Source organism: Oenanthe melanoleuca, chromosome 4 (genome assembly GCF_029582105.1).
Source record: "Oenanthe melanoleuca isolate GR-GAL-2019-014 chromosome 4, OMel1.0, whole genome shotgun sequence".
Taxonomy (NCBI): domain Eukaryota; kingdom Metazoa; phylum Chordata; class Aves; order Passeriformes; family Muscicapidae; genus Oenanthe; species Oenanthe melanoleuca.
In genome coordinates, this window is record NC_079337.1 from 35,415,619 (window position 1) to 35,559,797 (window position 144,179).

The 144,179-nt window shown below is 35.6% G+C and overlaps 1 protein-coding gene across 1 annotated transcript; it reads right to left on the reverse strand.

The window, feature by feature from the left end:
• Window positions 1-20,244: 20,244 nt before the first annotated feature.
• GLRA3 (glycine receptor alpha 3) lies at window positions 20,245-94,723 on the reverse strand. Its single transcript, XM_056489666.1, has 9 exons — window positions 94,677-94,723; window positions 75,309-75,436; window positions 70,107-70,174; window positions 55,236-55,459; window positions 52,265-52,347; window positions 42,138-42,275; window positions 29,898-30,112; window positions 28,394-28,540; window positions 20,245-20,604 (listed from the first exon to the last, which is right to left on the reverse strand). Exons 2-9 carry the CDS (start codon window positions 75,391-75,393, stop codon window positions 20,335-20,337), a joined length of 1,230 nt encoding a protein of 409 aa, XP_056345641.1. The 5' UTR covers window positions 75,394-75,436; window positions 94,677-94,723; the 3' UTR covers window positions 20,245-20,334.
• Window positions 94,724-144,179: the final 49,456 nt, after the last annotated feature.

Sequence of the window (144,179 nt, forward strand, 5' to 3'; positions counted from 1 at the left end):
TGTGTAAGTCATATGGTGGTAATTTGCTCATAGCATCACATATTTTTCCAGTCCCCTAATAATACAGGTTAAAATTCTTGACTTCTTGCTAAATAATTGCTGTCTTCTGCAGACTTGTAGGAATAACAAATATTTCAATTAGCTAATACACAAGGTACTATTTACATACATTATATAAGCACACATATATAACCATACATGTCTATAGGTGTATGTAAACAATACAATTCAAAATAATCAGGTGATATTCAGCCATAACACATGCTCTTACCTATTTCACCTAAGTGATCTACCTATTGGGCCTAGTGGAAAACAAATTACACACTTGTGAATGATAGCTCCAACAGTAATTGTCAGAGACACAGTTTTGCTTTACTGTACACCTGGTAACACTGGACTTTTGCAGAAAGTGATGAGTACATTCAAGATCAGAGTTCTGTAAATTGATCTGATATTGTATCTTGCTCAAATATTTTATTGTCCTACACACCTTTCTTTAAGCAAGACACAGTTAGTTAGGCATATCAGCAATTCATCACTTTCAAGTATGTTTTAACTAGAACAAGCTGTGAATTGAAACACATGGTCACTATCATTATGTGACTGTTCAGGGAAGGCTTTTCTCCTCAATGTTTTTTCCAGGGGAAACAAAATTATCAACAAGCATTTTAATATCCTCTTTTCCAAGGCAGCAGGTTGACATTTTACTAAGTCAACTGGAAACATACTTGACAGGTTTACTAAGTATAAATTTAACATGTAACAGTGAACTTCTTGTTTTTATAAGGTCCACAAGAATATGTACACAACTGAGATCTCTAAATTTTAGGAGATTGCTTTAGGCTTAAAAGATATTTGTTTATTTTAACTGAGCAGTCTATTTTGTACAATAGATTGTACAACATTTTCCTCCTCCATTGCTTCATCAGGTGAATTTTCAGGCTGAAAGAATTATCCATCCTCTTTTTCCTAAACTGTGTGAAATGAGCTATTCATGACAGGTACAAAGACTCTTCAGTGGCACCAAAACTTACCTTTTATGTATTTTTGAGTTAACAGGATCAAGTGAGAGACAGTAGGACATCAACCTTCTCATAACAAGCTGACATTTAAGTGAGTGGATGAGACTGGTGGGATAATGATAAAACAGAAGGGAACCATTCAGGAGAAGTGATCTCACTCTGGTTTGTGTTTTATTATTCTTAAATGCAGCACACCATCCCACTGCCCACCGTCCCCTTCCCCCCAAAGACAAGAAGTCAAATTCTTTTACACTAACTTCCTGGACTATGTATTGTCTTAAAGAGTGCTCTTCAAGGCAGCTTATTCAGAATTTTTCAGGGGAAAATGAGAAGTAAACAAAACAAAAAAGGGAAACAGAAATTAATGAAATCTTTCTCCATTTTCATGGAAAAATTCTGAATTATTCTACAAGAATAGCTTATTTCAGGCTTCAAAAACCTCCACATTCAGACAGCATTTAGACATAAGTTTAGTGTCCAGTTTTGCTCACCTTTCACAGCAATCACCTTTCCAATACTATTTTTTCTGAAGATAAACTGCCATGATTGTGCAAAAGCAAGGTTCAAAGTTCTGTGCCATATAAAAATATGGCTTTCTAAAACTTTCATTCAGCCCTTTTGTGTAAGGTGAATTTCATCATTTTCTTTTCATCATAAAACACTCCAAAACATCTCCTATAATGCAGAAATGAAAAGAGGTGGTATTCATGGGATAAATTCACATTTGAGTGTTGCATTTTGAGGAAGCTGCATCAAATGAAGAGTGTAACTAAAGACACCAGAAGAGAAATAAGAGCACATGTCAGTGGCTTTAATTACAGTGACAGAGAAGCTTGTGTCTATAACTTGATTTTTGGACTTTGCATAGTGTGAGATAAAGCTTTCAGAAGTTGCATGACATGAAACTTACCACTGACACCGTGGGAAAGAGGAACCAAAAGAAAGTATTCTGACTAGACATAATAATTTTTACATGGAAATTTGTTTCCAGTTTTTTTCAATAAAATTTCTAAGGGTTAAAATATCATATATTTGTAGTTTAGAGTAGATCCAGCAAAGAAAGGAAAAGAGAATATTTATCACTTTTAATTGGATGATGGAAGAATTTCAGTCCAGATGTTATGTACTCTGTAAAAGCAGATGTATATCTGTGATTTTGATTATTTTTCAGCCAGTGTTTCTTAAGACCAAATAATATGTTTTGACTCCATCCAGTCTGACTCATAACAAAGCACAACAATATTTCCTCAGTACAACTGCAGCACTTGTGCTTTTCATGCAATTCCCTTCACAATGGGGAGCCTTTCAACAAAAATAACTAAGGAATTGAAAGAGAGTTTAAGGGAAGTGGAAAGGTATGATACTCATAAAAATTTGATTGCAATCTCTTTTCTGCTGAGGCACAAACCCATAGCTTAATCTGTAATTCATGGGTTTGATAATAACTGGTTATTTTGGCATTTCAGAAAACGAATGTATTTCTTTCTTTGGCAAAGAACTCTTACAGATGCAAGAAATGCAAAGGTACTAAAAAGAAAAACAGAAGAAAGCATTGAAATTGCTTTTGCATAAAGTCATAGTCGTAGGATTTGTTCTATCAGTTAGATAAAGAAAAAGCAAATAAATCAGCACAACCTTACCCCAATTTATTGAAAAACAATGTTATTCAAATGCACAGTAAGTGGATGCTGATTCTTTAGGAAGAGAAGGGAAGCTTGTCCCAGCTGCCTGGCTGGTTCCTGGGTTTTTCTGCTGGGGGTGGCTGAGACCATGCTGCACTGCTTTTGTTAATATCACTGAGGATAGAAAAGATGGATAAAGACAGTAAAATAAAACATTAAATGTATCCCATGTTTCTTTTGTTAGTGTTGCACCACTAAAGAGCTTAAGGATGGAACATGATCCTGCTACTGGCTTAGTATTAAGTAATTTGTTGAATTGGTTTTTTTTACACTTTTAATTTTTAAAATAACATCTCCTGCTACTTATTCATAATTTCAGTGATCATATATAGAAAAAAATCCTTTTTTCTGCCCAAAGGAGCAGTGCAAAAATACAAATAATATGGTGATCCATATTGTAGAAAAGACATGGCATCTTAAAAAAGAATTACATAAAATTAAAAATTGCAGCATTTAGTGTAGAAATGCAGTAGTAGTGATTGAGCAGCTCAGGTCTGACTAGCTGGGTGTGCTGGAGCTAGCAGGCTGTGGGTCTTATGTTGTGTCTCATGAGGAACTTAAGGCATAGCTCCACTTCACAAAAGGAGTAAGCTGGCAGGAATTGTTCAAACCTGGAAGTGTATTATGAAATGTTGCCACAGTTCATCAGCTCTGTTAGCTGAACTATTCATGTATTTGTTCCTGGGACCATTTTAGACTAGATGGATCAGTCAATGTCCAGTTGTTCAAACTAATGTAGCTCAATTTGAGGGCTTCAGTAACTGAGCCTAACAGATTGCTAGCCTCAAAAGAGCCTTGAGTAGGGCCTTTGCCAAATATCCAAATAATATGGAAATATCCAAGAAACCCTTCAGGACTATGGAGCAAATAATGTCGCTTCTTTAAGTAGTTAGTTTGGGTTGCTATTCTGGATAATGTTCTAATCACCACTGCCACAGGTATTTTTTTGGCTATAAATATTAATAATGAATTTTGAAACATGAAATGGGTAACTGGGTTATTCTTTATTTATAAACATACAATACACTCACAAATACATGAAAATTTTTATCCATCCAGAAGTAATTTAGAGCTAAAGATTTATACTAAATGTAAATGAATGTATTTTTTGAAAATTAGGTCTCCTTTCTGTTCCTCAATGTTTTGGTAGAATGATTGCCTAAAAGACATATGTGGAAATGTTGTTAATGCTCTTGAGAAATAGGTTTTTTTTCATCCCTTTTTAAGACTGTGAATGTAGTTTCACGACTCAATCAACTGAAAAATATTTTATACTAAAAAGCATAGCCTTGTGTCCCATGGTCCTCACTTTGAGCACCTAGAATTGACTCTTGCTTCTCTGTTTTTATTACTAAAACAAAAATAGTAAGCTTAGTGAGCTGAATTAGGTTTCTGAAGAGCAGCCACAGAGCTGGTATGAGGGAGAGGGCAGGGCTGTGTACCTGAGTATCAGGGAGGAGGCTGCAAGGGATGACATCACCTCTTTCACTGTCAGTAGCCTGCTGGACTGCCTTAATTTTTATCACACCTTCTTGAAGACTGTGCTGCACTCAATGCAGTGAGTGAGTTAGTACTAATTTCAGTAATTCCATCAACACTGTGGTTGAACTAACAATAGTAAAAATAGGCCCCACTTGGCTTTCTTCTGACTAATTGTAAGTCCATGATAGAGCAGGAATTGAACAATCCTCCAAAATTGGGGCCCAAATGAGTCACTCTTAAATTATACACTGTTTTTCAGGGTATACTAAGGTACACTCAATCCTAACTAGTTCCTGGAAAAATGTATTTGTTCTTGCTTTGTCGTCGTGTTTATCTAAAATAAAGAAATTGTATAACAATTTAATGTCAATAAAAACACTGACTCAGGACTATACACCCAAAGTACATATTTTGCTTTGCAGTGGCAAAAGGTTATGACATTTAATTCCTAGCCAAGCTTTCACATATCTTTATTTACTCTTCACATGCATGCAGTCAGATCAAATACTGCCACGGGCAAAAACACACTGCCATGGGTAAAAATACATTATACAATAACATGTAGTTTCTACACAGAGCAAATTTTATCTGCATACACATATATGTGTATGTATGTGCACAAGTACATATTCACACAGTAATGGAAACAATGGACTAGTAGGAAATAAGTCACTGAGAGAAATCCCATTCTGTTGTAGGAAAGCACATTATGTTCCTTCAAAGTTCTCTATTTGAAGGCTTTTACTCCTACTGATTTCACTAGAAATCCATTCCAAATACAGAAAGCTCTACTGGTTAGGACTCTTTCATCTATAAGAAGAAAGTCTAAAACACTAATGACCTCTTTTTTTTTTCTTCCCCCTGAAGTCTTAGCTCAAAAAGAGTTCTTGTTTTTGTTCTTGATGTTTATCTCTCATCAGGATTACAAGGATATATTCACTTTCTGCAAATCAGTCATAAATGCTTGCTCCTTCTATTACCAGATTAAAAAAAATTAAGCTCTTCAAGCCATCTCATGTAAAAGACAAATTTCATATTCTTTTTTTAATCTAAGTAGTCCTCCTCTGGATCTGCTGTAGGTGTTTGAACATATTTATTCAGAACAGTTACAGGACTGTTGAAAGGGATCTTTTCCTAATAAAACTCTATCTGATTATGCTTCCTATGATTCCTTTTGCCTTTTTCTCTCCTGCAATGCATGGTAGCTTAGTGCTATACTGTAGTCATCTCTAAACCTTTTTTTCTGGGCATTTCAAGCAGACCAGATTCTAGTTTACTAGAATAATATGAAGACTTTTTGTTTTATAGTATTGAATGAAAGTTGGTTCCTCCTTTCTTCTCTAGCATCCAAGGTCATTGAGAAGTTTATGGAAACTGCTTCACAGATTTCCAAACAGCAGTCTTTGGAAGTTGTGGAACCAAATTTTAAGTCACAGGCTGTTAGCTACAGAACTTGCTGTGATGGATCATGTGCACAGCTAATGTTGATCTGGCATTGTACCATGTGCTTCTAAACAGCCAAACATTTGACCAAGCAGCAGCTATTAAATGTAACTTAATCAACTGCATCTACTTCTTGGAAGGAGCTTTTGGACCAGGAATATATATGCCTGTGATTTCATAATGGTCCTGGTGTGACAGGAGTCTGGAGCCACCCAGGGAATTTCCATGTTCAATGTAATGTGTCTTATTGAAGTTTCGTACTTATGTGGAAATTTCATCCAGTTATCCCTTATTCTCTTTTCATTGTCTCCTTTTATCTATGACTTAAAAGAAAAAAAAAAAAAAAAAAAAAGGAAATCACTGTAAAGTTACAATTAGTTTTCAGATTTCAGATAGCTATTTTGTTTCTTTAACTATGGTCACAACCAGCCCTCTTCTCTATTACCTTGTATTTTTGTAGGAATTTACCCACTGCAACCATGGAAAAGAGCAAAGTCAAGATTATAGAACCTCTTGGATGAGCTACAAGTAAAAACAACAAAGCCAGGATCCTAGGGAAAACACACAGACAAATTTACAAACCAAGCAGAAAAAAAGGGATGGGAATTCTTCCTACCATGCTATATAATAAATTATGACTTCATTCCTTTTTCAACAGAACCCATTTCTCTGCATCACAGATACAGCACCACTGAAATAACAGTCTGCCTCTTATTTTAATATATTTAGCAAACCATGGTAACCATTAAGTCTCAACCATAAGACAAGAATCTTATTAGAAAAATAAATTAAGGTGAAGGAAAAAAAAAGAATCTTCCTGAAATATTGAAATTCTCAGTGTCTTATTACTCCTTGCTACTTACTCTGCTTCCCAGGGGGCACATAACCTCAGGTTCCCTTTCTCATGTAGAAATTAGAGATGCAACTGATATGGAAGAGGGAAGCAAAAGGAGAGTTCACCATCATCAATTAATGGTTAATGTCTTTTCTTTAGAAAGTGATTAGAGACCAAATATTCCACAGTGGATCTGAGACACCTAATACAAAATCAGCCTTCAGTTTACATCAAAGAGCTTACATTTGATAGAGGAAATACTTTACTACCTTCCCTCTCAATTTTAAAATTAGTGCCTTCTTCTGTACGTTTTGCACAGATAATAACTATATGAGACAAAATACTCCAAAATGAGGTCTCTTTTCTTGTTTCTTTAATGATTTAAGACAAATCTTTAGCATTGGGTTGCTAATGTTTTTTCAGATGTTTGAAATTACATCAAGGGAAGCATTTGGATTTGCTGACATTTCTGGATTTTGGAAGGGTGTCTAGGTCTTTTTTCCCCCATGTGCTCTCTGAAACAACTGGCAGTCCCATTTAATAATTCTTGACATGCAGAACAGTCTGGCAGGTTCAGAGAAAAATTAAAAATAAGTATTGGTTCTGAACACATTGTCCTTAGCAACGGGAAGGAGGGAATAGAGATGTGGGTGTATTCTTGTAAATATTGGAAACCCAAATGTAAGAATATTAAACTGTTTTGCTGCATTTTATTGCAATTTAGATCCTGGCAATTATATAAAAACTCAGAAAAGTGAATTATATATTCTCTAGGAGTGAAAGACAACTTTAAAAATAGTTTTCCATAGAGGTACTGTAGATTTCTGAATTAATTTTCTTCTCACTAGATCCTGATGTCTTTCTGTAAATGACATTGCTACAACCGAAATGCGTCAGTGCTTTAATAAGAAAAAAAAAACAACAACTTTATTTTCTCTCTCTAAAAAAGTTTTATCATGCAACCAAAACATTTTGAGGAATTACACCTAAGATGTTCTTCTAATGTTTATCACAAAAATGTTTCATTCAATAACAGAAACTCCTCTGCTTTAGGTGCCAGCTAAACATTCTAATTGCTCTCTGACACTGATAGAATCCTCCATAAGAAATGAGTTTGTGCTTGTGAGCATATATGTACGAAAAGGGAAGGATGGAAAATCTGGTTTTTATTTTCTGAAAGCAAGAAATGGGATGAGATGAGTATTTACTCAAAATTTCATGCTTTCTTCCTTAAAAAAGCTTTTATTACAGCATGTGAAGAATATGTATCTTGGCTATGACAGGGAAACTTTGCTATTGAGTGATGGAGACAGTCTTAAAACCTTTGAAGACTTTTGAAGATGGGGAAGGAATTTTAAAAGGACTGACTTCACAAGAACTGAGCAAAATATTTTTCTCAATTAAGTGAGACAGGAGGCTTGCTAATATTTATGCACAAAAGAAAATCTATGGATTAGTATGGCTGAGCATGAATCAGCAGAGGCATGCAGCTGTGAAAAAGAAAATGTATAAATAGAACTCTATAACCCAAACAAACAAAGTAATCCTTCTCCTCTACACCTCACTAGCAAGGCTTTCATTAGTATACTTTGTACAGTTCTCTTTCTCTCAAAAACAAGTGGGAGATTGGCTGAAATGCATGTAGAGGAGAGAAGCAGCTGTTATTTCAACTCTGGAAACCATGATCTCCAAGGAAAGAATAAGTGATTTTAATTTTTTTTTCCTCGAAAAACAAAAGAGAAAAATAAAGGAATACGGTGGAGAAGGAATGTAATAAACAAGCTATTAGCAAAGAGGAAGGGAGTAATTTTTGCTGTAGATAAAATGAGAAATAATAACCTAAATTGGAAAAAGATATTTAGAAAAAAACTTCTAAGAGTAAGAATAATGAGTTGCTGAGAATGTGTGAAGTTCTTTTAAAACAGGTTTAACAAGTATCTGTCCACACATATGTATCCGATTCTATGTTAACCCAGAAACCTCTTCTATGATTTTATGTTCACTTACAATGCAAATTTCAGGTACACTGAACCTATAAACTTGGAACACATAACTGGTATTAGACCTTTTTTTCTTAACCAAAACATTTGGTTATGCAATATTTCAAGTGGACTCATGCTGGAGAAGCTGATGGAGAACTGTCTCCCATGGGAGGGACCCCACATGGGAGAAGATGAAGCATTTGAGGAGTCTTCCTCATGAGGAGGAAGGAGTGGCAGGGACAATGTGTCATGAGCTGTTGGCAACCCCCAGTCCCCATCCTCCTGTGCCACTGAGGGGGAGGATGTAGAGAAAATCAGGGTGAAGTTGAGCCTGGAAGAAGGGAGGAGTAGTGGGGAGGTGTTTTCAAAATTTGGGTTTGTTTCTCACTATCCTGCTTTGGTTTGATTGGTAATAAGTTCAGTTTATTTCTCCAAGTAAGCTCTGATATTTTCCTGTTACAAAAACTGATGAGTGATCTCTCTCTGTCCTTATACTGAAACATGAATCTTTCCTTTTTTTCTCTCCCCAGTCCAGCTGAAGAGTGCCAGAGTGGCATTGGTAAGCATCTGGCATTCAGTGAGTCAGCCCACTACAAAATATCTGAAAATAATAATGTTGTAATTTTGAATTCTACTCAATGTATTTTATTTATTTTATTTATCTTCTACTTATGTTTCCAATAAAATCGTTGATTTCACATAGAGATGATTTTTACTTAGATTAAAAATAAGAAAATATTGGGCTGATTACTTTTTTCAAATTTTTATTTGCATGATTATAGGAAAACCACTTATTTAGACAGATCTATTTCATAAGCAACTTTTACTCTCTACCATACCCAAGGATGATTCATCTGCAGGTAAAATACCAGTAAAATCTGTTTCATTACCTGTGAAAATTTTTTCCCTGATCAAAGGGAAATTCTTATCAGCACAAAACTCCAGGGAAACAGTTTATATGTTTGGACTTTGAGCAGTGTCAAAAATTCTCGGTACAATGGTATATCTGTTTGGAGGGTACATGCAGATTCTGAATTTCACTTCCTTCCACAAAGGATTCTTTGTTTTAATAAGATTACTGTCTGGGGAAAGACAAGAGTTGTTATTCTTTAATGGATTTAAAATGTTGATATAGCAAATTTCAATTTGGGTTTTTAAGTGGAAAAGGAACAAAAGCTTGACCATTTGAGATAGTTACAAATATTCTCTAAAACTTGAAATAAAAAGAAAAAAGTAATATTTTTCTATAGTTCAACTCAAATACGTTGTCTAGAGCTAGGAGATTTAAGTGTTTCTTTCCTTGTTCTGACCTCTGCTGACTATTTACTGTCTAGATATAAACAGCATAACCAAAAATATTTATTTTGTTTCCACAGATTTTTATTCCTAGAATTTAATAAAATAAGCAACAAACAAAATAAACAACAAAAATAGATGGGAGGATAAAAGAAGTGTCAAAAAGTATTATGATGAAAAGAATTTTTTTTGGGTACTGTTTCTGGATGTTGCATGATTACTATGTAACAATCTCTGACAATATTTTCCATGTTTCTTTTACTAGTTAAAATATAATAGTATAATTGAAACCAGCCACTCTTGAGGTCTGTAGAAATATTTTTGCTTAAGGCAGAGCTAGATTTGATGGCAGTAGAATTAAGGGAGTCATGATTGCAAGCATATTTTACAGATGTTCAAGTTTGATTCAGATGTTTGAGTTCAATTTAGATTCTGCTGCACTTTATTTTTATGAAGAGAATAAATAGCTCATTAACTTGCAGGCACACAACAATTAAACACTGGAAAGGACTCACAGTTTGCCTAACCCTCTGAGTTCAGAACATCTGCTTAAGGTCTGAAGTAAACTGAAGTTTTTCAGAAAGATTATGTCAAAGATGATGATTCGATTTCCTTTGAAAAAACAATAATTGAAGTTCCAGCTACAATGAGATGTATAACCACTGCTTTTTGTAATCAGGTAGACCATCCTGATCCAATTTCCCAGATATTTTCCATTGACTTCAGACCCACAAAACAGGGCTATTAGTAGCTACCCAAACAGGCTTGACAGCAAATTCTAGTTCAAAATAGATTTCCAGTAACTCCACTAAAAATCTGTCAAGCATATTAAGCTCAGAAAATTGCAACCACAGAATTAACTCAGTCACTCACTCATTTAAACTACTGACTATGCAATTTGAATTACCTTTTTCAATGGAGGCTTACATCAGGCAAGATGGATGGGCATGCATAATTTGTAACATTCCCAAAGAGGTGATATTACAAGGCTTTCTTCCCAGGTAGAGATCTCAGAGTGGTCTGGTAGCCTGGTTAGATACTCTGAAAAAAAATTTGTTTTGGATTGTTTTGCACATGCCCCAAGAGGTATGCAGGCTATGTTGCTCTGATGGTTGCAAATAAAATATTCTGCTTTAATTTGAAAAAGGTTAAGTAACCCTACAAACTCACAGATAAGCTAATGCTGGCTGTACCCTGAAATTACCCTGTAGAAATCTCATAAATATTAGAGAATGGGATGAGAGCTAGTTGGATGAGAGTTAGTACAGGCTCAGGAGAGATTATGAAGGTTTACAAGAAAAGAGGGTCTATAGGTTTTTCTGTGTGTTTACAGTAATTTTCCTGAGGTCCCTTTGGACATCCCAAAAGAACTGTTCCCCCCAGGTGAAAACAAAGAAGGAAAAAAAAAAAAAGATTTTTGATATTATTTAGACATAGGTTTAATACTTTGAAAATGTGCAGAGAAAAATATACTTGTAGAAGACTTAAGACAACATGGACTTGCTAATACTGAAAAAAACTTTTTCCAGGATTAAGTAGTAAATGAAAAAAAAGAGGTGAGGAAGAGATCTAAGTACTTACATTTTCTAGTGCCTCTTATGCCAAGAGAATGCTTGGGGTTTTTATGCTAATCTGAGTCTATACTTTCCCTTGCAAGGGGTGCCAGAGTAGGAACATAGGCATGAGTATTATAAGTAAGAGTAAATTAATAGAGTTTAATAATCAGAAAGACAATGTAACTGTTCTACAAGTGGAGCAGCTGTGTGAAATGTTGATGCCAGTCACAGGGGAGAAATAATTAGAGGGTCAGCAGGGATAACAAACCAGTTTAATACACTTGCCCTGTGTCATAGGGCGGTGTTGGAATGTACAGCCTTTCAAATGAAAGCAGCATTCTGCAGGTGTCATTAAGAAATAAAGGAATTAACTCAGGGGTGAAATCAGTATGTAAGGAGCTCTCAGAAAGGGGCCTTCTTACATCAGGACTTTGCCTGAACACAGAGCTACTGCCACAACCACTAGCACCTTTTCCCTGTTCCCTCATCTAGCAGCTGCTTTGATGCTGCTTCAGAACTCTTCAGAAATTTATTTGGTCTCATATATTTGCTATAACAAAATTCAAGGGGTTTCTTTTTGTGTGCTTATAAACCTTAATTAAATCTGAGCCTACTGGAACAGAGACAGATTATTTTTGAAAGTGCTTTTAAATTTATTTTCACAAAACTGTGTGTTGTATAAAATTATTTCTGTATTATGTCCACAGTCATATACAATTAAAAAATTTCCTATTGAAGTGACATATGTCTTTCTTGACTTATTTTTACTCACCTTTTATTGTCAATGAAGTTAAATACAAAGTGTAAAGTAATTCACCTGAATTATTGTTGAGGAGAATCTGAAAAGCCTGTGGAGAAAAGAAACAAGCAAAATACTCATTGATTTTTAAGTTGCAAATACTTCTTTGAACCTTAAACATACACTTCATTAACTTTGGAGATAAATTTTATTGAGTAGTACTAAATTAAAGATTAATAATGTTCATAGTGTATTCTTTTATATATTGTTGTCTCCTGAGAATGATAGAATGTACTATCTATTCTAATCTGCAACTATACTGTAGTATCTGTCTATAATAATATTCTCAGTATCATTTCTGATCAAAGTTCAGAGTGTTCTTATTGCTGTTTCCATATTTGTTCAGTGAATGTGTAAAGGGGTGAAGCCTGCTAGGAAAGCAAGAGGGTGGTGACAAAACAAGTTATCACGAGACAATCTGAGTTGTGGATTTACACGCTTAATACTGCTGAAGTGTATGGGCTCGCCTCATCTTAGATATGAGATAATATGAAGTTATCTATTCCTCAATGAAGCATATATATCATAAAATCATAAAATAGTTTAGATTGGAAGGGACTTTAAAGATCATCTCATTTCTACCCCTCTGCCATGGGCAGGGACAATTTCCACTAGACCAGATTGCCCAGAGCTCCATCCAACCTGCTCTTGAACATTTCCATGGGTGGGGCATCCACAGCTTCTTTGTGAAACCTGTTCCAGTGCCTCATCACCCTCACAGGGAAGCATTTCTTCCTAATATCTCATCTAGACCTGATGTCTTTCAGTTTGTATCCACTCCCCCTTGACCTATGCAAAAAGTTTTCATGACCTTACTAAAAGTCTCTTTCTTCAAGGTTCCCTTCAGCTACTGGAAAGCTCAATTAAGTCACCCTGAAACTTTCTTATACTTCCTTCTTTGTGTTTATGACAGCATGACAACACACATGCTGTTAATAAGTGGAATGGCTTTTTTGCATTTGTAATTGTAGCTATCCCTGTACTCTGAAGGCATCCTTACTGAGAGGAATCTGCTCCAAAGACCTTCGAAGTTTAATTTTATTTCTAAGACAGCATCACCTCAAAACGTTGCCATCACTCTCAAAACGAAGATTTATAGCACGAATAGTAATAATATTTTATATATATATATATATTTTTTAATTATGACCGTCAGTGGGTGGAATGTCTTCAGGGAGAATGACTGCGCTAAGTTTTTTGTCCCTGAACAGAACGCGCGTTCCCAAAACACGCCTCGATCCGTATGAAGGGGTGCCATCTGCTGGTGCCATTTATGCTGTCCTGAGAAACGGTGATGACTGCTGCAACAAAACAAGGGATGGGTGGGGAGGGACACCTGCTCCGCGGATAATGGAATGGAGTATAGCTGGGTTTGTAAAAATGTCCAATAGCCTCCTACTTTAAATATGTTAAGACTAACCCGAGTAAATTGTGGTCTTACTTGTGGGAGACTCCACAACCTCTCTGGAAAATCTGTTACAGTGCACACTCCTTCACACAGTAAAGATTGTGTGGAGTAGGTAAAGAAGATGGAGTCAAGCTCCAAGCTCTTGATGGCAAGATTGGAGGCAATGGGCACAAACCAAAACACAGGATGTTCACTTTGAATATCAGGAAGCACTTTTTAATCTGATAGGGACTGAGAACTGGCACAGGCTGCCTGCTAGAGGCTATGGAGTCACATCATCCTCAGAGATATTCAAATGCTATCTGAACATGGCCCCAAGCAACTGGCTGTAAGTGAGCCTTCTTACAACCTCAGCCAATCTGTGACTTTGTGACTCTGTGAAAAAAATGTTTAAATATTTTTGTTAATGAGAAAATACAATATATAAAATATATACTTGTTTATTATTTCTTTGAGGTATAAATAATTTTTTGGAAAGTATGATTCAATCCCAAAAGGAAAATTGCTCTGTAATTCTAGGTCTTTGACTTTTGAGGATTGTGGTCCCTGCTTTTAAATTCACAAGCTTGTTTCTTATTCAGAAAAAAAGTATGTTCTCAGAATCTGACAGTGTATAGATAATACAAAATAAAATCCACTGTATGGATTATGTGAAATCAAATATTTTTAAAATATTTTAAAATAGCTAAGTATTTTTTAAATTAATGGGTCACTATATATGCCATCCTGAAAAGAGGACATCTGGTATTTGTTTTTCCAGAACATTGTGTTGAAAGAACCATATAGTTTATGCCATAAATCACATATTGATCTCTTTAAGATCGGTTACTTCTCTTTCCTATGATTCTTGGGTCACATTACCTGGCTGTTATTTTCAAATTGCCTGTTGCACAGCTGGTACGGTGCATTTGCAGCTTTCATGCTCTGGGAACTGCGTACCTGTTCATGAAAACATTTGCCACTGCAGTAGCTTCATGATGTTGTTGCTTGTGAATACATCTGAACGAGGGCAGAGGTACCAGCTGTGCTTTGCTGTAGGGAAGACAAGATAGTATCGATCTGCTGGAGCAACAGCTGTCACCCATAGCAAAGATCTGAGAGTACTGCAGGCTGTGAAGGCTCACTCAGGATTCCTGCCAAGGCTCCTCTGGTGCTCTTGTTTCAGCTGACTGTTCCTTTGAGAAATTTCCATTTCATAAATGTGAGTATGTCGAAGTTGCTGTTTTGTGTCCCATGACATGAGCAAATTGAGAGGTGTGAACTGATGCTGTCTTTGTGACATGTGGGCAGGGAGTGACAAACAGCTGTGCTGTCTCTTGGCTTTTACTGACTATGCTCTTTACAAGGCCATTAAGACTGCTGTAATCAGATTAGAACTCAGTCTGTTCTCAAATTACTTCTCAGCTGCTAAATTCAAGTTTTCTATCAAAGTGTACATAGGAGGGGCTCAGAGATCTATAGAATTTTCATAAGGCTATTTTGCTGCTAGTGAAACTCTTTGCCTTTTTGATGATAAGTTCAGCAAAACTATTTTGGAGTGGCTGTACTTATTTCAATAGGCATTTATCAAGATAATTTTCCCTGAGTTTTCAGAACAAGGTTTTTTTTCACAGCTAGAGCCCATATAACAATCAAAGGCACTCTATTCCTTCTCTCTCTTGCTTTCACTCCTGAAATACTTAATGGTAGTGCACCATAACTACTGCTGAGGATTTAATCCTTTTTCCAATGGTGTTGTCTGTCCCTCTTTTGACTTGAAATTCATTACCTAAAATATCATAAAAATTATTTCACGGTTTCTGAAAAAAGATAAGTTTATTTTTTTTTGAACAAAATATCTACAATGACATAGGTAACACCATAAATTTCACATTTAAACACTTCTGACTGCAGAGAATGTCAGTTAAGTGCAATATGATACTGTAGTACAATAAAAAGGAATCTAATCAAATACATGCACAACACATTTATAGATTTTTACCAAAAAAGGAAGTACTTTGAGATGAAATTGCTGTCAGAGAGAACTCACAGGAGAATATTTTGAAGACACACGGACAGTTTATTAATACACTATCATATAAATTTTATTTTTTTTTCTTGCTGTAGCCTTTAAAAAGCCAGGATCACTAGCACACAAAATACCATATATTATGTTAAACCTTTATGTCAAAAGCTTATGGCACATTTTCTTTTTATACAGCTCACAATTCCACATTCATGGAACATCAGTAGCTACTTTAGTCCATTTCATCTGTTAATATCACTCTGATGTACATTAAAATACAAACATAAGAAATGTTCCTTGCATATTTCACAAAGATGAAAGTGAAGAAGTGCAGTAATATTTGAGAATATCAAGAAGACAGGATGAGCCAACATTTTTCTGGCATTAATCCACTGCTTCTAGCAATCTAACCTGCTTCCACAAGCCTTCCAAACTGATAGTACTTCAGTAATTACTGTAGGTTATTGTTGCCTGAAGACACCTTTTCTGTAACCACTCCAAAACAGAACACACGTTTTATTACTATCAAGTTGTCTAGTTTGAGATTTATAGTTTTCTGCTTAGTTGTCTCATAAAGACAAAAAGCTGTGAAATCTGATATTGTACTCATCTAAATAACCATATGATTGTGCAGTTAGATGTGGATAAAGTTATTTTACTCCCTCACAGGGGTACTGTATGTATTACTAGCTCATTCAGCAGTTTCACATTTTAGGCCAAATTCTATTCTGATGGATTATATTAATTTATATGATAGCTCAAACAAGAGCAGAAGTTGCACAAAAAATGTATCTTGCAACAAATCATGTCAGCTTGGGCTGGGAATGGTATAAATAAATTCATTTTCTTCTACTATAAAATTATTGCTGAAAATAATACTTTTTCTTTTTTCTAAGGTAAAGGAAGACTTTTATCTTTCCCTACTGTTAAAAAATATAAGGTTTTGTACAGTTTATTATATTCTATCTTTATCTACATTATCAGTCTACAGTTCTGTACGGGATTATACACAAAGTGGAAGCAATACCTCACTCCTTAAATGTAAAGTGCATGTTTAATCACCTAAGTATTTCTGACTAGTGAGTAAATGAATAATCTCTCATACGTCACAAATGATTCTTTATAAAGCAGATATTGGAATGAACTATAAGAAAAAGAATCCAAAGAAAACTAATGTATGATTGAGCTGAAAATAACTAGTTAATTCTTAAGTAAATGGTGTGTTCTTCCTGAATTATACTAATCTGTTTAAATAATAGTGATTGCTGTCAAAATCCTTGGAAGTAAAATGTATTTTATTTTGGTGTTAAAATAGCTGAATTCTAAGTAGCAAAATACTAGTATTTCTTATTCCTTTTCATCTTCACATAGTTTATCAGCATTATAGAGAAAAAAGGCATCCATCTAATCATGCAAGCCTATTGTGTTGACATTTGAATGTAGTTTTAAAAATGAAATGCATTTTGCTGTTTGGAATTTAAGTAAGAGTTTGGTAGAGTGATAGTTGAGTATTTCTACTGTATCTCTAAGGGGCTTTTCTTCTCCTCTCTCAAGGTACTGAATTTTTCTGCCTTATGAGGGGTGACATGGATTCGCCCACATCTCTCTTTAGTGCAGAATGAAAAGATGTAAGAGGTTCCAGGCTCTGCTTGGGGCTTTCTCTCACCCTGTGGCCCCTGTTCTGCAATGCACAGTCCAGACTTTTCATCCTGTACCTTCCTGTTCCACTTCTCTGTCCATCAATAAAGAAGATGGTGTGGGAGTCAATCTGCACAGGTAGAAACTACTGTCACAAAATAATATAAACTTTGCAGCAGATGATATAAATTGTTTCCCCCTATAGTTACTGCTTCCACCCGAGCAAGTCACCTTTGGAGACACAGCAGGATGGGGAAAAATACTAAGGGTGCCTAATCCTTTTTTTCCCCTTTATGGTAACTGTGTCAGCTCCTCAGTGGCTCTGTTACTGGGGTATTCCCATAGATCCTACAATGTCCCTCTCTGTTCTCATTATGTTACAATGTCCTAGTGACAGTATTTAATTTTTTAAGTATAGGGCTGGTCCACAGAAATCACAAAAATGTGACCTGAGAAGTGTGGGGTCTGCACCTATGTTGAATGATGACTTGGGACAAAGCTCCATTATCCTGTCACACAGAGATTGTGCTTATGAGAAGCCTTCTTGTGTGGCTTTGCCAAGGACTTGTCCTCTGCAGAGCTCAGGTCCAGTGACAGTGAAGTGAGGTAGCAGTTTCTTCTGCCTAATGCATGGGGTCTTTTTTATACATAGGAGGAACCCAGCCAGACACCATTTGCCTCAAGCACTATCTCCTTGATGATTATTTTTCTGCATTTCCACTGCCTCTTTGGTGGGAGTGCAACATAAATAGTGCAGTCTGGTAAATTCTGCAGAGTGCCTTTCAATTCTTGCATCTTAACACCATTTCCTGCTGCTTCATCATACAGTTGCAAAAAAAAAAAAAAAAATTATCTCTTACAGCAATCTTAGCTGATGTCAGTAGCTGTTGATTCCAGCTTTGCACAGAGGGCTGGCATGCCTGCTGGCAGTTTTGGACTATTCCTGTTGTAAGTGGTGAACAGCAGGCATTTGTGTCTTAAAGATTCTTATTATCTTAAGTGACATTTCTCTCTTCTTCTACTGTGTGACTTTATACTAAGTAATTTAGGAATACCAGAAATGAAACTTAAAGTTATTATTCCTTTTGAAAAATACATTATCAGTGGACTAAGAGGCTTCTGTTACCTTGGTAAATATTACGGTTCCACTAAAAAAGTCCACAAAACCATCAGCTCCAGAGAGATCTTGGTTCCATGGTATAAAAATAGAATCACGTGCCAAATCTTATGTACATATTCTGAAAACAGCCCTTAAACAAAATACAGTTGATTTTGCTGATAACAGAAACATGTTAACATCCCTTTCCATACAATAAAACTAATCTTATCTTGGAGAGAGATGAACATCAGCCATAAATTCTTGATACCCTCTAATACCTTCATAAGTGAATGAGATTTTTTGGAATATGTACATAAAGAAATAAATTAAAAAGCATACACAATACTAGAAAAAAAAAAAAAAAACCAAAAAAGTGAATTAATTTTAGATTATAAATGAAGCAAAACTATAAAATAATAATAGTTTTAAAATAAAGGTGGATTATACATGTCCTTTCTGACACAATTTAACAAAATGTGAGAGCTACCATTATAAAATCTCTCTAATCCTAGGAAGAAAATACTTACAAACCAAACCAAACCCAACCCAAGGTTTGTTACAATCCCAGTGCAGTTTCATTGCTTCTGTTACTCATGTGCACCATGCCTTTGGCACTGCACCAGATGTTTGCCTCCAGCTGATTCTGCTTTTGAATACACATTCTGATTATCAGCAAAGCACACATTTTAAACATGTTCAAAATTAAAATATTCTGCAGTGACAATCAGGCTTACCTACTGGACTTGGAGTATCTAATAATTCTAAATGCTGTATTTCCTCATCATACCAAGGTTTTGTTTTGCCAATAGATTGACAAAAGTAAATACTCTTGCCTGCACACTGTGCCATAAATATGATCTATGGTGTTACAATTCAAAGAAGAAACTAATATGGCTTTTTTAAACCTAAACAGGGAAGATCTTTCTTAGAGTTTTAATAGTTGTTCTCCTATTTATTAATATGAAATCCAGTAAATGTAAAAGACCATACAGGGTTTTTTTTATGTTTGAGAAGAGATGCACGTTTTTCCAAAGTTGTGAAGTGTTTCTTAACCAGCATCTAAGTCATATTAACAAACCTCAAAGAATGAGTCAGAAAATTTGACACATTCATAAATTAAACTTCCTGTAATTATGTAATATATAGGAGATGAATGTGCATAAACATAACTGTATTCATCCTCCAAATGCTTCAGTGAAGCAGTTGACTCTTTGCTTTCAGTTTTGGTCCGAGAGCTCTTTGCATTGAATCAAAATGAAGCAGTGCAAAATCTCGATGCAATTTGTCTATACAAGTGTATGAATTTTATGAATTGAGAAAAAAACCCCAAACCTTAAAAATATAAAAAAGATTAAAGAATATACTTCTATTATCAAAGTATAAGTAATTAAAAGAAAAAAAATCCTTTGCAGGAATCAATACTTTTCATATTTTAGTATATTTCTCATATGAAATGTACACTATTAGGCTGTATACCTTGTGCTTTCTAAGATTATTTCAACATAGACCTTCCAGGGGAACAGTAATATGAAGTACATTGAATAAATTATATGACTTAAATATGTTAAACATATTCATTGTAAAACCACCAGTACTGTCCTTAAGACTAAATCAAGTCCTTTAAACTGTTTTCTCCAATCAGTAATTTGTCATTATATTGTAAAATTCAAATAAAACTTACAAACACTAATCTATTCTGTAATACTGTGGGATTCACCTAGGGTATTCTGGAAACATTTTTAAAATTAAAAATACACCAGAGTTTAAAAAATTTAAGGACCATCAAAGAGTACTGTACAATTATACCACTATGTAACAGTATGTATAAATACTTGGCAATAAAGCTTCAGTAGAGAGTGATTATCAATGAAAAAGTTGTTAATAATTAGTTTGACAAGGAATGTTTGGAACAGCAGATGTCATTCTTCTGTCCCACTGTAGCTGTTCATTGCAGGCCATGCAGGATCCTTTTTTTCCCCCTCACTGTTTTTAACTCTTCCAATCACTCCTCTGATGTGCATTTCTAACAAAAAGCCTCCTGTTGAGTGTGACAGCCAGACCTTTATGTACTGCAAGCCTGAATCTTGTTATTGGTGAATGTCCTCATGCCTGATGATCTTGTAGATTACCCAATAAAAAATGTTGAAAATCAGAAAGGCTAATGGGAAACAAGCTCTGGATATTGTGTCTATCTTCTTGGCCCGGTCAATGAACACCTTTCTCATCTCCTCAGGGCTTTTTGGTACAGCTTGAACAGGATTATTTGGCCCCTTTTGTGTTATTCCATCTTTTGCTGGCACACACGGGCCCACTCCATACGCTGTAATGCTGAACTGACTGTCACGTGTATCATCATCCTGCTGGGAAGGAAAGAAGAAAAGAAAGAAAAAGAGCAAGAAGGGTTTTGTTTTTAAAAAAATATTGTTTACAGATGTCTTACCTGCTGCTAAATAGCAGTTGCACCATTACCTCTTTGACTTCTTGAATCCACACCTTATCTTAAATTGTTGAAATTTCATCCCTATCAGAATCTGCCAAAAATATTGCTGGATCATTAACAAGCTTAGAATTTTTCTATTTGATTGTAGGTTCTGAAATCTATTTAGAGAAGTGAGAAAGCCTAGTAAACTAGTGGTAATTGGGCGCACAACTTTTGATTTCTTTCCCTATTTACAGCAAAAATGTGCAGTCTTCAAATGAAGAAATTTCACACTGGTCTTTCAGAAAACAGCTATTAAGTCTGTACATTGCCTTACAACCCAGGATCCTGGCCTCTAGAGATACTCCTCATAAAATCACTAATGATATACACATTCTTTATATTAGTGAGAATTCTGCCTATTTGGCCACTGTATATTTAATTAACCTTATCTGTATGCCTACTTTCTGCTGTTCAATGCCTCAGATAAAAAGAATAGCATGCAGTGTCTTAATTTAAAATAAAAGAAATGGAAGCTAAAGGCCAGATTTTTATTCTGACTCATTCTTCTGTCAGTTCAGGGGAAAACTGGCAAAGACATTCAGGATCAGGGAACTATAAAAGAAAGTGATTCTTAATCAAAAGGCACAGAAACAGTAGATGTTCTGAAGATACACATATTTTCATGGCATACAATTTAAGAATGTATCTTGTGTCTGGAGGCTTCTGTTTAACTTCTCTTTATCTAGATATCCTCAAGTGATAAAAAAGGCATGTGTGCAGACAAATAAATAACACATAATCTGTGAAGTCAGGGCTAAATTTGGTTCTGAAATATGTTCCAGTGTACTCCTTCTTCACAAAGACTACTCAAGAATCATTATGTGATTTTGATGGCATTCACCATTTTTTCATTACTAATGCTAAATTCAGGAATGTCTATTTTTTGTGTCTAATTTATCCTAGTTGCTTTAGGATTTTACACTTTTATGAAATATGGAAATTATTACATTAATTCTTAAGCATTTTGAAAAATTATTTTTGTAAGTATTATAAAAAGAATTGACAGAGGAGCTTTCAGTTTTTCTTTTGTAGGAGAATTTTTGATATTTTAAAGCTCCTCCTATCTTAAATTAAAGGAAATCTAAAATATATTTATTTGCCAAAGCAAGTAAAATAATTACTGTTTTGATTCAATAGTTAGAAGAATTTTTGTTTTACTTTGTCCTTACTTTATAAAAATGCAATTTCTCAATGAGAACGACTTAAATCCAAAGTTCCAAATTTTTCATTTTGAAAATGTCTGTGACACTTTGAAAATCTAAAAACACTTTAAAATGAAGAATTAATTTTAAACACATTTAAAGATTCAATCAAATAATTACTTTGTTAAAAAAAAATCCAAGTTTTATGATCAATATTAGTTGAACATGTTAGCTACAAAAAAATGCAGATAATTCACTAAGTTTGAAGTGAACTATTTGGCCATCAGCATGACCATCTGGCAGAGCTGTAGGTATCACTCAGCAGAAATACTTCTTCATATATGTAAATTCAGTAAATATAGAGACTGATAGTTTACTGAAGCTACTGTACCTAAAATCTGTATTAGAATTTGCCTTTAAAAAATAAAGAAAAATTAACATGAAAGAAAAGGAGGAGGGAAAGTCACTGACTGACTTTACTGTGGAAATGAAAAACAGAAATACAAAATGATAGGATCATCATTATTTGATGACGTGATAGAACAGAGATTTAATTACTGCAACAGTGTTCCTCTTCTGCCAGATAAGAATGGGAAATAACACCTTTAATCTAGTTATGTAGTTGTATTCTAGAATAGTTGTAGTCTTATGTTGCACTTAAGAGAAATATTAATTTAGAAATGCATGTACTGTGAGAATTTACTACAAACTTGCCATTTAAACACCTTCATATATACACTTCAGGATTTTGTCTTTTTATGCTTCTCCAGAAAATAATGCTTATGACTGCACAGGCTGAGAAAGGTAAGAAAATGATTCTTTTGAGTAGCAGATTTCAGCTTCTGTAAGTTTTCCAGCAGATTCATAATGTGGAAAAACCACTAGGTTTGCCTCAGATTAATATCTGAAGGTGCTTGTGCACAGCAGAAAAGATGCAGTTACCATTAACATCAGTACTAGCTTTGAATGCTTTATTGAAGGCATTTATATCACTGACATCCCTTTTCTTATTTTCTGTTGACTGACTTGGCTAAAGTCCCACTTTTTGACTAGAAATATGTCTCAGAATGCATGTGTCTGAGTCCACAGATGTAGAAATCATCTGCAGGACAATACCCTGTATGACCCAGTTGAGAGCCTTTACAGTGAATCTCCCTGAAAAAGTCCTGCATATTGGCTGAATGAATAAAATTATTTTTTTTAAGTGATAAGGAAGCTTTTGTTTCTTTTGTGTCCTTTTCAGTGCATCATCACTAAAGAAAAGAAAATTATTTATTATAGATTTTTGATAAAACTTTAGAAATCTTATTATGAATGAACTTTGGTAAGAGTTTGATTTGAATGCATTTTTCACCTATTCAGCTTTAGAATTAACAACTTGAAAGTTTTTCTGCATTAAAATTATTGTAATTAAGGAATGGAAAAAAACATTTAGATAAGAAGTTTTATTAGGAAAGTTAGAATTCTTTAGTGGTTTGAAGGAAATGATTTCAATTCATCTACTTCTGTACCAGCATTGTTCTACAAAATATTTAATTATCAATGAATAGAAAACTGTGAATTTTGTGGTCTTGTGACTATGGTGTTTTCTGTCTGTGTGCTTAGTAATACAGTTACCTTGAGAAATAACATGTATATAAGGGCTGAAAATAACTCCACAGCCATTTGATTGTGTTTTAAGAACTTGAAAATTTATTTGAAGCCTTGACTTTGGTAATTTGATCGTTATCTTTTTTATTGCTCAGTTTTGAGAAGAAAAGTGGTATTGAGTTGTTTTGTGCAACAAAAAGTACAAAATTTTAGTATTGTGTTTTAATCCAGACTTAAACAGATCAAAATGGATTATGAAATTAACAAGACAGTACCTTTACTAACATCTCACGTCATCACAGACAGGTAGCAATGAAGGTATATGAAGTTCACATGGGAAGATGTCATTGTAGACAAAAGGACAGGGCCTCTGTTAATGGTTGGATATCACATTATGACAATGGGACATCTTCTTCATAGTTTACCCTTAAATTTGTACTGTAGATTTGAGGCAAACTCCCGTCTATACGTCCTGCACATCTCAAGCCATTGCTATGCTGTAATGATTCACTGATTTCAATTCCATCAAGAACTCCCTCAAAATACTTTCATCAAAACGGATGGTTGACCAAAAAGAAAACAAAAGAAAAAGGTGTGATTACCATTAAGGACAATCTAGTTTGCATGTCTATTTTCCTCTCTAAAGATATGGTGATCTTTAGATTTTGAAAATAGAACTTATAGACTGAATATTCCCAAAACCTAAATAATAGCTAACCTAAAATCAAATTGTTATTATTCACTATATGTACCCAGTTAATATTTTCCCCATAGAATGCAAATGCAACCAAGGAAAAATTATGATCATATGTATGTTTCAGTGTCCCTGTATGACTTCTAATTCTGCCTTTTTTTTACCTTTTGTCTTTTAGGAAGGAAATTAATAATTAACATTCTGAAGGAATGGTAACATAGTATTTCTGAATAGTTCTTTTCACTGGCCAGGTTTCTTTTTCTGTCAAAGAGCTGTGGCTCATACACTAAGTATCAAATAAATCTCAAACTGGGAACCAAAATTCCCCTGTTCTCATTTGTGTAATCATAAAGATATTAGACCCTTTGAAAAAAAATCTCCTATACATACTGCTGATTGGAAAACAGCATTGAGTAGGCTGCACATTATGTTCCAAAAAGAGCTTTCATTTATAAATGAATTTATAACACAATCCCAGACACTTCAAAATTTTTGCTAGTTCTGTAAAAACCGAATTGGGCTCTGAAAAAAAATTTGTGAAAGATAGGGAAGATGATGATAATGATACAGATCAATAACATGAAGTTTTTTAAAAGGAAAACCAGTTTGGATAAACAACTATTACTTGCATCATTTGATCCTTCAACTGCTTTTAGCTGTTACTGTATAGGTTTCATGTTGTTCATGTTGCAAACTTAGTTTTCAGGAAGTATATGGACTTATTAGGAGAATTTCCTGGGAAGGTGAATGAGAAAAAAAAAAACAAAACTAAACAAAACAAAACAAAAACCTCAAAGCCCAAAGAAAAGCAAAACCAAAAACTGTATCCACTGGGAATATTTATAGAAAAGACTGAATGGAAATATGCAAATGGTACATGAAGGAATGAAACAGTCTGATTTCTGTGTCCTTTCTAGACAAGCCACAAGAGGCCAAAAAACACATCAGTAAAAAAACCAAAACAAACTTTTTAAACAATTGGAATAGATTTCAGGGGAGCTTGTGGAATTTTTTTGTCTGTGATGAATTAGGTATGAGCAATCTTTGCTTAAGTCAGGAAAATGGATCTACTTACCTCCCAAAGACACTGAAATTCAATCATAGGGCTATTGCTTTGATTACTTGGTAAACATAAATATTTCTTGCAACAAGCATTATCTTTCTAATTACAAAAAAATAGACGTTAAAAATTCTTCAGCTGCCCTACACATACCTGAAATGAAACATTTCCAAATTGTTCTAATTTTACACTTTTGCAACACATCAAATCACTAGAAGTTTTGCTGTACCCTTGTAGATAAAATGCCAGTGGCAAAAAAAATCTGTATTCAAGAATTAGAATTCACCTGGTAGAAAAACCTGATCTTAATTAAATGTTCCAAGATGGTAATCATACAGAATGAACAAGTTAACCTATCTGTTTTATTTCTCTAATAGTGTAGGACATAAATACTGAATAGAATATTGTTTTTCTTTTTGCCAAGGAAAAAGATTTATTGTTCAAGGAAGCCCCTGAAGTTTATTTTAAATACAGCTTTTTTACATAACTTCTTTTCACCTCTTGACTTTATGGTCAAATGAACATTTCTTAGTATATGGTAGTTTTCAAAGTCAATACAATCTAATCCCTGAGAGCCAGTGGCTGTTTGACCTAGTCCAAAGTAATAACAAACATTCAAAGTTTTATAATTATGAGCTATAGAAACTGACATTGAGAAAGATAAAAGAAGAAGTAAAACCAATCACTTTGAGTATAGTCCTAGGGCCTGCATTTCATGTTATAAATTGAGGTGAATAAACAATAACACTCATGGTAGGGAAGGCAAGTTATTAACTGCAGTTTTTAATCTGTAAAACGTCATTTATTATTTGTATACCAGAGGGTTTAAGATGTGATCCAAATTTCTTTTTGAGAGATAAAGTCTCCATGCTGTAATATAAATAAAAAGTCCTGGGTACTTGTTGGGCAAGGAAAAGTTTCACAAAACATTGAGAAACAAAGAAGCAATAAGCTGAGATGTTTCTAGAGTTTGAGAAGGTGCATTCTCAGGGGTTAACTCTGCACAAGAGCTCTAGCTCTACATGGAATGTGAGTTAAGAAATATCTAATTAAATGAATATTTTCTGAAAATTACTATTTTTCTAAAATTATAACCTTGCATAGGAACAAAGCACTTCGTGGCAAATTTAGAATGAGAAGCTTGTCCCATGATGAAACATAGGTGTACAGGGAAAAGGGAAAGCCCCATACCCCCAAATATATTTAATATATTTAATACCCTCACCTGAAGCACATTATGAAGAAAAGCATTGAAATGCGTGTCTCCATCCTTCAGAATCACAGTGAAGTATTTGGTACTTTATTGTACACTGTAATGTTTCTAATTCTAATCCTGTAATTTTATGAGTATTTAGCAAGCAATCTACATAAAGCTAAAGACTGTCTGATGAACTGTAAAATTAGAATAAGGACTTTTAAGTGTGAATTCAAAATTACCATGATCCAGAAAAACACTTATCAGTGTGGTTATTCATGCACAAACCTTTTTCTTTAAGAGGTCTTCTCTTAGAAGTACTTTTCATATTGTGGTTCCTTTCTCACATACCTCTAAGCTGAAATTTAATTGATTGTGATTGCTGAATGAGTTTCTTTGGTGAATTTGAAGTCTTGCTAAAAGGGAGCAGGAAAGAGATTTGGTTTGATTCTGAGGAAGGAAGATACCACCTGCTAGTCCCTAGTCCTGTGGTCATAATATTGACCTGCATTTAAGAAAGATATCACTTAAGCTGAATGTGGTAAATTTGCTTGAGATCCAGAAGAAATAATAATACAAGGCGAGAGATGAATGGACTAAAAGCATAGTGACATAAAGTATCACTTAGCACAGTTGCTTGATACACAATTCACTTGTCACTTACCTACCCCCTGTCCAGTAATTAATGTCTGCCCCACCCCATTCTTCCCATTCCAAACCTTAGGACAGCTTTCTGAGAGCTGCCATATTCCAAGAACAAGCACCTTGTCACAAAACTGTTGTTTTTTCTGCTACTCTCAGCAGGAAGAAAGAAGCACATTTTTCACAGGATCAAACATTGAGTTCAGGTACTTGCAGTCTGAAACATCCTCCAGTCTACACTACATGAGTTTCTCTGCACAGCTGAAGAAGTCTGGGACTCAACACATAGTGACATGGATGAAAATGTCATTTTCACCTGACTGTCTTTTTAACACAGAGTCTTATTAACAGAGACTGCTTAGGTAGGCTTTACAACAGTGCAGGCCTTCAGGATCTTTTAAATAAGAGGGAAACTTGTAAAATACCTTCTCCTGGTGATGTAAGCAGTAGACTAAGCCTTCAGCAATGAAAGATGGTTGAACAGAATTGTGTTGCTATGGTCAGACTTTCATCCACTAGTAATATTCTAGATAGTGACTGATAGTGACAGGCTTTGCATGATATCAGTGTGTGTGGGGGATACTCATTAAATAAGTAGGCTGGAGAACTATTTACACTCTGTAAAATCTGAAGTAGGAATTATATCTTGTAAGAAATTTTCCTTATTACTTGATTTAACCACAGATTTCAGAATTCAAACTTGTAGCCTTGGCTGTTTGGCTTTGCACACTGGTAGTAAGTTATTTTACTGGTAGTATGTATAGGTCCAGCACTAATATACCATTACTATAATTAAATTTCTTACTAATAATATGAACAGCTAAAACAAAATTACAGACAGAAGGAAAAAAACCCCAAACTTACCAACCTTTTAAAGTAAAATATTTGTTTTTTTACCAATAATGTTATCTGAATAAGTACTTTGTGTATTAAAAAATATTTGCATGAAACACAGCTGTTAAGGCTTTGAAATGAGTACTAGAATGAAATTAGGAAACAACATTTGTTGAACCTCAATGTAGCCAAAACTGCTGCAAATACTAGTAACATTCATTCACTGAAGTATAACCTAACTCTTCTAACAGAGTGAAATTCATGTTTGTGCAGATGGCTCCCACATGGCCCACACCTCATTTAAATCCCTCTTAATCCCTCCTCGAGTATTCAAGTTGGATTTATGCAATTCATAGTCCTTGTAGTGACCCTCTGCCTATAGCAAATTGTATGCTGTGCTGCCATTTTATTTCTATTGCCACTTCAAGCTGCAGTATGCTCACCAGACTAACCCTGTGCCCTGGCATAACTCAGAGCCTTTAGAAGCTGTGAACACGTTACTTTTACCTTGCTCTTCTTCCTCTTGCGTCGGAATCGCAGAAGTTCTTTATGCTGCCTCGACACGAAGTTTACAGCTGCATACTCCAAAAGTGCAGAAAATACAAAGAGCAGACACACTGCCATCCAGATGTCAATGGCTTTGACGTAGGACACCTAGGAGAGGAGGCAGCAGAAGCCTGAGTATGCTAAAACCACAGATGTGAAGTTTAGTGTTTCACGGCAGAAGGAAGTGCATTAATATCTCCACATCCCAACAATACTTTTATTGAAAAAACTTTTTATGAAAGTTAGACAATAATAAGAACAATTAAATCTATAAATGTTAATTTTTTGTGAAAAAAGTATTCTTTTACAAAAAGTGTTTAAATCATTAACAGTTCCTTATAGTGTACTGTGTATTACATCACAAATTAAATAATCCTCAAAAAACAGATGCTTTTCCTTCATTTGCCCTGCTGAGATCTGTGAATGACACTAAGGAAGCAAAAAATAATTTGTAGTGGGACCAGTGGGAATTCCTACATTAAAATGGATGTGGCTGAAAGTTCCTGGAATAAAACTTAGGTAGAAGAAAGGAGATAGGTGGAGAGGTCTGATGTGTTCATTCTCTGCTAATATAGACATTGTAAATCAAATGTATAGTTTCAAATGGGTTTTTAGAGCATTCCATTTTATCTGTTGATGCTAACTTTGGATGCATTCAGTTCCATATATTTAGCACACAAAGAATGCTCAAATCTGTTAAAGCTATCTATTTTACTTAAAAAAAGTTAATTAGACAATCTAAAAATAACATGTTAAAACTAATACAGAATTGAAGCTTGTATATTTTTATTTTATACATTTTATTTCTATTTGCTGCAGTGGCACATGAAGATGGTCAAGGAATAAGCCTTGAAATAGAAACAATTTAAAGCAACAACAACTCAGAAAATGGAAATAGTTAATCATAGAAATAAACTTTAAGTGATTTTCATTGTATTGAGATTTATTTTTATGCAACTATTTGGAGCCGTTATGGTTCACATTTTTATACATTTTAATGTAAATGTGTTTATAACTAGTGAGCTAATTCATAATTTAGGCAGTTTTGAGAAAGGAATATAACAGATAATCTATGGTAAGAATCTATGGCCTTTAGAATTTCAGTCATATCTGCTAGCATGTCGTCAGATACTGGCATGTGAAAAAGCAAGAGCCAGTCAATTGTTAAGCAGGGTTTATGGAATACTACTTCAACAAGTAGTATTAAAAGTACTTTACTAAAAGAAGTACTTCCACTACTTGTTAAGGTTTATAGCATTAACTAGATATGTGGCTGGCTATACAGCTGAGACAGGGGAGAAATAGAATATATTTGGAGAATCAAAAAAACCCTAAATATTTCAAAATTATTTATCTGGTTTAGAAAATTACAGGATGCTAATAATTAAAAACATAAGGTTGACAGAAAGTGTTTGTCACATAACATTATGATTAATATAGTACAAACAAAAGAAATTTAGCTTACTTTTGGAAGAGATGCCCGTGAACCTGAGCTTTGAGTTGTCATGGTCAGTACAGTTGTTATGCCCAGAGCCACTCTGGCTGGAGCTGCATCCATATTGATCCAAAATGACACCCAGGAGAGAATGACAATCAGGAGGCTCGGAATGTACATCTGGATGAGATAGTAACCCATCTGCCTCTCAAGGTGAAATCGGACTTCAATACACGTAAACTTTCCTTTTTGCAACAGAGAAGAAATAGTCAAGAGAAATAGAATGTTTTTACTGACTAGCACACACTCCTAAAGAATGTATGTTATGTCAAATATATTTGTTCACTAGAAAATGATTTATGTTTTGAATTCTCTACAGTGACTCGTAATAAAGACAGTCCCCATTACAACAGGAGCATCTTCTCGAAAAAGAGGCAGAATATCTGAAAAATTAAGAATTTGATAAGGTCTTAAATTTTTATTTTTTTGTTAAAACCCCCATAATTCATTATAACAATAGGAAATTTCCTCTGTGAGATCACACTTTTTTGGGACTTATTATTTGGAAATACTTCTGTGTACAAGGAAAATGCTTGCTTCTCCATTGTATAATATCTCCTTTATATTTGGTTCAATTTTAAGCTCGATTTGATCTTTATTGCACTAAAAATTGGGAAAAATATAGTGATATCAGTAAGGGTATTAGGTTGGGAGAATCAATAGGAAAATCTCTCCCTATGTCCTCATTCAAACTGTTCCAGCTCATAAGATAAATGATCAAACACTGATTGAATACTAGAAAGACCAGAGATTAGTAAACTTTAGGAAGGTAATTAAATGACCTAGTTTTATCTAGGTACTGAAAAAAAAGCTACTTCTACTGACTTGTTCAATCCAGAACAAAAAAAAAAAACCAACCAAACAAAAAAAAAACCGATTGGTACCTCATAAAAATTCCATAAACCCACATTTTTATATTATCCAGATTATTTTGGGGTTGGGTTTTTTTCCCCATCCTGCAAGCTGTAGACAATTTCACAGATCTTGACCCAGCCTCATAAGGTTTTCCAATTCTGCCCAATGGCCATATCAGTCACATAATGGTGCTGAAGGCAATGCTGTTACTGTAAGTGGTGTATGCATAAAACAGTTTCTTACAGCAATAAATACACATAACTCAGTTTTCTTCCTTATTTTGAGTGAAAACATTTCCTAATCCTAAATTTAACAAGGAAGGCTATATCATATAGGTTTCTTAAGTGGTATGAAGACCTTTGGTTATGTTTTCCACTCATTTTTGACAGATATTCTCCTAATCAATTTCTATTTGCCGAAATGCTGTTTTATACAAAATTTTTCCACATTGAGATTTGATACTTATGTAATGGATTTATAAGCTTATCCCATACTAATATGTGTTTTATTCTGTGACAATAGTGTTAGGCAGAAATGAACTTCAGATAAAGTCAAACAAATATTTTCATTCTAGGGATATTAAGTGCTTCTGGACTTCATTATTTTCATAACAGTTCTTTTAACAAGACACTAGGTTTTCTATGATGCCATAATGAACGTAATTTTATGACAATTTTATTCTGTGGAGGCACTAGAAAAATACTTAGAAAGACATTTGTTATGATATCTAATTTCAAGGTTACATTCTGTATCTCAGGGGTTTTATATCTGCAAGCTCAATTATTAGTTCCATTCCTAATTGCCAGCATTTTCTGAATCCTATCTACACTCCTGAAATCTGTGTCCCAGATCCTGGCTCAGCCATCTGCTGCCTCAGCTTCAAGAGTGATTTCTGCCTCAGTCAAGGAATGAAATCCTGGTTTAAAAAAGTGAATGGGAATTTTGGTGTTTAATTCAGGAAAGGCCAGGATATTCCCCTATGTTTCTCTTCCATGGTCTTGAACAGGATACCTGTACAATGTAGTCTTTCACTTAGCAGCTCAGTACACCCCATGTAATGAGAAGTTCTGCACTGCCTGGCCTTTGTTGGAGTCATATTCTTACTTCAAACTGTTCTTACCCTGAAGATTTCTTTTTTTCTGACATTCATTCTGTTAATTCAGCAGCCTTGGACAGCAGCAGTCTCTGTCTCATATATCACAGTAAATCATGGTGGTAAGGAGAGACAGAAATACATCAACCCAATCTAGGTCTAAGCAAAGCCATTTGATTTGGCATCATATCAGTAATTGCTCAGCGTGCAATATTTTCTTCTTAGTGGGTCCTATATTCTCCTTTCAAAACAAATTAGGAAATAAAACTAAGAAGCATCAGACTGCATAATATATGCATATGCATATATGAAGCATCAATAAACATCAGCTATTTTTATGTTTTTTCCATTCAGAGAAATGTGGGATAACAGATCTGAGTTGCTTTCCTGAGGACTCCAGTGACTTGAACTTTTACAGACCACTCAGCACAAAAATTTTGTGGTTCTAAACAGTGAACAGTAAATAGTATAGCAGCTCTGATATGGATTATTTTATGTGGTTGCAAATTTGACAGATCTAATTGAACTAAGGAGGAAGAGAAGAATAGTTGTAAGCAACAGAATCCTAAAAAAAATTAAAGAGATCCCAAATGAAAGAAGTGCAAATGGAATATAATGTAACCACAGGGAAGGAGAGAAAAAAAACAGGGAAAATGAAGAGAGCAGAACTAGGACTGAATATGTATCAGAGGAATTATACAAAAGCATTTTTTCCTTGGTTTAGTATTTTTGTAAATATCATTGGCCAAGAGAAAAAATGACTCAAAACCTGTAACACCAAGACTAAACAAAAAATTGAAAAAGGAAAAAAAAAAAAAAAGAAAGTTGAATGTGTCTCCAAGTAGAAAAGTACCTTTGCTTAGCTCCATATGTGTGAGAGAGTTAAAGACCTGCCTTTTTCTTAGACCCAGAGATTTTATGGACTTGCCAGGCATACTTCCAGTGTTTCCTTGTCAAGACTACTGTGTTCCTCTCTTCCAGTTCAGCACTGAAAAATTAATAAACAGCAGCTCCTCAGGGAGACTGGTGGCTATCCAGCTAGACACTCTTCTCTGTTGCTCCACTGCCAAGTATTGGAGAAAGGCTGAGGATGGAAGTCAGTCTCAGCACTGCAGTTGCAGCAGTTGCTGATCTAAGTGTGAAGGAGTTGATGTTAGCTTTTTCCCTTCCTGACTGAAATCAGAACCACCTGCATAAACTTGGCTCATGAAGCTGAGTGGAAAACCACCTGCACTAGCAGATGTGAGCACCAGCCAGCAGAGGCAGTGCTGGCTTTTTTTCCCATGTGAAGCAGCATCCAGCTGTGGGCCTCCTTTCTCTTCCTTTATTCCATTTCAAATTAACTGCCAGGTTAGCTGTCATTTAATCTATTTGACTGGATGCTTGAATGGACAAGAAGAGGCATACCCATAAAGTCATCTCAGCTGGGGAATGAGATAGGCAAGCAACAAAGAGCATTGCTCTAATAATTAATTTGCAGTACATGAAAGGTAAGATCTAGTTCATTTTGATATGCACTGTGAATGCCACAGTGAGTGCTACCAGGAGGACAAGAATCCCTTGTGATATTGTGGCTTTGCTGAAGCTGAGTAACAAAGACCTGATGGTAGTTGCAGACTAAAGCTAAATAGAAGCATGCACACAATTCATTAAATGGATTTTTGTAAAGCAAAGGAAAGAAAAACTATGCAGGGCTTCCCAAAAGAAATATTTTTTCCTGAATTGAGGTTACATTTTTTGTCTTTGTAAGTCTGGTCTAACCAGGAGTTTAAGTGCATGAAAGGCCCCAAAAGTGCTGACTTGATGAGAGTTGTAGCTATGCATGTGAAGTGAATGTACTGGTGTATATCCATGTGATGGTGCATTTTTGTCTCATCCAAATGCTTTGAGCTGCTGGTCTGGTGAGATTTCCATGCAATGTTCGTGCTGAAGCCATTAGTGTAGTGAAAAAATAAAATTGTAGTCCGTCTATATGATTTTCTTTTCCCCAGAAAGGATAAATTGCTTTTCTTTGGAGTCAATATCTAGATCATGTATATTTTTGTGGTTGTTTCTTCCATGGCCAACTGTGAGTAACCCAAGAAGAGCATTTTTCTACTTCAGGTTATCTTCACACTACACAGCCTCCTCTGATTGTGGCATATGCTGCTAAAAAAAGGGCTACTACTGCAGGCAGCAGCATGCTTGTGTAATTAAAAGGTACTGTCAGCAGTGTGGGATGTGCAAGAGAAGAGAAATCAAGCATATGTTGTAAATTCAGGCCATAAAGAGTCCTCCTTTATAGTTTCATCAGTCTCAAACTGTCCCAGAGGTAAGAGTTGGTAGGACTTAAAAGTGTTTGTCTCCTTTTAGCAGCCCTTAAGGTGTCTTTTGGGAAAAGCTTTGTACCCCTACAATGTTATAAACATGTTACAATTCCCAGGAAGGCTGAGTAGCTATTCCTGAAGCTATACAGAAATTTTTAATAAGGGAGAATTACTTCAGGATTCTGATTCAAGGAAATAGTGTGCCTGAGAAACAATTAAAAAAAGAGGTAACAATTATTAAACTACTATGAAATTAAAAATTAATAGCATAATACAATATAAAATGAATAAATATAAACAAATGAGAAAAGAACCAAGCATGCAGACTTCTACTGTTAATCCATGCAGAATGGAGAGTTATCTGCTGAAGGTTGTTGATACTACTTTATATAGTAGTAAATGATAGTCTGACCTTGCAAGTCATTGATAATGCTAATAAATTATTTACTGTGAAATATCTTATGGATATAGAGAATACTGTGGCTAAAAGACTACACAGCTTAATGAAATTACATTAATCTATTTACTTAAAATAAGAATCTTATGCTTGCTGAATAGAGATGATTTAAAGCTTAGCAAAATTGAACTGAGTTAAGCAAATCTGAATACATCTTTATGGTGCTCTGCAGAATATATTCTTGGATCTGGGAAACAAATATTTCATATTCTGATTCCAACACATCTGTCAGTATGGATGTAGACTACACAATTCTCATTTTACCAGTGACTGATAGCCAACAAGTAGCCAGTATAGCAATCAAAATATTGCTAGCTATGGAGATTTGCTGACAGAATCCTGGGGCAATTGGACTGTGATGATGTTCCTCTGCAACAACACTTCATTTTTCCTCTTGAAAAACAGCTCGAGACAAAGGCTTAGCAAGAAATTAGGAAAAAACTGAGGAAAGGAGAAATGGAGAGTGAGACTACTTCAGTGGCTCTAAATGGCTAACTTATATTTAGATCTCTTAATACAACAGAGAGCTTCCCCCACTTGTCTGTCTTCTGGAAACCCATTTTTTAGGCATCTCAATTCCTCAACTCCCCATATCCCAAAAGAGAACTTAAGTTCAAAATGAGCTTTAAAATTGCATTAGACAGGAGGATTTGCCTCCTGGTGTTATTCTAAACCTCTGTTGTGTTAACATTTTTAGACATGTAAAAACCAGAATTTGTCATCTTATGTGAAAAAGATAACATATTGCAAAAGCCAGCTGATACTCTTTTCTTTACAGAGATAAAAGTAATGACAGTTCTTACTTCTCAAGACAAAAGTTAAAGACTCTTCTTCCAAAATGAAACATTAGGTGGACTAAAGAAACAGACTTTGTATAATCAATGTAATATGGCCACTGAATCTTATGCATTTGACTGCTTTCTAAAGTTTAATACCTTGGATTCACAGGTTCTTACTAAATGGTTGTCACTGCAAAGCTTTGGGTATTCCTATCTACTCTCTGCACAAGGAAAAATATTAACTCAAAACAAATATCTGTTGAGGATAGTTCATGACATATAATATATGTTGCAAATATTATTTTACTGCAGGCCATCATAGACCTTCCCTTCACTGTATTTCTGCAGCTATTCCTTAATGCTGGTCCAGGCATTGTCTCCTCCTATGTTGGGGAATTTCAGCGTGCTAGGTAGCAGAAAGCTAGTCCTTTAAATACCTATGTGTTAAATCCCCAGACAGATGAAGTTTAATCAGTATTATCCTGAGACAAAATCATTCATCATGTAATTAATCAAAGCTTTTAATAAAGGTCCTGCATATACAAACCCTGACATTTTATCTAGTACACAGGATGGAATCACCCTGGAAAAGGTTGTTGCCTTTAGTGAGAGTGTGGCTACTGGCTCCAACTGTCTTCAGACAAAATGGATCAGAGAAAAAAGAAAAAAAAGTCCCCCCTCCTGACCAGCCCCCCCCAAAAAAACCCAACAAAAGAAAACAAATAAACAAAAAAAACAAAAACAAAAAAAAACACCACAAAAGTGCGCTTTTTATGTTTGAAGTTATTAATGTTGAAAGGAAATTTTCTGAAGATAAGTTTATCTTCTAACTGAAAAAATGTCTTAGCTGAAAATAGTCTCAGGAGAAAAATAAAACTGTATTGACATAAGAGGGATCACATAGACCACCAGCACTTTCCTTTTGACTTTTTGTTGTGTGCTTTCTTTTTTCTCTGCATCCACTAAAATAAGATTGTAATTAATATCTCTTGGCAACAGCATGTTATGTATAACACTGCAGTCAGAATAGCAGATGATTTTCATAGAGAGCATGAAGGAGAATGAAACATATAAACTGACTTTTCCATGAGGCAAAACTGTCCCCTTTGTTGGAGTCATTATCAGAATCACCACAAGAAAAGCAATCCACTTCATTTTACCTTGTTCAGTAAAGAAATTTTCAATTCATAAATTGTTTAAAATTATTTAAATAATTAATAAATTATGTGTACGCAAAGTTCATTATTTCAAGAGACTGTATCTACAAAACTGATTGCATAAGTAAATTTAGCTGTAATAATTTTCATGCCTTTCTAAGAAGTCAGGATAATAAAAAGCACTTGGTAAGTGCAGTCTCTAGAAACTTTTCAATTTGCACTTTAATATATATATTGCAATTTAAGTGTATTTTGCTGATAAAAGCAGCTTATAAAAGTGCTCATTTTTTCCACCTCATAAAATAGATAAAACACATCTGTATTCATATAGCCTGAAGAGAAATTATGATTTTCCAGTGTCTAAATATAGAACTAGACAAATTATCATTTAGATGGCACTTGTCCAGGTATCTAAAGCCAAGATTCACTAAATGACTCTAGGAATGTGCTACCACCCAGTTTTTCTTTCAAGTCACAGTCTGTGGATATCAGCAGCATATTGGGGGAAATCAGTGCTGAGGCCATCAGCTGTCTTTGACTACATAGATTCCTGGACAGGAAAGAAGTGTCTTTCCATAGCTTTTTTTGGAAAAAAGTACTGAGGTAGGTGGTAAATTTGGCATTGGTGTATGACTGATAATGACTGCAGTAAAAGACAGTTGAAAATAAACACAGAAAAGGGAAACTATTTCTTTTTCAGCTTGTTAAATTTGCATTTGTAGTTCTCATGTCCCTCAGAATGGAGAACTGAGCTGCATGGAGCAGGACCTTTGTAGGCTGGAGAACCCAGCACAACACCATGGCAAAGACAAATGCACAGATCTGTGATGTGATTGGGATGGAGAAGCTCCCTGCCCTGGTACAGGCTAGGGATGGTAGCAGGTCTCCCAGGCTTGGGAGCCTGAGAGATATCAAGTTGAACAGAAGTCTTGTGATGTGAAAGACTTGTCATGTGCTGCACTGTGTTAGCAGGGACAGAGAGAGGAGAAGTATAAACTAAAGAGACATCTAGATGTAATGTTTCCACTTCCAGGACAGATGATGGATTTTTATTCAATGAATCTTTGAAGTAGAATGCTCAAATTTTGATCAGTGCAGGCTTGACAATTGTGGCCTATTTGCCCTTCAGAAAAATGCTTTGAGTCAGACAGTGACATTTTGTGCATCTAGGGATGGTCACATCCTCAGCCTGCATCCTCAGACTGTTTTCCAAAGTGTTTATAATTTCTTCTTTTTTCAGCAAAAAAAGAGCAGCTTCAGAGCTTTCACACCCATAGACTATCTCCTGGGTAAAAAGTACAAACCTCCTTTTTGCAGAAATGGTCAATGGAAAAATCCTGAGGCAGTTAAAAAGTCATATCCCAAAAATCACTCCTATAGTCTCAAAAGAATCTGAAAAAGTAAGGGTTTGAGTTGTTGTCAGAGTAAGACATTAAAATTCTGTCTCCTTTAATGACTGTCATCAAGCTGGCAGCAAAATGGCTGAATATGAGGCACCAGGTCTGTTGAAGGTGAGACTTAGAAGGGCCACCATCTACAGGTTGTTAAGCAACTTTTGACTATGGGAGAAAAAAATGGGATCATGAGAAAAAATTGTGTTTGGGATGTGCATATTATGAAGAAATAAGGAGAATGTGGAGCTAAGGAAACATGCTGTTCATAAAGATTGCAATTGTCAGAAATGGTCACATACAGAATCTATCAGTTCTGGTGGTAAGTGCAGCAATCACAGCTCCACTGTTTCCAGGACCACTACATCCAATTCTTTGATCCAAAAGGCAGTTCTTAGACCTAAGGCAGTTCTGAGCAGCATCACTCAAGAGTGGATGTAAGGCAAAATCCTTGATGCAGCAGTAAAGCCAAGACCCATTTGTGCCTGTTAGCCAATGCTATTATGTATAAATTCATGCTACTGTATATTGGGCCTTTTGCAGCTGTGATTGAGATTGTGTGATTGAAATAAAATTTAGGTATTGCATAATAGCCCAGGGAAGCAATTAATGTCACATAGGAATGTGGCAAAGCAATGGTTAATGGCGCACGTGTGATTTTTCGGGTTGTTATGATTCTACTTTGCTTTCCAAATCGATCACTGCGGATATGCCTCTAGATGTAAAACATGAAAATTATCAGAAATGTTGTTGTGTCACTTCAGAACACAAGATCTGATGAGCCATTTTGCTGTACTGTTGCTGAAACTGTTATGTCTCTATATTTAGAGGCAGTTTATTTTTCGAGCTTTGGTACAGTGAACCATTTTCATTTGGGAATGAAACACTGATGAGACATGCACTGATGAGTTTCCACATACTGTCCTGAAGCTTCATGTTAATTTGCTTCACAGGGAGAATTTTGGGATTTTTTTTTCTGTTTTACAGGATGTCTCAGAAGAGCTTTCTATCCTGTGCTATAACTAAATTTAATTTGAAAATTATTCTTTGGTCACTTACTGCATACCAGCTGCAGTTGCTTAGCACTATTTTAAGAATTCATTTTATCTAATCTGTCATAGAGAAATAGACTTCATATCATGTTTTAAAAATTGCTTTTTGTAAATTTTGGTTCTTGTGGAGTATCCTGAAGGCATATCTGCCTGCAGTATCTCATTGCAGAAGCCTTAAGAAAGCATATTACTGATCATGTATCCAAGTGACATAGTGAAAATAACTGTTGTTATCTTTAAATACATTGTTTATGGGGTTTTAGCCTACAAATGGTAGTCAATCATATTGATTGTAACAAAGAAATAAAAGGAATTCTTACTGTCCTAGAAACCAAACCCCTCTAATCAGATTAAATTTGCTCCATACTGAAGACTTGAATTAAAAAAATACTTTGGACAAAATACTGTTATCTCAAATAGGAGACTTTCATAATAAATGTAGCCCTTCATGGGTAAAACCCCCTTTTCTTTCTGATTTGCCCTGACAAAGTTCTGTACCTGTAATTTTGGTGCTGTAACTCAGAGCAGGCTGCTCAGCTGCTTCCTCTGGTGAGGACATGCCCTTCCACCTGCTGCTCAGCATCAGCATCACATTTTCCCCCCATTCCCATCACAGGCAGGTCCCACAGCTGTGCAATTGCTTTATCTTTTTCTGACATCTTTTTTTCTAACATTCCCATCCTTGGAGGCATCCAGGCTTTCAAGGTTTCTGTGCTATCAAATGCTTTGATTTTTTTTGTGGACAAATTAAATGGTCCAATTACTTTTTAAGTACAGGCATGAGCCTCATTTTTCCAGGGCTATGGGTTGCACTCACATCTTAGAGTATATTTGGCCAGAGAAATGCAGTTTGGCCAAAGCATTACAGAATACAACAAGCTGTTGATTGGCCACACTGTCCTCAAACTTATTGCAGTAAATCCCTCCTCTCACCTAAATGTGACAGAATTGTACAGAGACAAGCACACTTGCAGCCACATCTTGAGAACCATGCAGTCAATAACATCTGCTGCTTCTGCCTCTCCTCTCAAGTTAGGGCCACAGTGGAAAAACAGCACATAAAAGTTGACCCCATGTAACCTAGTGTAGTGTGCCTAGGCATAACATATTTTCCTATTTTTCCTTAGATAAAAATTGGTAACAAGTTAAATAGGCTTGAAACAAGTTGTGAAGAAAAATGTAGTGTCTTCATAATTTTGAAAAAAATGACCTTTTAGTGAAAATCACAAGGTTTAAACACTGATGATTATAATGCAAGTTCTCAAATAGATGAGTAAGAGTCATCTTAGAACTCATCTTACAACAATTCATCTTTGGACAGAGTGTTTGGAAATCACTGGAAATGCTGAAATTTTAAACCAGATTTCCATTCAGTATCAGGCTAAGCATCACAGTAATATCTTAATTTCTCAGAGATTTTTGATGCATCATTTTATGCAAATGAACTTTAGAAAAAAGAGAAGAATACTCTATACCATGATTTCTCATTAGTTAATATCATATACAGGGTATAGAATACAATTACAGACACTCATTGAAATGTCCCAAAAGCAGGAGAGTCCTAAAAAGAAAGGGTAAGTTACTTGTATATCTCAAAGGAGACAGTGGAAAATAATGAAAATATATTTTTCTTTTTTTGTCATAAGGATTATGGTCGAAAGAAGAAAAAGGAATCATAGGAATTTCTATCCTATCATTAACAAAGAAATGTCTGAGTGAAAAAATGACTTTGCTATAGGATATGTATCACGAATTTTAGAAGGTTTTTAAGGATTATCCAGATATTAGTATTTGTACAATAAAAGTCCATGTCAAGTATTTCCAATTTATTTTAGGGAAAACTTCAAAATATCTCTATCAGTATCTTTCTACTCTAAATGAAAATTATGAGAGAACCTTCCTTTCTCTTAGGGCACCACTGCAGTTGTGATAAAACTCAGTGTTGGAAAGCTCCTTAACTCCTTAATATTGATTGTAGCAGAATATTTCTTATGAACACCACCTATTTAATTTTCTCTCCCTGACATTTCAGCAGAATCTAAATGAATCATTCTAGTCTTAAATTTTAAGATATGTTTCATCATATTGGAGAACAAAAATTAAAAGATACATGGATTATAATGGAAGAGTTTTATATTTTTTTTTTTTTTCTTTCCTCAAGAGAATATACAAACCATTCATTTATAGGTTTTGCTATTCAGGATTATTGGGCTTTTGATTGTTCAGTTGTTAATATAATTTTTCACAATTAAAAATAAAAATATAATAACTCTACTGTTAATGTTAATCCCCTCCCTCTTCAAGTAAGCCCAGAGATGAGCTAAATATCTCAGTTCAACAAAGGCTTCAATTCAGTATCACAGAATTAGAGAATTATAGAATGGTTTGCATTGAGAGATCCTAAATATCACCAGTTCCATCCCCCTTGCCATGGGCAGGGACACCTTCCACTAGACCAGGCTGCTCAGAGCCCCAACCAACCCAGCCTTGAACACTTCCAGGGATGGTGCATCCACAACTTCTCTGGACAGCCTGTTCCAGTGCCTCACCACCCTCAGAAAAAAGAATTTCTTCCTGATATCTACACCTCTTCTCTTTCAGTTTCAATCCATTCACCCTTGTCCTGTCACTGCATGCTCATGTCTAGTCTGCACACCTGGCCATTGCACCTAAGAATCCTTTCAGCTCGTTCACATTGCCCCCTTGCTGTATGAACTAGGGCAGGGGTAACTTGGCAACCCTATGCCCCTTTTTCCTGCCTGAGCCAGGTTATGGTCAGTGCACAGCATGCAGACCTTTGGGTTTCAGTAGTGCTTCAGATCCCACATTGTAAATATGATCATGGCACTTACTGAATAAGTAAAACCCCTGACTGAACATTTTCTGAATTATTTCAACTCTATATTTCATTACATATAAAAAGTTCTAAAATTGAAGTTTGTTCAGTCTTCGGGTAGTTTTGGTTTGTTTGCCAGTTTTTTTAGACTGTATTACCTTGCACAATGCACCTGTACTAACTCTCTTCTGAATTCAGTGTGAGCATTTAAAAAATATCCCAACTGTGATATTTATTATAACAATAAATGTTAAATGTCTTTTCAGTTGTAATCACTTTCCTACCTGTATTGTAATGCTTGGTGCAGTAGCACAAATCCTTTTCTTCTTTCAACAGAAACTGTGGCAGAGTGAGACCTTCTGCTACTTGAACCGCTCCCTTTTCTTGCCACTCAAAAATGAGATCATTCATTGTGTACCCAACTAAAACAAAGAAAAAACCCAAATAAACTCTAAGTCAGCTGCAAACTTTGAAAAGCAGTAACATCAAATTACAATGTTTTAAGTGAATGTTACAAAAAGGACGTAGTAGAAGGGTCTGCTTGTACCTCTCAATCACCATGTTTTAGCTGCCATTCTATACCATACTGAATTGGAAGAGACAAAATGGCTCTTAGGAGTCTCTTTTAAATCTTAATAATTAGATGGTCATTAAAGGATTCAACAAAAGCATTTAAATTAGCTAAACATCCAAATCTCTTGGGTGCTTGGGAATATCTTTCTCTCCCCAGTCCATGAAGGATAAAATAGGCCCCTCAAACTCAGATCTCTTCCTCCGTTTACTTGAGGTGACGTGGATTTTCTGTTATGATTATGGATTTATGTCAATTTGAATATTTAAGTGCAAATTGTTCAAACACAACAATGAATTAAAAATCCAGCAGTTCTACTAGTTGAATTGAAAACACTGCTTTTCTCTGAAACTGGAACAACACATGAGAAAGAAATTGATTATTATCTTCTCATATTAACTGACTGGGATATATAATGATATTAAGAAACAATCAGCTTTAATATTAAGTCTTCTGCACTTTTCCATACCTCATGCATGTGTATAAGATTAGATATAACAGCAAAAGACATACTAATCAAGGCCCAGACTTTGCTAAGGACAAGTACTTTTTCCTTCTATTTCCTTCTCTCAGATAAATATTTGCATGGGATATAATTGGGCAAAACATCCCCATTTCTTCTGAATATGTGATCTGTTAACTTTCCCAGGCATTTAATTCTAATTTTCTTTCTAAATAAATTTTGCATGCTTATTGCAAGTTGAAAAGAAAAAAGGCTTCATATTCTTATTCAAGTTCGAGCCACACATACTAGAAGAAATCAGAAGGTAAAAGGAGAATTCTTTAATCTAATTTATATAGCTTTCAGCTTCTTTGCAATGTTTCCTTTCTGCTTTAGTCCAATAGCAATAAGCTACTGAAAAGAATCTGTTGGGAACCAGAAATTCTTTTAACATTTCAGTAACAAATTACTGTTTAAAGTATATTGCTCAGAACCTTCTAGGAGTAGCTGTCTACCCAAAATCACTGACATTTTGTGTTTCAGCAAAAAAAAGCAACCTCTCTGCTGTGTGGGCATAATTCTTAACCCATTATATTCAGTGACTTTGTTACTCTTTTAACACACCTATAAATGGCATTCAGTCACCTGATCTGCTGACCTGAAAACTGATACACTTCATCTTTTCTGATCTATGCTGAATGAACCTAGGAGCTAAGAATTAGTGTTTATAAATATAAAAATGTTTTCATCATCACTTCTTCCTCCTAAATTCTTGATGTTTCTTTTGGGGAGAACCTTTAGACAGGGTATTCATAGGAACTCAAACTGACTGTTGGTTTACTTGGCACTTTTTTTGAGGCTGGATGAATATGATAAAAATGAGAAGTAATTATGATCAGACATTGCATAAGCCACTACAAGCATAAATCAAATGTGCAAGAAAACACTTGCCTTTCTTATGGATTGTATGATATTCCATAAAGACAGTTAAAATTCACTATTAAATGCCATAATCTGTGAAAAATCAGAAGTATGTATCTTATCAAACTTTCCATGAATTCAGACAAAAAGCAGTTGTGTGTAAAGCAGATTACCACTTGAAGCATGTGGGTTATGGCCAGAAGTGATATTCCCTGAGTAAAACTCATTGAACTGGTAACAAACAACTGCTGTGTCAAAATGTATTTCACTAAATCAGGTTCATTCAATCTCTAATGCATGCTTTTAATTTTGATTTTCTACTCTGCCCACTAATTCTTCTATAATGCAACATAGTACAAACAGTAGCAGCATATTCAAAATGCTGCTGCAATAATTAATTTTTGTCATGTTTACATTTTAAATGTCCAAATATAGCTTTAGCATTCAAAACTGTAACTTCAGTTTTGTAAATCAAGGTCATAGTCATAAATTATAAGAGTCTTAAAATATAGAGAATTTAATGGAGTTTGAGTTTATGTTTTACCAAATAAATTTACAGTAGTATAATGTTTCCACTAGTATGTTAAATTAAATCAGCTTGAATGAAATCAAAAGAAAATATCTTTTTCCAATTAATTTTAGGAAGAGGACCTGCTGAATAGCGCAGAGCTTAACACTCAGAATGCTCATGGCACTGTGTGCATAGTGCACAAGGGGAAAAAGATTTCTACAGAAATCACTCTTTAAAACAATCAGTAGTTACCATACTGTAGTACTTATACTATAATAGTTTAGGTATGCAGTGTTATATATGCAATGAGCCTAAAATACAGTCCCTTGACACACTAATTTTCAGACCTCTGCTGATTAATTGTAATAATTGTCCCTGTCCTGTTCTAGAAATACTAAATCTGAAGTCCACCTGAGCTTTTGATTCTTGGCTACTTGCTACCTGACTAACAAATGTGCATTATCTTTAAAGCCATTTTAAAAAATGTCATTCAGTAACATAAATTTAACTCAAGGTCTAAATGCCCGTTGCTGATACTGGGCTGCTTTTGAAGATTAGAAATACACTGTGTGTATTTTCAAATTGGTCTATGAGATAAAAAAAATCTGAGAAGTTGTGTTCCATGGTTATCACTGTACAAATGGAGCAGTAAAGTGTGGTCTTGAAATGTGAAGGCTTTATTCTGAATGGATGTATGGTTACCCGTACAAACTTGTGCCATGTGTTAGTTACATTGTTAGACATATTATGTAAGAACTGCACTGAAATATGGAGCAGTTATAGAGAACAAGACATTTCCCTTTAGGGCCTATAAGGAATTAACTGCAACCAGCGTGACATTTAGCCTCCCATTAAACCAGAAGTTTTTCTTTTTTGGACTATGAGGTGGTGTTGGTGACTATTATAAATTGCTACCAGATATTTTTATTACCAGTGGCTGGGAAGTACAGTGTTATGTAGGGAATTCCTAGTGGATAAATATTATTGTTGAAAAAAGGATAGTCAGTCACTAGCCTAGGTAGTATATGACGTATATGGGGTACAGCTCACTGGTGCAAAAAGTGAATCTTTTATTCTTCATGAATAGCTGAAAGCAATGGAGCCTATAATCTAGCATGGTCTTCAGGACCAGGGCAGCCTAAACTAAATCAAGTGCAATAGTAAATTTCAGTAATTTTCTGTCACTGAAATGCATTGTGCTAGGGTTTGGGTTTGCAGGGCATGAATGAATGAAGGTTGGGAAAGGAAGTAGAGTTGTTAAATTGTGTTTTATGGGACAAACACCCGCTTCTGTGGCTGAAGAAGAGGGCAGTTAGCAATGTATTTCGTTTTGTTTGGCTCAGTGCAGTACTTGCTCTTACTTAATTCTACAAAGATATTACTAATTATGTAAAATCGAAGTGGTATCATCATAGAACTCCAAAGAGAGGATAGGAAAAACATTTTTATGCTTGAACAGTGATGTTCAGGAGTTACAGGGCTGGTTAGGTTACACTAATACTCTATCTATTAACCCAAAGTCTGAGGTCTTGCACATCTAAAATGAAAAAGCAGGAGGTAAATTGTTGGCAATTCTATCACAAAGACATCATACCAGGAGGAGAACATTTCCAGGGGGAGTACTTCTCAGGAAAACTCAAGAATTGTGTGAATGCATGGCACTGTAGCCTCTGTGCAAACAGTTCTCATAAAGAGACAAGCAGTTTCCAGGAGCCTGAAGTCATTCCAGGTAACTAGCTAATGAAGTATGTACTGGCAGACTGAGAGCTCTGCCTGAGATGAACATGACAAAGTAGGGAACCAAGTAGAATTAAGAATTTACTAGAAGGGCAGAGAGCCTGAAACAATTAGGAATCTTGGATTTGGTCTGCAGAAATATTATTTTAGAAAACAATGTGCAACAGAGTTGGTGATAAGTGTGACAAAATTAAAGTAAAACTGTCACACTAACAGAGGGAGAAGTTGGAAGAGATAAGGCATTGATGAAAAGCAGTTCTCAGGACTTTTGCCTGGAATAGTTGATGGAGGATTTTAAATAACATGACATCAAATAAAATTAAATTGTAGTAGTATTTTATTTAGTTGATTGTAATTGTAATCCATACAAAACTCTGGCAGATGGTGGACAAGACAGACATGCTAACTTTAGCCTTTAGACAGCACTGGAAATTGTTTAGCTAGAGTGAAAATTTTCAGTGTTTCCAATTAGAGTTCCAGGAAAAAAAATCAGGAAAAAAGAATGTGATCCTGCTGAAATATTTCTAAGTATCAAGAGCATCTTAATGTCTTGAAAGAAAAAACAAACTTTTCCCTTGAACTGACTCATCTTTCCCAGAAAAAAATTATCTTTCCAAAAATGATGTTGACAAGTTGTTATCAACACTCATATGAGGTTCCTGGAAGAAGAAATTAGACTGTATCTTTGTCTATTTTTTTTTAAACTACCATTAAAAATAAATATCAACTTTTCATTCACCCAATTTTGAAAGTATAGTACTAAAGCCTGCTTTAAATAATTAGAGTCCCATTCAAACCACATCAGTCCACATTGCTCTACAAAACTGAGTGGAACAAAGGTATTTATATTAGTTACATGCTAAGAGTATTTATTTTAGCTAATTCAGTATCAGTGGTAGGCATTAAAAACCCATTATCTCATAGACAAGACAGTGAACATCCAACAGTTTGTCCTGAAGAATAGTTGAAGTGTCTAACATCTCTTCTCCTGCTTCTCCAAGGACTGCACCATTAGAGAAACACAAGGCAAGCAGCTCCCCTTCACTATTAGAGACTCTGCACCTTTGAACCATCATCATCTTGGCAATTCCAACATAATTCCTTTATCACATCTGCTGACAGTTTTATCTGCTTTGTCCCTCCACCTTTAGCATACCTTCCCAAACCAAGAGCAAACTTGTGATCCAACTGAATATTAATACATCCTGTAAATTTTCTACTCATTGTGCTTTATTGCAGGAAGGCTGTGCTTCCCTTTTGTCATTTTAAAATACCTACAGGTATATTAAAGCCCAACTTTTTTCCTCATGTCAAACAAACAGACACATGTTCAGCATGAAACTACTGAGTAGAGTATCTGGCTTTTTTGTAAAAGAGTTTAGTTCAGCTGCAGAATTTATTTTTTATTTTTTAATCCCAGTGATTTATCTAAATTCCATTCACATTTCTTTAATTTTTAGTAAGGTAGAGCTCCAAAAGTAATGTTGGATTTAGTCAGCAAACCCATCAGATCTTTAGGTCTCCAGCTGAAGCAAGAACTACAGTCATGTTGACTAGGGTTATTCCACTGCTGTTCTGTTAGGTATCCCATCAGTTTGCCTCCAGGACAGGCTGCCTGCAATTGCTGTTCCTAAGAGCATGCCAGACATTTGAATCGTGCCCTAAATTCCCAGCAACATAGCAGGGGGAAGATATGACAGAGCTAACGAATCTGGTTTTGGCTTGAGGTTAGAACAAATTCTTCTACATTACACACTAAATATATTAGCTTCAGAAATGAGCTCTGATTAATTTCAAGGTTAAACTTGTGCTGGAGCTCCAAGAAAACAGGATTTTATTCAATGTACTTCTGAGCTGCTTTGCAAACTGTCTGCACCTTGCACTGCCCTCTAAGTAATTCTGAAGGAACTCCCTGGGTAGTTATAGGTTTATTCTTCTTAGCCTGAATATTGGAAAAGGATAACATTTCAGCTCAGCACTCAAGCACATCTCCCAAACCAACTATTCCTTGCTGAAGCCTATAGGTGTTCAGCTATCATTTTTATTCTAATTTCTGAGGAAACTAGGAGCTGAAGACTACAAGTATCCTGATCTTTGTAGCTGTGTGTCATAGCTCACAGATAGACACAACAGTATGAGTCACCCAGCTGCAGAATAAAATCCACAGCCTGAGCAGTTGATAATTTTTGTGCTACTGAAATGGAAAGGAGATAAGCAGTATGGTTTCTACACCTTCTGGCACAGACAGGCATTGACCTAGTGTGTCCATAATTTCTGTCATTCAGAGAGACCTGAGGATTCACTGGCAGATGAGAAATACACTCCAGTTATTTAATCTTTCTTATGTTGTCTTTGTGCTGTTGTGGAAAAAGTGAAAATGTGCACATAATTTTCTGTAATGCAGCCTGCATACCCATCTTGCCACTTGTTCAATCTCCATATTAGAGACTGGGGGGAAAGAAATTGTGCAAATAAGAATCATGTAGTACAGAGGGAATTTTCTTTCACAATCCAGAAAACAAGAGCATGATTGCTTAGAAAGACTAAAAAGCCTCCATGAATCAAAAGGGGGAAAAAAAAGGCCACTGTTTAATTTAAAAATAAATATCAAGTTACAATTATAAGGTATGAAAGTGTTTTGTACCTTACCTATGCTGCTTTTCACAGTATATATTTTCTTTTGTAACTCAGTCTTTTGAATATCCTTTGAAAATTCAGGAATATTAAATGTCACATAAAGTTATAATTGTAATTTATGAATAAAGGAATGCTGTGAGGTAAAAGTAAAACTTAAAAAAGAAAGACAACAAGCTCTAGCGTATGAAAGAAAAACATTTCTTTCCTGGGAGACAGGCCACAGAAATAAATATGTATCTAGTTGACATTTCTTTGTATCTTATTCAAGCAGAATAAAACTAAAATTATCCCACATGCCTATAGGCTGCCCTGGTGTAAGGCACAGAACAGTAGGAAGGATTATTTCATATGTACATTTTCATTTGTTCCCTTTCTAAGATAAAAAAGCAGCTTATTCTAGCTGCTGAGAAATCATTTGGTTAAATAAATCCTTTAAAAAAAAATAGAAGAAATTTTCACTTAAATATTTTTCAGACACTTCATGATATAATGAAGTACTTTTACCAGGGGCAAATCCAGCTGCTTATACTGACCTTGGAAAAAAAAACATTACATGAGCCAGCTAAAAATAAAGATATTATTTGGGGAAAAAAACTATACATGATTTTTTCTCTTAGACTTTTCTCTACTGGAGCAACAGTATCAATATTGAAGGAAAATATCTAGTGCTAAAAGAAATTACTACTTAAAGGAGAGACAAAACCCATGATCTGTCTCACAACTGTTAGTCTTTGCAACCCAGTGATAAGATGAGTAAAAAACAGATTAGTGATTTATTTTGATTTGCTTAGTGACACATGCAGGGGAAAGGCTTGCAAGATCAGACACAGTTTACAGAAACTATGAGACAACTGGGCCTTGTAAATTCATAATGTACAATGTCCTCCACAACCTGGCACTCAGTGGAAAAAACAGCAATGATCACCACTTCAAAAAGAAACATCTGGAAACATGACTACTGCTGTTTTGCTCCTGCAAACACTTTGGTTTTTATAACAGAGCCTGGTGGTCAGATCATTCACTCAGGACATGAGAGGACTGTGTTTTCTGTTTTGAACTCAAATGTCTTTCACTTCCCCAGACAAGGCATTAACCACCAGGGTTAGTGCTTTGATCCCTGTGTTTACATTGTCTCACTGTGCACAAAAAATGCAAGGCAGACAGCCAGAGCAGAGTATGACACTGTGGCCTAGAAATTAGAGATGCTTGGATGGATTCAGGCTCTCAGGGTTATGTCAGTTCTTACCTCGGGAGATTTGATGTGAAGCCTGGGAAAATGCCAAATGCACCCATCCTCCTTTTTATCTTTTATAATTTTAAATAGAATTGGATGCCTTTTCTTAGGCAGAGTCTGGAATTTGAATGTTTCTGCTCATCCTTTCCTAAGTTTTGGAAACTGAACAGATTTCACTCTCATATAAACTATTTTTATTTTTTTTTTTACCGGGTTACTCTTCCTAGCATGTAGATAATTTTTGTAACACTTCCAAGTTGTCTATTTCCTTTCCTGTCCTTCCAGAGAAACTGGCTATGGACAGGTGACTTCCTGCTCTCAAAGGTTTTGGAACTTAAGTCACTGTACATATCTGCTTTGGATCTATCCCAACATAATCTCAGGGAACTGCTGCCTTGTTCTTGCAAACCTAACTGGTTATTCTGCTGTCAGACATGTAAAAATATCCAGAGTTCCCACATGCTTCAAAATTTTCTGCCTCAGGCCATCATCTTTTCCCATAGTCTGTTTTTTGATGTCTGAAGTTACAGGTAAAATAGAATTAGACAAGGCAATATGGGAAAGACTTTACTACTTGCAACTTCCTTATGAAATCCAATTTGATCTCTGTGAATAAAGAATTTGGAACACTCATCTGTATTTTCTTCAGCTTTTCTTTTGTGAGAACTGCCTCCTTTACCATGTGAATGTGCAGCTGGGAATTTACTCCCACTGAACTCAATGATTAAAAACAAGACTTCAGTGAAAAATGTTCTGCTGGAAAATACAGTAGAACATCTACAGTGCTATTCAACTAATAAAAGTTGGATCCCTGTGGTGTAGTTTGTGGGAAATGTGGGTTCCTGCAAGGTTTCTCTAAAGCAAACCAGATGCCTGTTTGTTTAAGAATGCTCAGTTGTTGTCTGACCTGTCCTCACAACAGCTGAAAGAGAGGAAAAATGCAGCTAAGTTTTATGAAGCTGTTAAAGAAAAATTTCATAACTTTCAAAAATATTTTTAATGATACATTTTGTTTGTTCAGTCAAGCACTATGATACTTCCCCTTTGAAGCATAATTGTATTTAGTGAGTATACCTGCCATCTGAATATATTCCAATAACACTGCCTCCTGCTAACCTTTTGTTTAGCCACATTAATTTTACAGTGACATAGGTTATCAGTAGGATCGTTTGCTCTGGTTGACTGAGGAGTTTTGCTCAAATCCTGCATATATAATATTGTCCTAAATTCCTTGACATTTGCAGCAAACAACGATCTCTCCATTTCAGTCAAGAAAATTTCTGCTGTCAGATTCAGCTGCTGTCCTCATATTGAAAGGTTGCTTCATAATGTTACCATCTGTCCATTGTAATAAAAGATAGATCTGGCTTTTATGCTCACCCTGCAATATTCTATAAAAGCATACCATACAAGAAACAGTTCTGACATACTGACTGATAGATAATTACCTCCCCTTCCCTTGGATCCTGCTTTCTTCCAGTAAAAAAAGAAAAAACCTCAAAAAAAGTTAACAAAATTATGTGTGTTGTGTGTCTGATCTATGATATATTTCAAATAATCCAGCACGTTCTTCTATATGCACTATTCCTTTTTTATGTTACTTATTGGCCCAAAAACTGTAAATATAGATTGTGTAGATGAATACTTCCTAACCTGTCTTGCCCCTGTCATTTATTTTCACAAACTTCGGATTGCTGGAAGCTTTCATAGAATGCTTTACTTTATTTTATTTTTATTCTTTGCATCATTAGGAAGATTTTTCTGCTGCAACTCTCTTTTGAAGTCCTCTCATTTTAAGGATAACAGCAATTCCCAAATAACTTTATAACACAAGGAAAGTGAGAATATAATGCATCAGACAGGATAGTTGATTTCTCCTTTTGTGAATGTGTTTGTGCCTTGAAATGGCATAGCTGCTTTGCACTTTTCATCCTCTTTTAAGTAACAAGATATCAAGGCAGATGATAAGTATATCATATGTTAAAATATAATAATTTTATATCACATAAAATCTCATAAATCACTTCTTTAATTTATTCTTATGTTTCTTTAATGCTTCCCATATTATTCACCTCCTGTATGTGTGACCACAGAAAGACTTATGGTGAAATCCTATATACAGAAATTTTGTTAATGGTAACTTCAGGTTTACATAAATCTTTTGATTTTCAGTTCAAACAGGTATGAAAGAACCTCTTCCTCCTAAAATAATGTATATTTCACAGATTCTATTGATAAAATAGAAGATTCGTTTTGAAAATTTGTTCTTGTACCACTACAAGGGGTTTTCCTACCTCCTGTACAGCTGTTGTAATCCCTGCAAAAGTATGCATAGGATAATACATAAAGCAAACTTACAGCTTTCCAGCTGCATTATACATGTTTGCACATCCATCGGAAAATTTTTGAGATCCATCGGACAGGAAAGTATTAAAGTCAATCTGAAAGAACACAAAAAACTCATTAAAAATATACCCCCCAAAAAAAAGCCATAGAACTGTGCAGGAAGAATGCATGAATACAATGGAAGCAATTAGGAATAGAAAACATAAATCAATAGGAAGCTCTCCAAAAAGATCTTGATTAACTGAACCCACCTAACTCAGCCTAGTAAGACAACATGTGAAAAAATTTTACAGACTTTCAGAAAAATACATTTTTCAGTAGGGCTGCCTGACTTAATGGCAAGTCTAAAGGAATGCAGAAACCGTGTGCCTTTTTGTGCTACAGCAGAATTATTGCACTGTTCCTGTATTTCAAATCTTTGGCACAAAACTTACCAAATTTACAAGAATTCCACAACATATGTCAACTTCAAATCATGGTGGAAAAGTAGTTTTATGTGTTACTGTCCTAAAATAAGGTGCTTAAAATGCTAACACAAACGTTAAAGAACCTTTTTATGATATTGATGGTAGAGTGAAATATGGCTGTAATTTTGAACTGTAGCTGTGCATCAGTATTAGTCCTAATAGTTCCTGTGAAATTCTTTGCAAATTATAGGCAAAAGAGGTATTTTTAAATTTTAAATAAATGCAATATTTTATCTTTTGAGTAGAACTTCTCAGAGGAATCGGAAAGAAGAATTTATAAGAGATAAAGGCACGTGTTTTCCCTCCCTGGCCATGTCTAGGTATCCATTCATCGTTCAGAGCCATGACTCCACCTTCATTAATCAGCTCAGTTGATAGAATGTCCTACAAAAACCTGAGGAGCTTCAGTTCAATTGCTTACACATCAGACTCTTCTAGCATGGCAGTGCTCTAATCCCCCTCTCTTGAACCCACTCCCCTGTTTTTGGCACTGGGGCTAAAGAGAAGTGGGAAGTAGCTGGAAAGTATAGCTGTTTATTTCTTTTGCCTATTTTTTTTTCCTGACCAACATCCTTGATTCCTTGTTGCTATAATTTCTGTTGAGTCAGACAGTGACAGAGCTGCATGAGGAGAGCCTGAGGAGGGAAGTCAGACCCGTCCCCTATTCCCACACTGTTAAAAATAGTTCCAAAGGCAAATTCTGGCTATTGGGCTGGCAACACAGCATGTCGTTTCAGAGACACCTGGACTTTACTTTTTACTTCAGTAAATATTTTAGTATTTTATATTAAGTATTCATTGAGTTGGGAACTGTTGCCTTCCATTATTTTGTTGTCTGAATTGTTCCAATGCAATTAGGGATGAGGAAAAATTAGGGAATGAAAGAAAGAAGCTAATTTAGAAACTTTTTTTTTTTTTTTTTTTTTTTCCCTTTTAATGTCAGCACACTAGCAATTAGCATATCTCCCTTAATCAGAAGGTTAACTTACTCAAATGTACATAACTAAACTAGATGCCAATGATATGATTTTAAGTCTGTTTTAGAAACTGTAATAGTTCTTCATTAAATCAAGGCAACATAAAGTTTCTGGCTTCATAAGAAACAGAGAAGCTCTCTGGTATCTGCTTTCAGCACAGCTGATGTTTACCTTTACAATTTAATATTATGTTTCTCACATTTGGGGTTTTCCACTCAATTTCATGTGGCCATGAACTTGGCCTGAATTGTACTGAACTTGCAATCCAAACCAGTTTCAGCTGTGTGGTGGGGTCTATACCTTGTGCTGTACGTATTTGGAAGGAGTAGGGCAAGGCAGGGAGTTATTTGATTAGAGTGGAACAACAGCCAGTGCCTCTTGGGGTGACTCAGAAAGTCTGCAGATAATTGATCTAGATGTAATTTCTACTTGAATCCAGAGAAGGAATCCTTTTAACCTACTTGAATCTGTTTCTAGTGACAGAGTGCATGTCATGACACTGAAGATTGATTATGCATTGATTATGATTATGCTGGCAGACTAACCTCCTTTTGGATATGAAATCCTCACAAGAATTTTAGCCCAACCCTTTCTCCACGTGTAAGCTTGAAAAAGTGCTGCCTAATTGCACTGGAAGAACGGAAGGAGGAAGGAGACTCTTTTGCCACTGACACATCCATGCAAGTCATAAAGATTTCTTTTTCTCCAGTACACAAACTGTTTACAGGTTCCTGATGTCTCTTCAGAGAGTAAAATTATGCATTAATTTGGTGTCATAAAATGCAAAGCAAAACACTGAGTAGACAATAGTATATTTATTTTGAAAAGAGTAACAGTTTGCATAAGTGAGTCACTGCTTCAATACCAAATCTAGTGGGGCATTAGCATACTTATACCAATGTGTTTCTCATTAGATCAGGTTTTTGAAGACAGTGGTAAAATGCCTACTGATGTCTGTATTAAAAGGAAAGTGGTGGGAAGAGAAGTGGGATAATTAAATTTTGTCAATACTTATGATTGCTGCTTTCAGCTTCTTAAAACCTTTTCAAAAATTTACTTTCCAGTTTTCTCTCCATCTCCAGTAGTAAAAGACTTAGCTTTAAATGTCATACTTCCTCAAACAGGCTGTCTTTTCATGTTGAAGTGCAACTGCAATATCCAGAAAGGGGGAAAAGAAGTAACATTGGACTGTCATGAAATTGGAGACTATAGACTGTGAAACTTATACATAGGCCAACTCAGATTATAAAACTACAGGTTTGCTTGTTCTGTGCAGTGTCCTAGTTCCTCTAGGCTCAGTATTTGTACTTTAAAATGAGAAAGATACTTTTCTTATTTTTTTTACTATGTGCATGCCTATCATACTATTGCATGAGCGATCATTTTCTATTTTAATATTAACAATGAATGTTGATAAAAATCTGCATTCAAAACACACATAAGAGTTCTGCATGACTAGCAACTGAATATATGTTTTAGCAATTCCTAATTGTACATTTGAGCTTCTATCTGAAAAAATTCATTAGATTAGAGACTCACCTGATGGAATAAAGTACATTTCCATTTTTGAAAATCCGCAACAACTTATTATCTGTTGTAACTTCATGAAAGTTGGCACCTTTTTCATTAGCAAAGAACAAATCAGGTTTCCAAATTGAATCCAGCATGGATGGATCTAAATCTAAAGAGTCATCTGGATATTCACTGTATGCAAGGCGTGGATCATTCCAATTCTGACGGAGAAAGATGTTCACTCTGTAATCCTGAATAAAAGAGAAAACAAGCAAAGCCTTATCAAGCATAGGGATTTAGCTTTTATTTCATTTCTTAGCCATGTAATCCCCTGTCCATCTGTGGATGACAAAAGAATTACTTAGCTGAATGCCAAAATGATACCTATTTATATTAGTGGAGACACAATGGATAAGAATAAAGATGCATTTCAGGGCAATCGAAAAAAATCCTAAGATAAGGAAATCCAACCTCTATGTACAGTTCATATAATTCCATATAACTCTATCCTTATCACAAATTGCTCTTGAATTTGAATTGACCAACATAAAAAGAGTTTTATGGTGTCACCTTTTTCTGCTCAAACCCTGGCAGGGGCATTCCCACTTCCCTCTTTCTGTCAGTGAGAATCTGACCCACTGTAAGGGAAGCGAAATTAAATTTTTTTTCCCTCCATCTAATCCTTACTTGTTTTAGATCCACCACACAAGCTTTCTGTGCCTCAGTTCCCTATGGAACATTGTGTGAACAGTAATCTGCCATACAGCAGTGTGGGGAGGGCATATGTTCCTCTCTTCAAAAAGGGTAGAGACCACATAAGTCTTCCTGATAAATTAGATTAGCTACAAGTGTGGTCACCCTAATTTCTACATTTCTGTCTTTATCAAGAGTGCTGTTATAGAAAAGATGAGTGAGTGCTTCAAACTTCTGGAAGTCATTTTGAAGCTACACATACACTCTGTCAGAAATGTATTTATGGCTCTACACCTTCTTACAACTTCACCACTCTGAAAATACTTAGTTTTAAATAAAGTTGAATAATAGCTTCTCATTGCATTACATTTAGAACTGAGACTGAACATAAGGGCATAGGAACTTTTATTAGTCATAGTAAGATTTCCCTCGCTATTTGAACTGCATTAATGAAAAAGATATAAATAAAATAGAGAAAAAAATAGGTAGCTGCAGGGGGAAAATGGCAACTCATTGTCAGACCTTACATGATACCTCTACAAAAAAAAGTTTAAAAAATTGCTTGTTTATGGTTAAAAAAGACGATGAGAATTTATTTTAACAAGAAAACTTTTTGAGTGAGAATGGGAAACCAAGTATCCAGGGCTGAAAAATACAATTTAGCCAAAAGCTATGGATACTAGTTATTATAGGTTAGACTACTAGTTAAAACTTCATTGGTGTAGAAATTTTTCATTAAAAATCCAGCATTTTACCAACATTTCTCTTAGGAAACTTCAGCATGCAGCCGTGTAGTGGGAAGAATCATGCCAACAGACCTAATAAAGGAGAACAGGAACCTCAATATGCAACATTTACTCATGAAAAACATGAGAAACAGATTTTCATATATTCAGCATCCTGCTGTTTTGGTCAATTTAATTACTCAGCTTGATTAAGAGTAGCCAAATATGCTAAAAATATGCTTACCAAGTATTGCCAATTGAAAATATGCAAATCATATAGAGAAGGTCCCAGTAAAGAATTTTATGTTCACATAACCTTAAAATTTTTTTCACACAAAGAAAGTAAGAAGAAAACTACACCTGAAGAATGAAATTAATTCAGATTACTGCTTCCAGCAGAGAGGAAAAAGGCTCTCTGACCAAATAGAAGCATTAAATGCACAGGAATTGTTAAACAACTATTTTATTTAAAGAAATAAACTATTAATTAATTTGTTAAACACACATGCACAAAAACACCCCAACCCCTTTTAGGAAAGGACTGAAAGATATTTTCTTTTTCATCATGGGTAGTGACAGCCATTAAAAGTTCTTATGAGAACCTGTTGGTATTTTTTATAATTAGTACCATGAGGTGATAAAACCAGAGCCAAGGATTTGTACTTTACAGAAACAAGCCTGTGTTTTCTGTGTGTTTCTAAAGTAAGACAAAATTCTTAGACAAGCTTGTGCCTCAGTGCTCACAGAACAATATTTCTGGTGTCTTCAAGTAAGAGGGAATAATAATAACCCCTGAAATATGCTTATTTCCTTGCATGATATCCCAAATACCATGTAGTAGCGGTTTCCATTCCAGATTGCTGTATAAAATCAAAATGACAGGAAGAAGTATGTGGGAGCAAGGATGGCTCCATTGTCTTTCCCAGCATGGGCAATCCTTGCACTGAAGGAAACATTAGCTCTAAACCCAGGGCACTGGGGTGGGAGCTCTGCAGAACTTTGCATTTCAGCCCAACCCAAGCTTTATATTATAAATTATATAATCTGAGGAATGTCTATTCACTCAGTAAATACTTTTCTCAGAGGAATATGAAGAGTTTATGGATAGGTTTAGCTGTAGAGTAAAGGTCTTACATGTGTGAAACAGAACAGGTGAAAAATGCATAGCAAGAAGGGGAAATGAAAAAGGAAAATGGAGAATGACAAACGGTGGAACCCTTTCAAGATTATATTAAGTGATTCTGCATGTCAGTATGAGTAAATTTTATTGGTTTAAATTGTTTCCAGCTTTTAATATGAAAAAAAAAGTTCACACTGAAGCAACTGGAGCTATTTTTCATTGTTCTCTCCCTTGAAAACTCTGACTTATATTGGCATGCAATATTCACTAAAAAAAATCCCAATCTATCAATAGGAAAGAGATATGTTCAACTGCTATTTTATGAAAGACAAGTATTCATCATCTCAGTTTATCATTACACATTATGAGCACAATGCTTAACTGCTTTAAGCAAGTAGGGTTTGATGCAAACACAGACACCAGAATCAAATTGCCTGAATTGATTGGTTATCCTGCAAGAGGCTCATGTATTCTCATGTGCTATTTGCCTGAAAGGATGACTGCTAATTCAAATAACTGTGACAGAAAGTGTCCTTGAGGGGAGGGAGAAATCATCATTTCAGTTGTTGTGACTTCCACAGCCTCATCTGTAACCTCAAGGCTGCCATTGTCTGAACAGCTGCTGTGCCCTGGTTCTACAGAATGAGAGTGAGACATGGGCACTTGTTTCACCATACTTCAAAACCTTAGCCACAAGGGGAACCTTCTTAGAGGGTCAGGATACTGTCCATCTGCATCACAAGGCTCAATAAAATAAAAATTGGAGATCAGGAAATTGCTCTTTTCTGTCCATACCAAGGTTTGGGCCACTATGCCCCTCAGTACTAACATTTTGATTAGTAACTTCTAGCACACAGTAAAATCTGAAACACTCACAGAATATTTTGATTTCTGCCTCATTATACTTGTACAGATAGAGGTTATTACCATAACTTACAGAATGTAGCTTTATGGAGATTTTTGCACAAATCCTCAAGATACTAATTTCCTAATTCTCACTATTTCTTTAATGCATTTTTCATATGCACTGCATGTGGAATCCTTCTAGATCTGAGAGATTCCAAAATATGCCCCTCATTTGAACACTGAATATCACCTACTCTCATAATTTTTGTATGCTATAATTTGTACCAAGTTTTCAGAATTTCATGCATAAATTACAGAACTCTCTCTATTGCCATTCCAAATATTATGACAATTTTGCTTAATATATACTTCTAAGTGAAATCTAGACTTGTCTTTTGTATAATGTAGCCAAATTATTCTTCCTTCACTAGTTTTAATTCATTGTAAAATTTTAATGTGGACAACTTACAGACTTTGAAAGAACACTGTTAAGTGTAAACATAAGACACTATAACAAATATTGTTCTTGTGGAAATTTTTTTCTTCATGTGTTAGCTATGACACTTGTTATGAAAGCTCATTTGCACTGCTATACAAGAAGAGGTTATATGTTGCAGAACACATTGATAGTTTTAATATTTTCTGCTGAGATTTTTCTGAAGTTACTGTTTTGGTGTCTGAAAAACATGCAACTTGACATGCTTTTTATTGCTGCCTTGATTGGTATAATTAGACAGGATGGCCTGTGGCATAACAGTAATTTGTGGTAATTACATCTTTCCATTTTAAATTTATTCAGTGTTCTTAAGCACTGTGGCGGCACATTAGGTAACTAATCACTTTGTCCAAATTGATGGAATTTTTTAGTTTTCCTTTCCATAGCTAAAAATTTCAGACTAGGCCAAAAGTTTTTCAGCTAATAACTTCAATATGCCTTTGGCAAAACTTTTCTAGTACAGAAGCTCAAATATTTAAATTGAACTTAGCCCTCAAATTGTCAAGTCCTTTTCCATGCAGGTTACCAATGCCATTGTAAAATCAAAGTAGGAGAATAACCTTGAAATTCACTCTCACATTTGAGAAATGCAAATATAGTTTTTGTATTCTGAAGGATTGCCTTGTATTTCCTCATGCATAGTAGTTGAAATTCCATCATTACTGAGATTACTTATGGTGCAGTCTTATCTGTTCAAAAGGATGTGCAAAAGAAAGTGCAGGGAAGGATGGTACAGGACTGGGTAGGGTAGTCAGTTCTGTGAGAGTAGACATGAAAAGTTGGATTTCTTTGAATTGATATGCAAAGGAATTGTTTTATGACTTAATTTATTACTTGATTGCTTTCTGTAAGTATATCAAAGGGGTGGGAGAAAATATTTTAAATCTAAAGACAAGAATATCCTTCCTTAACTTTCAATAAATTTAGACTGAGCTGAAATGGTTCATCTATTTTCTTACACTAACAGACACTAGTGATATTTTCATTGGTCTTATTTATTACAGTAAACAAGGGGATTTTTTTTTTTTTTTTACATCTTTGCACTATTACTGGAGTACTGTTTAAAGTTCCCATGTTCCCATCATAAGAAGGGAACTGTCTGAGCAAGTCCGAAGGAGTGCCACAAGGTTGATAAGAGGACAGGAAAACCTCTGCTACAAAGACAGGATGAGAAAGTTGGGGCTGTTCAGCCTGGAGAAGAGAAGGTTGAGTGAAGAAATTTTTTACTGTGAGAGTGATGAGGCACTGGAACAGGGAGGTTCTGGATGCTGCAACCCTGGGAGCATTCAAGGGCAGGTTGGATCAGGCTTTGAGAAACCTGGTCTAGTGGGACATGTCCCTGCCCATGGGAGGGAGCTTGGGACTACACAATCTTTAAGGTCCATTCTAATCTGTTAACATTCTATGATTCTGTGATTACAGGGCTGGACTGCAGTAAGGATAGTAAATATATCTGTGCTGTCTGGCATTTCAATTAATGAGTGAAAACCAATTGCAACAAGCTCCATGCTGCACCATTAACTGTAACTCATTAATCTGTCACAGATTTACCATAGCAGCTAAAGAGAAATTAACTGTGATTTAAATCAATTGCTTAGTACTTAGTTTTAATTGACACATTAAATCTGTGTCAGAGTACCAATATTTGACTAATGTCAAACATCCCTGAGAACATGCTTATCTCTACAGAAGAGCTGTAGGGCATTCATTACAAGAAGCAATGCAGATGCTCTGTTAATTATGATAAAGAGTTTGTCTATGGCACAGAGAATCCCTCTTGGTGATCTCTTGCTGAATCTTTTCATAGGTGGAGTCTCTGTTTCAAGAACTGATTTTGGCAGTCCGTGTCTAAAACTAAGGATGTCCTTATTGCTCTGACTCTGGAATCACAGAACCCATAGAGAGGCTGACAGCAACTGCACTACTGTACCATTCCCTTAGCACAAAGCAACTGTGTGAATTTTCTAGAACCACATGATCCCTCCCTTGGACAGCAATGTCTTCATGGATGTGCCTTAGGAAAACAACTTCTTGCAATTTCTGTTTCTAATCCTCCCACTCTTGTGATTCTATTGTGCAAGGAAAAGAATTCAGTTCCACACACAAACACATGGAAAACTTTCTTGTATGGTTTTGCCTGAAGTTAGTTGGCTAAACCCTTTGTGGGTGATTAGGATGTCCAGATTTCAGCCCTTGAAGGCCTATTCAGTTCCTGGAAAAAAGCTCTAATCCTAGTTTAGATTGAAAATTGTGGGTGCACCTGCTCCCTTCACTAAGTAGGACATTCCAGATGGATGGGAGGTTTAGGTGATGACTAACTGGCCTTCCTCATCTCAGGAAGATTTAAAATTTATTTGAGCTATTCAGGAAAGACTGTTTATGGATTTGGATGAACAGCTTCTCTGAGCAGTAGATTTTAAGGTGTGTATTCATGTATTTAATATTTCTAGGGTTTTGGGATTAGTTTTGTTAAGGTAATTTTAGGGGTTTTAGTTTGATTTTGTTTGTTTCTCATACATTTCAGAAGTAGTAGATATCCCAATGAGTGTCCTGTGAATGGTTTGGTTAAAGCATTGCAAATGGATGGGTTTAGTTTATTTTAGTGCAGAGTTATTTAGCTGAGTTTATTTCAGTAGCAGTACTGGGTTTTAGATTTGGTGCACACATGTAATCATCAGAAGTCAAAGGCAGTTAATGTCTAGGACGCCTATTCTTAAAAAGATTAATTATAGTACTGACATACTATATAATAATGTTTGTCATAGCTCCTACTGCATGTCCTAGAATATTTATTAATTAAAGATTGAATATACTACTCCCATATTTAATGAAAGCTGTATGTTCCCAAGTCCTAGTGCATTACACTGAAATCACATTTTGAAACTTGTTCAGTGTAATTGCTTTTTTAAGCTTTAGCTCAGGGGATTTTAAAATGTTTGCACATTCAAGAAGTAGTATAAGGAATTAGATGAAAAATGACATGACAATTACATGAACAAACAACATCCTCTAAGCCTCTGTCTTCATTTGGTCCTTGCCATGTTCTCAATTGACAAAAGATTCTGTTTTTTTTCTGCAAGCAAATGATGTGTCCCTGAAGAAGTTTTTGCTCTCACAGCAGAAGGTGCTTCTTGCTAAGTGAAAAGTTAAGTTTTTCTGAGATCATTCATTTGTTCACATAGATTTCTGGTGCTGTATTTTCCATTTTGTTATTGCTTATGTTAGCCCTTTGAATATGACTGGTTTCAACGAGTGAGTGAATGGGCTAATTCCATAAATCTTTACTGAAAACATGTATTTCAAATCATCCTGTTTTGTCTCCTCACAGAAATATACCCAAATTAGATTAAATACAATTTTGGGAATTCCATATTAAATTTCCCTGATAACTTTCTTGTGTTGGTAGACAAATATGATATTGTCTAGAATAGAGTAAATAAGGTAAAATAAAAGGTAAAGCTAAACTAGGTCAAGCCCAGAAGCAGGGCCTGCTAACTCCTCTAGTCTAGACACCTGCTAGAGTGGGCTATGAAAAGGAATATATTTCTAAATTTAAACAAAGTTGATCAGATATGAGTTGGCCTTAAATTTATTGATATGCATGAAATGCACCAAGAGTTCTACTAGGAAAATCATGTTGTTTTAGTGGTTTTACAATGATACTTTGGCAACACATAAAATTTTATGTGCATTTGAACTGTACCAGTACTGAAGAGAAAGGGAACAATTTGTTTGTCTACCCAAAGACATCATCTAGGGGCATTTGAAAAGCCCTAAGATATTTTGCCTTTTGGCTGCTGGTTCCTGCAATCCTGTGACATGTTTACCTTTCCAGATAACTCAGGGAGTCTTAGGGATTGTTAAGGCCACACTAAATGAACTCAGGCAATTAAATAAAACTTCACCAGACACAAACTCCATTCACTATCAATTTTTTAACCTGTTCCTTTCATGAAGAAATTAACTTTTTGAACAAGTACATGTAAGGGAGAAAGAAGAAATGTCAATTTTAAGGGCTTCCACTAGGTCCATGATGAAAGGCTTAAAAGTAAAGGTTACTTATTAAAAAGTAAATCCTTATTTTAAAATATCTAAAATATTGTAATTTGTAATACTATGGTAATATCAGAACAGCAGTCACAGGCACAAACCTAAAACATTTTCCCTACATTTTGCTAAGCTGGGAAATAGTCTTGTTACCTTGTAAGGTCTAGTATATATATTTAAAAATTGAAGTAAAACCATCCAAAATTAATGAAATAATTAATCAGTGTAAAATATAAATATATACATTGAAAACTGTTCTTATATTTGGATGTGGTATATATTTTATATACATATATGATATACATTAACAAGACATGCAAATGATGTATTTAATAAAGTCACTTTTCTGAAATTGTCGAGCAGCCACATTCACAAAAAATAAGAAAAAATATATTGCAAACAAGAGAGCTAATAATGGCTTACTAGAAACATTGAATTTTCAATATTCTATCCCAGGAGTTAAGTAGCTAAACCCTCATCCAATTTAAATCTTTTAAAAGAAGATAGAGGAACTAAAAAGAAGATTGTGAGAGATCCCACATATTGTAGCTTACAATGTTTGTAGATGGAAAGCAGACTAGAAATCTTCTTTGTCTAATCCTGTTATGCCAATAAATTAGCTTGCATATGGTCCTATATGTTTAAATTTTGGAAATCCATTAACTGAAAAAGAAATCTAGTCAGTGAAAGATCAGGCAATGTAAAGATTGCTTTTTTTTAAACAAGAGAATTAATTCAGATTCTCCAGGAGTGCTTTTGAAGATTATTGCTTTATCATCAAAAACAGGTAAATAAGAAATAATGAATACCTACTTTTTCTCAGTTATGTGTGTTCAATACATTTGTTTTTAATTCACTTTCAATATCTTCATAGTTGTAATAAAGTTTTAGGTCAGTATCTATTCACACTGCCTCAGTTTCCAATGCGAAATACCTTGATGAGGTGGCTACCTGTTTCTTTTTGGTTTTTTTCCCCTGGGAAAGAAAGATGTGGGATTAAATTTGCTTCTAGGCAAAATCAAATTTTAAGCCTAGAGGCTTGCAAGTTGGGATCTTTCCAAACTCTGGAGAAGGCTGCAGTTTGTTTGAGCAGAAGTAAAGTTAATTTACCTCATAGTGGCTGGTACAGGGCTATGTTTTGATTTGTGCTGAACACAAGGTTGATAATATGGAGGTGTTCTTCTGTTATTGTTGAGCAATGCTTTAACAGAGCCAAAGCATTTTTTGCTCTTCCAACTGCCGTGCTGGTGAGGAGAGTGGGAAATTGGGAAGAGACAGAGCTGTCACAACTAACACCCACTGACCAAGGTGATACACCACACCATATGGCATCATGCTCAATGTATACTGGGGGGAGAGAGGAGTAGGGAGGCAAGAAGGAGGAGGAGCATATTTGGAGAGATGGTGTTTGCCTTCCCAAGTAACTGTAGGGTGTGATGGGGATGTGCTTTCCTGAGTATGGTTGAACACCTGCCTGCCCATGGGAAGCAGTGAATTAATTCCTTGTTTTGCTTTGCTTGTGTGCACAGCTTCTGCTTGCCCTATTAAACTGTCTTTATTTCAGCCCATGAGTTCTCTGACTTTTTACCCTTCCAATTAATTCTCTCCCTGATCCCACTGGTGGAGGAGTGAGCAAGCAGCTGAGCAGCACTGGTTTGCTGGCTGGGGTTAAATCATAACAAGAGGGATTTTTGTTGGCTTTGCAGTGCTTTTCAGCCCTGCAAATTCAAGAAGAAATTCAAAGTCTCTGCAAGCTGGAGCACTAGAGGCAGAAAAGCAGAGGCTGGTGAGCTGGGAGTACCTGCAATTTAGAGAGAGGGAGGAAGGTGTCAATCTGTAGATCTCTGTCTAGAGACACCTGTCTGGTGAATCTAAACAGCAGAGTAGCATTTCCTGGGTAAACTGGCTAATTAGATAAAGGGTCAAATGGTAGTGCTTAGGAGTGAGAGAAGACAGAACTCAGTTTCTGTGCTGAAGGAGATGGCTGCTGCTGCTGCTAAGGTCCGTATAATATGTCTGAGATTCTGAATTCATAAGGGTTATTTTATGCAAAATGAAATGAGAGATGCTGAGGTTTTTTATTTTGTAAATTGATATTAGGATCTAAAAGGATTTAGGTGGGAGAAAAAACAAATAATGCTGCAATTGCTATGCCAGGATGTAGATTTTTATGAACAGCTTGACAGCAGCCTTCTAACAGATTGAAAAGACTAATATAATAATGTGGAAATAAGAAGATACTGGAAAGGATGGGAGTGATACCACATGATTTCATAGTGCAGTGCTGTACAAGTAATGGTTTTCTCTTTAAGCAGAAAGAGCAATCAGAGGAAGAGGATCAATGTAAGGGAACACAGATAAGGGAAAATAAAGAGGTGTGAACTGTTTCTCAGCTTTGCTAGAACATGAGACAACTTTAGGTAAACAAAGTATGTAAAAATTTAACTAAAAGCTAAGTCTCCCTTGGGATGAGAAGATAAAGATTCTGGAAGAAGCTTTGATAAGTTTGCAAAGAAACCATTTGGGTTTTAGGAAGCTCTAGAACAGGTGATGAGTAGTATTTAAAGCAGCACTGTACGCCATAGCAAGGACTTGAGCTGATGATGTAGGAGGTCGCTTCAGGTTTTTTGCAGCTAATAATTGAAGTAAGTGCTATGGGGAAGTAGAAAGCTTTGTGTCTATAAGCTGAGCTGCTCAGCTTTCTGTATAGTAAAGTGTTTTGCAAATTCTTTAAGAATGTTGGTTAAAATGGACCAGAAAGAAGAATGCATTTGTATGTTTGGATGAGCTGATTATAACACCTGTCCTGGTAAATATTTATCTATTTAAGATAAACCAGAACAATTAGTTCTAGCTTAAAGTAGTGAGGCAACTATTTGTTTGTAATGTGTACAAGGGAACACTTCTTCCAAGCAATCTATTGAAAGACAACCTAGAATAGGTACAATAGAACAAAATCAGAAATGCTTATTGAAGAAAGATGAAGCTAAAACAATTAAAGAGCTATGGCTCATGAAAGGAAAGTAATTATGGTGGCTTAAAAATGGGTTGGTGTGGTTTAAAAGCATATTTTATTTGTAAATGCAAGATAATCTCATTAGTGGGGGGAGTACAGAAAGATCTATAGTGTGCTTTCTATCAACATTCAATTCCTTTCAGACTGAATCAAGAAATACCCCTGAGCAAAAACATGGTAAGGCCAAGTAAGAGACATGTGACTTTCAATTGTTAATTGAGATTGAGTGTTAAATTAAAATTCTATTAATTAATTCAGTGTTAATTGTCTGCACTGTTATTTGCCATCACATCTCTCCATGAGCATCCCCTCCAATGCACTTTGAGCACTTGCATTAGGCTAAGCGTATTAACACACACTGAATAAAAATTGCTGTAAATCTGCATTAAGGTCAGTGTTGTACCTGACCTTTAAAACTCAGAAAACCTTGAGCAAGTTTATCAGTTACATTTCCTAGAATAAAAGCAGACATTTTGGTATGGCCTACTATGTACCCAATAGACTACTTGTTTTGTGTATTCAGTATTCTGACTGAACATTTGCAGCTGAAAATGTTGGCACTGATATTATTCTGACCCTCTGTGACTGAATAATCTCTTCTCTTTTTTTTTTTTTTTTTAATTATATTTGCCAGCAATATATATGACACTGCTCTTAATGATCACAAAATCTTTTTGTGTCAGGAGATACAGTGTGAATACAACAAGCTGAGCACATCTTGAGCTACAAAAACTCTCTAAAGAACTTTTTGGGGTATTCTGATAAAAGCTGAAGTTTAAGTTCTCCTGCACCAGTAAGAAACGTATTTTCTTTTCTGTAGGATTTGGTCCCAATATTGCCAATATATATTTAATTTACATGACCAAGCAATCCAACTCATTTGTCAGATTTTTAAGGTTATGTATGCTTAGATACATTACTATTTATCTCAAATGAAAAACTTCATATGTTAATTCGTATTAAATATGTTATGTCAATTTCATTATAATGAGATAATCATTTTATTCTGGGTTTTCATAATTTTTTAATATTTTATTCTTCCAGATTTCTAAATTCTTATGTGTAAAAGCCCAGAATAGCAGTAACTTGTAAAATATGAAACACTGGTCCTAGGTTTTCCTTTATATGTGTGAAGCAGTAAGAGTTTTACTTGTCTAGAGGATGAGTGTGAAATTTTTTTGTGAATATCATTGACATGCACAGATCTCATGTTACCCTTCAGTTTGATAACACTGAAGAATTGCTGAGGCTGGATCCTAAGTGGTGCCAACGATAAAAGTTTGTTTAAGGGAGCTTTTAATTATGTAGTTCACTTTTTTGCCTGCCTCCTCAGAGCACACATTACATAAATGAAATTGCTCATATGATCAGTTAAAATCACCCAGGTTCAACAGGTTGGAAGGATGGAAGGAAGGAAGGAAGGAAGGAAGGAAGGAGGGAAGGAGGGAAGGAAGGAAGGAAGGAAGGAAGGAAGGAAGGAAGGAAGGAAGGAAGGAAGGAAGGAAGGAAGGAAGGAAGGAACCCATCACACACTGACACACTCCTCATCCTCACTGGGAACTATCCAGCCCATCAGTGCGAAATTGGCACCGGGCTGCTCTGTTTTTTAACCCCTTGTTGCTCTGCCTGTTTACTCTGTTATGCACAGCTGAGGCAGCAGAGGGAGCTCAAAGATTTTGGTCATCAGCAAGAGACCCCCGGGAGGCCCGGACAGGGACAGACACTGCCAGGGGCACTTGCAGGGACAGCGAAGGACAGAGCTCCATCTATCCGGACTCCTTTAAAGCTGGGAGATTATATGCATGTCCCATTGCCAGCTGGTAGTTTTAAATACAAGGTATCAGTGCCCAGGTTTTATTTTGTATTTATGGCTTACGTATCCTGTTCTGTTTGCAGTTTAGAAAAAGAGGTGTTTACCTAGAATTTAAAAGTCCTTTTTGAGTCTAAAAAATTGTTTGAATGAGTTAAGACATTGGTACCTAAATTTTAAGGAATACAGAAAATTCACTTGATGAAATAATGAAAATTGAAGAAAATACTGAACTGCAGTGAATTTACTTTTGTTAAACTGTGCAAAAATTCAGTTTGTGAAATAACACAAGATTGTTTTCATTGTTATATAAAGGTAGAAAGATTTTCATTTTTAGAAGTTCACCGTCAGTGTTAGGGAGAATAAAATCTAATAAATCACACAACTGAATGTCCTATCTAGACAAAAACACTTGTTCTTCTGCAAAGAAACATTTGAGTCTCTGAGAGGTCATCAGCAGCTCACAATAAATAGAAGTCTGTTTTGAGCTGTATCAGTGGATACATTATCAACGGAAAACAAGCATCATGAAGGTCAAGGTTGTGCTTAAAAGTCCAATTTTTGAATGCATAAAAACAAGAGAATGAAAAACCTTGTGGTTCTGGCCAGGCTTGGTATTTTCTTTTAACATATTACGTTACATGGAACTATTTGTTACAGACCAGGTTGATATCTATCTTGACTGAATTTGCTTACAAAGTAACAGAGTAGTTTCATTACAAAGTAGAAACATCATACTAACTTAACTAAGTTGCACTGAAAAGAAATGTTTAAAATTCTCTGGTTTTGGAGAGAAAATACACTTGAGATGTGAACTTGGTCATCCTCTTCCCAACCTCAGGACAATTTTTGTGTGTTAACAACTCAAATTTTGTATATACCCTTTATATAGCAATCGAGTGGCTAGGTCTTTGCACTTCACTGACCTTGTGGTCTGTCTCCTCTTTTGGACCAGATTCATTCATCCAGACATTAGGAAGTAGCTGTGGAACACTGTTCTAATCATGTGGGTATTGCTTAATCCTCTGATTGAACCTGAATAAATCTCTCTGGATGCCCTGTCAATCTGTTTGGGATTTGCAATCTGGAAAGGCCTCCAAATACAAATTAGAGCAGTTTTCTATAAAAAAAATCATCTATTTCTCTCAGCAACATCTACTACTATGTTCCAAGGTAGGTAAAGAACAGGCAGTTGTTAACACCACCTGGAGATAGGGGGCATAAATATTTTGATTTTATGAATTTTACTTATTGTTTTCCTAACTACAGGTCCTTGTTTATGTTAAGGTTTTTTGTAGGTTTTTGTTTGTTTTGGTTGGGTTTTTATTTTTTTGTTACTATATCAATTTAGTTCTGTCACTCCAAGTCCATATCCTGACCCCCAAAATTTTTGGGATTTCAGAGTATTTTCTATATTTGGATCATACAAACTCCCACAGTTGTTTTGTCATCTCTCTGTATTTTAACTTTTAGTGAGGTTATCCTGGGGGTTTTCATTAATTCACAGTTCACTATCTAGTTTTGCTACCTTTACACTTTGACCTCTCCTCCTTATTTTGTTAAAATTTCATCTTTTTGTACTGTATCACCTGTCTTTCTTTAGTAGAAAAATTTTAAATGTATGTACAAAAGCATGCAATCCACTACTTTTTATTCCAAATTTTATATACCAGTTCAAAGTTTTAGTCATGCTATTATTTCAGTGCAATGACTCTGTGGAAGAAGGACTTTTATAATAAAGTATACATCTCTGTATGCACTGTATATGATGCAATTAAAAATATTATTAACTAAGTGGCTTAATGAATTAGCACTTTTGAGGTTAGAAAGGTGGAACATTATGGAAACTAATATCTATCTAATAATTATTTCATTGAAACTATCAAATAAAACTTAGGGAGAAATAATAATTAAAAATCCAAATCTTCTACCCCTGGCTTTATTTCTGCTTCTGTGTGATGGCATAATGATGACATTTTTGTTATAAAAAATTGACTGCCAAATTAGGAATTCTCACTTTCCATTCTCAGAAGTGGATTTCCTTCTTTGCTTAGTTCCAGGTCAAGAGAAGCCCCAGCTAGCTTTAGAACCCATGGTACATATTTAACTTGAACTTCAAACATTGACTGAGTTAAAATATCTTACCATGGTTGTCTCTGCAATGGATCCAAAGCTGTTTATAAATATGTTGCATGTGACATTAACTGGAGGACCTGCAAAAAGAGAAAAAAAAACCCCACCAGTCCCTGTTCCAGAATTATTGCTTATTGATTAATTATTAAATATAAACCATTCAGGAACAATATTTACTGACTTTGAAAGAAATAGTGCTACATTCACAATTAATTTAATGCATGATTAAATTGAATGGTTTCTAATAATTTCTCAAAGGCACACTACTTATCTGGCCAGGTTTAGCAATTAAAAAAACCCACAGCAACAAAGTTCAGTACAAACCTGCACACATGCTTCTATACAAAAACAAAAACAAAAACAAAACCAAAAAACAAAAAACAAAAAACCAAAAAAAAACAACATCCCATTTGAAATATATAGTAAAAATATTTTATGTGTATTTCAGTGAGAATGCATGTCACTGCTCACAGCAGTTGGGGGAAAAGTGACTTTCTTCACTCATTCTACCTTCAATGTTATCTGTCATCACTGCTAAAAGAAATGCATTATTGCTGCTCTAATCTCTACTGCTTACAGGCAAGCCATTTAGATTCTATTCCCACTTCTCTTAAATTCACAACATGTTTAAGAGTCCATTTATAACTGAATTCTTTGTTACTATGGGTCCTCAGTCAACTGTTTTTTATCTTATCTTACATTTTGAAGTATCAGTAGTGGCAGAGCAGTCATTATGATAACTGAACAATGAATTGCCTCTTCATGGAAAAGGGTTTAAATTATTTTCTAGAGGTCTCTTTAAAAATGTCATTGTGGAAAAGCATGCTAACTTTTCCATTATTCCTTATCAATTTCAGTCTGTGTCCAATAGAAACAAGGTTTTTACAGATCAATTATTTTTTTACCTTCCTACAGCTCAATATTCTCATATCAATAAACCAGTTCAGCATTGTAGAACCTGGATTCCTTTTGTAGTTATAAACAGTCTAAGGATGAGAGATCTGTATCTGGAATATGAAGACTGGTCTTATAAACATTTATGCAATACCTCTTTTTTACTGTCACTGAAGAAAGAAACTGCTCTGCCACTGCTGGTGGTTTGCAACTAGCAAAGTCTAGCATGACCAATAAATTTCACATTAAATACTCGAAGAATCAGAATGTCCATTAAAAACTCTACCAATATGACAGAACTTAGAACTTAGAACATCCAGATTTCTTTCCTGACAGCAAAAATGGTTTAGAAGTGCTGTACAGCAATTCTCAGGTAAGGAGGTAGCACATGCAGTCACTTTGGTAAGCAGTTAATTATTTAGAGTTGTTGAATATATCCAATACTTCTGAGAATTCAGTAAAAGCTTTACATGCTCAATTTCTGGAAAGGATCAAAGAAAGGAAAAGCAGGGATGGTGAATGAAAGCAGAGTCACTAAAAGTTGTCAGGGAGAACACTGTACTTCTTGCCCATGTTAGTCATTTGTTTGCAATGCAGCTTTTCTTTCAAATAATTCCATATTGTAGTACCTGCCATCCTTTCAAATTTCATGTGATCCTATCTTGTCTAAAATACTTTAAAATGCAAGTTTGCTTTATCAATATAGTTGTTCTTATTAAGAAAAAGCTCTAAATCACTACAGTGATTATGCTTAAATTAAAATTTCAATAAAACAGTTAACAGCTAGTTAAAAGGACACAAAATTAGAAGCTAAAAGTAGCCTGCAAATGTTTTAGAGTTAACTCAAAGACACTGTGCTGAGAGTAAAAATGAACTTCCCAAAACATGGTCAAAAAGAATCACGAATGAGAAGCTGTAAAAGCTGGAAGTCATATTTGAACAGAGGAATTCAGGCAAGCTGAACACAGATTAAAGAGAGGCAGAAAAGAAACAGAGCTAAAACTCACTAGAGACAGAAAAGCTAACAATGATCGCTATCTGTGAAGCGATAAAAATAGAATCCTGCCAAGATCTGAAAGCTGAAAGGGATGATTAAGGTACAAAAGTATCCATGGAAGTGAAGGAGGTCAGAGCAGAAAAACCAAATGAAGTCTTTGTAGCAGCATTTGTCTCCAATTGCTGGCTGTGTCAAACACCAGAGCCATTCTGCTGGAATTTTGTATGAGGACTGTAGAAGACATTTCAGACCAAGTGAACAGGAACAAACTGACCGGCTGAGGTGATATAAATCCAGACATTACAAAAATCTTTGCAGAATTGTGGAAATACAATGCACTGTGAGTCAGCTACCACCTGTGTCAATTTTGTAATCAGTGGAAATGTGTGCCATGTTCAGCAAGTATAACTTAAATTTAAAAAAAACCCAGATTTCAGGTATGATGGTGGGGAACATGAACATGAACTTTATCCCTGCAAACCTTACCTCTGTACCAGCAAAACTGGTAGAAATAATGAGAACTTTTATAATTTTTAGATACAGATTAATATTATATATAAAATCTTACATAGATTATTATATTTATGTATTTGCAAGAAATATGTCAAAAAGGACCAAAAATTCTATACAAAAATTCTGCACAAAACCAGCTTAAGTAGAAGAGGACCCTTCACACTGGAAAAGGCAGTAGGCAGTAATCTGCAAATATACAAATTTGTAAAGATGCCTTAGTATGTCACATGGCAATAAAATCAGTAAAATAATCAACAGATTTACAGCAAATGAAAAATTTATACCTTTTAATATTTTGAAACACAAAAGTTTTATAGCCAGAAAATAATGAAAAGGCCAAAAATATAAACAGCTACCAGAAGGGATCAAGAGAACATATGTAACTAAATTAATTCTTTTTTTCAACAAAGTCCTGGCTTTCAAAGCTTCTAAGCTACTGATTGTTGAAAAAAGGCAAGTAACACTTTGCATTTTCCTATGTAAACGCCCACATTTTTACTTTAATATTTATTTTTTTTTACACCTAGGTTACATAATTGTGTTCAAATTTGAAAGGCAATGAAGTATTTTCTATATTTGCAGAAATGGATACTGTCTGCAATGTGGACATTGACTAAGACAAGCACCTTGCCATAGGTTTGATGTAACATAAAAAAAAAATAATTGCAACTGCAACAAAGCTTTTACAATTATTATCAATATCCTGTTGTATTCTGTAGCTGAATAAATACCATGTCTTCTCTCTTATATTTTTTGAAGAACTCAAATGCAGTATTCCATATCCAAAAGCAGAACACATAGACACAATATATAATTTTGTCTTCTTGACCAAGATTAATTATGAATAAAATTGGTAATTAAAAATCTTGTCTGCATAGGAATTTCACTGGAACAATGAATGATTTAAAATTAATCTCTGAGTTATCTTATTAGTACTTATCCTCTTTCTTTAAAACGATCACCAGTTTAAAACCTCAAAAAGGCAATAAGCTCCAGCATTTGTTGTAGGAGTAATAAAACTAACCAAAAAGTGGCAAAGTCACTTAAGGAGATATTTATTCTTAAGGTAGGTCTGAATCACTGTGGGCAGATCTGTTCAAACTGCATAGCTGTCCAGAAGATTTGGAACGTGCACTTTTTGAAAAGGAACAATGTCAAATTAAGTTTTGTCTCTTTAAGTTTCAATAGTTACAAAACAAGATTCTAAATCCTTTGAATTATACTTTCAAGAATTACTGCATTTAATTTTGTAATCTCTAAACCATCTGACTATTCTTCACTGTTGCCTCATCAGAAGATTGTGATTAGATGCTGTCCATGACAAACTATAAAATTCAATCCTCAAATCATATAGAGATGTATTTGAAATTCCAGTGCACGTTTATAGCTTTCTGAGAAATATCAGCATCACCAACCTAAAAAGAACAAAGCATTTCCAGCTGCAGGAAATCCTGCGTAATAAGTTTATATATACACATCCAACTGTTTATGGTTTGCTGATGAGGAAGTAATCTGACAAATCTCTTACAGGGTCCTTATGAATCAGACTAGGCAAATTCTGGTAAAACCAGCACATAGCAGTGGCTTTAGAGTCAAAACCACTTAAGTTTCTGGAACCTGGAAATGTCAAAAAATTATAGCATTTCTTGCTGAATAAGAATTAAGATGGAAAGGCAGTGACAGATGACTTAGAGGAGAAAGCACTGCCAGCTTGAAGGAAAATTTTTGTAGTAAACATGGAGTAAGGCCTTATAGTGAAATGTTAGAACTAAGAGAACCTCCTGGACTCAAGAAGATAGGCATAGGAGAAAGCAACTAAGGCAAAGTAAGAATAATTTTAATCACAACAGGTTATTCTTTCAAAGCATTATTTATATTCTGGGTAATTTAAAGACTGATACCTCGTTTAAAGATTCAGTAATTGAGTTAAATATTCTATTATAATGTTGGAACTCCTTGTTTTCAAAAAAAAGAATAGTCAAATTTACCTAAACTTTCCAGATGATGAAAGCTAGAATGGATGGCATTTGCCTGTATGATGCTTTGCATATCCATATAAAAATATGGTTTGTGTAACCCTTCATTAAATACTAACGTGCCTGAGTCTGAATAATATGCTAAGACCCTCGGGAGATGTAGTCATCTCATTTGCAAATTTTGCTGCTTCAGTCTTTGAATTTGCTTTATTTTAATTGAATCTCCTTTGTGAAAAGTGCATAAAAGGCACATGCCAAGACAAAATTACATGTATTGAGAACTTGCAATTTCAGTGGAGAACTGGGAATAGGGAAAAGAGCAAGAGGAAAGATGGTCCTTTTGGCTTTTCAAGTCACAAATGGGGCTCAGGAGAGAAATTGGTAGAATTGGTAACTAAGATAAGGTGTCTTAAGTTTGATGGTCAATGTCATTAACACACTCTTTAGAACCAGACAGATATGAAGATTTGGCCAATCTTTCACAGAACTTGCTTTCCATAGTGTTTCATGTTATGGCAATCCAAGGTAGGAATCTGAATCCATCAGTAAGCATTTCAGGAAAGAAAAGAAACTAACAAACCATATTAGACAACTCAAATCTAAGGCTAAGGTACATTTACAGAAGGCATGCAATGGGGCAGCTGTGAAAGTGGCAGGTGTAGGGTGTACTGCTACTGAAATGAACTGCCACACATACAAAAGAAAGGCAAAGAAGGCACTTTTTTCCCCCCAGTGAATGCACTTCTTACTTTTTCATATTTGTTTCAGAAATTGCATTTTTGTGAGCAGTCATACTGACATATTGAAAACCTGAAAGTTTCGTTTTCAAATTACCTTTGAAATTTGGTCTGATCCTTGCATCATAGCCTGACATCCTACCCATCAGCTTATCCAGGAAATCAGATGGTGACATTGGCATGCTACGAGATCTTGCACTGTCTGTTTCCTTTGTGGCTACCAAGCTAACAGCAAGGAAAAACAAACAGACAAACAACATTTGTTAGAAGTTTTGTTAGCAAAAGATTAATTTTATTTGGTAGATCATAGCTCATTTTTCTAGGAACAGAAAAAAAGGAAAGGTAAGACAGTCTTTCTAGCTAGTTAATGCTTCAAAAATAGTAGTAGCAAAGAAATTGAAACAATAACCTCTTTCTATAGCTGTCATTTAACACATAAATTTTATTCTGCTATGCTGCACAGTTGTAGATTACTCCTTCCTCACAACTTTTGGAGATTAATAACACTTTCCATCAGCAGTAATCAATATCATTATCACAAAGTTAAACACAGAAGTAGCTGTGTATGTGGAATGTCATATTTTGGAGTTGATTATGAGACTGTTCTATTTTAACTGGGTGTGCTGTGATATAAGTATGGATCAGAAAAAAAAAGTACTAAGGATCTTGATTAGAATAGTAATACTATCACCAATTTTTATTTTATGTTGTTTATTACTAACCATAATAAAACAGATCAGTCTCTTGGCAGGAGGTATTCTTAACATTGTCTTAGAGTTTCATTTTCTGTTAAAACAAAAGTGACTGCTACAGTGGGTAAAAAACCAAACCAAAACAAAAAAACCCTAACTACTTACTGACTAAACTATTTGAGACAAACTTTTCTTCTCAGGGCCACTGCCATTTCCTACAGCTTCCTCTTCATATGCATGCAGAACTCCCACTGCCATTCTAAAGTGTGTTCTGCACATGCTAAGAGAGCAGAGTAATGGCACTGGGATCAACCATGGGAGCCAAAGGAAAAGTCTGTGTTTTGTGGAACAAGTCTTACTTGAGTGCTGTCTAACACACTGGAAAAATAGAACAGTCAGAAAACACATAAATTTAGAGTAACATTGTGATACACGGTGCAATTGAAACCATTTGTGGCTTTTGGAGTCTCAGAACAGATAAAGAGCTTTGTATGTTTGTGCAGAATTCAAGTAAAAATCTGTTACAGGACTTAAATCTCTTTTACTTACCCAATTCATTGTCTCCACATCACTTCACTCTTTTAGAACGACTTAGATATGCTTTTGTTTAGATGTAAATGCAGGGAATAATGCAAAACCTTTAGGAATTTTCTGACTCATAAAAAACCCAAAGCTAAACTTTGCTTCTTAACGATGGATAAAAATGGAAAAATTCCATACAGGTACATATGTTTGCAGAGACCATGTGGACCACAGACTGAGAATGAGATTTCTTTCTTTTCAAGACTCTTTTACTCAGGGCATGAAAAGTTACAGTTTTATAAAAACTTCCATTCATAAGGTCTTCTAAAATTTTTGTCTTCAAGTTTTAAATTTGGATTTTTTTATCCTAAAAAAAGATTTCATATTAGTCCTTGAGAGTTACAAATATGAGCACACATAGAATATGAACACAGAAACCTCTAGAATTGTATCATTGGCTCATATTTTAATTAAAAATGGAAATTAAATCTTTTAGTAGTAATATTAAATTAGGAAGTAAAATTTTATTCTTGAGTTTATTTCCTTAGCTAGTGTTTTTACTATTCTACGTGTAATTTGATTTGTATATTCTTAAATAGTTCATAAATTGCCAAATTGTTGGATATTTCTAAATTGTTTTGAATATTTTGGTATCTCTTTCAGTAAAAAATGTTTCTTTACTCTTCTTCAATAACTAACCTATTTCTTTAACCTTTTCTTTTTAAGTCAGTTCTTTAATTCTTCCTGTGGCTGCAGAATTTCCATTTCTGAGAAATTAAGTATTCAACATATTCTTTTTATAGCTGTTTGAAATTATCCTATTGCCATAATTTTCATTATCAATCATTGTGAATGGATCTGATTCATCACATTATTACAACTTGTAGTGATTAATGTTTCTGAAAAACATCACTAATGTCTATAAAACAAATAAAGTACAAGAGTCAGATTACCCTTTGTTGGGGATTATCTACTTGGAAGGCAGGAGAATTGAGTTACTGTGTGTATGCACTTAGTATATACACTTAAACTTGGATTTCATTCTAGCAGTCTTCTATAAGGAATTTATATTTCTATTCTGTAGGTATATATAATTATTATACTGCAGGATATACAACCCTGTATTTTTATTCTTAATATACATAAATTATCTAGAACACAAATATAGATATGTCCATTGTAAGCTTGAATATAATTTTCTGGAAATGAAGAATTTGTTTCTTTGATCTTTTTTTACTTCACTGAACCTTTTGTAAAACTTTCCTTGTTGTACTTGTAGTTCTTGCTTTGCCATGGAATCAAGTACTTTGAAATTAAGGTAACTAATGCTGACAGGGAAAAATAGTAATTGTTGCAACTGTGGATTTTCTCAAAGTGACATTTACCTTTTTATATGATGGCACCATTAATATTTGCTTTCATTAGTAAGTTTTAAGTCTCAGAATATCTTGAATAATTTCATGCCTGCTTATGAAACGAATACATTCAGTATAATTAATACCTTTTGTATAAACAAGTTGTATCTCAAAAGTCAGCTGTAATTTGTAAGTAAATATTTATTCAAGGAAAGTTTTCCCTTTTACTAAGCTTGGAGTGTAATGAGTAAAAGCTGGTTGAGTCTGCAGAATTCTGCCTTTTTGATTTAAATTTTATTGAAAATATGTATTTCAAGAATACTATTGGACAAATAATACTTTCATCAATAAAAGCTGACATGTGGAATACTCGTCTACTTATAAAGGAGCTAGACTTGGTAATGTGGTAAAAACTGAGTAAAGTAGTAGATTTTAAGAAGGGATTTTCTGTTTCCAGATTAATATAAAAATTTACTCTGTGTGGTAAGGGCTCTTCAATTTTCTTGCACACTGCCTCTGAAAGACATGCCTCTGGCTAAGGGGTTAGAGGAGGGTATACTCCTTCCATGAACTAAGAATTGAGCTTCTTTTAGTGCTAATAATGCACATAGCTTTGTCCTCAATACACAACTATTGCATAAGTCCAGGAATGCCTTTGCGTGCCTCCAGAGGGGAATTCATCCTGACCTGTCACAGTTCTTTAAAGAAGTTGTGCATGCATTTTCTAGCAGGCAGAATTATAGGAATTTAATATCAGCAAGGTATGATGGACTTGTGTTTAGTATAAAGTCATTATGTGACTTTAAATTACTGAGAAAGAAAGCTGTACACTTTTCTCAGACATAGAAGTTTCCATTGCTGAAGTCTTTTATTGGAGAGCGATTATAATCTCACAGTCTTCTGGTCTGTTCATATTTTATGAGGAGTCCTCTCCCTGGTAGTGATTCTGAGTTGTTCCTGTGAGCTATTGGCAAATAATTATAAGGATTTATACCATTTTCCAATTTCAGAATTAGAACACTACTTGACTTCAATTTCCTGGATGTATCCCAAACATCTTTAAAAAGTAAATTAAGCCTTCAAAAACAAGTGAAAAGGAATTTGATAACTGAACTTGTGGACAAGAATCGAGAAAAAAAAAAAAAAGAAAATGTCAAAAGATGCATTCAAAAATTATTTGTGACCAGACAAATTTACACCATCAAAACTTAGGGTAGGAATTTTTGTTTCAAATAAGCTGTCATACAAAACCAGACAAGATCAGAACATTAGAATCACAAGGACTATAATTACTCCTGTCTCTGGTTTATTCTGTCCATTAACTTATTTTTTCCCCTAAAATCTGAGGACAGATGAGTTTTGCATCAATGCTTTGAAGCCTGTCAAGTTGGAATCTCAATCACTGAGATAGGAAACTATCCTAAATCACAGGTGCTTTACCTTCAAAAAGTCATATTTGAATCATAAACTGCTAGGTCAAGCTGAAGATATATCAAGTGGGATATACATGTTCAGAGAGTAAGAAGCAGCCTGACAGAGACATGCAGCTTCTCTAGATCAGACACCACATCCTATATTTCAGAAAGAAAGCTACTTGTAAGAATGGTGTTCAGCAATGCCATCTATAATCTGGAAAGAAAAATGCAAAGCAATTGATGGTTTAAAACAAAGAAATTGAAAAAGAATTGACAGAGACATAAATTCTGATGAACAACCTCTTTCCTAAAGTCAGCCCATTGAAGTTGAAGAGTTTGACACAATTAGAGGAAGGATATTAAGAGATGTATGAACTGTGAACATGGGCAGAGCTGGAGAAAGCAGTGAAGGAGGAATCAGAATGCCTCAAACAAGTCAGCACTGTTGTGGTAAGGTTCTCAGTGCGCTTCTGTGTTATCCAGTGGTGCAGAAAGATTGAAAGAGTGGGTAGAAGCATGAAGGTCACTTATTATTTTATACGATATTAATGAGACCAGTTCTGGGATGTTACGTCAAATTCCATATCCAAGTTTTAAAAGGACATTAAAGCACTTGGAAAGGTACTGAACAAAGCCACTAAACCATGACCTGAGAGTTAGGGAAATTTGCTTCAAGTAAGAGACTTTAAGAGCTTAATCTGCTTAGTTTATCAAAAAAGTAGACAGAAAAAAATAGCTTGATTGAAGTGCAAAAATATCTCAATGCAACACAAAATGCTGGACATTTAACTAAAGAAGAAAGGGAGAAGAAAACTCAGTAAGAGACAGACAAATTCAAATGGGAATTTGGACACACAGTTTAATAATAACTTAACAGGAGAGCAAACTGTACCAACCGAGACAATACAGCTTTCTGGAAGAAACAATTTAACTAAATATAAGGTATTGTACTTCATATATGGCTAGCTTGGTGAAAAGGAGTGAGTTCTGATATATAGAAAAGCAGGCAAAATTCAGATTAAACATTACAAATCTCATGCAGAAATCTACAGACTGTCAAAAGGCACTTGATTTTTTGAGGAGCTTAAGGCAGGGAAGCAAAGGGCATAGTTCCCAGTGTGAAATGATGTCTTCCCAGGGTCCTTCTACACAGGGCTTGGGTTGCAGGCTTGCAGTTGCTGTAATGAGGTTTGCAAGTTACAGCTGTAATGTTGGCTCATCTTCCTTTCACAGCTGGGTATTTGACTTACTAAGCAGTTGTTTGAGCATCAGCTCCTTGCACAGCAGGGACTTAAGCTCCAGAATGGAAAGTGCACTTGAGCTGCCCATAAACCAGAAGCAGCTTAAAATATCAGAGGTTGACCACAGCTAGGAAAAAGAGAGGTAAATATTCTGTCTATGACAAGCACCTGCAAAGAATAAAGAATTGTAAGCTAAATTATAACATTATCATGAAAGCAAATGGATGTGAAATAGCCAGGAATCAATTTAGAACAAAATTAAAAGACTTTCAACCACTGTAACACTTCAGTTATGGAATAGTTTAACACTTTGAGCTGACACAGACAGCCCTGCCTGTTTCAAGATGGAGCTAGGCCTTGCAAGTGATGGGATTCAGTTCTTTTTTAATCCTCTGCTGAGAATAGGTTTACATTATTATTATTGATTCTTTTATGTTTTTAAAATACTTTCTGCTACAGAAGTCTGAAAAAAAAAATATATAGTTAACACAGCTATACAGCCAGAGGACCAAAACCTACAGAATTTAAATGGGAGATCTCATCTATCAGCTGGCAATTTAGTTACCAAGATAAAGCATGGGTCATGAATTTGTGCTCCTGAAATATCTATTTAAAGCAGGCATGTTTCTGAGAGAACATCTTTCTCTTCCCTTCCTCCAAAGGAAAATTATTGGGAAAAACTCTTCACAGAGCATTTACAACCCCCACAAATGTTTCCTCCTCTAAAACATTTAAAGCTCCAAAAATCAGATTGCTTTCCTATGTCTTTTTTCTTTTTTTTTTTTTTTCTGAAGAATTACTGTTTTCTATCTGCAAGTTGTTGCTATCTATCCCAACCTTCTGCACATTTTCACCAAAGCACAAACAGAGGAAAGAAACTTTACATATGAAAGTGCTTTATATAAGCTTTATATTAAAAGGTGTATTTTCAAAGGTAATTTCAGGCCCACTACCTTTGAGACTTATGTTTGTACTGCAGGAAGTGCTGGTTTTACTGATTTCCCTCATTTAAACATTCATCTTCAAGGTGTGTTATTAAAAAATTCCTTTCAGTGTGTGGTTTCAGCTTTAAAAGAATACATATTTATTTGAAAATATTGAAAAAAAAAATGTAACGGACTACCATCAGCATTTCTAAAAAAGATTGCATCACTCCAGAAAGACTTAATAAGACCAGTCTAGACAAAAGGGAAGAAAGAAATTATGTCTTTCACCATTTGCTGAGTCTTCTCATTTTGTTGCTGGTACAGGGAGATGACAGATAAAGAAAGAATATGATGTGCTGTAATTCTGCCTTCCACTGGAAACTTCCTAGAGATATGTTTCCAAGTCCTATTTAGGATGATCCACTCATTTATCCAAACCAGCCTGAGAGTAGTCTCCAGTCTCACAGATTTACTTTTGAACAATTGATACAAATTATCTTTGAATTATATGGTAAATTCATTTTCTCCCTTCCATAGGTAATCAACTGACACATTTTTTTCTTGAAAATCTTACATTTACACCAAGTTGTTTTCACATTTGTCTTGGGGATTCTTTTCACCTGATCATAAATACTAATTTTGTCTCAAAACCAATCAATTTTAGTCATTCAGACAGGTAGAAGGTTTGCATTTCACCTTACAATGCATACTACAGTGCTGCTACACACATTGTGATGGTCCAGTAGGTCTTTCATTTCATTATTTAACTTATTCTCTCAGACATCAAGTGTGGCCAAACCCCTGGAGCAATTGGATGTTGTGTTTGTGGTCTATTCTTTCCAGCTGATGCTAGAATGTTTTTAATACACTTCATATTAAAATACTTCCCAGAGAAGCTCAAATAAATTAATTACACCCTTAGAAAGAAAGCAAAAACTGCAGCCAATATGAATTTAATTGCATACATTACTACACAAAAGCATTTCAGTAAATTAGTTTAGTGGTACTTATTCACTGATTCACCAGCAATGGTTAGGTGAATTAATCTCATGACTAGACTCTCTGATTCCATAGCTGTAAGCAATGGAGATAGAATTCATCAGCTTTTAAAATAAAAATCATTTAGTGTAACCATGTAATTAAAGAGGTCTGCTTGGAAGGAAATGATCCTCTAATTGGTGGTGTTGGATCATCTGATGGTGTCTTGCATTTTAAAAATTTTAGCAATAAGACTCTGTGATATGAAGAAAGCATTCAAAGCCTCTTCTGAATGATAAAGACCTTAATCAAATTTGGTAGAATTAATGGGGAAAGCAAGCTTTTAATTTGATGAGGTCCGAACCACAGGATGGCTTTTTTTGTAATGCTAATGTCTCTAACTAACTGATCTACTAATTAAGTAGAGAAAGGACTAACAAGAGCAGAGTTTATAGCAAGCAGAATTTGCATTAGTCAAGACTTACATAAACCTGAACAAAAATACCTTTCAAGAGTAGAATGTTCCAGCATGTGACAGCTTAAAATAAAAACCAAGAAATACAAGAATGATTACTGAAGGCCTCAAGCTCATCCAAATTAGTGTTTTCCTTGTTTTTACAAAAATTAATCCTGCTCTTTTTAGAGAGACAAAAACTGCCTTCAATTTTACACCAAAAAATACAATACATTAATGTAAAGCATAAACAATACTAATCTGTTTGATTTTTGGAGATAAGGCCAAGGTTTTTCCAAATTTTTGCACAGTTTATCACTGAAATGCATTTGTTCAGTTAAGTGGCATGACACAGATATTCTTTGAGGTATGATATGTTGAAACTGACTGAGATAGCTGTGTCAAAAGAGAAGCACAAGTCTTTGTGTTTTACTGTGATAAAGAATTTTGAATTTGGAAACCTTGAAGATCAGCAAATATAGTGGAGTGGGAGTTCAGAAGACAGGATAAATTCTTTTTAAGCAAGTATTTTAAAAAATTTCAATACAATTTAAAACCAATCTCTTTACTGAAAATTAAAATGCTGCATAGAAAATTAGAGACAGGGTTTTCTGAAGGGAGGCAGTTCATCAGCAATACTCATTTATGAAAATCCAGGACCATTCTGGAAAGCCAGGAGCTATGTCAGGGTGTCACAGCTGCGTGGATCCAGTACTGAAAGTGACATACAAAATCATCTGTCACTGCTGTTCCATTCTAGCTCACACAGAGATACTTTCCCCTGAGAAACAAAACACAAAATTCATCTCCTTCTCTGAATTATCCTTGGAAGACAATCTCTTTACATTATCTGTATTGTGAACTCAGGGTAAGTGAACTCCTAGTTTAGATGCCTGAATGAGACAATGTTCCCTTCCACCATTCAAGGTTAGTACAAGGAGATAATTTTCTTCCAACTCCTTTGTATTCCATTATGGAAATAACTCTATTTGAATAATGATTTATTGTTGAATAAATTAATTTCATTCTGAGGGACAAAAAGAAAGTTTCCAATGGTGAAAGAACAGTGGAAGAGTGTATATACATGTAGTAAAGCCAAAGATAGTAAATGATGAAGAAAGAATTAAGTTTTCAATATGTTAAAAGACTGAGATTGCAAGGGCTTTTCATTTTATTTCTGCTAAAACTGACAATAATGTGTTTCTTGCTAATTAAAGATGCAATCTCTTGTACTTGTTGTAGGTCATAAAATTGACAGTTCCTGGAGCAAAGAAAATGCAGATTTTCATATACTGCAATGTTTTAAATAATACTAATTTTATCAGAACAAACAGAATTCTTAACTCACGTTTGCCAGAGTGTCATATCAACTAAGAGGAGCAGAAGCATTGTATCACTAAGACTTTAAAAAGCTATTTTTTAAGAAAACCCTCAAGAAAAATGTTAATTATTTTGTGTAAAATTTCGTTTTTCTACTGATTTTTCACAGTTTTAGATTTTTCTAGTTGTCCTCCTATCCTCTTATTTTGACTAAATGCAAATGGTCAGAATAATTTTTCAACATAATGCTGCAGAGATAAGAGTTGTATCAGGACACATTTTCAGCCAAAGTAACAATGCTTATGTGCAACAAAAAAAAAAAACAACAACCCTTTCCATTTTAAGTTCACTAACTATCCTTTATTATTTTAATGGTTATAAATGAAAACCACATTAAATATATTTGGGATTGCATTTCAATGCAACTACTAGAAAAGTATTTTCTTTCAGATTTGAATAATTTTTCTGTTTCAGCTACAGGATTAACATGAAATTTTAGTGCTCCTGTAGCTTAGGCAATGGTTACAAGCATTTTTTAACGTTCCTGATACCTTTATGGTGTCATATTTTGTTTTTGCATTTATTAATACATTTGAAAATTCCTCCAGCTTTACAGTCTTCCTCTAGTCATGTTTGTCATGGAAGTAAAATGGCTTGTTAAAGTAAACACATTTAACATTAAAGTAAGCACGTTTAACACATGTTAACATAAAGTACATAAATTATGGATTATTGTTCTGAAAAACTTTGGATTGCTGTGGAATGTTTCAACTCTTCCTAACAGAGAGGAAAAAACAGAATAATACAATTTGAAGTCTTCTGATTAAGTCACTCTATCATGATCACCATTCTAATATATTATAGTTTAGATAATGTTAAATCTATGTATTTTTTTTGTTTGTGACTTGATACATATATATAAGCACTATGCTTTACACAGAAGCATGTGAGACGGCTGTTTAGATTTGACTTTTTCTCTAAAATAAGTGTGATAAAAGTTCTGTTAGAGAAAAGCTGACTATACCCTGAAAAGTAACTACATAAAGTATTTTTTCCCAAAATGCTAATCATAAAATTGTTTATTTTGATTAGCCAGATAATTATAGTGTAGGTCTGTGTTATTACTAATAATTAAGAGTTTTCAATTAAGACAAAATATTTGTAGTTGGAAAAAATATTGTTTTCATTAAATGGAGGTTTAAGGAAACATATGTTTCAATGTAGTTTTATGAAACTCTGGCAGGCTTGGGTGTAATACAGTTCAGTTTTCTTTCTATTTCGTCAGTAACAATCTGTTTTCCAATGTCAATGGAAACTGAAGTTGCAGTCTCAGGTTCTAATTTTTGAAGACTCTGAACATCTTCCCCACAGAATGAGAAGGGGTTTTTCTTGCTTTCTGCAACTTAAACTGCTTTTTATGCATTGAAAAGTGAGAAAATCTTTTCAGAGCTTTGGGAATTTTGTGAGACAGGAATGGTGATGTTCAACCAGCCATGTTAATTTACATGAGATAGGTGGATTAAGTAATTGTTTCCTTTTTATTAATTCTATCCAGGATCAACACAGTAATAAATCAGTGTAAGACTTTCTTTAACAAGAACAGAGTTGAGCTTCAGGGTGATGAAGAGAGTGACAGAATTCATGCCACATAATGACAGAACCCAGTATTCCTAATGCATGCACTGAAGCATATTCCTTACGGAGTAAGTCAGAGAAAATAATGTGAAGGTTAAAAAAACAGTGCTGCCAGCTTTTCGTGCTTCCTCCAAAATTATCTTGGTCCACTACACACATTCTCTTTCACACACACAAAGTGGTGCTTAAACTTCCTCTCAGATACATATTTAGTCTTTGCTTTTCTAGTCTTCATTATGGCAGCATCCCCTTAAATTATCATCCCAGTGTTATGAACTTTGTGTAAAGAACTCCAAATGAGCTGAGGGAAGGAAGAGTCATGACCTGAGCTGATCCCCCACTACCCTGACAAATCCTCCACCAGGTGAGGGCTCCAGGCAGAGCACCCTCTCCTCTTCCCTGGATCATCATGAAAGCATTGAGGACACTCCTCCTTCCCAAACAGTGTTAAGGGCTTTATTAGGTGCAAGACCCATTTATTACTGAAGGAATCATCCCCGTTGAAAAACAGGAAAAAGAACATTCTGTTAACCATTGTTCAGGGATCTGAACAAGTGCTTTTGTGCTCACATTTTAATTACAGATGAAAATTTGAGTACTCTTGGATCCAAAGAGGTACAGAGAAGCAACAGAAATAGGGAAAGAGAGAGAGATATTCTAAGAGCTCATTTGCAGAGTGTTAGAATATGGGAATAAGTACTGAAGTTAAAAGGGAAAATTTTAACACATATATGGAGAAACTTCTAAATAATATTTTTAAATCCAGTTCCCCACTCTATTGTACTTTTTGTAATCATAGATTACTGTCTGAAGTGGAGACATTTCATATTCATTTTGTGTGGTAAAAACTTGCAATATTATGTTCAAAACGATTGTCATTTTTAGTGCACAAGAACTGAGGGAAACTACAAGATATTTTATTCTACTTAAAGTCTTGCAAATTAGGAGTTTAAGCAAACTGATAAATCTGTGAAAAAAGGGAAAAGGAAAAGGAAAAGGAAAAGGAAAAGGAAAAGGAAAAGGAAAAGGAAAAGGAAAAGGAAAAGGAAAAGGAAAAGGAAAAGGAAAAGGAAAAGGAAAAGGAAAAGGAAAAAAGGAAAAGGAAAAGGAAAAGGAAAGGAAAAGGAAAAGGAAAAGGAAAAAAGGAAAGAAAAAAAGGAAAAGGAAAAGGAAAAGGAAAAGGAAAAGGAAAAGGAAAAGGAAAAGGAAAAGGAAAAGGAAAAGGAAAAGGAAAAGGAAAAGGAAAAGGAAAAGGAAAAGGAAAAGGAAAAGGAAAAGGAAAAGGAAAAGGAAAAGGAAAAGGAAGGTATCCAGAAATAATTCTTTCTAGCAGAATAAAGAAATTAAAAAGAACCATTTTAAATGGATTTTTAAAAGAAGTCTTTTAGGGGATGTATTCTAGTTATTATGCTGAAATCTGCCCTCTTTGAATTTAGTTCTAATACTGCTGAGTTAGAGGTAATGGATCTGACCCAATAAGATCAGGGAGAACACCCCACAGATGCCCATCTCTTCACAGAAGTTCTGTATATGTACTTAGGCACAGAATTTACATTTACCCTAGAACACAGGAGTTAGGCACAACTTTGCTGTGTGAAGTCAGTGCTTTAGTCATTATTGATTTCAAGGTGTTTATTTTTGCCAATTTACCACTTTGTGACATTTATTTTATCTACTAGGGCACTATTAGTCAGCACATACATTGCTCACAAACCTGGAAGTGTAGTTGGTCCCTGAAATGGAGATGTCTTAGCCTTCATAACCCAGAGAATGGACTCTCCTGGGCATTACTGAATCTAGTAAAGGACAGTGCAGTTTTGAACCCTTTGTGAAACTACAAGACTTAGCAGGACAAAAACCAAGGATCCTTTTAGAAATTGAGTTCAACTGTATGCCAGAACATTATAAATCAACTTTTCACAAAATAGACCCTAAGCTCTGCAGTTCCCCACTAACACATAAAGTCATAATAGTTTTTAAAAGAAAAGAAAAGAAACCTTTGAGAACCATGATGGCATAACTGTATTAGCTAGGTATTTCTGCTAAGTCAAAGAGTGAATGCAACAAAGAGCAAAATATTAATACAGTAGATGATGTAGTTATAACTACAGCTTGAATTTTATTAGAGGAAAAAAATTAGTTTGCTTTTTAAAATTTCATAGCTGCTTTGATTTTGGCTATGACACTTTTCCTAAATTAGTTTTAACTGTAAGAATACCATGCAGTAATAGCAATTAACTCTTAATTAAATTAAATTAAATAAGTTTGAGACAATTTAGTACTTCTGTGTTCTACTCTATTGTTTCACTAAAAGAGCCTTGGGATAATCTGCTGCCTTGCTTTTTGCTCTAATGATTGATTTGTATGAGTCAGTAGCCCCACTACTTCTGCAGCTCCATTATTTCAACAGCCAATGATCATGTCAGACCAGAGTGTTTTTGAAATTTTCCACCTTTCCTGTGGTCTCAAACTGTTTCCCTTGGAAACTGCATTTTGCTAATATTTCATGTCACCACAAAGAAATTTCAGTAATAATGTCAAAGAGGACTGATCTTCCTTAGGGAAGTTCCTACCTAGAAATAGCCCTGACTCCCCCTGTTGTTCCCACTCATTTTGCACATCAGTGGTAAGCCCAGAGAAGTAACAGGGTGGTTTGTGTTATAGAAAAATTGTATAAAAAGATTGGAGTGTGGAGTCACTGTCCCTGCAGATGTTTAATAAAAGACTGGACGTGGAACATAGTGCCATGGGCTAGTTGACATAGGGATGTTCATTCATAGGTTGGACTTGATGATCTTAGAAATCTTTTCCAACCTAATTAATTCTGTGATTCTGTTCATTATGTGGAAAGTCCAGTTAAGTGTAGATAGGGTGTTAGTACCCTGTTTGCTGTTGTATTCAATAATGTGTATTGGACAAATCATTCTGGAAATCTGACTGGAAATGTAATAATGAAATGCATTCTTTTATATTTTTATAAATATATACCATCTATTTTTAAACTTTTTTTCCTCATTCTTTCTTTTTATTGTCACTACTTACAATTCCAATGCCACACCATCTAAAGGCCTCAACCAGAAAGGATAATAAGCCATTAAAAATAATGGATTGTGCCAGGAAAAAAGTACAGTCTTTAACATTCTCACCCTTTTCTCTTAACTTTACTCTGCAAACTATTCTACTTTCTGATGCTCTTTGTGTTTTGGTCCTGCACTTTTGATAAACACGGTTTTTTACTGTGCATTTTCCTTCTCTCTGAGTTGTTCCCTTTTTGCTGGTAGTTGATACCCTCAAAAAGGTGCCTTTTACTTGACCTATTCATGATGCCTATACATCAGTGAAAGCGATATCTTCTATTTCCTATTTCCCTTCACTGATTCTTTCACTAAACATCATGAAGTTTAGTAGGAAAAGCAGTAAAGAGAACAAGAAACAACACCACACACAAGGGCTCTTCATCATTCATTACTTGAGAAAAGCTGATTTGCAGGAATAATTCCCTATAGGTATTATTACATAATACTCAGTAAGGTCATTTGAAGCCTGTATTCTGAATCTGATAAAATAAGAAGCTCTAATCTTATAAAAATTTTCATTTTCTCTGATTTTCATGATTCCTAGGATTCCTGGACAAAACTAATCTGATAAAGGAGAATTACAATTATCATCATTTAGAAGCACAGCACTTATCTCACAATATAAGTTGCTTTCAGTTGTTGTTATCATCAATTGGCCAGGAATGAATTAAGAGAAGTTGAAAAGGAAGAAAAGGTCACTAGTACTGTAAGAATGGAAAGATTTGTGGTTTTAATTGAAATTTCTGTTATTTAATTTTCTTAAAAGTTATAGTACTATAAACACAAAAATATATACATAATATATAAATATATAATAATTTCCTGAAATTATGAAGATAGTAATCACTTAGAAAAATAAACAAGTTTTATAGAAATAAAGAAGGGATAGCTAAAGCCCTTATCAAATTTGTACTCATGAAGAAACTCCTATTTGGCACAAAAGGAGTACAGTGTCTTCAGTGGTATAGCTAAAATACAAGAGAAATTGGTAGAGCTGAAATACAAGAGAATTTTAACACATATTCTTGGTCACAAAACCCCCTTTTGTCACTTTTGTCTGAGTTTTGAAAAGTACAATGCTTCCCTAAAGGTATTGATGCTCTCCTCCTAGACTTTTAGAAGGACCCTTCATCACAGGAGTTTGACTGACTGGGCTCAGTGTGAGCTCTGGTAGTTCAGCTCTGGAACAGAGCTGTTTGTATTTGTTTTGTAGAACCTTCAGCAGGGGTTCACTTCTCTTCTCTGAGGGCTTGTTTTTACTTCTCTTAATCATGTTTGTTTTCCCTTTTTTTTTTTTTTTTTTTTTAACCCTGTGCTGGGAAGATTCTCGTGGTCTCTGCATGAGTAGTGTGCAAGCATACCTTCACCCAGTCTTGTGAATTCATAATTTTGATCTGAGCCTGACCTGCTGACCTCACCCTTTGGCCTTGACCTTGGGCACACCTTTCATTACCACCCTTGCCCATCAATTCAAACTTTTGAACTGCTCTTCTCCTGCACAGGTGCTGTGGGACTGCAAACTTTTATGGCAGAACCCTGTTCCTTCCTGCCTTGCTGTGAGCCTGAATATCAAGCTCACCTACCCTTCCTTTGCTACTCCCTGAGATGTGCTAAGTGCTTTTCATCAGACCTGGAGTCTGTCAGCTGATTTATTCTACAGAAACTCTCTTTCAAATTAAGTCTGCTGAAGAATGGTATTTTGCCTCAGTGCTGTCATCTTGCATTAGTATATTTTCCTTTACACTCTTTTATTCACATCTTGATTTGGACAGACACTTTTATTTCTTGAGTAGCATTGTAGGTCTAATTATTAACATATTAATAAGTTACTGAAGCTTCATTAGAGGACCTGAGAATCTTTATTTTCAAAGATGTTTGTGATGTTATGTCAGATTTAATAGTTTTTAGCTGTTGTATTTTTTCTCTTTCATTATTTGAAGGACCTAAACTGGCTTAAAGGATAATGACTTCTGCTTCTTATTGCTATTCACCTGAAATCAATTTGCAACGAAATGCAGGAACAATTTCAAAGTCAGTTAACCTTAAACTCAGATATGCCACGAAGTTAGGCTGCATGGAGGTTTTTCCCACAAAAATCTAGTTTTTAAGAGCAATTGTCTGTGTCTGTGACACTGTTTCCTTCAAGGAAAGTCCAATGGAGTAGTGAAAAGATCAGGGAAAGAGGCAATAACCTAATTGCAGCATGATTCTTTGTCTATGCTAATATGGATAAATAAAGAAACACCACATAGGAAGAATTTATTTTGCATTTCCCCAGTGCAACCTACCCTTTCATCCTGCTCTATCCCCATACACAGGTCTACATATAAAATAGATACTACATCCTTCAAGGAAAAAGCAAATCCCTGTCAAGTCCCAGACAGTGTAGTTCTAATAGATCAGTGCTGATCAGTTCCTGAGCTGTTATGAAACTGGTTTTGGCTCACAAATCTGATCTTCACGTTTATTCTACAAATATTATCTGCTTTCATCAAGACCTCTTGGAATTCAGGCAAATCCAGAGGATGTTTTGTTAATACTACTACTTTATTGAAAACTTAGAAGAATACTCAGTCTTAGACATTATAATAACTTCAAACTATATTTCAGATTTTTTTTCTTTCTTTGGTAGTAAATTGCAGTTGTTTTAATGCTACATTACTTTATTTTCCCTAGATTTGGCTCTTTTTTGCACCTGGATCCTCTTAGTATCACATTCAGGCTCGGACTGGCAGTGATATTAATAAGTAATATTTTTTTTAAATTTTGATTCTGTTAATAGATTTTCTCCCTATCCTCAAATATATTACAGAGTGCTATGTACTTTAACCATTGTTTTTCATGTTTAAAATCTATCAATACATTATCAGTATGTGTATTAATCTATGACATAACAGTACAAACATGCACAATATTATGCAAGACTACAGATAATCACACAATCATTAAGGCTGCAAAAGATCCCAAGATCATGAAATACAATCTTTGACTGAACACCACCTTCTCAACTTGACCACAGCCCTAAGTGCCATGTCCATTTCTTGAACACCTCCAGGCATGGTGACTCCACCACCACCCTGGGCAGCCCATTCCAATGCTGGACCACCCTTCCCATGAAGAAATTCTTCCTGATATCCAATGTGAATCTTATTTGGCACAGCTTGAGGCTGTTTCCCCTTGTCCTGTCACTTGTTGCCTGGGAGAACAGGCTGATCCCCATCTGGCTACACCCTCCTTTCAGACAGTTGAAGAGAGAAAAAAGGTCTTTCCCTAGCCCCCTTTTCTCCAGATTAAACAATCCCAGCTCCCTCATCCAATCTTCACAAGACTTGCTCTCTAGATTCTTTCCCAGCTCCATTGCTCTTCTATTTTTTTTTTTTCTGCAATATCTTTTGGAGATCTAATTAATAATTAGATCCTATAATGGCCAATATACATCTTGTTTCAGCCATTGCAATTTGAAGGATCTTTTGATGTGGAATGAAAAATTAGTTATTAAAAAAAAATCAGGTGAAGTTTCTTGTTAAGCATGCATCTCCAGACTTTGCTCATTAAAGTAGCAAGTCTAAATTTACACTGAAAAACATCCTTTTTTTCTATCTTCACAGGCATATAATTTAAGCATTAATTTTAAATAGCCTCAGGGCTATTGGACAAGTAATGAAGGCTTTTCTTGTTAGTTTCATTCAGTTTTCTCACACAGCCTTTAGTTTCTTAATGAAGAGCAGAAAAGTTTCAAAGTTGCACAATGCAAGAGAATATAACATCATTTCTTCCAAAATGTGTGAGCAAGTAAACCACATAAGGTTGACTGTTCCTAGAAATCCATAGTGCATCCATCTTCTCTTCAAGTGTTATATAGGTGCTATATAGGCTGGGTCTGTGTCTAACAGAGAGTGGAAGCAGCATTCTACTCTTCCTTTTGCTCCAATGGAAATAATTTCACAAGGTTTAAGTTGGAAAAGAAATAGAATTAATGGGTCCAGGAGAGCTGAGAATTTTACAGGGTCAATATTTTAATTTTTATTTTTTACTTTTTTCCCATTTTTAAAGCATGGAGAAGACTAAAGTCTTCAGCAGCCTCTATCTTGAGATTGATAAGAAAGATAAACATGGATTCTGAGTAGCTTTCTGAATTCCTTCTCCAGCCATATAGTCCTTGTGCACAGTAACCATGTTCATTATCATAAAGTGACTATTTACGAGCAAAAGACTATTACAATACCACAATTATCCGGATGTTGAAGAGAATAGTTTGAATTTATGCTAAAAAAGGTATCTGTATACATTTGGAAGCAATTCAGTAATAGTCTAGATTTATGTGATGCAGAATATCTTATGCTTTTCATAACTGGCTTTATAGCTTTTCTCCCCCTTGGAATAAATGCTTTTATATCGTTAAAATAAAGGATTAACAATTCAACAGTAGGATGGCATTTGCATGGAATAATATGCAGAGGAAAAAAAAGTTCCATAAATACATTGAAATAGAATAATAATAGCCCAGTGCTGCTTGTATTGCCCACACTACACAAGTGTTTAGTCACCTACACTGAACATTAAATACTCACTGCAAAATTTAAAGTGTAGTATACATGTATTGAGCCTTTCCTCACAATGTCAGTCTCATACCACGTGACCAAGTTTCTTAAAATCTCTTTCTTTTGGCACAATGACAATAAAACCACAGTACAAACAATTTATGTTACATATGTTGATACAAAGCATATCATTAAATTAACTCCAAAAAGGAAAGATTTGCTATAAACCTGTGAGCACTTGTGAAGTGTGCCATCATTGTGAGGCACTACATGCTGCTGACTTAACTTCATGGTTATAAATCCCTTACACGTATAATCCCCAAACTCTCTTTTCAAATTTAAGTTTCCTTTTTTGTCTTTGTTAAATAACAATGTGATTCTTAAAATAGTCTGGCACTGTCATGTTATATGCCATAGTTTGTTTATTGTGGTACAGAGCTAGAATGTTTGTTGGTAACAAGCATGGCTAACTGCATTAGCAGTGAATATATGATGACACTGAAGTCTCCTTCTTTACATGTGTGATTTTTCTTTTAACTTTTCCCTCATGGAGGATTCAAGTTCATTTTAGCCTGCTATCACCACACTTCCAGAGCTGTGTGTTAAAAGAATGTTTACATTGATATAATAACATCACTTTGCCTAGAAAGAGTGTGCTGGGCAGAGAAAGCCGTACGAACCTCAGTCTTCTACTCAGGTCATAATTTATGGATATGTTGCCATCTTTCATAATACAAATCCTAGACTGTTGGTAGTACAGCAAATGCTTTCCCTCTTCTGTAGGGAACTTCTGTAGACCATATCCTCTCTTCACCCATCTGGTGTTTTTCTGTTTCTGCACAAGATCTCTGACCTAACGCAATCTGTGGTTTTCCTTTTGCTGAAAAGAACTGACAGGAATAAAAAAGTCTGTATATTCCCAGCTTAGACAATCTTCTGCAACTTTTGCACATAGACACTTTACACCTTAAGAATTTTCAAGATCATTGATGTTAGAATTCCTGCTAAAAATAGTGATAGAATTCACAGATCTGATAGGAAAACTCTATCTGCGAGCAAGTAAGGGAAGCACACAACCTCCTGCTGTAAAATGCAAAAGGAGGTTCGGGACAGAGCGGTGTTGGAAGCCGCTCGGGAAGCGCGGAGCTGGCGGATTTAGTTTCCGTGCCCTCAGCGCGGCTGCCGAAGGTAGCCGTGCGTTCGTGGGGAGGACAGGCGGTGACCGCGGCTGTCCGCACCCGTCCCGGGCGCTTCAGCCGCCCGAAACCGGCAAGGGGGCACCTCTAGTTCCCCAAAGAAAGCAACTCACCTGAGCAGTACCGCAGCTTCCCACAGATAAAACCCCGAGACGGCGGCGCGGAGGTACCGGATCCTGGCCGTGCTGCTGGGAGCCGCGGCGGAGCCCGGCAGCGGCGGTGCCGGAGCCATGGCAGGGGCTCGGCGGCGCGGCTCCGCGGGCGGGGGGCAGCACGCAGCACCTCGGAGAGCTCCGGCGGCTCCTCGCCCGCCGCCGCCTCAGCGCCCGGCGGCCCCCGGCGCCCTCCAGCTGGGCCCCGCCGCGCCCGCCCCGCCGCTCCGCATCGCAGCCTAATCCCAGCCGCGGCGGCGGCGCCGAGGCTCGGCGGCGGCGGGAGCCCCCCTGCCCGCCCGCCTGCCCCCGGCTCCTGGCAGCAGCCCGCGCTCCGCCGCCGGACGCATGCCGGGCTCGGGGCGCCGCGGCCGGCGGCGGGGCGGGCGGGAGGCCGGGCCGGGGCCGCCCCCCGGAGAGCGCGGAGGGCGCGGGGCGGGACCGGGCGCGGCGGGCGGAGGGGCGGAGGAGAGCCCTGGAGGGACTGCCCTGGGTGCGGGTGCTCCGCCGGGGCTGCGGGGCGAGGCCGTGCTCGGAACGGAGCGCCTTCCCTGTGGGGCGGCGGAGCCGGTGCTTGCGCGGGGCAGCGACCGGCGGGGAGCTCCCTGAACCACCGAACAGGCCGGGAAAAGAGGGGCGCTTCTGCTCTGCCTGTGGGTCTGGTGGTAGGCTGGCTCTCTCGTAGGAAATAGGTGAGAGGAGCTGAGAAACACATCTCTGTATTTTAGTCTCCTCTTTGAAAGTACAGTGCTGATCGACACAGAAAAAGTATATCCTGTTCTCTTTGACTTTTTCGGAAAAGAAAGATGATCTAGAGCCGTAGGATGAACTAATAGGGAAAGCCAAAGAGTTTGAAAGTTTGAGTGGGAAGGAGAGTGGAAGGGATTATGAGAAGGAGACAGGGAAAGAACAACTTAAGTGTGAAACTGGAAAGTTATTCGTTGGAACGAGGGGAGGGGACAGAGAAAAAGGTTACAACAATACAGGTGGTAAAAGTGACATGATTCCACTTATTGTCAGAGAAACAAAACATTTTAGGCAAACCAGGTGCTGCTTTCCTTAGCAAGGGTAAGGCTTTATGAGTTGATATTGAGAAATATTATTTGAGAAATTCTTGTGGGAATCTGTATGATTTGTGCACAGAATAAAATGAAAGATTTGTCAGGAAGGGCTACACCTGGAGAAGAGCAGGAGGGGGAAAATAGGTATGAGTTTGTAAAATAGGGCTGCTCTAAAAGACGGTGGCCTTTGAACACCCATGGCATCATCTGGGAAGAGAAACCTGTGAGGACCAGTTCAGGACAGAGCTCTGCACTTGTGAGCAGCATCTGACTGGGCCTGTCTCCCTCTCCTTGGCTGCCTCAGTATGATCCACCTGCTTTTTTTTTCCTGTAGCCACCATCCTGTGTTAAATGGCACCCCAATACTTGTGCAGCCCCAATAGTTGCACAGCCCACATGAGTATCTCATGCCAGACTCTGACTAAAACTATTATGAAGCCATAGAAAACATAAGTGCCAAAGACTTAGATGTGGAAAAAGAAAAAGGTTCAGCAAGATAAGGCACATGAAGCAAAGAGAAAGAAACTGTAATTTGGGGGAAGTATAATAAACTCATGATAGAAAAGGAGGATGGAAAGAGTGAGAGTGAAATATGGAACAACTTTTAGCACAGAAAAAAAACCTGATTAAAAGGTCAAGTAGATGAGATACAGGAAAGAAATAAGAAACAGGGATTATATACATTCCTTATATCCAAAGATAGATGTGAGTTAGAAATAAGGTATTTCATTAGAAACCTTGAAAGTAGTCACATGTTCCACCTGCAGGAACTTGTCTTTTCTTTTTAATTTAAAAAAATACCTCATATGTGGTTTTCACCACAGTTCTGAAGTTACATTGTTCATTTTCACAATGTCCCTGTTCTTTTTTTTAGCTCTTCTTCAAGGTTGTTCCCAGCAGATATTGCTAAATCTTAATGCCTACCACACATTTTAAAGCCAGTTGGGATTTCTGTGTTGATAACTGAAGTGTATGGCAAAGAATGCACTAGAATATCACTAGAAATTTTCCTCTGTTCCCTGAACTTTTTTAATTACTAGTGGTTGCATAAAGGAAGGGATGCTCTAAGTTTCTAGGTCCACTCTGCAAAAAGTCGTTCCTTTCTGTTTTGTTCTCTCTGTAGCCCTGAATGTCAACAATGATCATGACTTGTTAAAACCCTCAACTGAAAACACAATAACAAACAAACTAATGAATCCCTCCATTTGCTGAGGGTCAGTCTGTCAATGCAGGTGCTCTACAGAATCAGTGGAGTACTTTCTTTGTATATTTAGAAGAGTTGATTCCTATATTTCTCCTTAAAATGAGTTTGCAGTGAGGCTGCTTTTCCAGGACCTATTTATTTTTGTGGACTATGTATGTCAACAGTGAATTGGTCTAATTTAATTTATTTGCACTGAGGCAAATGCATTTTTCTTATGGTGCTGTTAGTTGAAACTACCATCACAAACTCTCCATGTCTCCTACAATAGGAACAGTTCTATTAATTATAAATGCAGACTATACTTTAAATATGCAGAGTTCAAGCTTCTCAAAATCCTAGTGGGAAAAGTATATGCTTGCTTGTGCTTTAGGTAGCCAGTTTGCTGTTGCATTATTTTATTTTGCTAAGTGAGACTGTTTTTGAACTTTTGAAAATTTTCTGCTGGTAGTGTTGAATATTAAAATATTTTTTTTCTGAGTGAATTCAAACAACCCACCTTGATTTATAAAAGGTTCCAATTCAACAAAACACTCAAGGATATACTGTTGACCTCAAACTTTGACAAAATATTTCTTAATTATTATAAATGTTTTAATTCACTATTGTTTTAATTACCATCTTCCTAGTCGTTCCATATCATTACTGATGGACTTACCTGCTTATTATATAAAGCTAAACCAATGATTATGTCCCATATTTAGGAGATCTCTATGGTATCTTTTGATACTTCTGGCAGTTACAGTAGATTGATAGGTGAGACTTGTTTGAACATCTATTTTAAAACTACAATCCACAGAGTTTCTATCTCAAATATTAATGTTTTTTATTTATATATACCTCACATACCTGGATAAAAAATTCAAATATAGCTGGTAAGTATGTGCCATATACTTACAAAACTGAACTACATCATTTATTTTCAGTATTACTGGATGTGTTAATTGAAGTACATTCTTTACAAATGGAAAACATCAGTATGTTGAAAAAACTTTTCACCAAAATATTCTAATGTCAATCTCTAATTTTCCTTATAAGCAGCAGGCTGGATATCTACTATATCTCTGGTTCAACCACGATTTAGGTATATATGAAAATAAATCACTTGTATTTATGAGCTTGAGAAATGTTCACCAGGAATAGCCTGTGAAGCAAAAATACTTTATGGTTACTGGAAGAAGATGCTGCTAATGAGAATCATAACAGTATTTTTTGTTGTTGTTCCAAAGATGGGGATAATTGAAAAACTTTGTATATTAGAACAGCAAGAGATAAGATAGGTGAATATTATAGACTGCCTCAGTTTATTAACACACAATTTACACAATTGAATGCAAGATAATGTAGCTACTTCAAGTTATTCACACAGAGGAACCAAAGTGCATATATGGGTGGAGGGATTAACTAATGTGCTTTTTGGTGTGATAGCATTGTTCAGGAAGATTAAGACAAACTAATCGTAGTTGTAATAATGAGAAGTTATTATTATAATTTTAGTATGCCCAATCATATTATGTTTCAGTATTGGAATGGTTACAGCTTGGAATATTTTTTTAATATAAGATTAAACTTCATCTTGTAAAAAAACTTGAAAGGTCTTTAGACACCTGCATGAAGTAAAAGCAATTGTGAAGTCAAGGTAAAAATTTTAAGATAATTAGAGAGGTAGTGAATTGGCAAGACTGGAGCCTGATAAAAGATGAATTCAGAATAGAAAAGGAATAATCTTACTTTGAAGCAACTAAATGATTGAAATACCTAAAGAGGGAGCAAAACTGATCACCTTTAAAGTCTTTAGATCTTGGTCAGTTGTATGTTTTGGATTTGGTCCAGAAGCCACTGGGCAAAATCTGATAATCAGTTGAGATTCAGTTCAAGTCAGCCATGGCTGCAGTGTTTAAACACGTGACTCTAAAAGCCCAAAATGTTTTATAATGATATATTCAGTTACAGAGTTATTTACTTTCTTATAAGATTGGCTTCCAAACTGACAGTTGAAAACCACATGCATCATGATGGTAAGGAATAAAGACCTCATGGATGAGGTCCTTACCACACTTGTATTGCCAGTTTGTACATTCTAGCATTTTAAGAGGACGTTGTGATGGGATATGACATCACTGTAGTTTTAGATACTGGTTTTACTGAGACATGTTTGATTATGTTAATTAGTCTGACTTTCTCAGTACACAGGATTCCCCAGGATGTAATTCATTCAAGTGTGAAACCCCAGAGGCTTTGACCTATTACTAAGCACAAAACTACAAATAGAATAAATGTTTTTCGATAAACACAGTCCTAAAATAGAAAGGCCATTTTTAAAACATGAGAGTAACTTCACAAAAAAGAAAAATGTGGTTGTTCAATATATCTCAACAAGCAAGAAAAGGCTTAGAAATGTGTTTCAGCCTCTGAAAACAAAGTGGAGTCTGTATGAAATGATTTGCCAGATAGTTTTCTCTAAAATATATGTGTTCACCACAAGGCTGAAACATAATATTCTGAAAAAGTATTACATCAAAAGCAAGACTTAGGTAGTAAAATAAATAGACTTTTTAGTTTGGTTTGATGAACTGTTGGCCATTGCATTTAATTTTGGGGTGCATACAAAGAAATTGTTTTTAGTTCATGGGTAATTCAACTTTCAATCTTTTAAAAAACTGTGAAACACCGGATCACATGTATTTTTCTTCAGATATTTTTTCTTCTCAAACACATTCTACTTCAAACCTTAATTCTCGTAAGTCAGATGGAGTTCCTGAGTTCCAGTGGCAATAGTTTTATCCATTATGATCTTTAGATCTGTGCTAATCTACATGAGACACCAATATCTGGAGAGATGGGTTATGGTAGTAGCAGAAATTAAAATGAAGATATTTCACTCTTATTATAAGATGTCAATCAATGTTAAGAGTTATTTAAGTGTAGTATATAAATTTTAGAGCAATAATATACTACATGAAAACCCTCACCATCTTGTAAATAACAGGCATATACATAAAAATACCACCAAGTTGTCTGATATTGAAATATAAAATTATTGTTCAATATTATTCAGCATGTTTACCAAAAATGTCTGTATGTATTCACTTTGTAGGAAGACAACTAAGCAGAGATGTAAATACAGTATCAGTTTGTACTCCAAAAGTAGTCATCACTGAAAAGAAGTTCTGAGGTGTACTGATCTGTTCTCTGTGGTGTCTTGACTGCCTTGGAGCAAAATATGACCTTCTCTTTATGTGCTTATAATTTCTGTTAGAAAATAAGGATCAATGGGAGCTTAATTTTTTCTCCCTCTTTTACAAAAAAAAAATCAGAACAATCTATAAAGAGGGTAGAAATGCCTATGAACCGTTGTGTGCACTGTTCAATCAAAAGCAGAAAGATTTCTAAGTTAATTTCATACTTTGTTATTAGCTCCATTAATTAATCAAGGGTTTGATCCATTCAACTCTGCCTAGCTCAAAGCAAGTGAGCTGTTCTGCTGGCTCAAACCTCAAGGGAGATCATTCCTGCTAGTTAGTGAGTGCCTTTTTTTTTATTTAATTACTCCATGTCATCATATCAGAACAATTAAATACCCAGAGTGGCCTGCCATTTTCCCAGTGTGAAACTTTCATTTCTTCTGTTTGCTTGAGTGTTATTTTTTAAATTCACCCATGGGATAGTTTTGCATGCAGAAAAAGTAAGAGATAAGCTTATTGTACTTGTGCAAATTAACTCCCATGGATTTTAATGGTAGAAGTATGATTGCTTGCATGTGTAAAACATAGTATGGGTTGAGACCATTTTTTAATATAGTTGAAAATCTGTGGGTCGTGTGGTGAGCAGACTAATTATGAGGTATTTATTTTTTTATATTTATATGCTTTATATTTTAGGCTGTGTTGTTTTTTGTGCTTGAAGAAGGGGTTTAGGTAGATATTTTTGAAATCTGATGGGGCTGGACTATCTCTATTTCTATTGGAGTATTATACATTAAGATGCAAAAAACCCACCAAAACCCCAAACCAAACTACTTTCTAAAAGCACTTCTCAGTGGCCATGAGCAGATGCAGCAAAGCCATAGTAGGTGTACTTAAAAAGAGAGAAATTAAATCTGGACACCCAAATTTTCTTATCCTGCCTTACTTTACAGCATTTTTCTTGTTCATCTTGAGAGTATGTAGGTTTTGCACTCTATCCTGGGAGCTAAGAAGCACAAGTATGAATTTAGGGAGAGGGTAAATGCTAAAGACATAGAATAGTGTAAAACCTCCCTTTGATTGTTCTCTGTCTTGCTGTGGTTTGTGTTCAGCTCTGCTTCTACTGACTGTATACAATACATGTATCATAAGGATAAAGAAAGGACATAGATCTAGTAGGGATATTATGTGCTGTATAAACATTCAATAACCCTTTCCATTCCTGTGTGACTTAAATAGGTTGCAGGGGGTCCTTTATAATGATCTGGAAAGCAATTGCAAAATGTAATACCTGGTCATCTTAGTTTGGTGGTTGATTGTTTCTTTATGTTACTCAAAACTGATTCTCAGAGTTTTGAATGAAAGCCAAACTATTTTTGCCCACATTTTCATCAGCTTTTCTTAAATGTATTTTTACAACTATTGACCTATTTCTGCTAATTAATTTACTGTAAAATGTATTATTTTTGTGATAATCAATTACATTACATTGGTTTTATATTAACTACTTTTTATATGAAATGAGTGCTTGATAGCATTTTGACTTGTTTATAAGAGCTTGGATGATGGGATCATTTGCATTGAGGTGTAATAATTACTATTACTAGGAAAAAGGCAGAGATGTGTATTGGGCTTCCCATGTTGCTATTATTTTGCTGTTTACTTTACTGTATTCTATTAATTCTTAAAACAATCTGCCTCCTAACATAGGCTTTTACTTTCTTGTTTATTATTTCATGTTTGCAGTATCTGTCACACCTTTGAAAAGGATCGTGTCTAATTATTTGAATTTTTTTCCCCTGAAACAAACTGATTGTCTTTGGTTTTGCTCTTATCTAATGCTTCCTACTTTTACATCTCTAGCGAGTGCTGTTCATCACTGAAACACAGATGTGAGAGGAAGCACATATGAGAAGGGCTTGTAACATAACTATTAGTTGGTGTTAGTATAGCATTTCCTAAGTCAGTATTGGGTTTGTGCCTATACTTTGGAATTATTTCTAGGAGCTGTTTGGCACTATCTTTCTTTCAAATGTTACTCTAAATGAAAACTATTTAGATAACACTAATTCTAAGCCAAGTGCAAAAACTTTTCCATGAGCACTCTTAATGTCCTCTGAAATTCAACTGTACAACTAAAGCTGTGGACTGTGTAGAGATGTGCTGTAATTTTTTGCCTGACAGTAGCTTGACAGTGGGAGAAAATGGTTTCAATAATTCACCACTGGGGATTTTTTTGAAGGTGTGCTGCTCTTGATTCTGTCCAGCTTATATCTGTGTGTGGCAAATTGCTTTATATGGGGAGAGGCTCTAGGAAAGCTTTGAAAGATTTAATTCTAAACAGTTACTCCTGTTTTGTTTCACTTAATGCAATAATTTGGCCATCTTTTTAATGAGTTTTTTTTCTTAGCCTCATTCTTCTGGAACAGAGGAAGGGTTGAATCGATCATGTATGTGTAACTTAAAAGGACATAGTTTTAAAATATCATGTAAGTCTTGAAAGCATAAACTTTCAGTAATGATAAAGCTGTGCCAGGCACTTTGCAGCCAGAGAGGTCTTCAGTGTTAGAAAATGGGAAGAAATTAAATTCATCGACTTTTCAAAGTGCCATGTTTAAGTTATGTTTTAGAACAAGTTTGTCTGCCCTTTGAGGCTCACTTCTCTAGGAATGGCACGTGCAGCCTGCAGGCCAGCTCTTCAGCATGTGTGCTTTGAAGAGAAATGCATATAGGAGTGCATATATGCATAGTTTTGAGAACGTTATAGACTAGATTGCACTAGATAGCATGGCCAGCAGGACCAGGGCAGTGATTGTCCCCCTGCACGTGGCGCTGGTGAGGCCACAGCTGGAATCCTGTGCTCAGTTCTGGGCCCCTCACCACCATAAGATATGGAGGTGCTGTCCACAAAAGGATAGCAAAGATGGTGAAGGTCCAGAGCACAGGTCTGATGAGGACTAGCTGAAAGAGATGGGAGTGTTTAGTCTGGGGAAAAGGAGATTCAGGGGGACCTTCTCTCTCTCTAACTATCCCATGCAAGGTGGAGGTCAGTCTCTTCATCCAAGTAACAAGTGATAGGAAAAGAGGAAATGGCTTCAAATTGTGTTGGGGGGAGTTTGAGCCTGGACATTGAGAAAAATTCCATCTCTGAAAGGGTTGTCAAGCTTTGGAACAGGATGCTCAAGGAAGTGGTGGAGACACCATCCCTGCAGGTATTTAAAAGCTGTGTAGGTGTCACACTTGGGGATGTGGTACAGTGATGGTCAATACTGGCTTATGGTCAGATTTTTAAGGGTGATGATGTTTTTGCTCTAAATGATGCTATGAAGTACTTTGAATTTGAACTTGGTTGAGCATGTATTTTATAATAACTTTTACAAAATGTGGAGTTTAAGTTATATTTGGTGCCCTAGTGATCATTTGCATGTACTTATTGAATTCAAAATCCCCTTATCTACTGTCAAGGAACTATATAGCAATATGTATACAGCTGTTTATGCAGAGCTGTGAAGGTGACTGTCCTGACCTGATCTGTGAATCCAATATCTGTGCAATGCTGCCTTCAAGTATCCATATCACATAACTCATCTTTGGTTCCATCAGATGCACACTTCATTGTAATCCTTTAAGGGGAAGGCCAGAGGAAAACTGTTGGACAAGCGCATTCAGCACATTGCTGTTGAGTGCTGCAGAGAACAGCATACATATTTCTGAAGGTGGATTTTTTCTTAAGGCAGAATATGTTAGTGTCACAGTGAAGAAGTTATTTCAATAATAGCTCTCTATCAGATATTGACTGCAAAGTAAGCATTTATTAAATACATGTTGTTTCATCCCTTAAGATGTGTCTTCATACTTATTTGTGTATTAGCTGTTATAGGTTAGACTGGAAACAAACAACACAATAAAGATACCTTTTTGCTTTTTATTTGTCTCGAAAAGTCTCAGATTTAAATGTTAACTGCTGCTTTTGTAACTTGTGCATTCTGGAACATAATGTGTTAGAGAAACAGTTTTTCCTCTCAAATGTGCTGTATCAAAGAGCTTTGCCTCAAAGCTACTCATTGAGTTTCCAGTTAATTATTCATTTTTATGAACTAAATGCTAATCTATATCTAGTAAATTTTGGTCTAAAATCCCTGTTTTACAGTCACTATTTCATACATGTATGTGCTGATCATTCACATGATGCATCTTGCCTTTAAAGCATCTATAACAATCTGAATCTCATTGAAAGGGCTTGTAGCATTATTTAGGTGCACAATAAAAAAGTCCAAAACAGCAAGCTTGTTTTTATTTCAGATTACTTTTGCCAGCTTTCTGGTCCAGCATGGCAACTATTTTGTTCCTGGATGATCCAATTACAGAAATCCTGAACTCTCTGCTCCTAGATGCTTCAACAGCAGGAGGTTAGAGTGATGGCCAGACACTTAAAGGAGGCTGGAGTGACCATCCTGCTCTGGTTATTGTCAGGTTGTAGGTGGGGGACACATGGGACAGACAGATTGTACTACTTAGCTGTAGACAGTGGTTTTGTTTTTTTCTGTTTTATTAACTATTACATGGCCTGAATTAGATGTGTATTTGTGACTTGTGTGCACATGCACAAATACACTACAGCATATGCTTAAATATGACACAGTGCTAAGTTTTGTCTTAAATATGGTTCAAAAGAAATATTAAAGCCTCGTCTTGAATTAATGATTGAAAATGTTTATACCTTAATTGTACCTTAATTTCAAATACTTATTTTTTATTATCTCTGTTATGTTATCATTGAGTGGATACAAAGCTAAAATTTTTGAGTCCCCTTTTTGACATAACTACAACATAAATTGAAAGACTTTTGGGAAGTATAAAGTGATAACAAATCATAAGAACATTCTTTTTTAGTGATATATATGTTTCATATATTAAATGTAACATCCTTGGCTGCATTTTTAGTTCCATACAACATGAATTTTACTTCAGGTGAAGATGTAAAGTTGATATGGAACTTAAGGCTTTATTTCATTTATTAATAAAGAAAATGTATGAGCTAAGATAAAGAATTTCAGAAAAGAGCAGGCTGCATGCCTGCATGCAAAATTTATAGAACTGCATTTCTTTCTTCACTTGTAATAAATTCATTAAGCAGTATAAAATCACAGCAGAATTGAGATTTTTATTTAAAGGCTTTACTTAAATGAATGTTGTCCTAATGTGAAGAAAGCCACTGCCCTCATACAGATTTTTCATTAGTAGATAAAACTATTTTGAGGAGTTAATAGAAGCACTTGAAGAGGATAGCTGCTGGGAAATGGAGGAGGTACAGTATTGAGAGACTCCCATTTACTTAGTGTGTGTTAACATGCATGCTAACATGTACTCAGAAATTATCTGCTTTGCCCTTGTGGGTGCATGCAAAGCACAGGCACATGAGGGACCCAGTGGTCCTGCCCCATGGAGAAGAAAATGTGTCCTGCTCTATAAGCAAGCAGATGTTTGTTCTTTCTGAGTAATATTAAAGAGGATGTTTTTACATGTCATAGTTACAACAGTGAGACTCCATAGGCAACATTTTATTGTAGCTTTAATGATTTTAGCTAATGGATTGGAACTAACGGTTTCTAAAAGTTTCTAATTTTTGTAAATTTCTGAATGACAATATCCTTGAGGATTCTTTGAGACTGAAGATCAGGGGGTCAAAAGAAATGGAAATTTGTAGCTTTACGTGCTCATGTTACAGTACTTGTAGTGTCAAGAAACCTAGTTACTTCAAAGGAAAAAAGTCTTTCTACATCTACAAAACAGAACAATTGAAGGGGAGTTCTGTCTGTGTTGGTGGGATGGCAAATTCCCATGGATTTCATAGTTTTGGCCTTATTCAAGACCGGCAGTCACAGAATCATAGAATATTCTGTGTTGGAAAGGACGCATCAGGGTCATCCAGTCCAACTCCTGCACCTGCACAGGATATCCCAAGAGTGACACCATGTGCCTGGGAGCATTGTCCAACCACTTTTTGAACTCTGTCAGGCTGGAGTTTTGACCACTTCCCTGGGGAGCCTGTTCCAGTGCCAAGCCACCCTCTGTGTCAAGAACGTTTTTCTAATATCCATCCTAAACCTCCTCTAACACAACTCCAGGCTGTTCCCTTGCATCCTGTCACTGGTCACCAGAAAGAAGAGACCAATGCCTGCCCCTGTATTTTCCCTGTTAAATCCAGCCTCTCATTCCCCAGTCTGTCTGTACATCCAAGAATGCCCCATCCCAGGTGCAGAATCCAGCACTTTCCCTTGTTAAATTTCATATGGTTGCAGATTATCCAGCCCTCTAATTTGTTGAGGTCTCTCTGCAGGGCCTCTCTGCATTCAAGGGAGTTGACAACTCCTCCCTCCCAATTTAGTATTATCAGCAAACTTGCTCAGTGCTCCTATGAGTCCTCCATCCAAGTCATTAATGAAGAAAGGGTTTTGCTGAATTAAGAAGCTTCTTTCATGGGAAAATATTTTGGCTCTTCTTACAGGTTAACTGCAATCTCACATGGAGTATCAAGTTTCTTTATTCTGAATCATGTTTCTTGTATATTTTTGTACCTTAGTTTTTTCCTGAGGAGAAGCAGAACTTGAAGCAAGTCTATTTCAGTCACAGACTGAAAGTCACAGACTGTGTAGACAAGGAAATTCAGATTCAACTGAAATAATAAAGCTGTGGTGGAAGCAGTATGTACTATTAGTATGTATTAAATATTGAAGTTTCAATTTGAACCTTGAACAACTTCAGAGATACTGGAAGAATTAACAAGGTCAATTTATCATCACTGTTTCAATTGTATATAAATGGTATTTTGCATTCTTAGTTCTCAGAAAGGGTGCTTCTTGCTGAAATTGTTATCAAACTATGTTTTGGGGTTTTTTAAAGAAATGGTCCTGTATGTCAGCTAAGGAGATGAGAGACACAGATGAAAAATATGCCAGTTGTATTCAGTGTGAGATTTTGGAACAGATGAGGCCCTGGTGGATCTAATTCAGATTCATTCATTTTTCCTGATAGGGAGCTGTGGTCTATATGCAGAAATGATGTTAAAGAGTGATTCATACTTTCAATCCGGAGACATAAATGTGCAGAACTCAAATATTCTCTGGCTGATGAGTAATCCTACAGTGGATTTTTGTGACCTCTTCCTTGGAATAAAGGAAGTTGGATGAAAAACTGTGTTACAAATGTAAATAGCCTTACATTACAAATGTAGCGTGCCAGTTCAGCAATTAGGATATCTCACAATATGAGGCCTATTACCAAGGGAGCAGGAATGCAGTAATGGCAAAAAACAAATTAAGCTGCTGTGCATTTTCTGGGCCTCAGTAGGGTTAGGATGCAGTCTTCAGGAGTACAGACAGAAACTGATGCTGTCAACAGTTCTGTTCTTGTCTCTATGGCACTGCTTCATATCATTTTTAGGAAAAACAGAAGTGTGCTTTTAATTCTCTGACAAACTGAAGAGTCTCCAAGTGCTTTGAAGATTGTAACATTGTCTGACTTTGAGAATGTGTATAGTTATTTTCAAAATCTGTTCTATAGTATTGCTATTTCTTTTTTCTTTCCAAAATCTAAAATGGGAGTAAAAATTCTTTCATACCTGCTTCTTGGCATAGCTGAATGTACATGTGAGATCCATCCAGCTCATTGAGTACCACCCTCATGATGAAGGCAAAGAAGAAATCCTGTGTCTAAGATATTAATAAAATATAGGATTTTCAAGCAGACTCGGTGTGCTATTACTAATTTTTTCATTAATGTCAAGATACTTCTGCTAGAGGAAAGTCCAAAATATTTTTGCTGTATATAAACCTCTTCACAAAAATATCTCGTTCATCAAAATGTTTTAATAAAGGTGGAAGGGTTGAAGGTTGAGGGGTTGCAGCTTTTATGACATCCTTGTAGCAGAAAAGGCAACAAATCAAAACACATTTAGGAAAAAGATGACTGCTACTTCCACTTAGTTTGAACAGGATTCAGAGGCAGTAGCAGCAGAAAAAAATTGGCATAGTTCAGAAGCTCTGTTTGCACTAAAAAACCAAGCTATGTTCTGCATCCTTGAAAAGTGGTAATACAAACTCTGTATAAAGCAAATCCAATCTCATTAATATTGATTCTTGAAAGCATCTCAATTCTTTACTTCCTCAGGCAATAGTAATTGTTTACATGTTTCACAATCTGTTTCAATATCTCACAAAGATTAGCAGTGAATGAAGTGAACTCTGATGTCAGTGAAAAATAAGATAAAAAATTGTGTTTCAAATATCTGAGCAGTGTTTATTAACAATCCAGACTTCAACTGTGTTGTTTATTTTTCTTTCAATATTAAAATGTGACAGACTATTCTTATTATAATGGTGTAGTCCATGCAGCATGAGGGGGAAGGGTTTAGAAATGTATTTACACTTATCTTGGCAGTTATGTTTTACCATTATGTTTCATTTAAATGGTTCTATTTAAAACTGAGATTAAGGAGTATGCTTTGAAAAAACTTCAATTCAGTATAACCAGCATGACTCTTCTTTCACAGTGCACTTTCTTAAAGGTAGTATACTATGGACTATTACTTCAGAAGAATGTTTTTTCATTATTATGCATGCCTGCACACCTGTGGGAGTCACTGTGAATAAGTGAAGTCCATTAGGTGAAACAAACATAAAATGGAAAAATTGTTGAATTTCCAGAGTTAATAACAAAGCTACTTCATGCCTATTGGCAGTAGAGAGACATAATATCTTTTTATAGTAAGGTTGCACATATAAATGAATTTCTGAAGTTAAATACAGTGCAGGCATCTTGCAAAGCCAGTGGGCAGGAAACAAATTTCCCTGGGCAACCATGAGACATTTGGAGCTTGGCATTACAGTGAACCAGAATTTCTTTCCAGCTACAAGGAAGGCAAAATTCAGTTCTTTGAAACATTTTCCCTGGAAACAAGATATGTGCAAGGAGCTTATCTCAACAGACATTACAATGCAGAAATGAAGATGGTTTAATGTACCCCAGGTTTCCTCTTTCAGCACAGCATTTAGAAAAATTTTCAAGATACAAATATTTTGTGTAAATATGTTGCAAGCTGTGAATATCTTTTTTTAATCTCTTAGTTATTGAATGAAGGCAAATGGAAGGAGTTTCAGAATGTTGTAAATATCTTATAGAATGCTGGGATACTGGGGTCAGCCTGCTCAGGGATGTGGTCATCATCTGTCCTCATAACTGAAGATTTTCAGGATGTAGTTGGACATTGCTAAATAATCTCATCTAGATTCCCTTTCCCATGGAAGGCTGGAGCAGATGCTCTGTCAAGTTCCCTTCCAACCTGAGCTGGAATAGATATTTTATATAAAACTTGTGTTGGACTGGGTCTCATGCTGATCATTTTCAGGTGTAGATGCTTGTCAGAGACTTCTGAAGGATTTGTGTTTCCTGCTGGGGGGAAGGAATTTTTCTTTGTCTAAGATAACAATTTTGAAATATGACTTTTTCTTTTTTCACTGACAACTTGTCACAGTCAACAGTAATTTATGACCAGTAGTGATTGATATGCCTTATCTGAGATAATTTGCTTTCCAGATAGTGAAGCAAACAACAAACTTCCCACTGTGAATTGGATCTATTTGTTTATGGAAAAGCTTGTACTATTACCCTTAACTGAATAGCTCTAAGACAGGGCCATCCTGCCAAGATAATGTTGTCTAGACCTTGCCAGATCATAAAAATAACTAAGATTTCAAAAAACTTGTCTTGAAGTGCATACAGAAAAAGCCTGAAAGGGGCATACAAAAACAGCCTGTGAAGTTAAGAAAATACATAAGCATGGACTCAGTTTAGCCTTCATTACCAGAAAATTTTCCAGATATTTTTCCAGATATCTTTCCAAACTCTGAGGGACACTAGGTAGACACATAACAATTGTCCCTGCATTTGCCAAGGTGAACAGACCAGGAAAATATCTTACTTTTTCTGTAGTTTTTCTCATCTAAGATGATTTTCTCCAGTGAAAACCAGAAGCTGAATGCATAATGACTTCTTTTCAGCTTCCTGTTTTAGGGGGTGAGTGTAGGTATTTATATTTATATTTATATTTATATTTATATTTAGATTTAGATTTAGATTTAGATTTAGATTTAGATTTAGATTTAGATTATTTATATTTATATTATTGTTAAACATGAAGATAATACCACCTAGCCTGTTGAAGAAAAATAACTATTTGTGTATGTTTCTAATTAAATGTTCAGAAAGAAGAGATATGACTGGGCTTTGCATAAATGTAGGCCAGGTCCCTTCTTAGCTCAACTTAGCTCAGTTAAACAATAGAAAAAAATCTAATGGAAAAGCTGAACAGCAACTGAAAACTGCTGAAAGTGCTTTATTTGATCCAGAAAAACTATTCTTTAAGGGACTAAGTTCTCTTCTTTGTTGATACTCTCTCACTACTGAAATTTGTCAGTGTAACAAAAAAAATCTACCAGATTCACAAAATTTTTTAACCAAGGAGGAAAAAATGCTGCAGTTTTTCATGGCTTATAAGATCTTATGAAGAGAGTTCCCAGTTACATTGGGATTTCAGTGGAGAGATGGAGGGAAATACAAACAACACTAAATGCCCTCACTTTTCATGGATTCTATAAAGGAGTTTTAATGTATTATTTCACCAAGGTCTTGTAGAGTCTTCTTCACAGCTTGTAAAAATTAATGTGTACTGACTCCCTGTGTGCTCAGGAGCGTGTGCATGTTGGAGATTGTAAATGTTTGTCCATTGTTATTGCTAATTCTAGCAAATCTGACATATGGTGTTGCACTTGAGATTACTGACACTGTGTCACCTAACTGCCAATTTCCAAGGAGGATGTAACAGGGAAAGCTGTTAATGTGCTATGAATTTGTAAAACCCTTTTAAAAAGATAGGGTGTTAAGTGACTTCTGCTATGTGTTCAGCAGGATGCCTGGTCAAGGGTGTTGGTTGAGCAGCATCTAAGCTGAGTAGAAACAGAAGCTTTGTAGCACATCTGGATGAAATCATTGTTTATCACTGACAGACAAATGGTGTCAGACTCACAAAATGACCAAGAGGGGCAGATTTTCACCTGCTGCAGGTGATACTGCAGTTCCCAGTTCTGAGACTGTAAAGTGACAAAGCAAGTTCTCATCTGGGTGGCAGGAATCTCTGCCTTTCTGCTTCCAGAGTAAGAGCACTGCACTGCAGCCTTAGCAAAAGCAGTTATTTCCCAGGACTAACTTATTTTCAATAAGTTAGTGGGATCCAGCATTATTTGATATAATTGTAACAGTAAAGTGTACAGTGAAATATTGGGCTTTATCCTTTGATTTCCTGTGTTTGTGCCTCCCATAGGAAGAAATTTCTTTGCACTTTTTAATATAATACACAAAGGTAGGTTTTAATTTGGCTGAAGAGGCCAGCTAGAAACTGGCTGACCACTGCTTCAAGAATTAATACTGTCATGTTGGTCACACAGTTCAGAGAGTCATGGAATGGTTTGGGTTGAAAAGGACCCTAAAGATCACCTGGGTCCAGCTGGCTTGCCCATAGGCAGGAGCACAGCAAACAAATATCTTTAGATACTCCTTGGCAGAGCAAGTGCTGAAAGGCACACAGCTCCACATGGAGGTGACTTCTTTGGGTTGCATAGAAAAACATTTCATTAAAGATTCTACTTGCCCAGTAATAATTTTGCTTAGAACTGAGAGAAGTCAGGATTTTTCCTTTCTCCAATGTTATTTTCTTAATATGAGTCTGCTTCACAGTGTATTTTAGAAGAATTGTCTGTGCCTCCAAAATGCAAACTGCCCCAATTTACCTTTCACTATAAAAAAAAAAAAAAATTATTTGGTGTTTTCATTTACTGAATCTTAATGTAATCCACATATACATTATGAGATAACTGTGAAAAATATCAGACTTCTCTTACCCTATTACTGCCTCCTCCTAAAGCAAATAAAAATAAATGGTGAAAACAGATATATTAAAAAAATAAAAAACAATAAAAATTTAGCATCAAACAATACTAAGGACTGAAATGTTTGCTTAGAAGGATGTCCAAAGAGAGCTCCAAGTATCCAAGGGATAATTCAAATGCATCCTTTTTCCTGAAGTTACCAAGTGAATTCTTCTTTAAATTAATAAAATTTTCTGTTGTGATGAGCAGATTTCCAAATAGACATGTTTAGCAAAAAGTAGCTTGCTAACCTTTAAACTTTATTCTAACCCCTCAGACTTTTTTCTGTTTTAAATTTGTATTTTCTGTTAAAGATTCGTCCTGAAAACTGGTTTTATTAATATATATAGAATAACTAAGATACACATGCAGATATTTTCTTTAGATTTATATGTTTTTAATATGCACTGCATATTTTGTTGTATTCATTTTTTAAATTGTCTTGCACATTCAGTAAAGTGACATGAATCTTAAACATATGATACTAAGATGTTCTGTAATAATGAGCTCTGTTGACTCTTGTAGCTGCAAACAACATTCTCTGTCTTCTTGTGTTACCTTGTCCTTTAATAAAGTGAACAATACATGGTTCTTCCAGGTGTCATTCCAATGCCTGTATAGTTTCCCCAATGCTTGACCAGGTCTTGCAGATCTAAGCATAGTAAATTTAATTTTAGAGCAAAATTATTGAGTTGATGACCATACCTATTAGATTTAGAAAAGTGTGTGACTCTGAGGTAGAAAATAAAAACTTCAGCTGTGAATGCTTGACATTCTGTGAAATTGGACAGACTGTCAACTGCTATGATTGTGCTTGATGACCTTAGAGACCTTTTCCAGTCTAAACAACTCTAAGATTCTATGTGGTGAGGTTGTTGGGGCAGATATATTTGTAGAATTTTCTCATGACTCCCCATTCTGGTTGAAGTCCATTTGCAATACTGATGGCTTTTCTGACATTTGTAGCTTCATGGCTAGGAGAATGTTTTTGGAGGCAAAGTTTAAACAAAAAAATGAGGGATATATAGTGATTACTTTCAGAAATGGGAGGTCTGAAATACAGCCACAAACATTTTTGAGTTTACTCTGCAAGTTTTATTAAGTATCCCAACAGAATTGCACTTTATACTGGCCTGGGACCAATTTAGTTAGGAAAAGTGAATGTGAATTTTCTGTCTTCAAATACTGCTTATATTCTATTAATAGTAAAACAAATACTAAAATGCAGCATGGCAGAATATCTGTGAAAGCTTCTGTCTGAGGAACATTTGAGGAGAAAGAATGATTTGACTACTTTTTCAGTAAACAATCAGGTTTTCTAGGTGACAATAAAGCGACATCTGCCCAGCTCCGCAGATTCTGGATATAATTCACTGTGTGAGTCCAGCTGACTTAGTGAGCACAACATTGAATTTGCATTATAGGAGCATGTCAGCCCTCATGTGTGCACCCATGTATTCAACTCTGAGGTAGGTTGCTTCCTTAGGGTTGATGTAAGCACAGGATTGTAGGAAATATAAATGTGCTTGATCCATTTAGTTGCAAGAATTAGTGAATCCTTAAATTAGTGTCAATTATGCCACTTTTTTTTTAGATTTTGGACTGTGATTTGTTATATAACTGCCTAAACATCACCAAATGAGAGGAGAAGGGAATTTGACTTGATGATGTTTATGGGTCCCTCCCAACTTGAGATATTCTATAAATTTATGAATGGAAGATGTAACCATTCCTGATCAGGCAATGATCAGGCAAATTTGGGGATCTATAATTCTAGTCTTGTATGTGGTCTACTTTAGAACTGTAATATTAAAATTTTCCTATTTGTTCTTAACAAGAGAGGTGCTTTGGTAAATTAAAATTGGGGTAGGATTCAATAGTTTTAAGACCGAAATTGAAATGTCCAATAGTTTCTTGAAGATAAATATATTTCAAAAATTTGTACTCCTAGGTTTAAAAAATAAGTTATTGATATTTGTCTTTGACCAGTTTGTTTTGAAAAATCTTTTTAACACAATGTTCTTTTAAAGTATCATAGAGTATGCTTTTGCATCTCTGTTTATCATCTGTGCTAATTTTACAATAATCAGGCTGAGTTGCTAGTTTGACTCGCACATGCAAGATATATAAAAATCAAGGAAAAATGAAAGTCTGTATTCCCAAATTTAGCAGAGTTCTGAAAGTCCTTCTAATACAATATCTGTTTGTTTTTTTAATTTTATTTTTTATTTAAGCATAAATGGGATAGCTTCTTTAGTATTAGTAATATCTTAAGAAAATATTAAACACTTGAATGTTCCTATGCTGCTTGTTTGTTTTATGCTTTGTTCTTGCCAATTTTTCTTTAGTCTCTTTAGTGTGCTGGCATTTTCCCTACAACCTTCTGTCTACCCTACAGCACTTCTAGCAGCAGATCTGTTTTCATAAATCACTTTGAGAGAAGCCAACACTCATAAAGAAAATATATGTTGATTTTTGCACAGTCCTGACATCTAACGGAAAGTTAAAATAAAGGCCACAATAAAATTCCACTGCAATTCATACCATGCTTGATTTGTGTTCTGTGGATATGCAGTTTTTCTTTTAAATTAGAATATCATTCTGATTTTAATGGGGTTTTTGTTTGTGAAATAAGATGGTAATGAAATGAAACACAACTAGGTTCCAGTGCTGAAATCCATTCTTGCTTTTTCATAAAGGCAAAGCTTTCACTGATGTCAATGACAGTTTTGCCTGAATCAGAATTGCAGGATTGGGCTGATAGTGTCTGACTTAATGAATTTCAAAGAGGAAATTTCATTCCGTGACCAGACAGATCATTTTGGAGTGTCTTTCACAGCCAGTGAAAATGCATCTTGTGACTATATTTTTGTTTTCCTTTTGTTTTCATGCTTCTTTAAAGCTTTTTTTCCCCTGAGTGATGCTAGTCTAACAAATAAGCAGAGTGTTTTACTTGCAAGGATAGTAATGAGATTAATGGAAGAGCATTTTAGAATTATACTGAAAGTGCTGGATTAATTTTTATTATTACTATTTTGTTCCTTGTGGTAGTAGGACTGAAAAAGATTTTTCTGAAACATTCTTTTCTTTTTCTGTAGAAAAATCTTGCTGCTTGGTAACTGCAAGCCTTATTTAATTAAAAAAGACAAACTCCCACACACATTTGAGTCATCTTAAGATTGGCTAACAATCAGAGATATTTAACAAAGAGAAGGCTCAGAAGAAAGAAGAGGGAGTTTGAGTCCATAGTAAACAAGGGAAGAAGTGTGTATGGAAGAGAGGGTTGATGTTGGAGTTTTTCTTTCCCATTTGCTTTGACAACAGAACCTGATACCTCTTTTGCCTAATATTCACTATCTTGCAACTCATGGCATTTCTGGAGCAATAAATGCTACCAGTTCTGTCCCAAAACAAGGCCTGTGGGGATTGATAAAGGGCAATTACTTATTTTTAATACATCTGCCATGTAGAATTTATGATGCTAGGTATGGTTTAGGGATTTGTTTGTTTGGGTTGTTTAAGACACAGCCAGCCTTTATGCACAAAGCTCTTTACCAAGCTTTGCAAAGTGATCTTAAACTGAGATTGCCTATTGCTGAAGTGGGGTAATTCAATCACAGGCAGGTTCACAGATGACAGTGCCTACTAATATGCAATCTATTGCTGATTTTAGACTGTAGTGAGCAGCACTCGCACTTGGCTGTGCACAAAATTATGTGAACAGCACAATGGAAAGCAGATTTTTCATCTTTATTTGAACGGATGTAAATGCTGGTTTTTTTTTTCTCCCCCTCACACACTTGCTTAACATATGAATATTTTAAATGGTACTGGATCAGAACTATGGTATCTTGCTTGCTGGACCTGGCCTTTGTAAATATTTATGAGAAAACATGCAGAGATAGTCATTTCTCAGAAGGGTGTTGTGAGGTGTTTAAATTGCTCTGTTTTACAAACCGTGTAAAGGGAGAGATTTATAGCATCAAACTTACTGAACTGAATTCTGTCTTGTGTCAGACTTCTTTTCTCACTTTTTCCCTGCTATTTGAAACTTGTGAAAAAAGACAGGGCACTAAGGAGCTGAAACTATGCTTTCAAAAAGGCTGAAAAATAGGTGATATTGGAGAGGTGGATCAGGATTGTGGAAAATGTACCTCAGGATGGTCTGATCTATATTAAGGAACTCTTAACTATAGAATGTATATTTTCTTCCCTGTGGGAGTCAGTGCAGTAGTATTGTTTCCTGTGCCTTATTGCCATGAAGGGGAATTATGCTGTCATAATTTTAGCAATGCTTTTCTCTGTTGTAGCTGGAGTATTGTAAGAGGAGCATGAGATGTCCTTCTCCTCAGCATAGACTGCTCCAAGGCTAAGTGGTGGTGATGTGTCCCTTTGGTCTGGAAAGGGGAGCAGGGAGACAATAGTACCTACACTGTGTGCATTAGATCAAACTTTGGGAAGACTCTTCTTTATGGGGACACCCTTGTCTTGAATAGAAACATGTAGAAACAAAAATAAAAATAAAAAAAAATCTCAAACCAACAAGAAATTTCAGGAAGAAAACCAAAACAACAATCCATAAACCTGGACAAGCTGTCTCACCTCATGGTCTCCTTTGATATGGTAGCAAGGAGGTAGATAGTAAAATGCAGCAGACTGGAACAATGGTAGCACAGTTTTCCTGAAGCAAGATGAGGGATGTAATCTGAACACTAACATTGAGGATTATATGTAGTCAGGGACCATGTACTTCAGATAAGAGTAATCAAGTAGTAGGGCATACAATTTAAACCAATTAATTTCATGTTTTAGATGACAGAGCCAGCAAGAGATGCCCAGAGCTTGCTGAGGCTACACAGGTCATTAGGACTGCACCAAGGAATACCAGCCACTTCAGCCAGAAAGTCAGATTCACTGGTGTCCCAGCTTGAATGCCTCTATGCTATCACAGGCAGCATGGGGAAGGAAGAGGAGAGATGAGATGTGCCCATGCCTGCAGGGCTGAAACCTTATTGGCATCACTGAAACTCTGTGGAATGGCTCCAGTGACTGGAGTGCTGCAATGAAAGGATACAGGATCTTTAGGAAGGACAGGCAAAGGAGGCCCCAAGAGAGGGCTCAAAAAAATTGCATCCCTACAAAGGGTAAATCAGTGAAGAACACCAGGAGGCTGCATAGATGAACAAGGAGATCCTGCATAAATATAAACATGTAGCTTAGAGTGTGGAACCAGTGGAAGGTAGCCTGGGAGGAATACAGAGAAATTGTCTGAACAGCCAGGGATCTTTAGCAAAGCTAAAGTACTGACAGAAATAAATCTGGCCAAGGACACCCAAGCTACAAAAAAACGCTTCTTTAGGTACACCAACAATAAAAGAAATACCAGGGACAATAAAAGTTGTCCCAAGAAGGACACTGGAGTCCTGGTCACAAGGACATGGAGGAGGCCAAGGAAGTGAATTAGTTTATTTGCCTTGGTCTCCACCAGCAGGTGTTCAAGCCACAGCACCCAAGTTGCAGAAGATGAAAGCAGAGATTAGGAGTGCCACATCCTGTAGCACAACAAAGAGTCATGATCAAGGAACGTGATTCTCCTCCTCTGTTCTTTTGGGCATCTGAATTTACTCATTTGTCAAAAAATACAAATTTTATTGCTACTACAGTTACCTCTGCACACAAATAGGATGATGCAAAACCCTCTTTTTTCTTGTTGGCACATTAAACATAAGAGGCTCATATTAAGTAAACTAACATTCTAGTCTTCCAATGTCAGTGGAATTTGTGCTGGTTTAGCTGGAGGAAATAGTCCATAGACTCACTTTGTCAGGGACTATTAATATTTTCCAGGTTTAATTCAGGCATAAAGCTCTGAAGTAGTATATTTGTGAGCAAATCCTAGTACCAGTTACAAGATTATGGCTCAAGTGCCCTTTGTATGGGGAATGACTGGGGAGGAGGGGAGGTGAGAGAGCTGGGAATGCACTTTAAGAAAAATTCAGAGTGATGGAAAATATACCTGTAATAGTAATGATTCCAGAACACCCAGAGTTTTAAGAAATCCATTACAATACAGTTCAATACAATTTGTGTTCTGTCTGATGGAACTTAAATATAATGCAATTTCTGCTCCTTGTTTGAAAACTGAACCCATTCTGTGGTGGCAATATTTCATGTCGTTAGTGGTTTAGCTTTGCAACACTTATTTCTAGGTGGCTGAAATTGTTTGTGTTTCTTCTGTTAAACTTTTCCAGGCTCTTGAGAATTGTTAAGTACACAGTGAAAAATAACTTACCTGTTCAAGTATATTAAGAACTTACTGAGTTGTTTTCATGCAACTGTTTGTTTGGATGATGTTTTTATTGCTCTGTAAGGGGTCTCTGGAAAATCCTTTTATACTGAATTTGGTACTCAGTTATTGTTCCTCAGCAAATATTCATCTTCTTCTGAGTGTTTCACATTGGAGTAATTTTTCATTTGCATGTTAACTTGCACACACATGGGTGGTCTTTGATAGCCTTATTTGTCAATGTTTGTGGGTATTTCTACTGCTGGTAGGTATGAACACTTGGTTTTGGTAAGAAAAGTTACAAAATCAACAATTGGATAATAAAAAAAAAATATTCCAACTAAGGATTTTAATATCTAACTTTGCTTCAGGAGTTCACACACACAAAAAAGTAGATAGTGGTAAATTTTGAATCAAAACCTAGTTTATATACTTTGATAACAGGTCTAGACAGAGATAAGGTTTAGATGATCCTACAAGCCTATTACTGTTTTGGGATATTTATGTTATGCTGTTATCCAACAGAGTTAAAGCAGCAAATGGACCTACAAGGGACACAACATGGAGCATTCTTGGGCTTTATTTGAAATACTGGTTTTTTAGAATCTTTCAAGCTTGTTTCTACAAATAAACATCCCAGCTATTATAAATGTTCCAATGTCTGGATTTGTGAAGAGCTAAGTGGTTATGTCATAGTGAATAAGCTTCTACAGTTTGTCCCTATATTGATGACAATTCTTGCCTTAAACAAATGTGCTAGCAATAATTGGAAGGAATACGACAGGGAGAAAGTCTTTCTTTTCTTCTCCCCCTTTTATTTGGCTAGAGGAAAAGCAACTTCATTTTTGCTGTCTTTTTATGGCCTTGAGTTGTCTTGCTTAAATAGAAATATTTTCTTTAGAGGCAGCTTTGAAATAGGACAAGGCTGCATGTACTGATTTCCTTAAACTGCTTCTCCTGGCAGACTTCCACATAGATTCTATTCTATTTGTGCTTTTATATAAATATGAACTTAGTATACTGAGTACTTCCCTATGTTATCTTCTTATCCCAAGATAATCCTGGTTAAATGTAGTTCTGACAGATAGTGATTTGCCAAGACAAATTTCCAAAAATGAATCCAGACATTATAAAGTAAATGTATCATTATTGCTGAATGAAATAGAAATATTTTGTCTTTCAGAATAATTTCAATACATGCTTTGGGAAACAGTGAATTTTTTGTCAACCAGAGGAGGAGTATTGTAACCAAGTAGTTTGGATAGGATGCTGGCGGGATTGGTGCTTATGCAGAAGGGAGCATGCATGGGTATATAGAATCACACACTTTTTCTTTAGACAAAACACCTTCACTACAACTGGATATATGAAATCATGCCTTTTATTAAAAAAAAAATATATAGAAGATAATTTAAGCACTTCTTTCTAATTTGAGTCCTGTTAAATTTCAATAGAGATTTTACTTGTGATTTCATGGGTTTGTGAGGTGATGGTGCTGTTCCCATGGGATCAAGATCTAGACAAGGGTGGCATTACAGCTAAGTCAATGAGATGTCCCAAAGAGAGTCAGAGAATTGTGGAAGCAGCCAAGAAGTGAATCATAAAATGAGCCTGCAGACAGAAAATTTTACAGAACATTTAAACTTTCACAAAGTTTTAACGTAATGAATGGAACTGAAAAGTGCTGAAAAGAGAATAATACCTCTTTTGTAACTGGGATAGAAGATCTATTACTTTGAATGAAAGAGAATGTATTTCTAAACAAATCCATAAGGAAGTTCAGGGATATTTGTTCCTGAAGCCAGTTTGCTCTGCTAGTGGACATATACAGGCAACTTTATTCATGCTGAAACCCCTTAGGCTGTCAGTGCCTGCAACAGTGATCATGCAAGACTAACTCTTGTGGCTACCATATTCAATGTTAGTAAGGTTGAGAGAGCTTTGTCTTGCCAACTGCAATCTGACCTTTTGATGAGTGCTTTTTGGTTTTGTTTGCTTGTCCTGGGTGTTTTCTTCAGGTTTCTTCTCCCAGGCAGATGGTATTTATTGCACTGCAGGAGTAGGGCTTGAACAACATCAGGAAAATAAAATACAGAAATACAGTTAATCACATATTTTCTCCTATTAAATATTAATAGAGCATTCAAAGTACTTATTAATAACTGTTTATCTCAACAGAACCTTCAGGTATGCTATTTAAGAGCTGCAAATACTATAAAAACAACTGGAAGGGTTTTTTCCTCACTGTTACAGGTTATGGTTTTCAGGGTAACAGTAACTCCTTGTGGGAACAAGTTTCTGGCTAGAAACCTCATCACCCATTTCCAATTACTGGCCCTGAAGCCATTTATAAAATAAGAGAGTTATGCCTTACAGTAAAGGGGAGAACTATGACTTTATTGTGTTTAGTTTTACCCACATTTGTCAAAATAACCTGAAGTGGCTAACAGCAGCCCAGTGAACTTCTGTGGGATGGATTATTAAATGTAATATGCATGCCAGAATGAGATTTTATGTTCTGTGCTGTCTCTGACTTGATCTGTTACAAGGTTAGGCCAAATCTCTTACTAAGAGATAATCTGCTACTAAATTATTCATATTTTCCACGAAAAACCCCAGAAGATTCCTCTTTTTCTGCTCTGTTATACTTCAGGAGACTACATGTGGTCTCTAAACTACACTTTCTGAAGAGGAGTTTTCAAGCTTGATCTTGTTCCTGACAAAGTTTTATTATGGTTCAATTTTCAGACAGATGTGTTGCACCAATGTATTTCTGGGTTTGAGGCCTGAATATTAACATTAGGCAGTTCTACAGCACTGTAAAGCTTTTTGCTGAGCAGCACTGTCCTCCAAGTAATTAGGATTTTAGATTTCTGTTGCCAAAAGACATTTTTGTTCAGAATTTTTGAAGTGCTTTGTATGCAAGGAAGAATTAAACATTCTGTCTTATGTTTGCTTTCATTGAATTTCAGGTATCATCTTATAAATTTTTAAATAAATGCTTGATTGTGTTAATTTTTATTTAGCTAGTTTTGGTCTTGTATCCTGGATGTTGCAGTGCAGAAGTATAAAAGATGCTGAAAACAATTGACTGCTTTTCAGTTTTGTGCTTTCAGTAGAGTCCACTAGTCTAAAAGTTATACTCAACAATAAATGTATGCATGGATCAGAAACATTTATTGTTATAAGCAGTCATGGTTTACCCACATGTTAATGGCTGATGTTAAATTCATTGACACTTAGTGCTCTCCATTTTCAAAACTCTATTATGAAAAATAATAAAAAATCTATAGTAGAATGAGGTTTTAATGCACTTTTATGCTTGCACAGTCAATCCTTGCCTTAGTCTTCTCAATGTTCAGTGACTAGTGAAGCATTTGAGAATCAGTTTTGATTCCCAAATCAGCATTCCCAATCAGCATTGAGCTATCAGCTGGAAGTGTGAGCTTTTAAAGCAGATGACTCATGAGTGGCTTTATAATAGACAGGACAAACAATTTCTGTGTATAGACTTTATGAAGAGGGAGGAAATAGTTTCCAGGCTAATATTTCTGCCAATGTTATTATCTAGAAATTATGATTCGTTAAAATGGCTCTAATTAAGCCTGGGAACAAACAAAAAAAGCCTCCTTTTCCCAAGTAGTCAAAGAAAAATTACTTACATTGTTACTTAATGCTGGGTACAATAGTAAGAATTTGTGATAACATGGATAGATGAATATTTGGTTTTCTTGGGTGTTAAAGACTGGAATTTATATGAGCAATCAATCATATACTTTGACTTACATACCTGGTTCAAAGATGTTCTCTCTCCCCTTCCTTAAGTGAGATTTCTTTCTTCCCACTGCAAGATTCTGATCCTAAGCCTTAAGAAACTGATGAGAAAGGGAGAACACAACATCTCTGGAAATAGATTCTTTTCAGGATGCAGGTAACTTGTTATAAAAATTCATAGGTTCAGATGTATAGAGGTTCCTTTAATTCAGTATACTCTACCCTTGTTCTTAGTATGTAGTTGATTAGAAAATCTTTCACTGTTTCCAGTTAATCTCACCTAGCATTGTAAACACTGATAAATCATTAGCCACTCTTTGTTGTTACTAGAGTTCACACACTGAAATTTACACTTATAGGTATATGCAAAGTGTGTGTAGTTTCTATTGAGATATAAAAATCTTGAATTTAGCTGTGCTTGAAAGATTTTAATGCAATCACTTCAGAGCTTTGACTTGCAGTATTACATAAAATATAACAGCCTTCTACAATGCAGTTGTAGAATCTGTCATATTTTATTGCTACTTGTGCTACAATAATTCAGAGTGATTCAGGTTTATTCACTTTTCTCCTGAGTGATATTAGATGTAATTGAAATGAATATGATACTCTGTATCATTTGTGAATCCATCACTGTGTTTCTAAATGAAGAAGTTGAAACTCTTGATAACCTTTTGCTGTTTTTCACCAAACACAATAAACTTAAAGAGTTTAGTGTTAAACTCTCCAATATTCTGTTTGGGTTGTGGATGATGTCTGCTTTCAGTATATTGAGAGTATAAGAGATGAGACCCAGAAAGGGTTTAGGGTCTGAAGTTCCTGTTCAGGTCAAATTTTGACTTGAAAAATTCACCTGGTGATGTCACATCAATCAATAAAACTATCCTATGGTTTTCTAAAAATACCCAGAAATGCTTAATCTCTGCTGGGATAAGCAGCATGTTGTGGGGTTGGTTTTTTTTGTTTGTTTTTTTTGGGGTATTTTTGGTGTTTTGTTTTTTTTTTTTTAATTTCTGTTTGGTTTTTTTTTTGAGGTTTCTTTGGATTTTGGCTATGGGAGTTTCCTCCACCTAGGTCGTTGTCCAGTGATTACAAACATCACTTGCAATATAGGAAATTTGCTTTAATTCTGCCTTATTCTATTTGTTTGTGTTCAAAGTTTATTTTATATCTGTCACTTAATTTTGAATGACACTAGCAGAAGCAAGTATAACAGCAGTTAGGGAGACATTAGGTTTTCAGGTGCAGGTAAAGAAGCAAGGAATTCTTAATAATATCTTCCTGTTGACATTCTGGTTGCAGACACAGGTGACAGCTAGAAACTGGAATATCACTACTGTGGGATATGGAGGAATCTTCTGATGCTTCTCTCTCTCCCAACCCCTTGAGTTACTATTTATTGCATGAAATAAAGTTACTCTGAAAATGATAGATGTTTTGGATGTTGGGTGATGAAGGGAGGATACAAAAGGAAATTTTTGATGGGCTTTCATTGGCAATGGAAAACAAAAAAACACCAGAACAGAAGAATGTGTATGTGACATATATGGGTGTGTTTCTAGGTATTTTTTAAAAATCTGGGTTACCTCTCAGGCCAGAAAAATATTTTAGAATACAGAGCCACCAACACAGTCTTTTAAAAGTACATTTTCCAAAAGATATAAGTATTAAGCAAATTTCATATTTCTAGCATCAATTTGCCTAAAGCATTTGCATGTAGTAGAGACTTGCATTATGAGTGACTCTGTTGTAAGAGTCTTTCAAGGCAAAACTGAAATGTAAGAATATAATGTGCTATTTGTTATGGAATAATGCAGAAGTTTGACATTGTGTGTCAAAAAAAGAATTCAAAACTGATGTGTTTTCTGTTAAGTGTATCTAACTGTGTATATTGAGTAATAATGTTGGAATGGTGAAAACAGAAGGAAATATAAAGCTTACTCATACTACCTAAGTTTTATTCTGTTATTTTAGTAGTTAATAAGGGGAAAGAGAAGCAGATAAAATTTGATTGACTCTATACTGTTTTTTTTATATTGAAAATGTAATAATTTGGAAAATGTATAGCCTATTATAGTAACTAAAGAGCTTAAAATCTGTATGAAGGATTAATACATCTTTTCATGCAACAAAGTCTGCTCTTATTTTTCCATTTCATTTTTTCAAGACAGCTGCAAGCAGATAACTCCATGTAATTTGGTTCTTAGTTAATGAAAACTACACTGCAACAAAAATAAAATATATTGTTTCTGTTTTGCCTGGTGGAGTAGGTTTAAGCATGAACACCTTGAGATTTCAAAATGACTTATTTTTAAACTTGTTCTTGGGAGTGGTGTTTGAAAGAAATTAGGTCTAATTTCCTAGCATAAAATTAATAAAAAAGATATTTCCAAGAAAAATATTACAATGCAGAACAATTGTGTATTTAATATCTGATGAAAAAGATGCATGTGTATATCATATTTAAAAATTTACATATATGTGAAACAGGAGAGGAAAAGGAATTTATAGGGGTAAATAAGAGGTGCATTTTTGCTCTTGCCAATCCTTTTACTTGGCAAGAATTCCTTGTAAGCTTTTCTGAAATTTCTTCTCTCTTTGGGACTTGCATGGCAGGGTGTTATGCATTGTTTCAGGTATAGGTTTATGGTGTTTATTTTTACCATGTCTTTTCTCAGTCCACCTTTTCTAATATTGTGCTTATACACTGTGAGAGGGATTATTTTAGGATGAAATGACTGTATGTGACAGCAATATGAGGAACCTGAAATAACACTTATGAGAGGTTCTGCATCCTGGCAGCACGTGAAGGCTGATGCAGTATTAGGGGCTGGGTGCTCCAAGGCTTGCAGACAGTGCTACACAGTCAGAGCTTGAACCTTTGTCACAGGTAATACTAAACCCCAAAATTTCACTCTAGCTTCTAGCTTAACTGAATTCTCTGGTTTTTTGTTGTTGTTGTTACTTTCAAATACCTCTACTTGGAGACTTGATCTGATTTCCAGTTACTGGAGCTCAGAATTTTTTGAACTGAGGGTGAGATCAAAGGATTAGTGCCATAGCAGAGTGCACTAGCTAAGATTCTTCTAGAAGGCTTTGAATCATTTGACCTCTTAACATTAATGTTTCAACTCTCCTATTTCTGTAAAAAATTATTTTTTTTCCCTCTAGATCTTCTTGGACAACAATCATCATGTCTACATATTTGTAGATAGAAGAATGTCTTAATTTTTTTTTTTAACCTTCCATCTTTAACTTTGTGTGCCTGTGCTGAATGTGGTAGCATAAACTTCAGAAGGAGATTCTGAACTTTGCAACTACATATATATTGTTTGTTCAAAAAGAGAAAAGTTTGCTTCCTGCCCCATCTTGGGCTTTTATCTTGCTCACTCTAAGTTTTCAGTTGACTCACTTCAGCTATAGAATTTTCTGGATGGTCACACTTGTTCTTTGTTTTTCTTTCCCACTGGTTGGAGGCTTCACTTGGCATAGTCTCTCTCAGTAAAACATGAGACAAAATAGTCTGAAGTATAAGTAAAAGCAAAGTAAAAGCTTTAAAGACTTCAGTTATACATGTGATACAATGAAAATTCCTGGTCTATATTAAAAAATAGATGAACAGTACTCTTTGACTTTTGGATGGATGACCTTTTGGTTTTACTTCTAAACCAACCTCTTGTTTCATAAATCCTGTCTACACAAATCTTAAATGAAAATTAGAGCATCATTTAAAGGTAAAGACTTGAGTCTCTCCCTTCCTAGTCTAATCTATTTTTGTGATTTTGAAGGCAAAGGAGCTGTAGAGTTTTTGCAAGCAACACTGCCTTGCCCAATCTGGAACATGCCTGGAGCAAAGGTGTCCCAGCATTCCTTTTCTTGCTGTCAGCTAGTCTGGCTGTGAGACTGGGTCCTGCAGTGCAAAGCTAAAAGCAAAGCCTTTTTTAACTTGTCTTTCTGAAATATTTGAGAATGTAAATTTTGCTGAATTTTGTTGGCAAAGATATAATTGGCAGATATTATTATACTACATTGTTTTTGTAACAGGTCCTCAAAGCCTATTACACACTTGTAAATAGATTTTCTTCAGTATACTTTCAGAAATTTTGAACATAAAATATATATTCTAGAAAATGGACAAGAATTCTATTGCATTATTTTCTAATAGAAGGAAAAGTATGGCTGTTTACAAAGATGTGAAATTAAACAAAGGCTTTTTGTTTTCTACAACATTTTGATAATAAGGCACTGACATACCAATATAAATGTAAAGTGTGCTCAAAATTATTGAGTATAAAGGGGAGTATACCCCCATTATGCATCCATCTCATAAAGCCCAATTTCTTGCTCTTGTACTCTTAAAGATGAGTTTCAGTCCAAGCTTACTCAAATATGCAGATTTTACCAAAATAAAATGCTGTCTTCATTTAGTTGTAGTATCCAAGACATATGCAGACATATCACTTCCTCTTTTTCTTCTAAATTATTTTGGTTTGTCTTTATTTCATAACTAGCTTTTTCAATGTCAGTGTTTTAATTAAAAAAATCTGCAAGAGAATGTTTGAATATAGAAATTTCTGTTGAAATTTCTTACTTACATAAAGTGAGAGTTTGCTTAAGGTGTTTCTCTTTCATTATCAGTAACAGGGTAAATACTTCATAAATTTTATTTCCTAGTGTATTCTAACATTATGCAAAGTAAATGTGCATTTATTCTTAATTGTTGGGTTATTCAGACAAGAATTTTCATGCCACCAAATTAAAGGCAAATATTGTTATAGAGCAAATATTGTCATAGTGAAATATAAGACTGGTTTTGTTCTCTTTTTGCACATTACTTTAGTAGAAGTGCCAGACTTCATTGCTAGTTCACAATTCTGCCTTAGCCATTAATGTAGAAAAATTATGTTCTCAAGGGAAAGAGAACTAATTTACATTCCAGCTTGTTTAGCCACAGTCATCTAGATCTGAAAATTCAAACCTGAATAGCTGTGACTTGATTTTTTAATTTTTAAATATTTTTTAAACAAAAGAAAATCAGGGAGTGATGAACGTATTTCAGAACTCAAAACATTGTCTTGATTCATTGGAAATCAATTTTCTCTAATTCTGTAACACTTCCTAATGGCAAAAAAACCCTAAACTCAGCTAAAAAATGTGAATAATTATTATATTGCTCTAATTGTATAGCAATCAAATAATGTAGTGTAGGTAACATCTGGTATTTTACTGAGGAGATAAATTTTCCACATATTAACTTACTGAATTTCACAAATGGGGAATCTGTTATCCTTAGAAATGTCCTATACATTTTTCTTCACAGTTTTTCTCTTGTGCAGTCACATTTCATGAGCCTAGAAACTATTCTGCTTGTCAGTCTTGGGCCCTGTGCTGCAATACAGATTTAAGCAATACAAGTTCTCAGTCATGGAGGAAAGAAAGGGCATAGCACATGTGTGGAGGGGACTCTTTCTGTTGCCATAGTTTAAGGTATTAGAATATTGTATAGGCTCTTGCCTATACAAAGAATGTAGTTTTGCTGTCAAGTCTCCCTTGTGGTGGAAAATATGTTCTGGGACAGGTAGGTCAGATAGGAAATCAATATTGAAGACCTGCTGCTGGCTAAGGTCAAACCCATCAGCAATGGTGGTGACATCCTGAGGATAACAGATATAAAAGGAAAAAAAAAAAACCAAAACCAATATGTGCAATTGCAACCAGAGAGGGGAGTGAGAATGTGAGAGAAACAACTTTGTAGACAGCAAGGTCAATGAAGGAGAGGGAGGAGGTGCCAGGTGTCCCAGTGTGGAGCAGAGATTCGCCTTCACCTGAAGATGATGGTGAGGAGCTCTCCCCCTGCAGCCCATGGGGGTGCACAGTGGGGCAGAGATCCACCTGCAGCCCCTGAGTACTCCATGCTGCAGCACATGGACACCCAAAGGGGGTCTCTGACCCTGTGGGAAGCTGGAGAAGGCTCCTGGCAGCACCAGTGGGCACATGAAGAGAGAAAAGCCCATGCTGCAGCTTTGCTGGCAGGACTTGTGGGAACCCACACTGGAGAAGTTTGTGAAGAATTCCAGCCAGGGGAAGGAGCCACTTCAGAGAGGATAGTGGAGGACTGTCTCCCATGAGAGGGACTCCACACTGCAGCAGAGGAGGAGTGTGAGGAGTCTTTCTGCTGAGGTGGAAGAACTAGCAGAAACAACATAAGATGGACTGATGGCAACCCCATTCCATGCCCCCATGGACTCCTGGGATAATGGTACAGAAAACTGGGAGTAAAGTTGTGCCTGGGAAGAAAGGAGAAGTAGAGGGAAGGTGCTTTTAAGATTTGGTTTTTATTTATCATTATTATACTTTGATTTGATTGGTAATAAAGTAATTTTTCCAAAGCTGACCCTGTTTTGTCTGTGACAAAACTGGTGAGTGATATGCTCCTACCCTTAACTCAAGGGTTGTTAATTACATCTTCTTTCCCCTGTTCATGAAAGTTTTGGAAAGCAATAAGAGTTGTAGATTGGATAGTCCTTTTCCACAACATATCTTTTTAAAATAAAATCACAGTTAGGGAACTTAGTGTGACAAAAAGTCTGTGCCCATCTCTGGAAGTGTTGAAGGCTGGTTTGGATGGGACTTTGAGCCTGGAGGATGTCTCTGTTCCTGGCAGGAGTGTTGGAACTAGATGGTTTTCAAGGTTCTTCCCAAGAAAAATAATTATATGGATCTACAATGAATCTAAACCAAGAAAAAACTCTAGCCCTGTACCAAAATTTTTTAGGAAGTAAAGCAATTCTTTAGTTCCCCCAGAAGTGTATAGTATGAAGATCAAAAAAAAAGACACTGAAATGTTGACTAGGTTTTGTGTTAAACTCAGTTGCAGCTGTTAATGCTTTCAGGATGCATTCCAGCACTAGACTCTTGGGTGTAAGTTGTAACAGCCTATAGGTTTAAATCTTTGTATTTAATAAATCAACTTTGTCCAGTTTTATAAGGAATTGTCATAATTATCAGGCTGTCAGGCATTCCAAGATTAATATCTTCCAATCTTGTTTGTATGTTTGTTTTGTCTGGGATTCTGCTCTAGCTTTCAGTACATTCTAGCCTTTCAGTAAATTCTTTAAAATTGAAAAACTGTGAAGAGAGGATGAAGTTCTAGACTTTGTAGACTCTGGGCTTTCCAGTTTTGAGTTGTGATCTCTACCCTTTGTTCAGTAGCTCAGAAGACAGTCTTCCCTTCTTATATTTGTTCAAGAAAGGAAAAAATAAATCATAATTGTGTTCTCTTTAAAGAAAACTAAAGAACGTTTAAATAAAATATTTTTCCAGCTGTATTGAAAGTGTAGAGAAGTGTTTTTTCATCCATGATCCATAACAAATGGGTTTTTTGTTATCAAGGATGAGACAAATTGGTATTTTGTTCTTTAATATCACAGAAAGCTCTGAGAAAGAAATTAGTTCCTTTCATATAGGACAAAAAGAAGGAAAATATTGTTTGCCTAAATGCTGTAGGGAGGTTCAGAATGTGAGGCAAGCTTCAGAAGCAGCTTCTTTTTTGTGAGAAAATTATTTATGTGTGCAGCTGGTCAGAACTGGTGCAAATGCAGAGCAATGTGATCCTGAGGAGTTGGTGGGGAAATGTGACCTGACAAAAAGACAAAGACCTCAAGAATCTGCATGAGTGCTCAGAGTCTCAGTGGAGCAGTGAAAGGACTCCTGCTCTGTTGACCAGGAAAGTCATGAACAATGCAAGTGTTTGAGAGAGGAGCCTGGGCTCTCTAGGATGTTTCAGAACTTGAGTAATTCACTATCAGTGGTACTGTACTGCATATAGAGGTTTTCACTTCTGTTTTTTCACTCCTGTGTTTATTGCATTTAGGGCTGATTGAAAAATGTTACTTTTGTTTTTCCAATGCAAGTAGCTGTGTCTTCCTAAAGTCAACACACCTGTGAGAAATTGAGAGGGTCCTCTATATTATGGCACCTGAGAGAAATAATTTCAGCTTATGCTCTTTCATTTAGTAGCAGTCTTATATTTTTTATAAGAAATTTAAACAAATTTCCTATACAGTATTAATTCATGAACACTTGTTTTTACTCAGGATTTACTGAGCTTTACTCTCACTAATGAACTTAATATTTGTACACCTTTCTTCCCTCTACCTTCCTGTTTACTTCCACCTCAAACCAAATATATTTAGCTCTTTACTAGGATTTTCCACACACTATTTCTCCTAGACCCCAGCAGCTCCTAGGCTTCTGAAAGAAATTAGCTCACAGCTCTTGTTCATATGATCTGGTTGCAAAGAAGGATTGCTCTGAAGTGCCATACATTTATCTCTCTATTACTGGGAGATAATACATTTGTATTACCTTAGGCTAGTATAGTCTTTCTCAAGATTATTTCAAGTGGAAATAATGCCTTAAAATAGGTGGATGTGATAAAAAGAACATTTTCTGTCGTATGACAGCAGCTATTAAAGAACATGCTGTTACCTAACACATATGCCACTGAGTGTTTTGATGAAATAGGCCAGTCAAACACCAAAAGATCTGAAAGTCCCACAAAGATCTTGGTTAAGGTGAGGTGATTGTGACATTAATAGTCCTGACTTGATGCCTGATAACGAGATCTCTCACCTGTATTCAGAAGAGGTCAGGTTAAAAGCTCTAGCTCATCTAGGTTGCCCTTTACAAAGTAAGAACTGCTAATTTTTACTGCCCACTATAAGGAAAAGTTAAGATTTTAAGTGTTAGCACAGGGAGCTCTATTACAGTGTCAGTTAGAAGGAGTTCAATTTTTCTTCTGTTTTAATAATCTGGAAATGAAATTAAAAAGAAGAGCTTTTTTGTATCATGGCTAGGACCATTGGCAAGGGGTTAAATGAGAAGGATAATGATGGATTGTAGATAGAACAATCACAGTCTAACACATAGTCTAGGCAAGCCCTGGTGTTTTTTGAATCATGTGTTTGCAATTCCTAGTGTGGCTGGATGAACAATACCTTAGAGGCACAAAAGTCCAATAAATATTACAGTATTTGAAGGAGATAATCACTTTTTTATTCCCTGCAATTTCTGTTGAATAGGGCTTCATTCCCAGAAAGATATGTGACTCAGGTGGAAATGGAATTATGCAGTGGGTTTCTGTATGGTGCAAAATTGATAAGGCTGCAGTTTACAATCAAATGGAGATTTTTAACTGGTGGTGCTGGTGCCTTGCTGGCCAGTTTTCAGATAGTTACCTCCTCCTATCTGGATAGATAAGATTTTGACTTTTCCTAATCAGGTACAAAAAATATTTGGGAAAGATAAATATTATAGCTTTAGTTATATTGGAGTCTACAGTTGAAGAGGTTTGTGCTAGATAAAAGGTTTGCAGTTTGTCACTAGAAGAGGAGGATAGTTTTGACACTATAAAAAAGCTGTGGCATTGAGTTTGGTGGGAAGGAAGTTGCTGAAAATGGTTTGTTTTTTTTAGTGAAAGTTTGCCATCTGTGAACATGCTTACCATCATACTAAAAAGATTGATCCCCTAATCAAAATAGGTGTATAGTGCACCTAGAAACACTAATCAGTTTACCCTTTTTTCCCTGTTAATGTTAATGAATGAGTTTTTTTCACTCTTGTATCTCTCCTTTATGTAAAAATAAATCCACAGTATTCATTTTAAAGGGGTATTAGCAGTGGAGCTAATATCACTAGAAAGGCTTTTTTTTAAAAAAAATGTGCACAGCAATTCTGCAGAATCCAGTTGCTGATAGATAAAATGAAATCTAACATCATTTATTTTCCTTGGTAAGCATTGCTTTTGAATGTTGTCACAGGAACCTTGGTTTCCTTTTACTCTTAGGTACTTTGGATTGTCCTGCTGATAGAGCTTTATAAAAAAAATACTTGAAACTTAGAAGATAAAAAGTCCAATTTATTGCTTCAATTGTTAATTTCACAGTTCAGTGATTATTTCAAAACATACACTGGTTGACTGAACTGCAGCTGTGGCCAAATATTGATTTTTTGTGGGAGGTTTTGTTGATTTTTTTAATGAAAAAATTACTTCCCCTAATTCTCTAAGATTTTTTCTTTATAATTAGTAAAGCAGTAAATTTTTCTGATCAGTCAGAAAGGTGACATGAAACTTTGGGTTAAAGTATTTTTATTGTTACTAAGGAGACAGTGAAAGCAATTTTCCTTTTATAAAATATCTACATTTAGCCCCTGATTGCAATAACTTCTTCCTGGAGCTAGGACATCAAAAGTTCTTTCCTTATTTCCATTTAACAAAATGGAGATTCTCAGTTTAAAAATATTGTTGTTTTCAGTTAACAATAGCTTGTTGCTGCTCTCTTGAGCCTCCATTTACTTCCCTGATTCAACAAAGCCTGTTGGGAGTTCCCTGTCTTTTAAACACAACACAGAATATTTCTGGCCTCACTGTGAGTAATGTACAATGTGGACATTCTGCCCAATGTGTAGTGCTAGTGGAAACATTTTGTAAAAACAAGAAGTTCCAAGAGTCAAAAACAAATGGACCTTGTCAGTCCATTGATGTTTCAAAATCCATATAAAGTAGGAATCATGCAGGTCAATACAGCTTAAGTGTTTTTTTCATGTTCTATGGATGAACCAAAAGAGCTTCTTCAAATATGGAAGATGCTTTTCAACCCATCATTGAACAGCAAGTGGATTTTGAGATCTGGCTGTGTTCCTGTAGCAACTCCTGCTGGTGAAACTGAACCACTGAAGTTTTCTGTGAGTTTAATGGTTTCAGTGGAGGAATGCAGACTCTTCTATGTCTCCTCCTTTAGAGGAAGTTGATGAAACATATTTTATTTGTAAAATATATATCCCTTTCCTGAGACCCTACGTTAATATAATCAGTGAAGGCTGATATCATCCACTGATATTTATAGGACTGCTTAAACATCTGACATCTCTTTTCCAGCTGCAACAAATTCCATTAGATTCCATACTGCTGTAAAGGACAGAAAACAGATTACTTCAGCTATGAAGATGTTTGTAGCATCCAATTATGTAGATTTAACTCCAAATTATAATGGCCCCAGGACATAAAAAGGGTTAAAGGGATGAAAATGTTGATCTACAAGTTAACAATATGCATAATAGTAGGATAATTAGGACAATTCAATGCCTTCTATACTGCTATCAGATGAAAATATCTCACTACTTACTCTCAAAGACCTTGTTCTTACTGTACTTAATTTAAAAGTATTGTTATCTATTGGACTTTTTTTTGTTGAATGCATGTATAAATCTGAAGTTTATTAATTAAACCGGATTAATATAGACTTGGTAACACATCACAAACCTAAAGTCAAATTTTCATTACAGCATTAAAATTACTTTAACCTAGCACTTTTTCTTTTCTCATAAGTTCCACTGTGAAATTTTAGACATCAGTGACCCTTCAAGCAATTTTATTTTAACAAGTATTTCTCCCAATTCACAAGCACTCTCTCTTTGGTTCATTTCAGGTAGTTCACTCTTGTCCTCTGTCATCACTCCTACTGCTGAAGTCTCTGAAACAAAGTCTGGGAAACAACCTGACAGTTCCTTCTAGACCTTGTGACTCCAGCAACAATAAATGAGGTTCTGGTGAAGCCTTATGTTTTAGTTTTCGTACTATCCAGATTCTGTACTGCACTAGTATATAACTCTGAACTTCATATAAAGTTAGCAAGTTCTCTTCGCAGTTTAGTTAGACAGAACAATCCTTTCCCAGCCTGAGAACCAAAGACACTCTTGTAGCTTCAGGCCCAAAAAGTGTAAACCACAGTGAATTGAGGAGAGCAATCTGGGAGGATGAGACTGCATAACCTGAAGCTGTAGTTGGACAATTAACCCCAATGTGGAAATGGACTAATACTTATAAAAGTGTGAAAACTCGTGACCCACTGTCCATCTTGAGTATAGCCATGACCAGGCTCTTGTACTGCCCAAGGTGTATCCTTTGAAGACCTTTTAATAAATACCTATTTTATTCCTTCAACACTGTCTAGTCCCTGTTCCAGGAAGCCTCTCAAGGTATCACTGGGACTTTTTGTTCCAGGCTTTGAAGTGACAACTTCACTGTCGAGTGTTTGAAAATCTGACTCCCATGAAAAATATGAATCTCATAAAAGGCCTCTGGAGGTCTCATTTGAAGGAAAAGGTCATCTTGTTTCTCAAAGCCATTTTTAAAATAAAGCAATGTGGTGGGGAGTGGGTGGGTGTGTATATTTAAATTTTAAACTTTTACTTTTTTAAAAAAATGTTCTTCTTAGAAAGCAAACTGCAATGTTTTTGGGGGAGAAGTTTAAATTTTTAGTTCTAGAAACTAAAATGTGCCTATTAGCATTTTTTAAAAGTGGGTTTTTTTCTTCATTACTTTTCTGTAAAAATACCCATTTACTCTATGCCTGAATATCAAAGGTGTTGGAAGAAAGGTCAAATATCCTGCCCACTGTTCAGAAAAATTCTGAATGCTATGGATTTGTCTTTTCATTTTTTTTCTTCCCAGCTGGAGATTATAAATAAACAAACAGTGCTAAGATTCATAGCTGACAAAGAATGGCATTTGGACAGAAATCAATTCATGTTCTGTTTAAGAGAGTAGTTATTTGTAATAGTGTGAGCCCTTTATTATCATCTTCTTAAAGCTCCTAAGCACTAGTAGTAACAAGATAACCTCTACAGAATAACAGAACCAGCTTCAGATTCTTGAAATGCTATTTCAAGTAGAATAATTTTTATCTTCAGTTATACTACTTCCCAATATAAGGGAAAAAATTGGTAAATCAGTAAATTGAAATCCTTACAATTTCTTATCATTATAATAAACTAATTGCTTTATTTTGTAATTGTAAATTGTCATCAATTACAAGAAACATGAAAATATTTCTTATCTGCGATTCTGTGGAATAATTTCTGTATGTCGTCCTTGTATAAAATAATTCACATAATTCAAATGCCTGTTAGAAAAGTATTTAAAATATATGTGGCTCTGTGCTGCAGTATCCTCTAAATTTGTAAAACCTTGTTTCCTTGCTAATTTTGTTCAAGTTTCAAAGGGCTAGATTAGAATATATGATTGGAGCTTAATATGGTTGAAGTCACTTTGTTGAGTACTACTAATACATATAATGTATTTTGTGTTTTCTAATCCACCTTCTTCCTTTGTCTACTGTGTAAATAAAAAGAAACTGATTGGAATCCAAAACTGTATTTTTTGCTTTATTTCTATTTGGAAGCATGTGTTCTATACAGGAAATACACAAAAGATGGAAGCAGACTCAGGCCAGTTGGAATAAATATAGGGAGGTTTTCAGAGTAAGTAGAAATGAGACAAGAAGGCCAAGAAATCATCCAGAAATAAAACTGGCCAAGGATGTCCAGGACAAAAAAAAAAAGGGCTTCTTCAAATAAATCAATAACACAACCTCCACAAAGGCAAATGCAGGGTCCTGCAGCTGGGGAAGGAAAAACCCCAGGCACCTGACAGGCTGGGGCTGATCTGCTGGAAAGCAGCTTGTGGAACAGGACATGGGGATCCTGGTGGACACCAAGCTGTCCATGAGCCAGCAGTGTGACCTTGTGGCCAAGAGGCCAAGGGTGACCTGGGGTGCATTAGGAAGAACATTCCAGCAGATCAAGGAATGTGATCCTGCCCTTCTACTCTGCCCTGGTGAGGACACAGCTGGAGTGCTGTGCCCAAATCTTGGCTCCTCAGTACAGGAGAGACATGGAGAACATGGAGAAGATCCAGTGGAGGTCAATAGAGATAATTAAGAAACAGGAACAAGTGTCTTATGAAGACAGGCTGAGAGAGCTGGGCCTGTTCAGCTGTGAGAATTCACAACTGAGAGGTGACCATCAACGTCTGTCAGTGTCTGAAGGGAGGGTGCCAAGAGGATGGAGCCAGGCTCTGCTCAGTGGTGCTGAGCAATAGGACAAGAGGCAGTGAGCAGAAACTGATGCACAGGAAGTTCCACCTGAACCTGAAGAAGAAGTTTTTTACTGTGCAGATAATTGAGCACATTCAAACAAAATTGTCCAGAGAGATTATATAGTCTCCCCCTAATCAAGATATTCAAGACATTTGGATGCAATCCTGTGCCATGTGCATTGGAATGACACTGTTTTTGAGCAGGGAGACTGGATCAGATGTGGCCCCTTCCAACCTTATCCATCCTGTGATTTGGACCAAATTCTGTCAGAAGATAGGACAATATTTTGCTTTTGATTAAACAGTTTATAAAATAGCAATGCCATTTAGAATCTATTTTCATAAGCATCAGTGCTATTTAAAAAGAAAAAATGAACCCCTCTCTGGTATCCAATCTCTGATCTTGCTTTTGGCAAAGTCAGCTTACTTCACCAAATAAGCCTCCCTCTGTTTGACAAGGCAAGTCAACAGTGACAACTGAACCTATTTGGTTAAATATCCTACAGTTCAGTAGTAGAAAAAATGACTTGGGGGACTTTCCAGAATTGGACTTTGTTCATCTGGTATCACAGAGGAGCTGCAATTGAGAAACTGCAAATATTGTGTATATAAAAGCACATCCTGAAAAGAAATCAGTTCTTCACTGCATTTGCCACAGATTATATGTAGGCTGTCTCTCAAGGAAAATTATTTTTACAGATGCAGATTCCAAAAGAAATCATCTATATTTCTTTACCTTATTTAGAAAATGAAAGTTAATTTGTACCATCTGCTCTATTATTTCACTAAGGTGACAAAACATTTAGAATTATGCTTTAAGTAAAACTTTTATGATTAATTCATAAAAAAGAAACCTTCAAAATAAATTATCATATTTTAAGAAAAACAAATATTTTTTGCATTGCCTAAAAATATTTGTATAAAAATTGGAAGATAAATTTTATATTAAAAAGTAAAGCTGAAGTATAAAATTCTTACTATTTTTGTGAAGTCCAGTTTGAGGAAATATACAAATATTTGTTCTCATTGTGTTTATGTAACATGAATCTTCTGCTGGATTAGAAGGATATTTGTTGACAAATAACACTTTTCAGTGAAATTATGCTGAGATGTCAAAAGCTTCTAAGGATATATGTTAATAGAATTTTAAGAGTATTGCTGTAAAAAATCCATTTCCATTTGAGAGTTGGGAGACAACGTTTCAAATTCTCAAATGAAAAGTTGCATTAATTGGACAAGAGTTGATAAATTTTTAAAAATTATGTAAGATACCAAATGTGAGTTATTAATGCTGTCTGTCATTCCAGGCTACTTGTATCCTACAGATTTTAACAAGAACCTCTTCTGTTGATTTTAGACTGTCTCATGTAAAGACAGAACTTATATTTTTACTAATAACAATGGTAAGAATTGGAAGATAATCTAAAACAACCTTAAGAAGGGTCAAGGTCCTGCTGAAAGAAGGTTGTAGTCAAGTGGGGGTCAGTCTCTTCTCCCAGGCAACCAGTGACAGGAAAAAAGGACACATTCTTGAGCTGAGCCAGGGGAAGTTCAGGCTGGACATCAGAAAAAATTTCTTCTCAGAAAGAGTGATTGGGCATTGGAATGGGCTGCCCAGGGAGGTGGTGGAGTCAGTGACCCTGGAGGTATTTAAAGAGACTGGATGTGGCACTCAGTGCCATGATTTAGTTCATAAGGTGGTGTTAGGTCTTAGCTTGGACTTGATGATCTCAAAGGTCTTTTCCAATCTAATTAATTCTGTGTTTCTCTGTTTCTATCATATTCTTTGCAAAAATTGTTGTATCAATGTTTTCATCCTTGCTCATTCTTAGGTACGATCATAAATAGTTTGAATATTTGACCTGCTAAAAGACCATGAGAATCACAAGAAGGGCCTAGGAAAAAAAACAAACCCAATGCCCAATGTTCTCTAAATTAACACAAAACCAGTGTCCAGAATATAAATAGTACAATGAAAAACAGACTACATCAAATATAACAAGAATAATTTCTTGTAGTATCGGAGGAACTGCTCCTCTGGTTTGAAGATTTTTCTTCAACATATGACATAGTACAGTTCTGTATGTTCTGTATATTCAGGATAACTTTTATAGGAAAAAATAGTTTCCTTTCCAGTAACTCAATTTTCCTATGAGTACCCTGGCTTAAAAAAATTCTCTCATTTACCTGGCAGTTTTTTATCTTTTCCAATTTATTTTTTACATGCTAATAGACTGCAAGTGGTTGAGATGATACAGAAAGCTTAATGAGTCTTCCTTTCTTAGGGAAGAAGATATTTATGAGAGAGATTTGTAATTAACTGATAGTAAATAAGGAACTGTGCATGGGCTGCTTTCAACCACTTTCTCTGAAGGTAACAAGTGAACATAATGCTTGTTATTATTTCTGAGGACTTTAGTTCTTTTCAGGTGATTTCAGTGTATATCAGGAGATGTATAAAGTAAAATTAATGCTGTTGGTTTTGTTTTGTTTTTTGTTTTTTTTTTTTTTTTTTGGCATAAAGAAATTGATCTTCAGGAAGTCAATGTACTGAAGGTCACAAGCAAATTCAAGGTAGCAATATAAATAAAAATCTGTTAGCATTTATTTTCATTCCTTACCCCTTGGGTGAAAAAAAACTTCCTAGCATAAAGACTTTTTTTTTTTTATTTATTTAAATTAATATATTAAAAGAATTAGGTGCTCTAGGTGCAGGTCACTCTGTGACAGTGGAACAGCTGCTTTGTCTTTGCCAGCCAGCCCCAGCACAGCAATGACAACTTGTGTTTTATAGGTTAGAGTTTCATTGAAATTCAGGTAGTAGTAGATAAAACATTTAAGCTTTCTTTCCCCAGATATTTGTCTCAAATGAGGTAATTCAATAGAATAAATATTTAATTTCAAAAATGGAATTTAGTAGCTAGAAGGGAACACTTATTTTGCTATTTAAAATTTTGCAGCTGGGACTTGAATGGAGAATCCTCAGTCAAGTAGAAATGTAAAAACTGCTTTGGGCAAGTGTTAAATTTCTGTGATGTTACAGATAAATTGTAAAATTTCTGTATTCTGTATCATGTTCAGATATATGGACTATAATCTTGGAGAGGTATACATCTTGTACTAATGTTACTGACCAATGTAATGTACAGCTTGATCCAGATTGGGTTGAGTAGGCTGTATAAATACCTAAAAGTGTTCCTTCACAGTTACTGTAGCTAGTAATGACATGAATATCACTGAATGTGTTTATGAGAAACTCTAAAAGAGAATTTGTTGATGTGTAAATAAAAAAATAATAAGTTGACTCTACACAGAAAGTTCATGAGTTCAAAAATGTGTCAATAAGTTGAAAATGAACAGTAGGATCTAAACAATTTTGCTCTTCAGATTAGCATTTCATTAAGTAATTAGGAGCCAAAATAGGGTCAAAAAACCATGCTGTAATGCTAAATTGCTATTTTATTTCAAATTTATATTAATTCCCAATTTAGATGAGAAAAACAGAGAGAAGTAGTGCTTAAATTGTAAGATTTACATTTCCTTTCACTCTTCAGACAGAAGAAAAAAAATCGGGGGTGGGGGGAACTTAAAACATATTAAGACAACTAGTGGCCTTTTGAAAATCTGTGTTTCTGAAAGAGAGCAAATCAAGAGAGCAAATTTATTTATTGCCTGTAACCTCATATTTCTTCACTGTGGGTATAGGTGATCCTTCTGTCTTTCAAAGTAATATGATTTAATTGTACTATTTCTCTTCTGACTCTCTGGTCTATAAAGAGGCCACTTGATTAGGCTCTCATTTGGTGTGCCTTGGGTGGCTTTTTGATCAAATTTTCTTATAGAGAGGAAAAAAACACACAATGGTGCAATGTGTGTGGAGAGAGAAAAGTGAGAATGACCAAAAAACCAAAAAAATAGCATTTATACTCCCTTGAGACTTAAAGGAGCTATATTTGAGAAAAAAACAACAGTGAGGTTAAGCACATAAGACTTTAGTTCACTAGTTTTGAAGCTTGGCAGTTGTTGTTGGGCAATGCCAGTACTGGGTAATTGCTTAGAATGCTATGGATCTGAGAGGGACCACAATTACAATATAATTTAATTTTCATAAAGTTAGGGAAATAATTTACTTTGTAGTTGAAGTCTTGGAGCTTTTTTTTTTTCCACCTACAATGTTTTTTTTAATACTCTGGAACTGATTTTCATCTGGCAAAGAATGTAAATGTGAATATCACTGATTAAGATATGTCTGAAGCTATTTACTAAAAAACAGGTGATGAGTTGATTTGCAAAAATGGACTAGATAACCATATCAAGACAGACAGTAGCCTGAAAACCAGAGCACTTTTGAGAGATGTGACTGTGCTCATAGAAGTTCCACCCTGCTCATGCCAAGCCAGAATCCTGAAACCAGTCTCCTTGTGCCAGGCTAGTACTATAGCCAGCAGTCAAGTAGCATTTTCGATGTAAGGAACACATAATGTTGATTAAAGGAAAAAAAAAATGCTAGATGACTTTTTTTTTTTTTTTCTTTTTTTTTTTTCTTTTTTTTTTTTTTCTTTTTTTTTTTTTGGGGGTGGGGGCGGTGGGAATTGTAAAAGACACTTTCTACTTTTCAGATTAAAAGACTCTGAAAATAAACTCTTGAAAACTCTTGGATTTGGTTTAGGAGGAATCATTTCGATATATTTTAAGAAAATCTGCTACTTGAATTTATTTTATTTGAGAAAAAGAAGTCAGCTAAATATTAACATCACCAGGTGACTATGTGCCCATGTTAAGATCTGATAAGTGAGATGTTTCCACCTGCAAATGGGACTGCGTGCCAAATTCAATAATAAGGATTTTATTAAGCAATTAATTTGAAGTAGACAGATAAAAAGAAATAGAAAAGAGAGAGAGAAATCAAGAAATCAGCAAGATATTTAATATCCATGGATCCAGTTGCATCTCTTTGATCCTGGTTTCTCAGTAGTGGAGAGCCTGATGTTCAAAACTTTTCACTATTTATACATTTTAGCAAAAATAGGAATTAATGTTCTAATGGCTGCACAGTTCTCCAATGCTAATTTGTCTGCATATTCAGTCTTTCTTTTCAAGTCAGTGGTTTATTTTGGTTGGTGGGCCATGGGTTGGCAGCAGTAATCTCCCCCTGCTCTAATTATCTTTACTGTCTGTTTCCTTTGGGCCTCAGACACATAGGACAAATAATATTCACTTCATCCTCTATGGGAATCACTTACTTGCTATCCATCTGCAATATGCTTTGGCAGTTAAAATGATTTGCTATTTATAAATACTAAATTGGATGTAAACAAATTTATCTCACTCTTGCTTATGACTAATTTTTCATGATTAGTTATTGTGTTTCTTTACCATGCACAAAAATGCTATTGTTTCAAAAACTCTGTTGGAAAATGTAATTATCATCTTGGGTACAGAAAAATGTTTGCCCATTTATCTTGTTGCATTAGAATAAGTAAGAGCTTAAAGATTTTTATTTCTGTCTTTGCTGTTGGTTGTTCTCAATAGGTTTGTAAGTATAGCCTTCCTCCCCTCCTCAAAAATCAGATTTTAACCAATCCTGAATCTTCACCTTTCCTCTTGGGCTCAAAATTAAGAAATACTTAATTTATCACGCTGAAAGTCCTTTTCTGGTCTGGTATGAGTCATGAGGAGTTGTCTTTGCCCTGTTAGGGTACATGAGCAATGTGGCCAGGAATGGCACAGGACTGTGGACACAGGGACTGGCTTGCTTCAGGGACATGTGGCACTGCATTTGGCAGGTAGAACAGGGGGAGCATCCTATGGGGAGATGTGGCTGGCTCATGATATCAAAAGACTATTTTCACACATTCTGTCAGATAAATTGGGCCAGTTCAAGTTTTGCCCCTCAGTGGCTGATTTGGCCTTTTCCCTGTCGTGTCATGGAAAATGCACCAACTTGCAAACAGTGCAGAAATCCAGCAATTTCACCTTTGAGGCTAGGTATGATTGTGCACTTCAAGTGGGACCTAAAAACAGCTAATGACCTGAGATAGTGAAGACTCTTAAAAATATAAAAAATTGCTCAGCCTATTAATTTTAAAAAAATCAAATTTTTTAATGGTAACTACTCATACAGTGAGAGCTGATTAATCTTATTGAAATGCTTTATACTAAAAGGAAAATAAAAAAAGGCATGTGGCTCTGCATGCCAAATCAGCTGCTGAAATTACTTTGGAAGCATGTTATTATATTTGAAACCAGCCACAGGTAGTGGAGGTTCTGAGCTGTAAGCCTTGTGAAGTGGGAGTTAATTGCACGTTTTGGTCATGTGGGCACATCCTGCTGTTGCTAGGTTATTGCAGCATGAGAGTGGATGCTGCATCTGCTGATTGCACCGGGGAACAAAATGTTTTCATGTCACATCAGATATGCTGAGACCGTGACCTCATCCTACAGAGTCTTATTAGCAGTGATGGGCATGATTTAGGTCTGTTCACCCAACAGCTCCTCTGAAATATTCTGTCTCTGCTTAGCATTGAAATGGTGAGCCCAGTGTTAGTGACAAAGCCTTAAAAATATCCTGTACAAAGGCAGGATGCATCTTTTAAAGTGAAACAGAGCACTAAAACAAGCTGCACTGTAAACTTTAAGAATGTTGCTAGGATTGTCTCCACTTTTCCAACAACTTTTTATGTGCCATGCCAGAAATTTACAATTTCCAGTTGCAACAGCTATTATCTATTTAGAAATGTCTCTTCATTTTAGGTCGAAGAAACAGGTGTAAGTAGAATAGACAAATAATTGTTAGAAGAGATATAGAGAGGTGTTCTCACCTGAATTGTCACCACTGCAGTTCTGCAGTTCTATACTGTTAGATGTAACTTATCTCAAAACTATAGGGAAAAATAGTGCTCTGAGACAGTGAGTTCAGTATGACATTGACTGGAAGCAGTGCCTGTCTCAGGCCCAGTTTCCTAAAACCACCTTTTAAAAAATCATTACTGCAAATGATTTGTATCCAGTATTTCACACTGGAAATAAGTTCAGTAAAAAAATGAAAGTTCTTAATAAGCCATCATGTTCCAGTGATAAATATCAAGCCTGAACAGGTAAATAAATTAAGAGTTTTCTCACAGCATGTTTACTTAGCAGATTTGTTTCTGCCTCATAATAATCCTTATTTGGGGGGATTGTCTAGGAAAACTGAATTGCTATAGTTAATTACACTTGTTTTCTTGGAATTCCTTCCACATGTTGTTGCTTCAAATATCTATTTGATCTTGAAAATTTCCCTTCTACAACCTGAAAATATATGGATGTGAAGAGTTGCTATAAGTAGCAGGCATAAGAATTAATTTTCACTAACATTAGCCATCAAAAAACATTAAGCATTTTATCAAAGCTTGTGCTTTAGACAGTAATTGTGGAAAGGACAAGCACCTTCATAAGGCTGACTTCCCATAAAGAGCATTAGGCTGTGAAAAGTTGAACTGAGGAATTTCAGTATTTTTCCACTATTTGCCTAACTTACAGCAGGCACTCCACTTATAAATAATTAAATTTGGATGAGATGGATGCAGTGCAAAAAGTTCATTTACAACAGACACTTAACAGGATTTTCTGCTCAGTTAAGGAAATTCAAATGGGTGTCTTCCAGCACAGAAGAGCATAGTTGAAAGCAGTTCAGGAGTAGGGAAAGACTTACAGAGGCTCCTGGTCATGGTATAAAAACTTTGTTATACAATTATTAGTTGTTGATTTTGCCATAAGATTGGAGGCTGATGTTGAGTATAGGACATAAAAAGCAGGTGCTGGTGACAAGATAGTTGTGTGTGCCTTGTAGAGCATGTATTAACCAAGTCTTCCTACACAGGTACATGAAAATCTTCTGGAATGTCGCTTATGAAGTGCAATCAGACACAGGACCTTGCACTGGAGTCACATCATGACGTGATTTGACTTGGCATTTTCTGGGTCTGGGCTATGATTTTGACACTCCATGACACAAATGTGTTTTTATTCAATATGACCTTTCATGTTAATATTTTT

Bases quoted from the DNA above. Each gene is read 5' to 3' on its own strand.
- GLRA3 (XM_056489666.1), bottom strand. From the start codon at position 75,393: ATGCCAATGTCACCATCTGATTTCCTGGATAAGCTGATGGGTAGGATG. The intron at 55,460-70,106 runs GTAAGATATTTT...TCTTTTATTCAG, and splicing joins CCATTGCAGAGACAACCATG to GATTACAGAGTGAACATCTT. The intron at 52,348-55,235 runs GTGAGTCTCTAA...GTGTTCTTTCAG, and splicing joins AATGTACTTTATTCCATCAG to ATTGACTTTAATACTTTCCT.